Source organism: Martes martes (genome assembly GCF_963455335.1).
Source record: "Martes martes genome assembly, chromosome: 12".
Lineage (NCBI taxonomy): Eukaryota > Metazoa > Chordata > Mammalia > Carnivora > Mustelidae > Martes > Martes martes.
Genome location: NC_137900.1, coordinates 65086865 through 65231043, shown reverse-complemented (window position 1 = coordinate 65231043; position 144179 = coordinate 65086865). Strand labels below are relative to the sequence as shown.

At 38.0% G+C, this 144179-nt stretch overlaps 2 protein-coding genes across 6 annotated transcripts in view; one reads left to right on the top strand and one right to left on the bottom strand.

Annotated features, from left to right (window-relative positions):
* The window catches only part of ERP44 (endoplasmic reticulum protein 44), a 92909-nt gene extending 48083 nt beyond the window's left edge, over positions 1-44826 (top strand). Inside the window, exons 5-12 of the mRNA XM_080820723.1 lie at positions 14963-15147; positions 16412-16527; positions 18942-18999; positions 20554-20670; positions 25028-25139; positions 26072-26213; positions 42277-42379; positions 44242-44826. Coding sequence (XP_080676849.1) covers positions 14963-15147; positions 16412-16527; positions 18942-18999; positions 20554-20670; positions 25028-25139; positions 26072-26213; positions 42277-42379; positions 44242-44343 — 935 coding nt within the window. The 3' untranslated portion in view covers positions 44344-44826. The remainder of the gene's footprint in view (positions 1-14962; positions 15148-16411; positions 16528-18941; positions 19000-20553; positions 20671-25027; positions 25140-26071; positions 26214-42276; positions 42380-44241) is intronic.
* A 10646-nt stretch (positions 44827-55472) lies between these two features.
* STX17 (syntaxin 17) lies at positions 55473-109944 on the bottom strand. Of its 5 annotated transcripts, none has more exons than XM_080820726.1 (9): positions 109904-109935; positions 104155-104228; positions 102595-102780; positions 96976-97041; positions 74576-74801; positions 66839-66954; positions 66710-66760; positions 59243-59329; positions 55473-58554 (listed from the first exon to the last, which is right to left on the bottom strand). In XM_080820726.1, the coding sequence occupies exons 3-9, from the start codon at positions 102715-102717 to the stop codon at positions 58315-58317; spliced, it is 909 nt and encodes a 302-aa protein (XP_080676852.1). In that variant the 5' UTR covers positions 102718-102780; positions 104155-104228; positions 109904-109935; the 3' UTR covers positions 55473-58314. The 5 variants fall into 5 exon arrangements, with proteins under 5 accessions (XP_080676852.1, XP_080676850.1, XP_080676851.1 ...); XM_080820724.1 differs by lacking the exon at positions 104155-104228 and adding an exon at positions 95138-95281 and having other exon boundaries at positions 109904-109929; XM_080820725.1 differs by lacking the exon at positions 104155-104228 and having other exon boundaries at positions 109904-109944.
* Between the last annotated feature and the right edge of the window lie 34235 nt (positions 109945-144179).

Below are 144179 nucleotides of genomic sequence, written 5' to 3'. Positions count from 1 at the left end.
TCGATGTATATAATGCTCACGTGGATTTAGATGTGCTTTTACACACATTACTTTTGTTATCTTCACCATAGCACCTTGAGTCAGATAGTGTTATTCATTCATCCAACAAAAAGTTTTCTGAATATGCCTTTTGTCATGCAATATGCACAGGTTCTAGACATATAGCAACGAACTAGATATACCCAGAAAGGCAAGAGCAGTAAATACACAATTGCTCCTCGTGAAACTTCTCTGAAGAAAGGTGTTGGATGCTTTGAGATAATCCAGGTCTGACTTAGTTCAGGAGGGGGGTGGGTAGAGAAGGGCTTTTTGAGACAAAGCTGTGAGGCCTGAAAACAGAATAGGAATTTTTAAGGGAAATAGAGGAAGAAGTGTATTTTAGGCAGAAGGAAGAGTAGGTGTGAAGTTTCTGAGGTGGGAAGGAACACGAGGCTTTCAGAGAGCAGAGGTATGTGATCAGTCACTTTACAGATGAGGACACTGAAAGACCCAGAGGGGTTGAGTGATTTGCCGGGGTTTCAGAATGATTCAGCTTGTACCAGGTAGCTTGAGTATTTTGAAGGTCAAAATAAAGTAAATTGGATTACTCATAGAAACTGAGGATTCACCCAACTTCTACATAAAAATGTCTGTTACAAATTATAGTCTGTTTAAATTATCTCCAGTGGGTAAGTGTATAAACAAAAATGAAATTACATGTATGTGGCGTTATTATTCCTCACAGTGTGTGGCCCAGCCTCCACTAAGTTAGACTTCTCTGTTCTAATACCAGAACCCCACTGTTTACCAAAGTTATATACAGTTGGACAAGTTACTTGAAAAATCACTAAACTTGAGTCAGCACTTGTTGCCACAGTGTATGTGCGTGTGTGTGTGTGCATGGAAAGAAAGAGAAATCTGGCAACCAGATGTGATAAAAAGTGTTAATCTAGGTGAGGGTGTACAGGTGCTCACTACATTACTTTTTCGTATTTTATGTGAGTTGGAAAATTTTCAAATACAAAGTTGGTGTAAAAAGTCTGTGAACCTGGAGCACCTGGGTGGGTGGCTGTTAAGCATCTGCCTTTGGTTCAGGTTGTGATCCCAGGGTCCTGGAATCAAGCCCTATGTTCGTCTCCTTGCTCAGTGGGGAGTTTGCTTCACCCTCTCCCTTTGTCCCTCTCCCCACCTGTTCTCTCTCTCCCTCTCTCTCCAAATAAACAAATAAATAAAGTCTTTAAAAAAAAAAAAAGACTCCTAACCTGTACTTTGTCTTTGGTTAAGAAAAGAGCTGGAAGGAGTGTCTTGTTGCTTGAGAGTTTTTGAGAAAATATGTGTGGAAGAAGCTTGAAATCTGTACAGGTGTGCTGTGCTATTGTTAATTATAATTTCTGTTTATTTTTACTGTGATAAATGGCCTTTAGCACAGTCATTGAATTTGAAAAGAATTTTCTTGAATAGACTTTTCCTGGCATTTTGAGGACAACTTAGAGCCACTTGGTGACTTCTGGAAACACCCACAGTTCTGTCAGTGGCTGTCAGCATTTTTCAGTGCAGACCTCCTGTGAGCAGGTCTGGCAGTTGAGGCCATTTTGTTGGTCGTGAAACTGCGTTCTTTCATGAGTTGTTACCTCCTGGGCATGAGCATGTCTGTCTGACCACCAGCTGTCATGGAAGGTAGATGTTCCTTTGTGAAGAGTCTCCCATTACCAGGTGGCATTTATGCCCATAATTGCAAAGATGGCTTATTAGTTAAGAAACAGAATAAATCCCTATCAGTAGGTAAAATTAAGAGTCTCATGCTCTACCGACTGAGCTAGCCGGGCTCAGTAGGTAAAATTAAGAAAACCAGCTTATCTTATCAATATATGCTGAAAGACTTGACCAGAAAAAAATGTAGGTTCTTGGAAGAAATTAATGTGGCAAAATGTATGAATCAGCCCTGGCTTGCATGGAATTTTTAAAAACTAAAATGACTATTTTATTGCTTCCTAGTAGGTTGCAAGCTTGAAGTGAGGTGTGACCCATATCTGAATTTAGTTATGAAATCTAACTTAGGGATAAATTTTGTATATTGTCTTGGGAATTTCTGCCAGTGCTAAGTTACATTTTTTTTTTCTTTATTAGCCCTGTTTAAGAATTAAGGATGAGGGGTACCTAGGTGGCTCAGTCGGTTAAGCATCTGACTCTTTATTTCAGCTCAGGTCATGATCTCAGGATCGTGGGATCGAGCCCCACATCGGGCTCTACACTGGGCATAGAATGTGCTTGAGATACTCTCTCTCCCTCAGTCTTGTTCCCTCTTCGCTCTCCCTCAAATAAATAAATAAATCTTTTTAAAAAAGAATTAAGGATGAGGTGAGACTGTAAGGTCAAAAACCAAACAACATAATTATATAACTATTAAAATGTGATGGCTCTAATTTTCATAAAACATTCCAAGTGAATATTTCAAAGTAGTCCCTTTAGGGAGGAAATACATGTACTCATTCCTTAGAATGTGTCGGAAATTCTTTGGGAGTTGTCTTCTATGCCACTTTCCTAGTGGTCAGGAAGGCCCATCTCCGTGCACAGCCACAGAACACCCTTCTTTGGTTTGCTGCCTGCATTTTCTTCTCTCTCTCTCCTCCACCTGTCAGCATCCTGTGGACTGTTTTCTGCCATACCTTGACCACCTCACTTCTTTTTTTTTTTTTTTTTTTAGATTTTATTTATTTATTTGACACAGAGAGAGAGAGAGATCACAAGTAGGCAGAGAGAGAGAGAGAGAGAGAGAGGAGGAAGCAGGCTCCCCGCTGAGCAGGGAGCCCGATGCAGGGCTCGATCCCAGGACCCTGGGATCATGACCCGAGCCAAAGGCAGAGGCTTTAACCCACTGAGCCACTAAGGCGCCCCTCGACCTCACTTCTTTAAATGCCCTTCCTAGGACTTGGTTTGTTCAAATGTTGAGCTAAATAGGCCGAGAATGTAGAATAGGAGAAAGAAGGCAAAAGTAGATATTAACAGGCTAATTTCACCCAGTCTGCCCTTTTGCGTCTACGTATGAGCTAGATGCAGCAGCTTTAATCCCCTCTCCTGTCCCCTGACCAAAAAAAAGCGGGGGGGGAGGTGGTGGGAACTATGGAAAGAGAATTTTGAACTCAGACTGACACTAGAGTGTCATCCAGAAGCTTCCCATGTTTTAAGCTTAGGCATATATTTTTGAAACCCCAGTGTAAAGCTTGTAGCTTAAATAACCCTCATCTTAGGGTTCAAATTTAGTTCACCTTCTGAGCCCCTGAATTCTCCATTTGTTGCATTTAAAGTAGGGAACAGAGTAGGAGGAGAGAAGTAGGAGGAAGAGAAAAAGGGAAAAGGAAGTCAGGGCAATTAAAGAGAATCAAGAGGCAGAATGTTATGGAACAACCTGTTCCCCACCTGGTGGGCATCTATATCTGAGTTCTGATGGCAGCAGAGCAGGTGTCCTCACTCACCCTGCACAGGACTCAGGTGTCCAGTTTCATCCATGTCACAGATCTGACAATCACCCTTTTAGCTTCTCCCGCCATGTGTGTGTGGGGGGGAGGGGGGGTCCCCTACAAGGAATCTCTACATCTCGGGTGAGGATATATTTATTGCTGACTTACCATAGTGGGTTTCTCTTATACTGTACTTTGGGAATCCACACTGGTATATCTTTTTGGTACATGTATTATGTATTAAGAGTTTTATGACTTTCATTTAAGATTCTAGCCTGTGGAAACAATTAGTCGCAGTAGTAATCGTAATAGTAATGATGATAATAATAATGATAAAATGTAAACTGTGTAATTGCGGGGACCTTGTCTTTTTACCCTTGTGTCCCCAGCACTGGAAGGGTGCCTCGCTCGAAGGAGGCACCCCATTATAGTTGTTGAACAGATGGATGGATAGATGTAATGAGTAGTAACCAGCATTTATGAACTGTTAGTTTTGTAGGTACTCCATTAAGAATTTCATATGGATTATCTCATCTCCCAGCAATATGATTAAGTATTTTCTGCAATATTTCACCAAATCTAATTTGCCATTGATTCTAAGGCACTTTTATCTGTAGCTGAAAAAAAAACTGAGAAAAATTGAACTATAAGACAGTACTTTTCACTTAGAAATTTTATCATGAGAACTATTTTGGACTTAAAGGTTTTTTCGTCATATCATTAGTGTGTATACCTAAAAAGGAAAATAAATTTGTTCAAGTAATCCTGAAAAAATTTCACATTCAGAATCTGACTATGTATATCACTTTCTGATTCTGAGTCATTAATTTTTGTGTTTTTTCCACATAATACTGACTTCTGTGCCATTAAGAGTGTTGGTAGTGCTTTTGATTGGAGAGCATTATTCTGCTCTTCCTGGGATTTTCTTCCAAGCTGCTGATACCCATTCTGCAAGTGTTGATGCTGGCGCTTAACTGTTTGGCTAATCTCAGAGCTTATTTTTTTCTCCATTGAAACATGTCACTGCTTGTTAAGCAACTTCTATTCAAAGTCAGCAAGATACAATCAAAATTTGGGGGGTGTTTGGGTGGCTCAGTCAGTTGAGCGGCTGACTCTTAATTTTGGCTCAGGTCATGATCTCTGGGTCCTGGGATCTTGTGCTCAGTGGGGGGTCTGCTTGAAGATTCTTGTTCCCTCTGCCCCTTGCGCTCTCTCTCAAGTACATGAATAAATCTTTGAAAAAAAATGTTACCAGTGGTTTTCCCTAGTGGTGGTTGAATTACAAATGGTTCTTGTTTTCCAAAATTTCTACACATACACACAATTAAATTTGCCCTCTCTTCAGCTGCTGATCATGGTCTCCCTTTATCTCACCTTCTGTGTCCTCCTTATATGGGGAGTTTGGAAATTGAATTCATCACTCTTCCTGGTGGTCTTGCTGCTTTAGATGTGGAAAGACTCCTCAATCTGCCCCTGGTGGGACCAGGATCTCTGCTGACCTCCAGTGGCTCTAGGGCGCATGGCATACAGCAAGAGACATTCCAGACATTACTTGCGGGGAAGTGCAAAACATTCACACTCCTGCTAGCATTTTAGGGAAGTACTTTGTCATTGTCCTTGAACTACGCAGCACTTGCTCCCAAATAGCAGAGTTAGTCTTACCTGTGTGCCTTCCGGTACAGCTTGAACCTTCTATAGTGGAAATTGAGGAGCTTTTATAAGAGCTATATGTAAATGAGGCATTAAGAATAAGAAAATAATTGTAGACAGCAGTATTGTATTAAAAACAAACTTGCTAAAAGATTCGATCTTAATTATTCTCACCATAAAAAGTGATAACTACTGAAGTGGTAAGGTGCTAACTAGCGCCACAGCGACAGTCGACAGTCGTATTGCAGTATATAAATAAATGTATCAACATTGTATACCTTCAACTATACAGTGGTATATGTCAAATATATTTCAACTTAAAAACTATAAAGAAAATGTGCGCTTAAGAATTCATATGCACTTAAGAATTCATGTGCACGAAACAGAACTTGGATGCCTGACTCCTGAGTCAGTTTCTAGGCTTTGTTTATAATTTTTGTTCGGGGCTTTATTTTGTTGTGGTGTTTTGTTGTTTTACCCTCATTGTGGAGAAGGCATGGTTTGGGAATGGAAAAGGGTACAGAGGCAGCAGTGGCCCTCATCCCTGAACCAAAAGAACAGTGAGACCTTCCTGTTGAAATCATCTTCCATTGGTAATCACAGTGGGGAGAGACACTGCTGAGATGGAGAGAGAGGCAGTTTCCCTGCGTGTGGAGCCCTGCTGGGCAGGAGTGAGGAAGGTGGGCTGGCGGGCAGGCAGAACCCATCAAGGGAAAGTAAGTGACCATTGAAGCAAAAGTACATGCTAATTTTCTAATCAGGGAGCTGTTAACCTTCTGAAATTTATAATTCCTTTGACATGCATTTTAACATTTGATCCATCTAGTTAATTAAAAAAAACATTTATTATACCCCTTAAATCATTCTTTGTTATATTGTCAAAATGTCACATTATAATTATCTTAAAATCATTTTTGACCAAAGCCTGTAAAAAGTCACCTTTATGTCTGAGATTATTGATCAATGTAATTTTAAGGTTTTTGCTTCTTAATAATTAAAAGCCACCTCATTATGCAGCACACCTGCTGCCACAGTGTTGTTTGAGAATCAAGCAGGCAAGTATCTATTCCTTTAATAGTCTTCAAGTATTATTTAATTTGTTTCTATCCATAACTAGAATTTTAAGGCAACCTAAGGGTTGTAATGTTAAAGTTTGTAAACAGACTCTTGTTATTTCTGCCAGGACTGTTGCAGTAGCTTCCTTACTAGTCTCCCTGATTCTCCCTGATTTACCGCCAGGTGAATATTTTTAAAGCCCCGTTCTGCTGCTTCAGTGGCTGCTTATCACAGGTAAAATTCAAACTCCATTAACCTAGAATTTAAGACTCTCTGGAGTCCACCTATAACCTCACTTACTTTACTTCTGTTTTACGCATGTTTGTTATCAGCACACTATTTTCCCATTATGCCCACTAATTTAAGAAAGTTAATGACTCCAACAGTGTTTCTTATTGTCCATTTTCCTACTGATCCTTAGGCTATAAATAGAAAATGGATGTTTCCAGTTAGACTAGTTCCTTTCTTAATGGGTCTGCGTCATAAACTTTCTGCCAAATCCTTTGGGGATTAGAAAAATTCTATGGCTTTCTGCTGCCAAGTTAGGCACCAGCTAGGCTAGTTTAGCTTTACTAACATTGAATGTGCACCGGAATTGGACTTAGTAGGAGTATCTTCCCTTTGTAGGGCTTGATTTTACTGAATTTAAAAACTTTTAATTATTATTTTGCAAAAAAGGATGTTTTGCAAAAAAGGATGGGTAAAATGTTATCTGGTAGTTTTAATTTGTAACTTCTTGATTACAGATGAGCATGTTTTTTTACACATTAACTTGGCTGTGTTTCTTTTATAAATCAACTGGTATCTTTAGCCCATTTATCTTTCTGGAGGTTCTTTGTTAATGGTTTTTAGGTATTCCAAATATTATTAATTTATCTCTAGTATGTGGCACAGGTATCTTCCAGTTTGTCTTAAAAATTCATGGTGTTCTTCAATATCTAGGTGCTTCCTTTGCCTATACAGCTTCAAAATCTGGCAAATATCTTGCTATGTGTTTGATGCTGATGCAGGCCCTTTCCACAAGTACACATTGTTTTCTAAGCACCACAAGGCCGTGTGGGATGTAACTCTATTCTTCTGGCCCAGCCTCCAGTTTTCTGTGCCCCATGCATTTAGTAATGTCCTCTGGGGAGAGCTTGCGGTGTGTCTCAGGGTCCTTCCAACCCCCCATAGTTCCCCCAGCCCAGGGGACTATGAAAAGCTTTGCTGAGTTCCCTGTCTATGCAGGCGTGGTTCTGAGCCCTAAATCTGCACAAATTACAGTTTTAATTTTTAAGAGGAATTACATAGGCAGCATATAGGAAAGAAAATAGCCAGTGAGTGATTTTTGCTCACTTAGGAATGGTCTGTTCCTTTCTAAGATTTCAGTTCACTTATTCTTCATTGGTTTCATGGTGTCTGATATCTTTTAAAATATGATGTAAAAAAATACATTCTTGGGGTGCCTGGGTGGCTCAGTGGGTTAAGCCTCTGCCTTTGGCTCAGGTCATGATCTCAGGGTCCTGGGATCGAGCCCTGCGTTGGGCTCTCTGCTCAGTGGGGAGCCTGCTTCCCCCTCTCTCTCTGCCTGCCTCTCTGCCTACTTGTGATCTCTCTCTCTTTGTCAAATAAATAAATAAAATCTTAAAAAAATAAAAAATATATATTCTTTTCCTAGTCATCACAGCAGGACCAGTAGATTTCTGCCACCTACTACATCCTTCTTGGAAATGGAAATTCTTTAGGAGGTTCCCTTTTGGGTTTTCTATGAACCCAGTAACATCTCCTGCAAGTAATAATATTTTTATTTCTTTTCTAGTGTATCTACTCTTTCTTTTTCCACTGACTGGGAACTCCAGTACGGTGTGGTACAGAAGCCATAGCAGGCATCTGTGTCTCTTTCCTGATCTCGGCAGGATAGCTTTCAAGTGTTTCACTATCAAGTTGTTTGGTATTTGCTTATTTGGGTACCCTTTATCTGATTAAGGAGGTTCCCTTCTATTTCTAGTTTGCCAAAAAATTTTAAGTGTGAATGGATTTTGAATTTTATCAAATGTTTTCCTGCTGCCTTTGAGAGGTATGGCAGTTCCTCTTATCCACGGTTTTGCTTTCCATGGTTTCGGTTACCGGCAGCCAAGTGCAGTTCCCAAGCAGGTGAACTGTCAGAGGGTCGGTAGTAGCCTCTCGTTATGTTATTCCTCTCACCTTATCTCTTCACGTAGGCATGTTATCATCTCATATCACCACAGGAGGGGTGAGTACAGCACAAGAAGGTATTTTGAGAGAGGGAGAGACCATGTTCACATAACTTTTATTACAGTATAGTATAATTGTTCTACTTTATTATTTGTTATGCTTAATCTCTTACTGTGCCTAATTCATAAATTAAACTTTATTATAGGTACGTATGTAAAGGAAAAAGCGTAGTATATAGAGGTTTCAGTACTATTCATGGTTTCAGGCATCCCCTGGGGGTCTTAGAACATATTCTCTATGGACCAGTGAGGGGGCCACTGTAGTGGAATTTTTCTCTTTTACTCTGTTAAGGTCATGAATTACATCGATTGATTTTCAAACATTAAACTGAAGTGCTGGACTAAATCTAGCTTGTGTGATGTTTTATCCTTTGTACACAGTGCCAAATTTAGTTTAACATTTTCTTTTCAAGTTTTGCATCTGTGTTCCTTAGTAAGACTAAAATATACTTTTCTTTTCTTATCATTTCCTTGTCAGATTTGGTGGAAAGATTATGCTGACCTCATAAAATTAGTTGGAAAATGTTCACTCTTTTTGTATTCTCTGGAATGTTTGTGTTAACAGCATTATTGGCTGCTTAAATTTTTGATAGAACTTGATGGTGAAGCTTTCTAGAAGTGGTTTCCTTTGTGGGATAGCTATGGATTATGTATTTAATTTACTTAATAATAATTTTAGGACTGTTTATGTTTTCTATTTATTCTGGTGTCAGTTTGGTAAGTTGTGTCTTAATAAGAATTTTTTGAAATTAATTTTTAAATTTTAATTCCAGTATTCATATATAGTGTCATAATTCATTTCAGGCATACAGTATAGTGATTCAGCAGCTCTACACATTACTCAGGGCTCAGGATGATAGGTGTACTCTTAATTCTCATCCCCTATTTCACCCGTCCACCCGTTCTCCCCTCTGGTAACCATCAGTTTGTTCTCTATAGTTTAGAGTCTGTTTCTTGGTTTTGTGTGTGTCTCTCTCTCTCTATCTCTCTCTCTCTTTTTTCGTTTGTTTCTTGAATTCTACATATGAGTGAAATCATATGGTATTTGTCTTTCTCTCCCTGATTTATTGTGCTTAGCATAATATTCTAGCTCCATCCGTGTTGATGCAAATGGCAAGATTTCATTCTTTTTCAATGGCTGAATAATATTCCATTGTATATATACACCACTTCTCTATCCATTCATCTATCAATGGACACTTGATTGGCCTCCATAATTTGGCAGTTGTAAATAATGCTGCAATAAATATAGGGGTGCATATATCCTTTTGAATTTGTGTTTTTGTATTCTTTGGGTAAATACCCAGTAGTGTGATTATGGGATTGTAGGGTGGTTCTGTTTTTAAGTTTTTGAGGAACCTTCATATTGTCTTCCATAGTGGCTGCACCAGTTTGCTTTCCCACCAACAGTGCAGGAGGGTTCCCCTTTCTCCAAATCTTCGCCAACACTTTGTGGGACGTAACCCCCACTGGGACTTAACCATTCTGATAGGTGTGAGTGATACCTCATTATGGTTTTGATTTGCATTTTCCTGGTGATGAGGGATGTTGAGCATTTTTTCATGTGTTTGTTGGTCAGCTGGATGGCTTCTTTGGAGAAATAATGGGAATTAAAAAACTTACCTAGGGGTGCCTGAGTGGTGCAGTTTGGTTGTGTCCAACTCTTGCTGTCGGCCCAGGTGGTGATCTCAGGATTGTTGGGCTCTGCATTCAGCAAAGTATCTGCTTGAGATTCTCTCTTCCTCTCCCTCTGCCCCTCCCCTCTCATTCTCTCTCCTCTCTCAAATAAATAAATCTTAAAAAAAAAAAAAGTTTATTTAAATCTCCAAACTTACTGGCATTGATAATACTCTCTTATCTGAGTTAAATATTCCTGCTACATTCCTTAAATTGTTTTCTCTCTCATTTTTCCCTTGACCAGTCTTTCTAGTGGTTTATCAATTTTATTAGTCTTTGCAAAGAACCAGATTTTAGCTTTTTGGATCTTCTTTATTGTATATTTGTTTTCCACTTCATTAATTTTTCTTTTACCTTTCTCATTCACTCCTTTATCCTTTGTTTTCTGTTTGTTCTTTTTATAGTTTTTTAAGATGAATGCTTAGCTCTTTGTTTTTCAGCCTTTCCCCTCTGACATAATCTATTTTAATGTCATAAATTCATTCTGCGTATCACTTTGGCTGCATGCTGCAAGTTCTTATAGATATTTTCATTATCACTCGGTTCACATTATTTTCCAGTTTCTCTTGTGGTTTTGTCTCCGATCCATGTCTATATAGTTTTTAATTCTCATTATGAGTTGAATCATTTGAAAGTTGTTGAGAACTTTTTTGTGACTCATCGTGTTTGTTTTTTATATGGTATACACACCTACCAAGAACGTGTGTTCTGCAGCTTTGGAATATTGTGTTCTGCATGTGTCAGTTCAGTCATGTTTCTTAGATGTGTTGTTCAGTTTCTCCTTTATTGGTTACATTTGTTGTATTGGTTACTGAAAGAAGTGTGTTAGTAATTTCCCACCTTGATTATAGATTTGTCTTTATAGTACTGTAAATTTTTACTTTATATGTTTCTAGACTGTTATTTTATATATATAAATTCAGAATTGTTGTATCTGCCTGGGAAATTGGACTTTTTGTTATGAAGGGTCCCTCTTGGTCTCTAGCAATGCTTTTTGCCTTAATGTATACTTATTTACTATTCACATAGCTATACAAGATTTCTCTCTTTTTTTTTTCAAGTTTTATTTATTTATTTGACAGACAGAGAGAGATAGATCACAAGCAGGCAGAGAGGCAGGCAGAGAGGGGGGAAGCAGGCTCTCTGCTAAGCAGAGAGCCCGATGCGGGGCTCGATCCCAGGACCCTGAGATCATGACCTGAGGCTTAACCCACTGAATCCCTCAGGATTAAGAAGTCCCCCAGGATTTCTTTTGGTTAGTTTTTGCACAGTATATTTTTCCCTAGCCTTTTTCTTTCAAGCTTTGAGCATCCTTATGATGTGTATTTTATAAGGATATGTAGTTAGATTTTACTTTTTGCACCTTGATCAAAGATCACTACTGTATGTATATGTAGATCAATTTCTGGACTCTATTCCATTGATCTATTTGTCTGTCTGTATGCCAGTAACACACTGTCTAGAGTCCTGTAGCTTTACAGTAAGTGTTGAAGTCCACTGGTGTAAGCCCTCTGGTTTTGTTCATCAGGGATATTGGTAATTTTCTTAAAATGTCTTTGTCTGGTTTTGGAATCAGGTTAATACTGGCCTCATAGAATGAGTTGGAAAGTGAACAATTCTCTTCAATTTTTAGGAAAACTTTGTGCAGAAATGGAATTATTTCTTCCTTAACTATTTGGTTGGATTGGCTAGTTCTCATCATGGATTTTTGCTGGTAGTTCCAGTTCAGATAAACATTACAGGGCTTTTACTTAATTTTCCCAATTTTCTGTTTGTATCCTTTTTTCTCTGATGCGGAATATCTTGACTCTTAATGGCATTAGCATAATTATTCATGCACTTTATGTGTGTTTATTTCAAAATAACAGTGCCAGTATTAAACTTTCCTTAAAACTAATTTTATTTTACTATTAAAAAATTTTCCATAGTTCCGGAGTTGAAGTATAAAACCAGGGTATGGTCAAGGAAATCTAAATTCCACCTGTGACCTCTTCTTGCTTTTTCTCCTATTGGTGGTGTAATTTTGGAGGGAGGAGGAGAATGGGTACAAAGATTATGTAAATATATATATATATATATACACACACACACACACACACACACACACACACACACATTTGCTGCTAGCCACATATAATGTGTGTGTATATGTGTGTGTGTTTATATTTCTTTCCCAAGTTTCTTCTCACACAAAATGACATACCTATACCCATCTTTCTGTACCTGGCTTTTTTGACTTAACAGTGTATCTTGGAGATGGCTCCTTAGCAGCATAAAGACATCTTTTTCATCCCTTTACATAACAGCCTAGTACTTCCCTGTATGGGTGTACCTCCTGTACTTAAGCAGTCCTCTCTTGATGGTATCTGGGAAGAAATAGTAACTTTTAAAAAGACATTTTCCATATTCCAGATCACAGCACTGTGGAACTGGCCAGTAGAATTACTTAACCTCATGTAACAGTATTTTTATTAAAACCGTTTTCATTTCTATATCACTGCAGACATTCACTTTATAATATGCCAAGTTTCACTATGTGGTGTCCTGGGGACTGAAGGGGCTTTTCATCAGGAAGCTAAAGTTCCTACTTTTTATTATATCTCTGGGCTGGTGTTTTTAGCCTTTGTGGCCTTTGCCTTACAGCAGGTGCTTTTGTTTATCTTAAAAGACTTCTGCTTGCTGACGGAAGCATGCCCACCCCTCTGTTTGCAGCACCAACGTAACCTCATTAATTCCTTGCTCAGGTGATAGAACCCACCATTCTTACAACACCTCAAAGATGGTTTTCTCATTATAACCCGTCAGGCTGAAAAAGTGATACATCCACTAGTCTTCTGCTTCAAGAAGTACCTGCTTCTAAATACATTAGTGTCTATATTAAGTCTCTGTATATTAAGATACCTTAATATTATTTCAGATTTCTGTGATTTGGTGAATAAAGTACTCTCTTTGGCCTCATATATAACCAGTGGGTCCCTTCTTTTCCTTAGGTGTGACTTCTGTTCAAAGGATTTTAGTAGTCAAGCACTATTTCCTCCTTTATAGATTTTCCATGGAGTTTACTGAAATGTGCTGTTAGTTACTGAGAACCCATATTCCGTACTTAACCCCTAATACATCGGTTTAGCTCTCTCTGATTGTTTATCCTAGAGAAAACACGAATACACCGGGACTTAACCAAATACTGTAAGTACTTTTCCCTCTTCCTGAGCAGTACAAAGACCTTAAAATACTTAGGATCCATTAACCTGCTTGTCACCTCTCCTACCCCAGCTTATATGCTCTTGGTGTCATCATGTGTTTAGTTTATGTCAGACCCCACAAGGCGTAACTGTCATTGTTTCGTATAGTCCGTATTCACTTAGATTTTTAAAGCCGCTATACTGAGTATAATTGACGTACAGTGAACTATGTATTTAAACTGTACAAATTGATACTTTTGACCTACGTATACACCCATGAAACTGTCAGCACACGTATGTGTATATTCTCTAGTACATTTGTTTCTACCGTAGAATCTCTTAGAAAATTAAGGTGGGGGAAATAAATTAAGGTGGTCAGCAAAGCCTTATTGCTGTTCTGTTGGTTTTGTTTTGTAGCTACTAGAAATGCGAGGCAGGGTAAGAGAATTGTCATGATTTCTTGTGCACCCATTTTAGAATTCTACCCTCATTTTACAACTAAGTTAAGAAAACAAAAATGTGGGACACCTGGGTGGCTCAGTCGGTTAAATGGCTGCCTTAGGCTCAGGTCATGATCCCAGGGCCCTGGGATTGAGCCCCGCATCGGGCTCCCTGCTCAGTGGGGAACCTGCTTCTCCCTCTCCCATTCCCTCTGCTTGTGTTCCTTCTTTCGCTGTCTCTTTCTGTGTGTAAAATAAAATAAAATAAAATAAAATAAAAACAAAAATGTCACCTTAGGCTACTTCAGTCTACTCTCTGATCCCCTCCATTTTAAAAATTCATTGTATCTTTTATCATTTTCATCCATGTGAGTAGTATGGCATTTGAGCTTTTCCAGTGCCTAGAAAATATTGATTTATTATATTTGCCACCTCTTGGAAAAAGCAGCAGAAATATTTAAAGGCTTTCACTTCCTGATTGAATCTATATCTTAGTAATTGTGATTTCTACAAATGAGATCAGTATACATTTTGATTTAGGTTCTTATTTTTAGACTATACATACTAATTTTAAGGGTGCGTGTGTGTGTGTGTATGTGTGTTTGTTCTTTTTAAAATCCCCAATGCCTGAGAATATACTGATAGGTCATACAAAGGGACTTTTTTTTATTGTTTAGTATATAGTGCTGACTTCTGGGTTTTTATTCTATTAGCTTACATAAAATTTGTGTATTTGGATTATAAATTATTCCACTAGCCAAAGAATCTAATATTTTTAGCCTTTGAGCATAGTTTTAAATTTAATTTTCCTTTATTAAATGATGTAAGAGATTCTCACAAGTATAAAGTGAGTTGAATAACTTTTCAAAATGAGAATTTTGCACATTCTAATTTTCTGACTGTAGTAATACTTACTAACACTAAGCTTACTGGGTCATGCATTTGTATTATCTCATTTAGTCCTTAATACAACCCTGTGTGGTAGAAATTATTTTCCTTATGTGACAGATGAAGACTCTAAGGCCGAGAGAGTTGACAGAACATATAAGTTCGTACAGCCAGTAAATAACAAATTTGGGATCTAAACCAGGCAACATATATCCAGAGCCTGGCCTTTTAATCGATATAAACTTGCCACAATTAATTTTTTTCTCTGACATTGTGAAGGAATTATATGAACCAAAATATTCTCACTAAATAATTGTAGGATTTTTGACTGTTGGACTCATGGGCTCACCTAGACACAAATACGAGAGTGAAGTTAATTTTGTTTTTCATTCTTTTAGCTGATATAGCCCAGAGATATAGGATAAGCAAATACCCAACCCTCAAATTATTTCGTAATGGGATGATGATGAAGAGAGAATACAGGGGCCAGCGCTCAGTGAAAGCTCTTGCAGATTACATCAGGCAACAAAAAAGCGACCCTGTTCAAGAACTTCATGACTTAGCAGAAATCACCACTCTTGATGTAAGTTCTTAACTTTTACTGAATCAAATGAACATGCCTGTTTAATTAATGTAAACAAAGTCTAATGTAATCAAAGAATCTGGACATTTTCTTGGAGTTCATTGCAATGGATCTGACATCTACAGACTTAGCGAGTTGAATTTTTCTTGAATTAATTCTCAAGGGAAATGCTCATGTTTTACTGAATCTTTGGATAAAATATGTAGCATACAGTAGAGCTGCACTAATTTAAATTAATTGAAGGCAAAGCAGAGCTTGAGTTGTGAAGACATAGAAGTTAATGTCAGGCAGACACAACCAGAGTTTGCCTATCTTCCTTAGTGGAGACACTCAGGATATCTGTGCTAATGACTCCTCTATCAGCTCTTTGTATAACTTTTAGGGTCCTCTAAAATAGTCCTTCTTAATAAAAACCCTTCCCATTGTATACTAAGTAGTGTTTAAAAAAAAAAAAAGGTACGGAGTTGGAGCTTTAGGTTGTCGTTGTCAGGTTTGAGATTTGACTTTTACCCTGCTTCCACGCTAAGAAGTTAGTTAGCCTTTCATGGGGCCTATCAGAAGAGACAAGGCTCCTGGGTCAGAGATAAAGGACTTCGTTGCTTACATCCTAGCAAACAATGTGAGCATGTTTGTGTGTCTCCCCTCCCCGCCCCCGAGTCCTGTGGAGGTGACATGGAGGGTCCAGATGGATACCTGCATGTGCCGTGCGTTCTGTGGTGGGAGAACTGGCCTCGGAGATCTGTGGTTTCCGACCCAGCAGTAAGCCTCCTCTCTGCCTGAGGGAGATCACCTCACCTCACCTCATGTGAGCACACTTCAGGGCTCCTTGCCGCGAGCACAACCCTGAGGGACAGCCTGGGTAAAGAGTGGTCAGGGTCCTGCATTTAGCTGCACCTACCTGTGTAGGCGTGTGAGAGACCCATGGAGGAGTCTCTGCCAGCAGTCACATGTTACGAATCGATGTATTATTTGAAGAATAGTCACCTTACTTAGGAGTTCGTCACCTTATTTAGTAAAAGATTTTCATCGATCAGTTAAAATAAAATGCTAGAAGGAAATGTTTATGATTATATTAGATGGGAGGTGAGATTGTTTTCAACCTAATGTAATCTTTAATAGTTTTGGACTAGGTGTTAAAATCCAAATATGTATTTATAGTGCTACGCCATTTGTAGATGATTGAACAACAGCTGGGTGAATGAAATAACATGTCTATAGCATCTCTATATATGTCTGCAAAATAATTACATACTTTATTTTACAGCGCAGCAAAAGAAATATCATTGGATATTTTGAGCAAAAGGATTCAGAAAACTATAGAGTTTTTGAAAGAGTAGCAAATATTTTGCATGATGATTGTGCCTTCCTTTCTGCATTTGGGTAAGTGTCTTAACTGAGAGTGTGTTAGTGGCTCTACTTGGCTGCCATGTGACATTCTTGTTGTGTGTGGTTATTTTCTGAAGATGACCTCTCCAGACGTGATCTCCATTCCCTTACAGTCACCAACCAGTCTTCCTTACACCTATCTTTGACTTCTTTTTAAGAGTTTAAAAGTCTGTTTATCCTTTCTGTACTGTATTCTATTTCAGAGTATGGGTGAGTGGAAAAGAACGGACAAGTTAACAGCTACCTCTCATGCTTTTATTCAGCTCATTTACTAACACTATTCTGTGTTCACACTTTCCAAACTGAAACAACTCCTACTCTTTCTCATGAAGAAGCATGGGCTTCGTTGTCTTGATTAATCTTTGGCTCTCCACCACCTTTTCTTCTGTCTTCCCTGTTCCAGAGGAACAGTACTTCAAGGTTAGCCTCTTTCCTCTTGTGTTTGTAACCGTCCCTCCTGGATCCTCTGTGACATTCATCCAGCAGTTGTCCTCGCTCTCCTGTGTTTTCACCCTGACCATTTTCATGACCTATTTTCTTTTGCCAAAAACATGATTCTCTCTTTCCTGACCTTTCTCTTCTATCTCTTGAGCTATAATCTGGTATCTTTCTTTTCATTTCTAAATTTTTCAAAGATTAGTTTATGGTTGGCCACCTTGAATTTCTTAAACCCCAACCAGTGAAAAATCCTTACTTACCCTTTGGAAAGCCAACTTTTGCCTGCGTTACTCTCGTGAGACTTCTCTCTGCACAGTCACAAACGGCTTCTTAATTGCCAGGTCCAGTGGCCTTTTTTCAGTCTTTAATCCTCTTCGGTTTCCCAGAAGGCTGGGACAATCAGCTACCCGGGCCTTTTTCTGCTGTGTCTATACTTGGGCTACCTTGAATCTCCCTGGCTTGCTCCTTACTTTTCTGACTTTCCCTCCTGTTTTTTCCTTTCTCTCTCAAAATGGTATCATTCTTCCCCTTTTCACTGGGGGTTATCGCCATCGTCCTCTGACTTTTTGTGGTATGATTTCTCTCTTTGCTTTGGCCCGTGACCGTTAGACTCCATTTTAGTGGCTAGCTTGAGTAGATTCCAGGTTTCTGGCATAGTCTGTCCTTTCCATTTTGTGACCTTTGTCCTTGTTGTAATGCTTCTGTAGATTTTGTGTGTGTTTTCTTGTGAACACTATCAGTGATTTTGGGAGATCAGTGTAGGAGTAAGTAACAGAGAACTTCTCCCGGCCCCATGGTTCCCCGCTTTGTGTGCGGCTGCTCTCCGGCCACACGGGCCCCTTGTTGGCTTCCTCAGACACAGCGGGCGCTTCTGCAGCGGGGCCCTCGCCCTTACTGTCTTGGTGTCTTAAGTGCTTCTCCTTGATCTCATCTCCTCAGGAAGAGCTTTCCTGGTAACTATCTATAAAATAGCACTGCCATCATGCAACTTGTCATTCTTTCGCCACTTAGTTTTCTACAGAACACCTTTTTTATGGGTGTTTGATCATCCAAAATAAATATATCTATTTGCTTCTCTTTTAACCAAAATGTAAGCTTCTTGAGAACACAGGCGCTGTCACTTTTGTTTACTGCTGTGTACCCAGTGCCAAGGCCATACCTGGTACAAGGAAGTGCTTAGTAAATAGTGAGTGAGTGAATGAATGAATGAATAGAAGGAGCGTGTTCTTCCTTTTCGTTCAGTCTTGGTTAAGATCCCTTGCACCTCCCTCCTGTACTGCTCTAGTCAGAAACTAGAGATAAATCAGCGTTCAAGTAACCCAAATATAATTTAGAGAGAAAAAAAAGTTGCCATTCAACTAAGTATTTGTTGTAGAATTCACTCACCAAACATTTATCGGGCACCTATTATGTGCTGGATACTGTACTGGGGCATAGGAAACAATGGTGAACAAATAAAACAAAAAAATTGGTTATTGGAGAATTATATTCTAATGATGGAGATGATTTTAGTTCATCTACTTTTTTTTTTAAATAAGTTTTGGTTTTAAAGAGTAAAAAGTAGAGAATTCTGATTGAGTCTGACTTAGAAACAAGTAATGTGTTTTTGTGATTGATCTATATGACCACATTAATGACCTTGATCCCCAGTTACTGGAAGCAGTCTGGTGTCAAAAATAGCTTTTTGGTGCTGAAACTGCCAATCCAAACTTATAAAATATTGAGTCACAAAAACAGCTAACTAAAATTTTCCTTTAAAAAAAATCTGCCTCATATTAAAGTTTTCCTTTAAGTACATGCATTTGTTGGTATTGCATAGTCTTACGAGGAGGAAAGATGATGACCGGTATATATTTCAAGTCATTATTATGCATACATTGCAAAACAGTCAGCCAATTCTGCTTCATTCAAGTATAACACTGCTATTATTAATCTTAAAAAGTATTACTACTACTACTTTCTTCTATTAGAGCTGTTTCAAAACCAGAAAGATACAGTGGAGACAACATAATCTACAAACCACCAGGGGTAAGTTGCTATTTCTTAGTGTGTATAATTTTAAATATAATTTAAATACATGTATAATCTATAGTTTTATATTTGTTAATTCACAGAATCATTGAATTTTAGTATAGAAAGGAACCTTAAGGCATCATCTCTTACTAATTCAAACCTTTCGAAGTAAAGATGGGGACACCTAGGCCCAAAGTTACATAAGGATTTAGTGGCCAAGCTGGGACTAGAGATCTCCTGATCCCCAGGCCTTATCCATCTCTCTCTTTTACATTCATTATAAGACCCAAATTCCCAAAAATGCTTCAGTGGTCTGTGATCATCACTTCTACCTGGGTCCGACCAGCCAAGCTCCCAAGTCCTCTGGGGTTTAAATTAACCTGATACTTGCCAGACAACAGGGAGCAACTAGGTTGCTTTTAAGCCTTCGCTAAGAAGTTAAGTGTATCTAAACTTAGAAGCAGGTCCTTAGGCCCAGACGATGGTAGCCACAACCAAGAGGCAAAAATCATGGTGTTTGTCATCTCAGTTGACCTGCTGGTCTGTCATTGCAATTTTTCATACACGCTCAAATGGAAAACTTGGTATTTTTTCGATTCATAGTTTTATTTTAGTGGTGTTTGCAGTGTCTTGATACACTAAAGGTTTTGATTTTTACGTAGTGAATGAATTTTTTGCTTAGAAAGCTCATTTCCTATTCTGAATTCCTATAACTGTTTGCCTGTATTTTCTGCAAGTGCGTTTCATTAATAGTAGGTTATGTAGTGTGACTATCTCCAGATTATCAGAATCCAGTGCCATTGGCTCATAAGTGCACGGGCTCGGAATGAGACTCCATTTTAGTGTCCAATCTGCCACCTTTCTAGGTGTGTAACTCTGGGAAAGTCTCTCAGCTTCTCTGTCCTTTGGTTTGTTCATTCATAAAAATAGCTGTGATTACACGAGTCCTTGCCTTATGGGGATGTTTCAGGGATTCACATAGTGAACACATAGAAAGTGCTTACAACAAACAGTGCTTGTAAGTCTACTTACAAGTATACAGTAAGTTTACTCAGTTAACGGCAGCTGTTATTTTTGTTGTCATTTTAAGCACTTCATAAATACTGATTTTGAGTGAATTGTGGAAAGAGATACTGTAGGTAAGTAATATTAGAGATAGCAATGCCTTAGATTTATATAGTATCTTATATTTCTCAATGCCTTCTCCTTGGAAGTTTCCAGATTTTCTTCTAACATTTTCAACTGTAAGGGATAGCTGAGTTAATTAATTTGGATAATTATTTTTCACAATGCCCACCATTGGTGAAGATACTGATAAACAATTAATTGACTCAGATCTGAGGAAAAGCAGAAGGCTTAAACATCACGGGTTGGATAACTAGGCCGCTGATAAATACAGAATTTTACAGCTCTCTTTCTTGGAAGTTCCATGGTTTTTGTTTTTTGGGGGGGAGGGTTTCGTTTGATTTTTGTACACCCTGTAGATTTTCTGGGCTCATAGATGGCTTTGAGAATGTGTTTTTGCTAGCACAGGTTAGATTTAATTATTTTTCCCCGCTTTTGTAACAGCATTCTGCTCCAGATATGGTATACTTGGGATCTATGACAAATTTCGATGGGACTTACAATTGGATTCAAGATAAATGTGTTCCTCTTGTTCGAGAAATAACATTTGAAAATGGAGAGGTACGACTTTCTGATGTGTGTTGTCTTTAATTCAGATTTCTGAAAGAGCACGCTTCCTCCAGCCATCTTCCTATTTGCTACACATTTACCACTTGTAACAATCATACAGTGAACAGAAATATGTCACAGCCATTTCTGTAATAGAGGCCACTGGTTCTTAGCCTTTGCAGTCCCAGAACCCCTCTCCATTGCATTTCTAGCAGTAGCCTTGAAAATGAATTGGACCATGCCTCTCAGGTGATTCTGATACTCCCCCTTGGTTAAGGGGAAGCCCTATAGAAGAAGTGCTGTGCAGATTTTAGTTAGAATTAATTATATACAGTAAATAATCTTTTGTCATAAAAAGGTTTTTCTGATTCCTGTCTATCCTAAAAGATGAAATTATGTTCTTTCATCGTAATAATGAAAGCAGTTATCAGATGTTACCTTATAACTGTCCTCAGTGATCCCATGCTACTGAAATAAAGTCCATCCAAACTCTTACAACTCCCACGAAAACATAACACAAAAGTCTAATATTGGAGGAACACGTACAAAGAGCTGTGTCTATGAGGCACATAAGAGAGCTGTGCATTACATGTGGAAGAATTTTAAGTGTATAGTTTATACACTTATACATAGTTGAAATTTTCACATGGTTGTATAACCACCACCTAGTCAGGGGTCTGCAGTTCTGTCATGAGTCAGGTGCTGAATATTTTAGGCTCTGCAGATGTGGCCCAGAAGCAGCCTTGTACGACATCTGGGCCTGTGCGGGGACATTGCAGTAAAGCTTGCTTGCTTGCATCTTTCCTGGTTTGTCGAGGGAACGTCCGGCTACTTTTCTCAGTTCTCTAGCCTTTGGGTATGTTTATTGCTTTAGCTTATTTAGTCCTCAGAGGCCTAGAAAGATTTAGTAACTTGTCACAATTACTCACCTGCTTTGGTAGTTCTCTCTCTCTCTCTTTTTCAAAATGTACATTCTCTTCTTTATTTTTTAATTAATTGACTTTTAAAATTATGGTGTAATTAACATAGTTTCATATTAGTTTCAAGTGTGCAGTATAGTGATTCAGTAGTTCTGTACATCACCCCATGCTCACCACAAGTGCAGTGCTTAATCCCTAGTGCCTGTATCACCCACCCCCCACCCCTTCCTTCTGCTAACCATCAGTGTGGTCTCTATAGTTAAAAGAGTTTGTTTCTTGATTCGTGTCTATTTTTCCCTTTGCTCATTCGTTTCTTAAATTCCACACATGAATGAAATCATAGTATTTGTCTTTCCCTGACTGATTTCACTTAGCCGTATACCCTCTAGATCCATCCGTGTTGTTTCAAAAGGCAAGATGTCATTCTTTTTATGGCTGAGCAATATTGCAATGTGTGTACATATACATAAGTGTATGCACACATATGTATACATACATACATACATACAGTACATATACCACCAGATATATATATATATATATATATATATATATATATATATATATGCATATGCATGCATGCCACCTCTTCTTTATCCATTTACTTGTGGATGGACATGGGTTGTTTCCATAGATAGTTTGGCTGTTGTAAGTAATGCTGCAATAAACATAGGGGTGCATATGTCTTTTCAAATTAGTGTTTTTGTTTTCTCTGGATAAATACCCAGTAGTTGAATCACTGGGTCATATGGTGATTCTATTTTTAATTTTTTAAAGAACATCCATACTGTTTTTTACTTCGGCAGTTCTTACAAAAATAGTTTCTAATACAGAGTCAACATGTATAGACCTGGAAAAATCTTAAACAATAAATAGGGCTCCTCTGCCCACCCCCATAGTAGCTCACACATTTTAGAATCTCTCTTTTAAATCTAAATTCTTTAGATTTTAATTACATGTTGTAAACCACTACCCAAAATCATTTAAACTACAAGGAAAGATTTGTTATCCCCAAAGTTGGTTGTCTGGATAACCCTCCCCTGGGGTTATCTTTTAAGACCGATTTCATAAAGAATATGTTGGAGTGGACACAGGTAAACGTGGGAGCCCAGGCCGCATGAACTGTCAGCTACTGTGTTAATGTGTGTAAACTGATACAGCAAACTAATTGACATGGATTCAAACTACTCATCTGTTCATTACTTCTCCTAATAGTTGTTAGTGCTGCCATACCTTTGCTTAGTTTAATAAAGCAATACGTTATATTTGTTTTTACTTTGAACCTAGCTCTTAAATTTTCTAGAAGGTGACTGCTGAGTCTTATTTCCCAATTAATATTTATTCAGCAACATCTGTCTTCTTTTATTCAGTCATAGGTTGATTGCACAATATTGTGTATAGTAATCTGTGAGCGAAAGAGAAGTAAAGTGAGATTCTCTATTTTTAAGAGGTTTTCGGTCCAGTAGTTTGCATGTGCAGGTAATGTAACAATAAAGACATGCCCCATGCCACATGAGGGGCATTCTGAAAACATTCTGGGAATTCAGAGGAGAGAATTCATTTTTACCTTTAGCAGAAATGAGGTAGGAATCAGGGATAACTTTCTTGAAGAGGCATTTGGGTCCTGTAACGAAAGGACAAAAAAACTAGAAGTACTCATGGAAATAGGGAAGTAAGAGGAGGGGCCTGTGCATTACTGTTGAGTGGTGAAGGCACTGGTTGGACTTTGAAATGGCGATCTCGAACAGGAAGTTGGGAATCCAGACTTGGACTGTGGACTGGAACAGGGCTTGGAGATGGAGAAGGAACCGGTTAGTGATGATGGAGATTGTTGGACTAGTTGAAGTTTCCAGGCTAGAGCAGAGGAGTCCAAAGACAGAACCGTGGGAGTAGAAGCAATGAATCTGTTGGGAAAAGAAAAAAAAAAACTAAGCTAAAGAAATAAAAAGTGAGGAGGAAGAAGTTGTAAGCTTGCTAAAAGATCAGTGTGGTGTTGGGGCTGCGGGGGAAGAGAGATGGAAAGCAACCGCTCAGGAGTGAGTGTGGGTTTTCCTCTTGGAGTGGTGCACACATTCTGGAATTGGGTAATATTGATGTTTGAAAACCTTGTGACTATAATAAAACCCACCAAATTGTACACTTTAAATGATGAATTTTGGGACTCCTGGGTGGCTCAGTCAGTTAAGCATCTGCCTTTGGCTCAGGTCATGATCCCAAGGTCCTGGGATCAAGTCCCCGATCAGGCTCCTTGCTCAGTGGGGAGCCGACTTCTCTGTCTGCCTGCCACTCCTGCTGCTTGTACACCGTGTGCGCGCGCGCGCGCTCTCTCTCTCTCTCTCTGACAAATAAATAAATAAAATATTAAAAAAATAAAATGATTAATTTTATGGTATGCGAATCATATCTCAATTGAAAAAGGTAAACGTGACAAGAAACTTAATAATTTATTCTATATATGAGTGTAATGGGCTTCAACATGAGACGGAAACTATAAGCAAACTCATGCCCTAGAAGATAGGTTCCAGTTTCAGTTTTTTTTAGCATAAAGGATGTTTGTGTTTTCTGCTGCTGTGATTCCTAAGTTACAGAAAGACACGCAAGAGGTTAGTTGATGGAAATAATTTTATTTTAATAATTTTATTATGAAGCCCTCTCTGGACTTTTTCTTAAGAGTCAGAACTTAACATTTGTCAGAGAGAATAAATGATGAAAATCTGCTGTCTACTCATCACCTTTATCTTGATTTTTCCCCAGTAGCAATAAGACAAGTTTTTAAGGCAGTCAGTAATTTTTGAGGTGCTTTCATGTTTGTTCCTTGTACAGACACATACACATATATAGTGGCAGGTACTTGTTAATAATGTCCATACATTATGTATTGGTTAAAAGCTGGCTGTCTTGTGGGGCTTTTGTCTTTTGCTCTGAATCAAACACTTTTCAGCGTTGGGTAGTTCTCATGTAAGTGGAGTGGTTTTGTAATAAACTTTAGAAAAAGCATGTTTCCCAGTCAGTTAGATTTATTTGTTCCTGGTACACTCACTCAATTTTTCAGTGTTATTTATGAAAACTGAAAATACTAATCATGTTTACTCCACCCTCAAGTCAACATCTTCATAAAGAACCAGCATAGTTTCTCCTTCGGTCAACTCATTTCTTAAATGTCATGGTTTCATCTAAAAGGAGCTGATAGAACAGCCCAGTGGTTACTTTTAAGGCAGATCAGTTCCAGCCCTAGAGCAGGACATGTGAGTCCTCTGATTGCCTGGGTACTTGAGGGAGAGGGCATGGGTTCCTTCTTCCCATGAGGCTAACATTTGTTTACACCATTGAACCTTTTTCTCCTGGCATGTTGAAACCGTTATGCATGTTAACGTGGGTTGGGTTCAGGTTGTTCCTACCTAGAGCGATGGCAAGGCCTGATAATTCTTATTGAATACTTCTGTATACAGGAATTGACAGAAGAAGGACTGCCTTTTCTCATACTCTTCCACATGAAAGAAGATACGGAAAGTTTAGAAATATTCCAGAATGAAGTAGCCCGACAATTAATAAGTGAAAAAGGTAGACAGATTAAGGTGTTTATTTTCAGCCTTTCTTCTGTCCCTCCCCTTCCCCATTACATGCATATCCATGTAAACATATTTGGGTTAAAAATTTAAAAAGTCATGTTAACTCTGTTCAACCCCTGAATTGACATGTCAGCATGGGGGTGGGATGCATTAGTAGAGATATTACAAAGTAGTAGCTTTTAAAACAAACAAACACATGACCATATTAGCTCCCCCCAAATCAAATAGCATGAAAAGTGGGGTCATGGGTAGAGAACGTTAGTTTTAGGTACTTTCTTCCAGCACCTTGATACTTGCCTGGTCCCTTTCTAATGGATAGTCCCAGAGAGATCACTGAGAGAACTTACACAGTCTAACATTTATTTCTAAATGAAAGGAAGTTGACTAGTTCCTTGCAGGGTTCTCCAAACCATCAGAAAAGAGTTTGAGTTTTTTACCTACTTTTCCTGTGTAGTGAGAGAATAAATTCAGGGCACTGTGTAGAGCCCTGCTCTTATTAGTCACGTAATAAGTGTTTTGGGGCTGAATTATATTAAGTGTCAACCAGTAGGTACGGAAGGGCATCCTTGAGGAAGTGAAGATGAGCCCTTGAGAACAGTGCATTGTCAGTTTCATGAACTTGCTCACAACTGAGACCTGGATAGGTAATTGCCCATTCAAGGAAAATAAAAAAAAACTCACCATAGCATTTGAATTCAGGTTGAGTTCATATAATTTCTCAGGAAATTGTACCCTGCCCTAAGCACTAAATTCTACCTATTTCAAATGTAATATTTAGGTTGAAGTTTTTGTGATCTATATTACTCTAAAGCATGTTGGTTTTTAATTAGTTAGTTAATTATATCATTTTTCATGAACTTAATCTTATGAGACTACAGTCAAGAAAATTCTAATCTGCCTCTCTAAATTCTGTTTCCTATAAAGGTACAATAAACTTTTTGCATGCGGACTGTGACAAATTTAGACATCCACTTTTGCACATACAGAAAACTCCAGCAGACTGTCCTGTCATAGCTATTGACAGCTTTAGGCACATGTATGTGTTTGGAGACTTCAGGGATGTATTGTAAGTATTCTCTTTTTTCTTCTTAAATTACTGATACGTGTCTCAAAAATGGACTTAAAACCATTGTTTGAACATTTTAAATAATCCTGTGTTGAACCAGTAATACTTTGTTATTTGGATGGAGAAGATTTTATTTTTCATTCTAGAGTGTGGTATAATTGTGAGAGTTCTGATATATTCCTATAGAAATGCCAGAATTAGGTGATCTTAATGCTTGGGAATGAATCTCTGAAAGAAAATGTTTGCCCTTCCAGAAGTTAATTCTGAATTGAGCGTGGTGTTTGTCAGCTTGTCGAGGAAAAGATTCTAGCCCCAGGTCAGGTTAAAGGTAATTGGTAGTATCACTGCCCACTGTGGTGTGTAAGACCCAGAAGATGGCCACGGCGAGGCCTGTCTATGGGTATGAGCACGAACCTTTCAGGAACAGGTAGGGTTTCTGACTCCGTTCTCCATTCTCCATTTGCAGCTCTTCATAGTATAAATAAATATGTTACCCCTATCTCTACAACAGATAGTAGATTTTTATCTGCTTTTGGAGATGTTAAATACAGTGGTTAAAAAATGGAGATGTTTCTTCATGTATGAAAGTTTTAAGCAGTAGGTATTAATTCAAACTAGACCTCTTCTGGGGCACCTGGGTGGCTCAGTTGGTTAAGCAACTGCCTTCGGCTCAGGTCATGATCCTGGAGTCCCAGGATCAAGTCCCACATCAGGCCCTCTGCTCATCAGGGAGCCAGCTTCTCCCTCTGCCCCTCACCCCTTTCATGCTCTCTCTCTCTCTCTCAAATAAATAAAATCTTTAAAAAAAAAAAAACAAAACTAGACCTCTTCTTTTAAATTTATTTAAGTACCCTGTTTTATGTCCAGAGATTAAATTGCACAGTTAGAGGATGATTTGAAATCTGCTGCAGAATGAATTACCTCACTCATGACTCACTATTTCATTAGAGAGATGTAGTTGTTTGATAGAAGATTCTCAGTCTTACTGCTTAGCAGACCCAGATTTGAGTACTGCCTTGGGCAAGTCACTTAACTTCTCTGATCTTGTTTCTTTACACTTAAAATATGGTTGGTGGTATAATTTACCTGATGGGATTGCTATGAAAGTTAATGAGAGATGACGGTTGTGTTAGGAACCATAAGGTACTAACAAATATTTGTTCTTTTTACTTTACCTATGCTTGAAAGAATAACGTTTAGCCTATTAACTCATTAAATACTTATGTAGGTCTTTTGTAAATTCTTATTGTGAAATACATCTAACATAAAATTTACCATTTTAACGATCTTAGAGAGTAAAATTTGGTGGTATGATGTTCACAATGTTACACAGCGATCACTAGTACTAGTTCCAGAATTTTTTCTTCATCTTAAACAGAAATCCCATAACCCATTAAGCAGTCATTTCCCATTCTGCCTCCCCTCAGCCCATGGCAACCACTAATCCATTTTCTGTTTCTGTGAATTTGTCTCTAATGGATATTTCATGTAAGTAGAATCATACAATTTGTTATCCTTTGTGTCTGACTTCTTTAACTGAGCATAACTTTTTCAAAGTTCATCAATATTTTAGCAAATATTGGCACTTCATTCCTTTTTATTACCAAATAAAACTTTATTATATAGATATACCACATTTCTTCTATTTGTTAGTTGGTGAGTTTTTTAAATTGTTATTTTAAAACTTAAATTCAGTTAATTAACATATAGTGTATTATTAGTTTCAGGGGTAGAGTTCAGTGATTCATCAGTCTTATATAACACCCAGTGCACATTACATCACATGCCCTCCTTAATGTCCATCACCCAGTAACCCCATCTTCCCTACCCTCTCCCCCTTCAGCAATTCTTAGTTTGTTTCCTATGATTCTAAGAGTCTCTTATGGTTTGTCTTTGTCTCTGTTTTTGTCTTGTTTTTTTTTTCCCTCCCTTCCCCTAGGCTCCTCTGTTTTGTTTTGTTTTTTCCTTAAATTCCACATATCAATGAGATCCCGGTCTTCTATATGACAGCCATTATATAATATAAACCAAGTCATATAAACCAGTGGTTCAAAGTTTACTAAGACTGGGTCCTTGCCCTCAACGAACTCACAGCCAAGTAGAGAAAGGAGACAAGTAGGGCAACAGGCAATTGTGTTTTATGACGTGAGAAGGGCTCTGACAGAGCTCAACAGGGAGGTACTGGGTCCAGGCTCTGGAGATGTGGATGCCTGAGGTGGGTCCTAAAGTTCTGTACAGGCTTATTATGGATGGAGAAGGGGACAGGGCTTGGAGAAGAGGGATGGGGGATACTGGCAGAGATAAGAATGAAACTGTGGCTGAGTATGTGTGGACAGGAGGGGCATGAGAAGCATGCACCGGTTAGCTCCTGAAAGCCCTACGATGTGTTAGGGAAGTTTGACATTATCCTGAAAACTCTGAAGAGTCAACGATAAGTTTGAATCCGAAGGTTATTAAAAAAAAAAAAAAATCCCTCTGGCTATAAACTGGAGACTAGACTAGATGAGAGGGAGTCAAAATAGAATCCAGGAGACTTCAGTAATCCAAACAAGAGTTGATCGATAACAAGTTGATGAATCTTGAATGAACAAATTACCTAAATAAGTTCTGGCAGTAGAACTAAAGCTAGAGAGACGCAGGAATCTCAAGATATTTTGTAAGTGGAATAGGAGGACTTGGTATCTTAATAAATGGGTGAAGAGAGCGATGAGTGATGGCCAGGAATCTGACTTGCACAGCTGAGTGGGTTAGCCATTAACCGAGCTGGAGCACTCAGTAGAGGAGCAGCCTTGTGGTAAAGAAAATGAGTTTTCTTTCCTGGCACACTGAATTTGAGGTTCCAGGGGCCACAAAGGAGGAGTTTCCAGTAGGTAGTTGAAATGGCTCCAGGATTCAATAGGGAGATAAGGGCGGGGTCTTAAACACCTAAGAATGTAGCTGAAGTTATTGAAACAGATGAGATGATTTAGCACAGGGCTGAAAATGGGACCCTGATGAACGCCAGCCTTTAAGGAGAGGACAGAAGAAGGAACATGTGTGAAAGACTCAGAAGGAGAAATCAAAGAAATGAATGAAAAACCAGAGAAGAGTAATATGGAGGAGCACTTTAAGCAGGAAGGACTGCTCAATCAGAAGGATGAAAGATCTGTTAGATTTGCTCCCTGGAAAGGCTGTATTACATGAATCAAAGAGTACTGTTTGGTGAGGAGATGGAGATTTGGTGATGAAAATTGTTGCAAGAAGCTGGCCTCTAAAGGGAAAGAAAACTAAGGGGATAGGTCCAGAGAGACAGGATAAAGGGAGGTTTTGGCTTTACTTTCTCTCTCTCTCTCTTTTTTTTCCCCCTACCCCCTTAGAGTACAAGAAACTAGCCATGATTAAGTGCTTGTGGGAAAGAACCAAATGGATTGAAGAGTTACTGTAAAGACAGGACAAAAAATTGATCAAGCAGAGCCATAAGGGGCACAGAGGGAATGAGAAGCAAAAGAAAGAACCTTCTTCCTTTCCCATGAGAAAGAGAGGAAAGGAAGGGTGCATTCCTTTGGGGGTATTTGGGGATTCTGGTGTTAGTGACAGCAGCAGAAGACCACAGACATTCCTGTCCAGTTCCTGTTTTTAACTGTGGCTAGGGAAGCAAGATCATTTACTGAGAGTGATGAGGCAGGGAGATGAGAGGCAGGACTGTGCTGCGTTTTATAAGGAAGAGGAGTTGACCCAGAAAGCCATATGAAAGGTCCAGATCTCCCTAGCATCCCAGTGGAACTGCTACAGTTCCCTTAGCTAGCGTGAGCATTGATCTGTGGGGCTGATGGAAATGTCTTACCTGGTTGGGTGTCCTCTTCCTCTCATTTCTTAGCCTTGCTTCCTGAAGCTACAATCTCAAGCTTAAAGAATGAGCTTTTTGAAAGAGGGTAGTTCTAGTGTCTGGTCCCGCCTCAAGTGCTTCCAGGCAGAGAGACTGTGCTTGGCATTAAAAATCCTGTCCTCTGTGTGGGTTGTTCATATGAAGTTGCTAGCACATTTCCCTACCTCTCACAGGGGCTAAATCTCCAGTTGTTTACCTCTTTACTTTCACTGCAGACTTGCAGCCCCAATTACAAAGTCTCATATTAGTGGAAGTCAACAGGATACTGACTTTACTACCAGTTGGCAACTAGACTATGCCCAACTTTGGCTTTTGTTTCTAGGAGCCCCGTGTTACACATCAAGGGACGTCTGTGAGGATTTCCATCTTGGCTGTCTTGAGTTTTCTTCTCCAGTTTTGAAGTCAGATTTAAGTGCTCCTTTGGCACTTCCAGTCCCATCTTGGGGTCTGTTGGTCACAGAACCCAACTAACACAAGTAGGTGTCTTCATTATCACATGACCCAGTCCCCCTCTTCCAGCCCTAGTTGACTGGACCAAGAGGTGGGCACCTGACCAGGAAAAGCTAATCTGTCAGCTGGCAGCATTCTACTTATGCCCTGGTGTAAAAAGAAACTGCACCAGTAAGATTCTCCAGAGAAATCTGGAAATGGGAAATAGTCCTCCTCTATCCTGCAAGTGTTCAGTCCTGTGAGTAGGGAGGGAGATAAGAGAATTGACTACACTTGAAGCTCTTTGAAACAAATTACTTCTTTAATTTCTCCCTTAGGTGCCTGATTTTCCCTCCTAGGCACTGTTCACTCTAATATTTTTTAATTGTAAGGAGGCACATGCTGTATGAGCTACAAACTGAGCCTATGTGAATAGATGTTGGTGTTAAAAATCAAAATATGTAGCAAAGTGAATCTGACACATTTCATGGCTTGCATAATTGTTATTGTGCTGCACGGTAATTAAGGCTTAAATGATAAGCAGTTTCCATAAATTACTGTAATTACTATTACTTTTAGTAACTCAGCATTTCTGGGGTCAGTTGGAGGAAGTGGTTGGGGTAAGCAGCAAGAAAGCAGATTTATGCTACATGGTCTCCTCCCACGCCAGAGCTGGCATGGCATTGGGGGAGGGGGGCATGTTACCAGTGTGTTATTGACCTCTCCCTTATTTCAGAGAAACTGAGCCTTAGGGAGGTAACATAACCCATAAGACCACACAACTAACTAGTGGGAGGCCTGGGATTCATGTCCGAGCATATTGAACCGAAGTCCCAAGCTTTTAACCCATCCTGTCAAAGTGGTTCCATTTTCAGTACATACAAAAAGCAGTGTAAGTGTGAATGTCAAAGATGTTTGAAGAGATAGTACTTGTACCTGAAACTAAATCACAGATCTGTGAATCTTTTTTTTTTTTTTCTATAGATTGACCAGATTGATTTCTTGCCAAATGTAAAGGGATAGATTTTACATGTAGAGGAGAAGAATGGGGGGTATTAGGAAGCTATGAGCACATAAGGGCAGGTCTAGGAAATGGTCTACAGTCCCAGGAGGAGAAAATAGATGGTGGTGTGTGGCAGAAGGCTATCGAAGGACTTTCAAGAGAAACTCACCTTCTAAAAAATTGTGACCAGTGGATGCTGTGCCGTGTGTACCTTTGCTGAAATGTGCGTACATAGTGCTGCTGGGGCCCCGGACATGGGAAAGGGCAGACAGGCCTCAGATCCCTCTTGGGAAAAGGGAGCAGGAGTCCCCCAGCTCTGGGATCTAGGTCATTTATCCCAGATCACGAAATCACCAAAAATTACCATAATTCCTTAAACTACTCGGTCTGGGGAACCTGACTGCAGCTGATGGGCTGCATTTTGGCGGCGTGAGGGGTGGCTGCGGTGGGGAGATGAGAGGGGCGGGACAGAACGGAAACCGAGGGTAGATGTCGCACTAACTCAGCAGCTTGCTCATCTGCCATGGCAAATTCGCCTGCCTCCTGAACTTGGAGAGCAAACCAGGAGCTGGGCGTAATGATGAAGAACTGGGAGGGAGAGGTAGAAGCAGCTTTTTAAACCAGGTCACCATTCGGTCTCTTTTAATGCTGAGAATTTCATTTTGTTCTTCATGATTTAGGTGCTCCTGCCCCCCAGCCAAATGAGGCTTTTTTAAGTGGAAAAAATAGGTACTGCGAAAGCTGCTTAAAAGGCAAATTTTATTTATTTAGGATTTTTTTTTATCTCTTGCTATACCAGCTACTTTGTGACAGCATTAGATGTTCAATAAATGTTTTGATTAATTTGCTCTTAATCTGCTTATTTTACATTTAAGAGTTTGACTACTTTGGATAAACATCTGCACATCGGGAACATATCCTAGTATTGATCAACTAGCCATTCGCCCCATTGTTCCCCTCCTGTGCTAGTCACCTCTGTAGTTGTGATTTTTCTGGATGTGTCTCTCCTGTCAGCCACGGGGCAGTGCACACAGTGGGCTGAGTCCCTAAACACCATTTTTACTCTCACGGAATGTACTTACCATTCAACCGACATGCATTACCTTCTTACAAGTACTTTATATTTTACAAGTCGTTACATTTTACCTTATTTGGACCTACCAGCAAGATAAACCTGAAACTCGGACAGCAGCAGGCTCTGTACCAGCTTCACTTTCTGTTTTGTGTGTGTTTTCAGTTTCTGTAAGAAGCATATAAAACAGGTATTATTTCTGCTTTTACAATGAAGAACTAAAGCTCCGAAAGACTGAGTAACTTTACTAACGCCAAGTCACTAAAGAGGCAAAATGGTGATTAGTTAGGTGCTCAGACTCCAGATTGAGACTGCTCAGATGGTAATTCCAGTCTGTTACCTACCAGTTATATCACTCTGGGAGATTTCTTACCGCCTCTATGCCTCAGTTTCCTCACCTGTAAGATGGGAATGCTAACAGTATCTACTTCATAGGGTATTAATTGAATGTGTATATCTATAGCTCTTAAAACTGTGTCTGATAACATGGTAGGTACTATGATAAGGCTATATTGCCTGTTACAGGAAATAATCAGATTCAAATCTAAGTCATTAGACTATAAAAAACAGTACAATTAAGCAAGCAGGTGGTGTTCTCATTTTACAAATGAGAAAGCTGACGCTCAAAGAGGTTAAGTAACTTTAAGGGCAAAATACTGTTTTCTTACTACCATAGTGCATTATTGTATAAGTTAAAAAGTAGAGTGAACAATACTAGGAAATCCAGTCCAGCAATATAGAAAAAAAGAACAATATACAACTAAGTGGGGTTTATCCCAAGTGTGCAAGGCTAATCCAACATTCAGAAACCAGTCAGTGTAATTCAGCATATTAATGAATAACAAAAAAATTGGTCACATTAACACATGCTGAAGCATTTGACAAAATTCAACATCCATTCATGGCAGAAATGCTTAATAAACTAGTATGTGGAAACTTCCTCAGTCCGATAAAGAACATTTATAAAGAACCTGCAGCTAATTATTGTATTTAATAGTGAAAGACTGAATACTTATACCCTTGAAATCAGGAACCAGGCAGTGATGTTTACTGTTTCTGTGTATGTGTGCATTTAACATGTCATTTGTTCCTTTATTTCTGAGTATAAAAAGTTTTATGTTCTTTGAATAATTCTGGAAGTTAATAAAATGCTAAGGAATAAATTAAAAATCATGCATAAATGCACAAACCAGAGATCTAGACACTTGTGTTTTATAAATGTCATCAGGGCCATGCTAGTTTATGAATTGTCTTTTTAATTTGTCCACACATTATAAACATCTTCCCATGTGATTTAAATTTTTTCTTTTACTTTTAATGGCCAGTTTGCCTTTGTATGGGTTTTATGATTTAACCTGTTGTTTGAATCCAGGTTTTCCTGTGAACAAATGAGTAGCACACTTCTACTAACGGGACTTTACCAGACTCGTCCTCATTGACACTCTTTTGACATTCTTGCTGTTTCTGGTGCCGTGGAGTACCCTCTCCTTGAGTTCTGTGACACACCATCATGGTTTTCCTTTTTTTTTTTTTTCTTTTTCTTTTTTTGGCTCTTTCATTGTTTTTTCTGATTGTGCTTCTTGTCTTTGACCCCTTGTGGTAATAATCACAGAGCTGTGTTGTCCAATATGACAGCTGCCTGCCCTGTATGAATACTGGTTTTAATTAAAATGATGTAGAATGTAGAAGTCAGTGTCTCAGGTGCTCTGACTGCTCAGTGGCCGTATGTGGATAGTGGCTACTGTATTTGACAGCACGGATACACAACGTTTTCTGTCTTCATTGAAAGTTCTGTTGGACCTTCTGTTGCTGTCGGAGGGCATGCAGTTGTCAGGAACAGAAACTCACTCCGTGGAGCTCAAAGTGAGGGGTTTGTGCTGGAAACTACAGGAACCCGACCAGGAGCTGAGTTGCAGGAGGTACAGCTGGCCCGCGCTGCTGGAAAGTGCTGGGCTAGCTACTCCCTTCCCTTCCTCTGGGGCCCAAAAGCTCTTCTCTGGGCTCCTCCCTTCACAGCTGCTCCATCCTTCTCTCCCAATACCAGCTTCTCCCTCTGCTGTGCCGTAACTTCTGCATGGGTGGGATTCTGATTTACCGTGACAGGTTGTAGCCTGAACCTGGTAGGACTTTCAACTCTCATCATCTGATTGTGCTCCCTACCTCTCTTAGTTTGCATTCTCCAGATATCTGCCTCAAGCCACATAGATTGGTCCTTCTCTACTCCAAGTTACTTGTCTTCCCCTCCTTTCTTCAGCTTTATTGAGGCATAGTTGACCAAACTGCTTGTATTATATAACATGATATTTTGATGTATGTATACACTGAAATAATTACCACAGCCAAGCAAATTAACGTATCCATTACCTCACTTACCTTTTTTTTTTTTTTGGTGAGAACAATTAAAATCTACTCACTCTCAGCAAATTTCAAGTGTATAATATGGTATTAATAACTATAGTCACATTGCTCTACATTAGATTTCTAGAACGTACTCTTCTGTAGCTGAAACTGTACAGTTAACCAACATTTTCGCATTTCCTCCCACACCCTCCCGCTCTGGTCCCTTGTAACTGCTCGTCTACACTGTGCTTTTATAAGTTCTGCTCTTTTAGATTCCACATGAAAGTGAGATCGTGCAGTGTTTGTCTTTCTGTGTCTGCCTTATTTCACTTAGTATAGTGTCCTCCAGGTTCATTCATATTGTTGTAAATGACAGGATTTCCTACTTCATTAAGACTGAACAATATTCCTGTGTGTGTACACATATTTTTCTTATCTATTCATCAGCAGATGGATTCTTGGGTTCTTTCTATATCTTGGATATTAAGAGTAATGCCGTGAACATGGGAGTGAAGGTAACTCTTTAAGACAATGCTTTGATCTCCTTCGGGTATAAACCAAAAGTGGGATTGTTGGGTCATAATGGTAGTTCTATTTTTAATTTTTTGAGTAGCCTCCATCCATACCTCTGTAGTGAGTATACCAGTTTACATTCCCATGAACAGTGAACAAGGTTCCCTCTTTTCCATATCCTGGCCAACACTTACTTTTTGTCTTTTTGACAAAAGCCATTCTAGCAGGTGATCGCTCATTCTGGTTGTGATTTCCATTTCCCTGATGATTAATGATACTGAGCACAACAGTCCCAGGTACCTGTTGGCTCTTTGTAGGTTTTCTTTTGAGAAATGTCTTTTCAGGTCCTTTGCCCATTTTAAAATCAGGTTATTTTCTTGCTCTTGAGTTATTTTTGTTCCTTTTGTTTTTTGGGTATTAATCTCTTATCTGATAGATGGTTTGCAAATAGTTCCTCCCAGTTTGTAGGTTGTCTCTTCACTCTGTTTCCTTTACTGCGTAGAAGCTTTTTAGTCGGATGCAGTGATGTGCTTGTCTTTGGGTTTGGTGCCTGTGCTTTTGGGGTCATATCCAAAAAATTATTGCCCAGACCAATATCAAGAAACTTTTCCCCTATGTTTTCTTAGAGTGTTACAGTTTGTCAGGTCTCACAGTTAAGTCTTTAATCGATTTTGAGTTGATTTTTGTGTATGGTGTGAAATAATGGTCCAATTTAATTTTTTGGCTGTTGGCTATCTAGTTTTGCCAGCATCATTTATTTAGAAGACCATCTTTGGGGTGCCTGGGTGACTCAGTTAAGAGTCTGACTCCTGATTTTGGCTTGGGATATGAGATCAAGCTCTGCATCATGTTCCGCACTGGGTGTGGGACCTGCTTAAGATTCTCTCTCTAGGGGCGTGCGGGTGGCTCAGTCAGTTAGTTAAGTGGCTGACTCTTGGTTTTGGCTTAGGTTGCAGTCTCAGGGTCATGGGAATAGCCCTGCATCAGGCTCTGTGCTCAGCACGGTGGGTGCTTATGCCTCCCCCTCCATTCCCCTCCCCACACTCTCTCTTCTCTCAGATGTTTAAAAAAAAAAAAAGATTCTCTCTTTCCCTCGCGCCCCTCCCACCCCCCACTCATGGTCTCTCTCAAATTAAATTAAAAATACTGTACTTTGCACCTTGTGTATTCTTGGCACATTTGTCAAAGATCAGTTGACTTTGTGTGGACTTACTTCTGGGCTCTCTGTTATGATCCATTGGTTTATGTCTTTTTATACCAGTGCTATACTGTTTTGATTACTATAACTTTGTAGTATATTTTGAAATCACACAATGTGATACCTTCATCTTTGTTCTTTTTTTTTTGAGACTGCTTTTGCTTTGGCTATATTTAGGGTCTTTTGTGGTTCCATATGAATTTCAGAACTTTTCCTATTTCTATGAAAAATGCCATTGGAATTTTGGTAGGGGTTGCACTGAATCTATAGATTGCTTTAGGTAGTATGGACATTTTAACAATATTAATATTTCCAGTCCATTCACTCAGGATATCTTTCCATTTATTTGTGTCTTCTTCCATCAGTGTTTTATAGTTTTCAAATATACAGCTCTTTCACCTCCATGGCTAAATTTATTCCTAAGTATTTTATTGTTTGATAAAGATGTCTACTCTCGGAAAAACACACTGAGGGTTGCTAGACGGGAGATGGGTGTTATGGCATAACTGGGTGATGGGCATTAAGGAGGGCACATGATGTAATGAGCACTGGGTGTTGTTATATGCAACTGACAAATCACTGAACTCTACCTCTGAAATGAATAATACGCTCTATGTTAATTAAATGAATTTAAAAAGAAAAAAAATGTTCACCCTCACCAGTTGTGTGATACTGGAAGTCCTAGCAAGTACCATAGGAAAAAAAAATAAGAAGTATTTGGACTAAAAAGAAACTATCTTCCTTTGTAGGTAGGATGATTGTGTAGGTAGTAGAAATGTCCAGTAAATTCACAAGAAAGCTCCTAGAACTAATGAGTTCAGCAGGATACAAGGTCACCTTTAAAAAAAAATCACTTTTATTTCTTTGTTTTAACTATGAACATTTGGAAACCCAAAAACGTTTAAACTACCATTCATAATAGGCTCCAAAAGAAAGAAAAAAAAAAAACTATGTATACATCTAATGATAAAAACTACAAAACGCCAATGAAAGAAATCAAAGATGACCAGAATTAATGGAGAGACATACTGTGTTCATGGATTGGAAGACTCAGTACTGTTTACATGTCAGTGCTCCTCAAATTTATCTACAGCTTTAATGCAATTTCAATCTAAATCTAATTAGATTTTTTTGTAGATATAGCTGATTCTAAAATTTATATGGGAAGTTAAAACAGAATAATTGAAACAAAACAATTGAAAAAGAAAGGACTCATAATACCCAATTTAAAGACTTACTATATAGCTAAAATATTTATGACAGCATAGTATCTGTGAAAGAAATAGGTATGTGTTGCTGTGGAACAGAATAGAGAGTCTAGAAATAGGCACACAAATAGTGATTTTTTTTTTAAAGATGCAAAGGCAACTCAATGGAAGGGGGTAATCTTTTCAATAAATGGTGCTGTAGCACCTAAACATCTCCATGAAAGAAACTGCTCCTATAAAATATTAACTCAGAATTGATTGTAGACCTCAATGTGAAAGGTAAAACTATAAAACTCTTAGAAGTAAATGTAGAAACTCTTTTTGACCTGACTTAGTATGCCCAAAGCACTATCCATAAATGAAAAAATTGGTAATTGGCTTTCAATGAATTAAAAACTTTTGCTCCATAAAAGATACTGTTAGAATGCAAAGTACAAATGGCAAGTAAGCACATAATGAAGTGTTCAACATCATTAGACACTAGAGAAATGCAAATTAAAACCACAGTGAGATCCCATTATACATTTTTTAGAATGGCCAAATTTAAATACTTATAATACCCCAGGTGAGAATATGGAACAGCTGGAACTCTTACACATTGCGGGTGGGGTTGCAAAATGATACAGCCACTCTAAACACTTTGGCAGGTTGTTTAAAAAGTTAAACATTATACCTTCTATATAAGCCAGTATTTATCCTAAAGAAGCTAACTTAATGTTCACACAAACACCTGTGTACAAATGTTTGTAGTAGCATTGTTCAGAATCATCAAAATCTTGAAAGAACCCAAATACTCTTCATTGGGTAAAAGGATAAACTAATTGTGGTATATCCACTCAGTGGAATGCTATTCAGTAAATAAAGGAACAGTTATACATGCAACAGAACGGGTGAATCTCAAAAGCAGTATGCCAGAAGCCAGTCTCATGGTTACATGCTGTATGATTCCAAGTACAAGACATTTTGGAAAAGGCAAATTAAAGGAACAGAGAACAGATCAGTGGCTGGCAAGAGTTAGGGGGAAGTGGAGGGTCTGACCAAAAAAAATTATGTATCCTATTTGTGGAGATAGTAACTAGATGCTATGTGCATATGTTAAAACTCAGAACTATAAGTCTAGAAGAGTGAATTCCATTGTATGTGAATTTAAAAAAAAAATGCTTCTCATTGTGATATACATATGTCAAAGTTCATTTAATGATACTTAACATTTGTGCATTTCACTGTACCTAAATTTTGCACCACCTAAAAATCAAAATTGAAAACTAACAGAAAAGCGTTTGAAAGGTGGGAAAGAAACACTTAGGTATTCTAATTAGAAAAATTGTATCCTAATTGTATCCTAAGGTATGAAAATATAATTGAATTTATTATGGTAAGCATCCCTTTATTTTCCTTTCTAGCACATAACCATGTTTTCTGTTTTGTTGACAATATACTGTGATTCACTGATTGTTAACTTAATGATGGATATTTTCTGGCCACAAGCTAGATAAGAGCTCTTTTGTCATCTGTTTTCTACCACATCAATTCAGATTCATCCTATCTCCCCTTTGCCTTTTGCTCACAATTCTTTCATCTGTTGACAAGGGAAAAGAATCAACTTAGGAAAAAAATTTGTTTTGAGTGTTCTCTACAAATTTGTTACATTTAAGATTTAATTATAAATTATTTTTTGACTATCAAAAGCAAGTCACACTCTGTATTGGTTGCTGTCGTCTTTGGACTTTATAAAATAACAGACTTAACGGGGGCTTTATCATAAACATTAGGGACCATTTGTGATTCTTTGATTTGAATGGATATATTCACTTTGCTGTGGGTGACAGTAGATGATGTCATATTAAATTTAAATTGATCTCCTCTCAGTGTTTATCTTTAGTGCATGTGCAATTTCTTCAGCACCACAGACCCTTTCAGAGGCATTTCTGTCAATACAGCTACCTGACAGTCATTTGTATTTGTAAACTGTGCTTTTGGCACCTGCTGGTCTCTGTTGCATTGGAGCTAGTGGGGAGCCAAAATGGGTGTACAATGAAGTTATTGGTTGGTACATCTCAGTGGGAGTTATTGAAGGGAGGAAACAGCACTTGCAGGACCTCGGAGAGGATAAAAGAAACTAGCAGTGTGCTACCAAAAAACGATGATTTAAAAAGTGAGGCAATTCTACTCAATTAAACTGTTTATGGACCTGCATTTTAATTCTTGTAAGAGATATGAAGAAAGGTTTCTATTTAAAATATATAATGAATTTTCAAAATGCCAGGATTTCAGTAGAAGACTAACAATTCATATGAGCAGAAATATAAATTAAAACGGTGGAAAAAATGCTTAATTTCTGAAGAAATGAAAATTGAAATGGAGGTGTCTTTTATTAAAGTAGTAAAACAAATTTTAATAAAGAAACATTTTGGCAAGACTTCAGAGAACAGGTAGACAAATAGCAAAAATGGGCTGTTTTGTAGGTATAACTTGCCCACACTTAGTCAAGTTATTTACCCAACAGACTCTCAACTTAGGATGACTTAACAATTTTTCGTTTTTTGGTGGTGCAAAAGCAATACGCACTTAGTAGAAACTACACTTTGAATTTTGATCTTTCCCAGCCTAGTGATGTGCACTAAGACACTCCCGTGATGCCGGCGATCAGCAGTGAGCCACAGCTCCCAGTACGCCTTGGGATCACAGCCATCAACTGACACACTTACTGTATCTGTGCAGCCACTGTTTACCACTTTCAGTACAGAATGCAGTGTTACATATTAAGTACTTTATTATAAAATAGGCTTTGCGTTGGATGATTTTGCTCAAGTAGGGTATTATAAGTGTTCTGAACGTGTTTAAAGTGTGCTTAGGATTTTCAATTCAGGGTAAGTTTATTGGGCTGTATCCCCTTTGCAAGTTGAGGAAAGTCTATATTCCTACTCTGTTGGATACAACTCAAAGGAAATACTTAAAGAAAAAAAGAAGGCTGATATGTGAATCTGCTTAGCTTATATTGGTCTGTTTTACTACAGTGCATGTCTCTGTAGTGCAAACTTGCTCATAGCATGAGTGATAGGGGAATGTTGTTAATATAAGCAAGTTGTGTTGGTTCATACTATTTTCGTCAGAATGTTTTGAAGCCATCAAAGAAAAGTGTTTTCACCATTAAAGAGTGATTTAGGGGCACCTGGGTGGCTTGGTCAGTTAACTGACCAACTCTTGGTTTTGGCTGGGGGTCATGATCTCAGGGTTCTGGGGGGAAGTCTGCTTCTCTCCCTCTGCCCCACCCCCTACTCACATGCTTGTGTGCTCTCAAAAATATTTTTAAAAAGGGAGAGAATGCTTTAGTGGTGTATGAAAACCTCCCCCAACCAAAAAAGCAAAGGAGGGTCAGTTTCATGACCTTGAGAAGTGCTTTGCTTTTCACTGTATTAAGCTATCCAGTGGAGTGCCCATGTGGTTGAAGATATTGTGAGATTTTCCCTTATGCCTAAGGTGGGGGGGGAACGAAAAAGCTACACCCTTATTTAAACTATTTTGATAAAATTGGTTCTACTGGCAGTGAATGCCCTCAAGGACCTCAGTTCATATCTCAAAAAAGGACTTACAGGCTCTAGGTTAAGGCTACAGAGGTTAACCTGGCCTACACAGTGGTGGAGGCTGAAACATGTATCTCAGTAAAAATACAAATGAAAAATGTATTAGGGAAGTGGGGGGACATGTCAAAATAAAATGGGAAATTTGCAGACATTGCTTCCCATTAATAATGGAAATGAGCCAGTATCCATGGTATGTATGTTCTTCCAGGGTTTTTATAGTACTCTGGTTGTAAAGCTACATAGTTTTAAGTGGTGAGGCCCTAATGCTGTTTTTCCCTTGAGCCCTGTTATTTTTAGCGTGATTTTGCAGAATATGAGGTTTAGTCACATATGTTATGGAAAATATATAAAAAAGGGGCGCCTGGGTGGCTCAGTGGGTTAAAGCCTCTGCCTTCGGCTCAGGTCATTTTGGGATCGAGCCCCGCATCGGGCTCTCTGCTCAGCAGGGAGCCTGCTTCTCTCCCGGCCTCTCTGCCTGCTTGTGATCTCTGTCTGTCAAATAAATAAATAAAACCTTAAAAAAATATATATGTATATATATAAAATGCCCAACAATAAGGGATGGTTAAGTAAGTTTTAGGACAGCATCCCGATAGACTCTAACGTATCTGTTAAAAAAAAGTGTAGAAAAATTTGCGAAACAAGTGCAGGAATTGGAACACAAAACTGAGCATCTGCATTTCATGATTATAACTGTATAGCAATGTTCAGCATATACCTGGCCTCTGAGAGTTATGGTAGGATTGTAGGTAAAATTTAAAGAAAAATTTTTTTAATGTTTGAAGTTGGTAAAATAGAGGTAAGTCCATTTTAACAGTTAAAGCTAAATTTTTATTTTACTTTTGTTTTAGAATTCCTGGAAAACTCAAGCAGTTCGTATTTGACTTACATTCTGGAAAATTGCACAGAGAATTCCATCATGGTCCTGACCCAACTGATATAGCCCCAGGACAGGTAGGACTCTTTTTTTTCAGTGGGAACGCTCTTTTTTCTAGTTAGCCTTGAGGAGGATCTGAAGCTCTTGTACAGGCTTGAGTTTCTGCTCCTAAAGATCTCTATAATGAAATTCTGAATAGACTCTAGATAATAAATTGTTCCTTTTAAAATTAATTTTTAAAGTTACAGGGCTTCCGTAAAGTTTCAAGAATGATACAGTATAGTTTCTTGATCACATAAACAGAAGTGTCCTGTGATTATGTCCTGTGGAATATGGGTAAAAGGATTAAATACAGTTGACTTCAAATACTGAAGTAGGAGGTAAGAAGTATAAGTAGGTAGATCAGTGAAGAAGTCAGTGGATTCTGTTAACTGGTCAAGTCTTCCTTTGTGGCCAGGAGACTGACCACACTACAAAGAAAATAATGATACGGTATTCTTGCTAAACCATCCTAAGCACCTTCACCAATACAGTATTTATAATTTTTAAACTTAAGGTTTAATGCAGCTTTTCATTTGAGATTTAGAATGCTTTACAACTATTTATGAATATTTTGTATTTGCTTTTTATGTAACTTTTAGCCTGATTTGACTGTTTCTACCTCGTACCTTCTGTTACAAATAATTTCTCTGTTCCTGCTTTGTTAAACATCTCTAAAAATTGCATTTGGATACATTATTGATTTATATCATGTCTGTTGCCATTATACTGAGAGGGAAGATGACACATAACAAAACTCTTATTTCATATGCCTAGAACTTCATTGTTTTGCCTAAGGAACCTCCTCATAGAAAAATAAAAGCTAAGTCAATTTTTCCTGAAGAGTCAAATTAAGTTCATTGTCAAGAATTCCCTTTAGGAATCCAATGACATGCTTTTTCCTTGAAGTCTGAGGTCAGATTTTTCTTTGATAATTAAGCAACTATAGAAGCGAACCGTTTGTTGGCAATAACCCATAGGTGATTATTTCCCTCAGGAAAGTAGGCCTGCTTAATATTTTATCAGATTAGGAAAAATTCTTACTTACCATTATTATATTATCCTGATTTATTTCAACTTCTCCATTAGACAGTGAACTTCTATTTTATAGTAATATAATTATGGTTTAAACCAAACATGTATCTCAGTAAAAATACAAATGAAAAATGTATTAGGGAAGGGGGGGGGACATGACAAAATAAAATGGGAAATTTGCAGACATTGCTTCCCATTAATAATGGAAATGAGCCAGTATCCATGGTATGTAACATGAACACTGTGTTAACTACAGGGGATATTAAAACAGTGACAGTGTATTTGGTCATGTGGAGATAAGGGATAGACAACACACTGCCTTTCCTTTGAAATTCTTGGAAGTCACTCTTAGAGTTCTGTGTATTTTTGTCTATTGTTGATGCACACGTAAAATACTATAGAAATTAATTTCTTACAGTATGGAAGTGTTTATTTTCCTCCTTATGTCAACTAAAGTCTGGTATCCAGGTAATCGCTAAATGAAAGTTCTGTTGGTGCTTTTAATCCTCTTTGTGGTCATTTTTAAGAGAGAAGGGTTTGGGCCATCTTAGTCATGGTGGTGCTGCTTCTACAAAACAGTCTAGGAAGGCACTTAGGAGTCAGGTATTTTCTTTCCTTCCACTATACCTCAGTAACTGTCGACAGGTCCAGAGGTAAGGGCTCTGTAGCAGCCCTGCCCTGGAGAATATTAGTAAGGGCATTTGAATAGGGAAAGTAAGATTTCAAACTTAACTCTTATCTTTGGCACACAGTAGCTATCTTTATTAAGCAAATAATTACAAGACAACTACCATTTGTCTGATACTTTTATTAAAACACTATACTCCACAAAATATATTGATATGTTTTATTCTTTCTCTTGTAGCAAGTCCAAGATGTAGCAAGCAGTCCACCTGAGAGCTCCTTCCAGAAATTAGCACCCAGCGAATATAGGTATACTTTATTGAGGGATCGAGATGAGCTTTAAAAACTTGAAAAACAATTTGCAAGCCTTTCAAACAGCAGCATCAACTTACGTGGTGGAAATAGTAAACCTATATTTTCATAATTCTATGTGTATTTTTATTTTGAATAAACTGAAAGAAGTTTTGGGTTTTTAATTTTTTTTTCTCCCCCTGACTCAAAATGCATTGTCATTTAATATAGCCTCTTTTTAAAAATCTGTTAGGGATAAAAAAAAATAATAAAAATAAAAATCAGAGGCCTATCTTTGCTTTAAATCTGTCCTGTAAAATTTTTATAAATCAAGTGAAAGGTGACATTGCCAGAAACATACCATTAACTTGCACTGCTAGGTTAGGGAGGACTTAGGGATGTCTCCTGTGTAGTATGTGCTTTTCTTTATATACGATCAATCCTGTTGGTATTTTCATTGTCACGTTTCTCAAAGCTAAGAGGGTATATATTCTGGATACTTGGGAGGGGAATAAATTAAAATTTTCACACTGTGTACTGTGTTTTACTGATTGGTCGGATATTGCTTATGAAAATTCCACAGTGGTATTTTTTGGATTCTTAATATGTAACTTAAACATACTATGAAGAGGAGGAGAGCCATAAGCCAGAACATTTGGCAGAATTGTCCTTATGAATTAAGAAAAAGAAAATGAAAAGTGTTATTAAATTTCTTTGTGTTTATCTAACAAAATGGCATATGGATGGCATTTAAAACTTTGAATTATACCTAAATCTGAGATGCTAGTAGAGCAGGTTACCAGTGTTGAACCAGATGACCTTTAAGGCTCCTCCTATCATGACACATTAATTTCCAAAGACAAAAACCAGCAGAGAAATTGTATTTCAGTAATTCTAATCTTCTATCTTGTAGAGTCTTGTTATAGTTGTATAGATCAAAATCAAAGACAATAAGGCACATTTTTTTTTTCCCATTGTAAAATTGTTAGAGGACCCTACCCCACTAGATTCCCTGATTTCCCAGGCCTGCAATGTATAGTCAAATGGGTTCCTGTGCCAGGCCTCAGTACTGCCAGGGAACAAAACCAGAGGGAGAGGACCCTCCATGTCATATCAGGAGGCCCAATGCCCGAGGAAGACAGGTTCAAAATTGGCTTTCCTCTGGGCCTGGGTTGGTGCTATAGGCCAAGAGTCATTTTATACTTGGAGTCTAAGTCAATCCCAGTTTGGGGAAAGATTATTTTTAAGCTTAAAAGGCTGACATGTGCCATTATATGTAGTGTGTAATATATGTAACATCTTCCAATTCTTTTAAAATAAAATGAATATTTATAATGCATATTTAATGATTGTTGTTTTAAAAAAAATCAGCCTGGAATTCTTAGTTATGCATGACTTATCCATCATTTCATTCAGAATAATAAATGTTGTTAATAAGGTGATAAAGGGCATGTTTAGTATATCTTACCAGATTGTTAATTAGAAAAGCAGGACAGAGCTTCTTCAAGGTTGAGTCTTAGTTCTGTTCAGTTCATTGCTTCTAATTAATAACTCTGAAATCAAAGTTGTAGTCTTCAGGTCAGATAATGGACCAAATCTGAGGCAGTTAAAATGAAAATTCGTGAACATTCAGCATGGCAGCGTACAACACCAAGAGCAGCATATGCAATTAACTGGAATAAGTTTATAATCCTGTAATTGGCTTTAAAAATATTATAAACAAAAGATAACACTCAAATATTGGATTGCAGAGAGCTGACTTGAGAATAGTTATTTTGAAAAAGGCCTCAAGGAACACAGGTTCAGTGTGATTGAAGATAACAGAGTGGCTGTTAAAATATATTTGAGGCTGCATGATTTAGCTTTTACGCATATTGGGACTTAAATATTTATTGAATAAGTGAGCTGCAAAGTGATGTTGGGTAATTTTTGTACACCTCAAGGGCTGAGCACTCATTGGGACTGGGTGCCCCATTTTATAAAAGGGGGAAAAAAAAGCTCAAGTGCAAAACACCAAAACGCATTAGAAAAGATAAGTTTTTGCCATAGTTCTAGTGCAAAGGTGGGGGCGGGGGTGGTAAGGAGGAGGCCTGTGGCTAAGAAAATGAGAATGTAAGTTAGAGAAAGAATGGGAGCTGATTGTACAGGGGCTCGAATGCCAAGCTAAGAGGTTTGTACTGTATCTTATAGGCAGCAGAGAGCCATTCACAGATTTTTAAGCCAGGAAGTATGTTCATGTTTAAGTTTGAGAAAGAATATTGTGGCCAAAACTAAGAGATGGAGAGGAATAGATACAACAGATGACAAAGATGTAGATTCCATAGGGATTTGTCACCAGCTGGACTTACAAAGAGAAAGTCCAGGAATTTAGAACTCACAATTTAGACTTCTTCCCCTCTGAACCATGCATCAGAAAATGTTATAGGTGGAAGTCTTCTCATTTATCCAGTCTGCTTTGGGCCTCAGGCTCCTCAGCTGTGAAGAGGATGCAAGACTGAAGAACAATTGAGTTGCAAAACCCAAGCTAGAAGTCCCTTCTGCCTGTCAACCTGCTACATTTTCAAGTTTTTTTAAAAAATTGCTCTAATAGTGAGGGGGACCATAAAAGGAAAACTTTCTTTACATGAAATTCTAAATATGTTTCAAATAGTTAAATGAACCTGTAGAATAAGCATCTAAACCATCTCATTGAGCTCCATGGTGAAGTTGTCAAAGATCACATACAAAGGAAGGAAAAATTGGCATGATAAAGGCCAAAAAGGAGAGTGAAATATAAAAATATGTTGAACTATTAAAGCTCAATGAGCTTAACCTTGCAGAAAGTGCTAAGTTTGCCCAGAAAGCATTAAAAAAAAAAAATAGAAAAACCTGAGGGCAAAAAAAATAGATGAAAGAGTAATGGGTTAACAATTAAGAAAAGCAGTATAACTCAACTTTTATTTTTTCTCAGACAAGGAAACGTAGCCTAGTGTGGCTAAAATAAATTGACATTAAACAAAAAAGCAAAAGTGAGAAGTAAAAACAATCCTGCCACCCTAAATAATTTCAGGGCTCTTTGGACCAAAAAGTATCCCAAAGAGCTGCTGGAAGTTACAGGTGTTCTGGTAGCAGCTGCTGGAAATCATGAAGAATGTGCGGCGACAGAAGACTGGAAATGAACATAAAGTATTCCCGTTCTCAGAATAACTAAGTTAAGTTGCTTTAGCTATCTTTCTAAATAAACATCTCGTGAACCAAACTGAAATGTTAGTAATCTATATTTGGGGAAAGGATTTAAATAGGTGATAAGAATAAAACTAATCGATTTTAAGCCCAATAATTAAAGACCCTGAAGGCAGGAAGTCGTTTCAGGACTTAAATTGTTTTATGCTGATTATAACTGTTTTATGTGTTCATTAAAACAGGTCGGATAGGACCTCTGCTTGGCAACTGTTTTTTAGCTGTGTTTGAATTTTTGTATGTATTTCCAAGTAATAAAACTATATTTATAAAATATTTCTATATTTTAGACTTTTTACTAATTCAGTGTGTCATAAATATAATGTGAACATTTTACTCTGAATCCAGATGACCAGTCACAAGCTTTTCCAGTTATTTTTTAGATTACTTAATAGTACTTGAATCAGAATGGGAAGCTGTATGAATCCTTATGTTGATAGCTCAAACCTGACCTTTAGTTGGAAGCGCCAAAGCTCCACATTGCAGAGCACTTAGGGGGAGGGCTGGCCTGCCCTTAGACAATAGGTTTTGGACAGGAAGAGGAAAAGCACAGCCTACAAACAGCTTTTCTAAAATGCCCCTCTCGGGACGCCTGGGTGCGCAGTCAGTTAAGCGTCTGCCTTCAGCTCAGGTCATAATCCCAGGTCCTGGGATCGAGTCCCACATTGGGTTTCTTGCTCACCAGGGAGCCGGCTTCTCCCTCTGCCTGCCACTCCCCCCCCCCCCCCCTGCTTGTACTCTCTCTCTCTGTAGTGAATAAATACATAAAATATTAAAAAAAAAAATGTCCCCTCTCCTCCTCCCCTGCCTGGCCTAATAAAACTCTGTCTATCCACTCTTCAATGCCCAGGACAGTTACCAACCACTGTGGTCCCACAGCCCTCTGTGTGTTTTAGAGGATCCAGTTTAATTCATGTACAGAAGTACATGAATCCCTTTTCCTTATATCATGTGAATGTCAAAGATGCAGGAACTCCTCTAATTTTGTATTCCCAGCAAGCTAGAGCACCATAGGATCAACAATTCTTATGGAAAAATAAAAGCCAAATTACATAATAAATGAACAAAGGGCAAGAAATTATCACCATAACTAGAATGGACTCTGCTCCAGGAAAATTAATAGAGGCTGCCCTTTTTCTCTATTAATAACTATACTGTAGGGGTGCCTAGGTGGTGCAGTCAGTTAAGTATCATGCTCTTGGTTTCAGCTCAGGTTGTGACCTCAGGGTTGGGGGATGGAGCCCTGCATGGGGCTCCACACTCAGTGGGGAGTCTGCTTGAGGATTCTCTCCCTGTGCCCCTTTTGCTCTCTCCCTCTCAAATTAATAAATCATAAAAAAAATACCTTGTAGTAATAGCAAAGCATTGCTAGGAATTGCTACCCTGTTTTCCAGCTCTGGGCTACTCAGAAGATCATGTACTTGCCTATTTGTGCTGTGTCTCATTTTACTTAACTGGGATGGGTGACAGGAAGGAAACTGCATGGCCATTCTCCTTCTACATGACACAGGGAGGATCAGATCAATCTTGGAAGCCTGACACTACGATTGTTTTCTTGCCCTAACCACTGCCCCAAAAGACATCTATTCTGACTTACCAATTCTTCATATCTTCATAATGAGCATGGCTTTCTGATTTAACACGTCGTTTAATAGTCCATTTCAGAATTTTTCTAGATTACAAGGTAAATTACCCGGTCTGTGGGTTCTGAAATATAACTTAACCCCTTAAATTTTAAACTTTTGCCCAAGCTCCGTGTTCTGGCACCTTTTCTGTTTTCTGGTCCCTCAGAAATTACAATCACATCTCTAAGTTCCCACTAACCTTAGAGGATGCTTTTTATCTATGCCTAGAAACAATACATTCTTTTAACAGATGTTTTTTTGAGGGGGAGGGAGGGAACAACTCTGCACTTAATTTCATTGCCTTTATCACTAGGGTGACCATGTAATATTTTCATCCAAACCAGGACATTTGAAAGTGAAAAGCAGCATTAGTAATAATTACACTAGGACACGATGTAAAAAAAAAGACTGTCCCAGACAAACTAGGATGTATCATCACCCTATTCCCATCTGGACCTGTTCTACAGCTTCATGTTTGGCTATCATTCTTATCAGAGATGAAAAAGATTTACTCCCGGGCATCTGCGTGGCTCAGTCGTTAAGCAGCTACCTTTGGCTCAGGTCGTGGGATCGAGCCCCACATCGGGTTCCCTGCTCGGTGGGAAGCCTGCTTCTTCCTCTCCCACTCTCCCTGCGTGTGTTCCCTCTCTCGCTGTGTCTGTCAAATAAATACATAAAAATCTTAAAAAGAAAAAAAGATTTACTCTCAACCAGTCATGTGTCATCATTATACCACATTCTTAATAAGCCCTTTTAAAAAGTCATTTTAAGAATTCTTGGTATTTCTATAAAGTCTCCACTCATTTTAGGTGTCTCCCTAACATTATTCTTTTTTTTTTTTTCTTTTTTTTTTTTCTTTTTTTTTTTTTTTAAAGATTTATTTATTTATTTGACAGACAGAGATCACAAGTAGGCAGAGAGGCAGGCAGCGAGAGAGAGAGGAGGAAGCAGGCTCCCCGCTGAGCAGAGAGCCTGATGCGGGGCTCGATCCCAGGACCCTGGGATCATGACCTGAGCCGAAGGCAGAGGCTTTAACCCACTGAGCCACCCAGGCGCCCCTCCCTAACATTATTCTTGTAGATCCTTTTTTCATTAATGTGCTATTATTCCTTTAAACTTTAGGAAAAAACAGTAACAATTACAGTAACAGTAGCTACTTATATTCGTACAGTTATGGCAAGCCAGCCTCCATTCTAGACACTTAACATGTATTAATTTTTTTTCATCTTCATGAGCACCCTGTAAGACAGGCTAGGTATCAACAAGGAAGGGGAAATTCAGGAAGGGGAAGGCTGGAGAAGTCCTGAGTTGTTGACCCCCACCCTAACCTAAATAACAGGCAGCAGTCTGTTACAAACAAACCTAGAGAGGAAAGGAAGGCAACTAATGTGCATGAAGAATTACTAAGTGCCAAGCGCTCTATTCCTTTTTATTCCTATCAGCTCACTGAGAGGCTGTTTTATGGGAAACGTACATTAACTTGGGTACTGGAGACCTTGGTCAAAATTCCTGTCACATGCCTTTAACTTCACCTCTGCCCTTTCTTAATTCCAGTCTCTGCCGCCTAACAGAGCAATTAAATTCCTGCTGCTACTCTGTTTCAATACTAGGCCATCAGATTGTAACTCCTTCCTGGGTGCCTACTGTTCTGACCCCATCAATCCTATGGTTAAGACAGAAGATAAACCCAACTTGTCCATACACTTCTTCAGGTCCTATATTTTCTCTAAGTCAAGACTTTTAGCTGAAGTAAAGGAATATCTTTACCTCCAAAATCTTAAATTTCCAATTTATGGCTCCCAAGTCTTGGAGGTGTTTTCCAGATTTCTTCTGTTGCATCACTCCGTCCTAAGTTAATATACAAAAGTGAGTACTGAGCAAAGGTCTGAAATATCTTAGAAGGCTTTTTCACATTTCCATACGTATCCACCGAGAGATGGCACAACACACGTGCTAGGCCCTCATCATTCATTACCTTGATGTTTCTTGGGGCGTATCATTTCTTTTCCCCTTCTCATCACTGATATTTCAAGCGATAAAATATTCCAACAAGCAGATGATCTAGTCCCTGCCCTGAAAGCAGCTTAAAATCTAGTTGGTGAGATCATAATGAAAGAAAGTTTATAGCTATGAAAGAAGTTTATAGCTATGAAAAACATTGCAGAATTTGCCAAGTGAATGAAGCCAACGAACTGTAGTGGTTAAGAAATAGTGTAGAAATGGAAAACTGGACCATGAAAGTCTTGGGCACTAACAGGTAAGTTTCATGACTATTTATTTTCTCAGTGGGTTTTCAGTAAATATTTATGGAATGAATAGGATGACAGGACGAAAACAGGCATTCAGTATGAAGCAGGGGATCTCACAGTGGAGAGACATGCAAGCACAAATCGTTTCTTACATGTGGGAAAGGAAAGCAAATACGTCAAATATACCACAAACTCCAGCAAAGGCGAGGTTTACTAACTTCCTTGGCAAGGAAGAACTCCTAGGGTTCTAACAGTCTTATCTGATACAAAGCAACAGATCGATTCCTTTAAACAAAGAATTATTAAATTAAAAACATGTATAACCACCCCAGTCTACACTTCCATCCTACATCTTCATCACTTTCAAGTTTAGCTCCTTGGTTTTCTCTGAGCACACTATGTTCTTTGATGTTTTCAACTCTTTGTACATGGAACTCCTCTGCCACCTCGAAGCCCACAACTCTCTACAGTCAGCCATAACCTTCTTCCAGGTACCAAGAAAAGTACATGAGCTTGGGTATAGGAGGCCTTGGTCAAAATCCTGTCAAATGCCTACCTCTTACCAAGCCTTCCCCTTCTCTTCCGGGCAGCAAATCACTCCATCTTCTGTGCCTTCATCCTACTTTGTTTATTCTTCTTTTAAGGTACTAACCACGTGTTACTGGGATTCACTTGCTTTACGTACCTGAATTCATTAGCTTCAGTGATTTAACAAGGGTAGATTCCATAGGTCTAAGATTTTTCTATGTATGGTGGCCCTAGTATGCAACACACAACAGGCATTCAATTCAATGTTTGTTGAATGAATTTATTGCACGTTTCCTTATACAAGCACCACTCAACAACACAATTAATTCAGTAAGCTTTACAGAATTTGTAGAAGTTCTCACCACTGGGCCTTTCCTTGTGCTGACCCTTGCTAACATCAAGGGTTTAACAATAAAATGGAAAATATCTTAGAGGGTTTAATTAATGAAACCCAGGTAAACAACTTTTTAATGATTAACCATAATACAAGGAAATCTCAAGTACTTGAGAAATGTATGAATAACGTATATTCTTGGGTTGTTTTTCTCAAATATTTATTAGTCAGGTTTCTCACAGGAGCTAGACAATGGTCCATTCAAGGCTGGAGTATCTATGCTGCTGAAGAGAAATCCCCATGCTCTGGCTATCAGATGCACAGGTGACAAAACTGACAGTTTTAGGGGTTAATAAATTAAATGTAATTTCTTCTGGGGGGGACAAAAGATTTTCCTTAAGAAACAACTTTTAGGCTGATTAGTTGTGTAAAATGCAGTACTACAGAATTTTACAAATGTAAACAGTTTATTACCAGTTCATAATTTCACCATGGGAAAAAAACCTTAAAATCATTTTTATGGAATGTCTGATTCTCAGTGGCACTGTCAGTTGGTGAGTAGTTGAGTTTGAAGAGATAAAGCTAGGGCCAGAATAGAGTAAGTTGTGAATGCTAACCTAAGGGTTTTGAACTTTATCGAGTATTCAGGGGAGCCACTGCTGAAATATTTCAGCAGAAAAATGGCAAAGGGACCTAGTTTTCATTCTTGTGGCACTGATGTGAGGAATGGCTTAAAGTTGGGGAAAGTGAGGTAGGGGGTACAAGGTAACACAGTCTTTTATTAGAGTGATGACTATGAACATATTTAGAAATAGATGCAACTAACATTCAAAGTAGAACTGACAGGAGCCAGTAAGAAGCTACATATGAAGAATGGAGAGTGTCAAGTTGCTAACCACTGAGGTTTATGGCTGGCAAATCCCAGCCTGGAATAGGAGAAGGCAGCCACCACTGAGAAAAAAAGCTTATCATGGGAAAGACAAAGCCCAAATTAGCACTATGATCTCCTGATGCCCCATCCAATTTTCTTTTCACTATAGCTACTGCCTGATCTGGAATTTTAGCTGGTCTAAAAGACCGTAAGCCTCAGCATACAACTTTGATATGGCAGAACAAAACCTCTGTTGAATTACTTTGAGGGTTTTTGTTTTTCTTAGACCTTGGTATAATTCTAGCTGTTGTGCCAACTAGCTTTGATCTTGGGCAAATCATTTTTATTCAATTTATTTTTTTATTCAATTTCTTTCTTTTGTTAATTTTGCACAGATATATCTATCTCCAAAAATAATTTGAGAGTGGCAATGTGGACAATAATATTCATCTTTTGCCACTGATTGTTTATAATACCGAAGAAGTTCCTCTGTACAATGGTGTCAAATTAATGAATATAAATAGCAAGAACCACCTGTTAGAAACAAAATGTTAAAAACACAAACAGAACCTGAACTGCTTACATTAATTTAGGCTCCCAGGGAAGCTTTCCTACCTTTTATTAGTCCTATGATTCCTTACAAACATTATCTAACATGCATTAAGTACCAAAGAGCTAAAAAGCCACATGGTACCTTAAGAGAACACATCCATTTCACATGAAAACCTTTCCCCCAGGCTTTTCATCATTCTTTCTCCCAGATTTTATGTGGCAGCAATGAAGGGCAAAGGAGACCCTGAGAAACATCTTTCAGTTTTAAGTTAATACAAAGCATGGCTTGGTGTGGTTTCTGTTCTTCACTGCAGAGAAATGCTGCACATTTCATACTTACATTTCAGGCTTCCTCACCTTCCTGTGATTCAGTCCTTACGCCTGTGCAAACTACTTATGGCACAGGCAGCCCACAGAGATAGGTTTTTAGACTTGCAGGAGTCTCCCTTTACAGTATTCAGCTTCAGTACAAACTAGAAGTTCTTGCTCCAGGAGCTCTGGCCAGTACACCCCCTGTCTGGGCACCTGTAGGTTATCGGCTCCAGCACAGGGAAGTAGGAGAGCAAAACCATCAGAAGAAAAGCAAAACTAAGAATGGAAGAGAGGAGAGGTCATAAGGACAAGGGGGAGTAATCCATGACTAATACACACTGAGATGACTCTTCTATTTACTTCGCAAAATGTCTTTGGAGGCAATTCCAAAAGAAAAGTTTCAAAAATGTTCTAAGTAATACTAGTGTCACTAGAGTAAGGACGTGGCTTCCCAAGAGTACCATTTTAAGAGATAGCAATCATTTGATTCTATGAGTTATGACAGATTTAAGAAAAAAACATTTCATTTTTAATACAAAAAGCATTGCTGAAGAGATGGCTATAACCCATGGAATACAAGGAAATTTGTAGGATGTGTAGGTGGGTTAGAAGCATTTTTTTGTTTTGTTTTTTGCTTTTGGGGTTTTTTTTTTAAGCATTTTTTAATTTTACAGTATAAGGACCAAATTCAGCACTAGGTACTTCTGCATCAGCCACTATTAAAAACATTGAGGCTGCAGGACACTTCCTGAAAAGATTAAAAACAAAAAACTGCAAATGCACATGTAATTTCACAGCAAGCCTGCCTTACAGAATATACTGGTGTTTGGGTGAAGCAGGATGAATGGCCACCTCAATTTTATGTACAGAAGTAGCATAGTCGGGGAGTAACAGAAATTTTTGGAGTTCAAGAGACCCAGTTAACATCCCCCTGGCTTCAACATTTCACAACTGAATAACCCTCTGTAAGTCATTTAACTTCTCTGAGACTCAGTTTCCTTACCTGTAAAATGCCTAGTGAAGTGCCTGGAAAACAGAAGATATTCAATAAATATCAGTTTCTCCATAGGGTGTTTTCTTCTTTTCAAACAAAGGGTCACAACCGATTGGCAGATTATGAAATCAATTTGGTAGGTTGCAAAAATATCAGAGTACACTATACGTAATGGTATTCTCCATTATAAGTAAACTGAGTTTTGATATAAATGCATTTTTTACTGTGGGTTACAACCACAAAGTTTGAAAGTGTGCTCTACAGAAAAATTCTCAGATTATTATATCACAAAGTCTTTAGAAAAACAAAAAAGGTCTTCAGGAGCAATGCCTTTATTCAAATGGACCACTGTACACCACCCCTCTCATTCCGCATTTTCCCCCCTGTGATTTAGTTTTATAACTGGAAGTTTGTACCTCTGTAAATTTTAAGAACTTAATCAAAGTAACCCTTACCTTCTAACTTGAATGTAGTAAAAATAAAACATGAATCACGGAGAAGATGAATTTAATCTGATACCCTAGGGCATTAAATTCAGTTTAAGATTGGTTTCTGTGTCATATTAATTAACTCATACCTCTAAACACTTGATAGTTTATTACAGTTGATTAAACACTTCTAGAAATTTCTACCAAAAGTTAGCTTTTAGATTCTATTACAGGGAAATTAGACAGAATTTCTAAATGGTTTTAAATTATAAGACTTTTTAAAACAACTAAAATTTTCCTGAGCATGAAGACTGGTAGGGTAATATTCCAATCCTGATGAGTATTAAAAATCAAAGGCCTATTTGAGCACATACAGTGGTGCCCCAAACTGGCTGATGAAAAATGAGAGATCCTCAAACAAAATATAAACTTCAATTACAGGCCTCTTCTCTTCTCCAGTTCCCAGTGTAAATCTAGCCTGACAGGAATAATAAGTCCCTAGGACCATCAAGATGGTGGGCTAAAGGCAGGGGCACCTGGGTGGCACAGTCAGTTAAGGAACCCAACTCTTGGTTTTAGCTTGGGTCATGATCTCAGGGTTGTTGAGATCAAGCCCCACATCAAGTTCCATGCGCTCAGTCTGGAGTCTGCTTAAGACTCTCTCCCTCTGACTCTGCCCCTCCCTCTCACGCCGTCTCTAAAACAAATAAATCAACCTTTTTTTAAAAAAAAAGATGGTGGGCTAAAAAGCATAGCCAATTGTGGGTTGGCAGAGTGGGAATAATATGGAGCAAGGAAGACTGGGCCATGTTGAAGTGAAGAATACTCAGAAATTACAGAATTCAATAATTACAGCTGATTCTTGATGGAACTGTATCTTAAATTCTTTATTTTAGCTGACCAGGCCAGACTGGCCATTGTTAGAGTTACCCTATGGGACTGAAGTTTAGCAATCTTGTTTTAAAAAAGCACCCTGGATGAGTCTGATCCTCATTCTGGTTTGAATACCCTGTGTTAAAGGGACAGCAAAGATCAGAAAATATTTTAAAAGGTGGAGTTCCAAAGTAATTATCCTAACCTTACAGGTATCCAGTATCAAATACCGTATCAGAACTGGACACTTATTCAAGGCACTTCCTTCTTGGCATTATACTGAAGATATAATTCGCAGATAGCAATACTTGATATTTTCCAGTTATTTAATGCCAGTAAGAAATGATGCTTTCTCATTAGAATTCATTGGTAAAAGTAAAAAAAAAAAAAGTGTAAGAAAGAAAAGTCTGGCTATATTAGACAAAGAAATAAAAGTAGCAAGTGAACAATAAAAAATTATTAAGAGTAACTCAACAAGAGAGAAATGATAAGCATCCAACCACCTGAGGAATCTGGCTCCTGAGCTCACGCATTTTGTGGTACAGGTGCCCATTCCTCTACTCTCAGAAAACAGTAAAGATTAAGGCAAAAGGTGGCTCCTTCCTATTTCAAAGGAACTGGGGGTACAGGATGAGGCTACCTGTGATTTTCAATTCTTTTTTCACAAAATTAAAACCTTTTTGTTATTTGAGACAGACACTGGGTTGGGCTGAGCCATGTTTGCTGTCAATGTCAAGTGTTGGGATTAGCACCACAAATCCTTCATCAGGATCACTCTTGGCACCAGGCTTTGTCTATCATCCTGAATATGAGGAAAGGTGAGTAAGAACGCCACTCCTGGGAAGAGATAACAGCTGGGAAAAGTAAAGCACAGGAGACAGCAAAGCCTAGGGAAAAGGATGGTAATTAACAGAAGTGAGGTAGAAAGCTAGTTCTTAGCGCCCCAAAAGGCCAGCTGAAAAGACTTAGGGTCAGAGATTCCCCGCATGGCCGGTACATCAGTCTCTTAAAATTGTAAGATGCCCCAAGAAATGATCTGGTACCCCCTGCCACCTGCTTATTTTTTTTACCTCAAACTCTAACAATGTTGGAAATATTTGGAGATTTCCTTTCTTTCTCTCTTTTACCTAGAGGTTATAGGAAAGGATGAATGGATATGGGAGACAATACAAGAAAGGAGATTAGGAGAAAAGTCCTCATTACACATGGGTAGAATTCACCCCACAAGTCAAAGAACTTTGCAGAATTACAAGGGAGGGAAGGCAGAGGGCACTAGATCTTTGAGTTGTTAAGAGACAGGCTGACAGACCAAGCTTAGTGACTGGCTTACTAGTCTCCTATCACTTGAGATTCTGTGTTCTTTATTTAAAAAGACAGAAGGAAGAGTTCAAAGAAGCCAGTGTCACAAATTAAGGTATCTCAAAGAGAAGTTGCACCTCTCTTTCCATTTTCTTACACTATTAGTGTCCTTCACTAGAAAATACAGGTGGACCAAACTATAATAGGGTTCACCAAATGGACTCCATTATGTGGTTCACCTGTGCCCCTCACTAGATCCTGATTTCCTTATTTGATAAGAAAGGCTCTTGAACTCCCCATTCTTTTCTTTGTTAACAGGTCTAAATAACCTCCTATATATAGGAGATCAATTAGCATATTTATAATACACTTAGTCTTAGAGTCTCCAAGTCAGGGTTATGGAATACACCAGCCTTCCATAGCCCATCATGTCCACACATCTCGAGTCCTTATCAAAGTTAAAAATTCATTTTTCACATTTCTAGGCAGAAAATCTGCTCCATGGCAGTCTTTAAACTTTACCTGACATTACACACCCTCAGCCCAGGCTCCTCGATCTCTAACATTTCCCTAACTCCAGCAAACAAAAAATATATCTACTTATCACAATTCAATCCCATTTGAGCATCTATAGCCAGTATCTTGATATCATGTTCCAAAAGCTGACTGAGTGTCCAACAGCAGCAAAGGTCCTCATTAGGATAGACATGTTGGCGCCAATAATGCTGAAGTTTGGTTTTTAACTGCATTTTTTGTCAGTTTGGCTGGGAAGATCTGGACAGCTGGAAGTGAGCTTCTCCATCATTTTCTGTTTCTTTCTTTGTATCAATTTTCCACCTGTGAAGCCCAACACCCCACCACCAAGTGCAGCTGCAATTCCTGCCACTTTGAAGCCTGCAAGGAGGCCAATCGGACCCCCTACCACTCCTCCGATGAGTGCACCTGCCACAGGCAGAGCTGCCAGCTTGTATTTTGCAGCCTGTAAAAAAAAAAAAAATTCAATTTAGAAATTGAGTTGAGAATATCCGCCTGTGGTGATGTGCATTTTCCTCTCATTACTCCTGGCAATGCCTCTTTAACTCTTGGTACATAATGAACCTTAGAGCTCAGGAGAGGAGGCAGTATTCCACAGGTACTACAATTGTTCCCGATCTCAGAATTTGGAGAAATGAGCTACGAAAAGTGGACTACTACAAATGGATTTTACTTGCAAAACAATCAATCCACTAACTACCTAGCTTACTTAAACAGTTTCAGCTGCTACAGATAACCCCAAAGCATTTATGTTGCATAGACATTATTCTGTGCTATATACCTGGGGTTCTATGGGAAATAGATGGTCTCACTCCACACGTACACTCTTGCCCCTACTGGATTCTGGTGACACTTCACTCTCTGAACCTCTGCAAATATTCCCTTATAATATCAAAATGCCTTATAGTGGGGCTTTGGTTTATCCTCTGAAAAATTTCTCTCCCAACAGAACGAATCTTAGAGTAGAATATTACAACAGTCATTGATTTCTTGCACTACCAATGTGTCATTTGTTCCTTATTTCCTTAATTGCTGGTTCGCTCCACATTAAAGAGAGCAGATCAATTGGGTTAATACTAGAGATTCCTGGGAGCCAGAGTACCATTGATTTGTCAGCAGGAGCAGAATCTTACCTTCCCCAAGTTTTTGGTTCCCTCTTCAACATTCACAGCAGCTCTGTTGACATGGTCTTCAATGCTGTCAATCTTCTCCTGCTGAGACTAGATGCAAAGGAATTATGAGTGAGCGTTCCTGCTGGGGAGCAGCAGTCAGCCAATACACACTATTTTAATTCCTGTAATCAGGATCCTGTGTACTACAGCCTTGCAGTCTGAATAGTGGTTCATTAATAGCGTCTGATAAACTATGCTGAAAGTACAAATTCATTTGTATAAAAAAAAATGATTTAATTATTAGATAATAAAAGGGTGGCACCTTTATAGGAAAAAGAATCTCACACTAACATTCATTCAGACATACAAACATATTATTCTCCAAATGAATCTACTTTGTCAGAGAAGGAAAATCCAAATAAGCATTTACATGTCATGTTGAGGTTGATGATAAAAAACAAAAATAAAATCAAACAAAAAACTTCTTTAACTTATCTTCTTTGAAGATTCAAAGATTTAAAATAGGCAAATTTGCCTTAGGAGTAAAATGCCCTTGGATCAAAATAAAATCAAATGATTACTTTTAAAAATGAGAATACAATTTGGTGTGATCTATCACAAAAACTTTCTACTTGTGATATACAGTAGGGAGCAGTGAATGAATTTACTGTTCTGAACTTCACACCTGTACACTTTAATACATTTTAAAATCATGACAAGTTAAAATGTTTCAGGTCAAAGATATTAATAAAGCATTCTGCAAAAAAATGGCAACACCCGTGCTGACACAATAAAACTTGTGACTCATGGAACCTCTGGGTGGATGGGAGGAATGACTTTCCCCCTCAGAGGTGTGAAGCCCCATTACATTTCTCAGAACTGGTTACTGGACCTCAGCTCAAACACTTCCAGTGATAGGAACTCATTACTTGCCACAGGAACACAATCCCATTTTAAATAAAATTTAGACAGAATTTATATACAATAATACACACCCATTTTAAGGGTATAGAATGATGAATTCTGACAAATGTATAAAACTCAAGTAACCACCATCGCATCAATATATAGACTAGGATTTTTTTTGTTGGTTTCGAAAGATTCATTTACTTACTTTAGAGAGCAAAAGAGAGAGTGCACGTGCACACGGTGGGGAGGGATAGAAAGAGAGGGAGGCGGAGAGTCTTAAGCAGACTCCATGCTGAGTGCAGAGCCTAACATGGGGCTCAACTCCATGATCCTGAGATCACAACCTGAGCCAAAACCAAGAGCTGGATGCCGACTGAGCCACCCAGGCACCCCAAGGGGTTTTTTTTGTTTGTTTTGTTTTTAAATTCACAGAAAAAAGAAGAGAATCCCTCTTTGATCCCAGCTAAATCCCACTTCTTTAGTGTAACTGTGAAATAATTCAACTTTAATCCTGAAGCATTTAATTGCCCTCTTAACACTAAATCGGATATGAACACTCTTCTAACTCCAAACATCATATGAGATCATGAAACACAACACAGCTAATTTTTCCCCCCACAGGAGCTTCCTATCAGCATTACTGACATCCTTCTCTTCTGATTCACCAAGTTTGTACCTTTTCACTGGTAGACCCTTTATGGTATCCCTTCATTCCTATATTCTCCACTGCTATTCTTGAAATCTCTAACACAACCCCTGAAAAAAAGTCCTTTATCTGTTTTCCTTTTAACATTTCCATCAGAGACAAGTACAACAGTGATTCTCACATGTGAGTGTGCACCAGAATTGCCCAGAAAACTTACTGAAGCACAGATTGCTGTGTCCTACCCCCTGAATTTTTGATTCTGTAGACTTCAGGTGAAGCCTAAGAATTTGCATGAAATATGAGTCCCCAGGTGATGCTGTAAGTCCATGCTTCTCACACTTTAAAAACCACTAACATAAGTACACAATCAGATTAAGGGCACAACCTTCTTGGCCAGATGTCCTGTGTTCAAATCCCAGTACTGTGTGCCCTTGGACAAATTACTCAAGCTCTCCAGGTGTTAATATTCTCTCACAAGTGAGGATAATGATATACTTCATGGTTGAAGTGAGGATAAAATAAGATAGGGTCTGTAAAGTGTGAGGAGAAAAACAGAAAAAGTCATCCTGATCTTCTCAAGAAAGCTTAACGCCCATCTTTCTTTTCTAAAAAGTATATTAAACTTCTTCCTATGAGGCTTGAAAATTCTTGGGCATTAAAACATTAGATCTTTCCTAGGCATTCATTCATTCAGTTTTCATTTTCCTCAGACAATAAGCTTACTTAATGTTAGTTCTCTTCTTTCAACTCATAGAAGCATAAGTCCAACACCAGTAACATCCAACTTGTTGGGTTTTTTTTTTTTTTTCCCACTTGTTGGGATTTTTGACACTGAATTTCTGTCATTGTTTCTATTTGGGACATCCTCACACTTTCCATTCTTGCCTGAAAGTCTGTGCTAGCAGATAAATCACAGGCGTGATCACCAACCTCCACATCCCGATGAGCTGAGGGGTAGAGGGAAAATAGCCAATACACCTTTCTCTCAGGCCCCAAATAATTTTCCTATACCTACCAACCTCCCCTTTTTGCTTCTGATTTGCTTATGTTTGCTTTCATCTTCCCAGGCCTCCCACACTTGACAATCCTCAAACTCCCTTTCTGACATTTATACTTTGGCCCCTCATACATGTTCTCAGCATCCCTTTAACAGGGAGTTGAACCACATATGAAAGACACTAACATAAAGACTCTTCTCTTTGCAAAGGGAAAGAATTCTCAAAAGACTCTAAGGATATGACTATGGATTTCATTTTAAAAAATAGTGAAGTAGGTCCCCTTGTCTTCCCCCCCAAAATAAGTGAATCTTAATAAACAGTTATAAGAGCATCTAAGATTCTGAAAAAGAAATGTGATTTATTAAGTTAATGTTGGTTAAGTAGAATGCAATTTGGGCATTTGAAGTAAAAACTAATGAACTGTTTTTCCCTTGAATGCCTGTTGTGGACACTTATATACCCAGCATCCTCTCTATCAAGCGACAGTAATACTTTCAACAAATCCATTCCCCAATCTATTTACATCAATAAAAATGCTCTCCCTTGCAGAATCTTGCTAGTGGCTGTATAGTTTTATTAATGTGGTAAAAGCTATGGGTTTAAGAAGCTATTGCCAAAACTGTGGTTATTTTCTTTTATTCCCGACTCTCAATTACAACCATCTTTCGAGGCTAGCTCTAGTCTTAGATCTTGGCCAATCTAGGTTAACACTGAGCTATCCCAGTTCTGAAGTCCAAAAGTACGTAATCTATAATTCTTAATCACAGGCAATAAATAATACACACAGAAAAACTCAGAAACATACAAACACTACTACATACAGAGTCCAGGATTTTATTGGCCTATATAGGCAATAAACAGAGTAAGTAAGTAGGATGTTGATATCATGGGATTTGGCAATAGGAGAGGGAACTGTAAGGGACTACAGTACTAAAATATCTAAAGGTAACAGTGGTAGAACTCTAAGCAAGGAGCCAAAGAAGGAATCCTGTAAGAGAGTGACAAAGACAGGAAAGCATTTGGAGTCAGAGGAAGGAAAGGGGATGGGAAGTAACAGACATTATCTCGTCCTCTCATCAATTTTACAAAGCTCATTGTTGTCAAACAACATCCTTAAGGTCAAGTGGCTAATAAATCTAAGTGATCTGATCTAATCGACTATGACCCAATTTTTACTCATAGGGAATAAGGTAGAAAGTAGAGACAAAATTGGACCAGCAGCAGGGTGACATGCCACTGAGTGACAGGCCCAGAGTTCTTTAAATGCTCCTTGACAAGAAATAGGGCTTGTTCTGTAAGTACAGGAAGAGAAGAGGGCACTTGAGCAATAAAGGTTGAAGAAAACTGAATCAGGGTGCTTAGATATTAATCCATTATTGGACCACACCTGTATCTCTCAATAGCTTTGTGGGTTCATTTTTCATTATGGTAAAAAATATATAATATAAAATTTACAAATTTTAACCATTTTTAGTGTGCAATTTAGTGGCATTAAGTACCTTCACAATGTTACGCAATTATCAAGAATATCCTATAGGTTGTTTTTTTAAAACTGTTCTCTAGTCTTTGCTGAGCTTACTTAGCACAGTCCTCTGCACATAGAAAGTACTCCAAAAATACATGGTTAATTTGTCTAGATACTATCATGTCCATGTGACAAGGATGTGGTCACAGTGCTTATGTTCCCAAGTCACTGGTACCTAAATGGAGCTTCTGTGAGTACTGACCATGTGGTCATGGGAACTCAATCACCCTGGGAATAGTAATCAGTGGTTCTCCTTTGAGCTTTCGCCTAATACATTCTGTTCCATGTCCTCACACAGATTATTATAAATAGGACATTTGTATAGAACTATGGCTATAGCCAAAGTCTTCCTACACAAATCTTCCTTAGATTAGGGGTTAGGAGCTATTTGCGTAAGCTAATCGGATATATAATTATTAAATGGCCACAAGCCCTCAATTTTCCTTTCATGTGCCTATCCCTCTGGAAGGGAAATGTATTTGTCTGGAATGAGACGAAGTTTGTACATGTTTGTTTGTTTCTTGAGGTATAATTTACATACATTATAACTCACACGTTTAATGTGTAGATATCATGTACTGATTTTACAAACTACATTATATCAGAGAGTTAGAATAATTGAATAAATCTCAATTCTGAAACAACAAATATTTGGAGATTCTTGTATCATTCCCTTTTATATGCAAGTATATGGATAGATTACAGAGATACCTAATCCAGAAACTTCAAGCATTTTGCTTCTTCTGATTTAGCAGCATCAAAAAAGGAAAATGCTTTAAAAAATTTACTGATGTTCAATTTTAGACATTAAATTTCAAGAAAAAATACAAAAACTAGAAAACAAACAGATGAAGGGACTAGTATTGAAAAGTCTAGAAAATCATATTCTAGAAGGAACACATTAAAGAATTAAGAGTTCCTAAAAGAAAAAAAAATATGATGAGGTTGGATAGGGTGAGGAAGGGTAACATTGGTCTCAAAAAGTTGAAATATTTTATATGGAAAGATGACAAAATTTGTTCAGTGTACAGCTCCAAGAGGGCAAAAGTACCAGAGGGAAGTTACTGTAGGGCAGAGTTTATATAAGGAAGAACTTAAAAGAGGCAGAGAGAGTCTCCAAACAGAATGGCTGAAGCATAAAGTATCCCTGCACTGTAATTGTTGAAAAAGAGGCAAAAAACCATCTTTATGAGAAGCTGGGGCGAGAACAGAAGAAATAGATTAGCTGGCTTCATAAATTCGGTCGAATTCCATTCTGAGATTATGTAATCCAGGGACTTCTTTTATACTTGAAAGCCAGATGTCAGAGAAACCATAATTCAAAGATGTAAAATCCCCAGATCACGGTTTGGTCAAGAACAAAGAACTAAGCCTAGACAGAAGCATGAGCAGACACAGGTTTCCTCCTACAGGTACATATAGACACACACACAAACATCCAACCTCCCCATACTTCCTGGGAAGGAAACATAAGAATAACTTAGAAAAAAAATGACAGAAAACCTATTCTGTCTTTCCCACCAAATCCTACTTTATGTTCCCTCATCTATGTTAACAGTATGACTGGCTACCCAATTATGCAGAATAAAACCTTAATGTTTGACTCCTCCATCTTCCTCCAGTTTCTAAGTCTATCCCAGAAATACCTCTCAGCTGTCCTTTACCTTTATACTTGTACTGCCATTGTTCTTGCTGAAACTTTTTTTAATAAAGATTTTATTTATTTGACAGAGACAAAACAAGAGAGGGAACATAAACAGGGGAGTAGGAGAGGGAGAAGCAGGCTTCCTGCTGATCAGGGAGCCCAATGTGGGGTTGGATCCCAGGACCCTGGGATCATGACTTCAGTGGAAGGCAGATGCTTAGCAACTGAGCCACCCAGGCGCCCCTGTTCTTGGTGAGTCTCTTGCTACTGATTCCTAACTAGTCATCCTGCCTATTATCTCCCCCTTCCCTGAGTCAATATTCACATTGCTAAAGGTAATCTTTCTCAACCAGACTGGATCATATCACTCTAACCTGCTCAAATATCTATATTGACTCCTTAATGCTTACAAGCCAAAGTTCAAATTCTTTGGTATGGCCCTCAGTACCATCTCAATCAAGCCCTCACACTCCTTACTTTGCCTGCCCATAGTATCTCATGCTTTGTCATTCTTTTTTTTTTTTAATTTTTTATTTCTTTTCAGCGTAACAGTATTCATTGTTTTTGTACCACACCCAGTGCTCCATGCAATCCGTGCCCTCCCTAATACCCACCACCTGGTTCCCCCAACCTCCCACCCCCCTCCCCTTCAAAACCCTCAGGTTGTTTTTCAGACAGATGTAGTGAAAAGAAGGGCCATCTGTACCCCAATGTTTATAGCAGCAATGGCCACGGTCGCCAAACTGTGGAAAGAACCAAGATGCCTTTCAACGGATGAATGGATAAGGAAGATGTGGTCCATATACACAATGGAGTATTATGCCTCCATCAGAAAGGATGAATACCCAACTTTTGTAGCAACATGGACGGGACTGGAAGAGATTATGCTGAGAGAAATAAGTCAAGCAGAGAGAGTCAAGTATCATATGGTTTCACTTATTTGTGGAGCATAACAAATAACATGGAGGACAAGGGGAGATGGAGAGGAGAAGGGAGTTGAGGGAAATTGGAAGGGGAGGTGAACCATGAGAGACTATGGACTCTGAAAAACATGCTTTGTCATTCTTTTTTTTTTTTTTTTTTTTTAATTTGACAGACAGAGATCACAAGCAGGCAGAGAGGCAGGCAGAGAGAGAGAGGGAGAAGCAGGCTCCCCGCTGAGCAGAGAGCCCGATGCGGGGCTCGATCCCAGGACCCTGGGATCACGACCCGAGCCGAAGGCAGAGGCTTTAACCCACTGAGCCACCCAGGCACCCCACATGCTTTGTCATTCTTGAAAGCCATACACTTCTCTACTCCGTGTCTTTGTTCACCTGTTTTCAAGTGCCACCTTGGAATTAAATGCCTGCCTCCCTCCCTTGGAATTAAATGCTTCTGTTAGAGCTTTTAATACTTCCCTTCATCCCTCATTTCTGCACTTCTCCCTCATAATCATGCTTGAAATTTCAGTTTTGGGGGTCCAAACTTATCCACACTCACTATAAATCCTTAAAGGCAGAGAAGAGGCCTCATTTATTCCTATAGCTAACCTTGTCAGACCCTTGGTGCGAAGGTTTAACACAGTACCTTCCATGTAACAAATGCTTGATAAATGTTTATTAAATTGATCTGGACTGTTGATGAGAACTGTTAGACTTCTATCCATGGCTCAACACTTAAAAATTGTAACTTCTATTAAACTTCTAATCAAAAGTGTAGGAATTAACAAAAGTTTCTTATCTTATTAATCTAACATCTCTGAGCCAACAACAATTCTAATACTTACATTCACTAGGAGAGAGAAATCAGTGACCAGTTGGCTAAGTTCAATTAAGTCCTTAAAAAGAGAGAAGAAAAGGAAGTTACTTACTTTTTTGCCTCACAGCCACCAAAATGAAAATAATTTTTAACGTACCGCTTCTAAGGTTTCCCATGATTCTGCAGCATTTTCATCTCGAGGAATTTCAGGCAACGCATATACCTGAGTCATATTCTGAGGATCAGCTTCAGCCTCAGCAGTGTGAAATGTTCCTGGATGAACACAGCCTCATGTTTAGGGTTTATGAGCTTTGTTAGAAAGCAGACAGCATAAATCAATTCTGTAAAACAATTCCCATGTAAAATGCTAGCTAACTGAATTCAGGCTGGAAGTAAATTGATTATTTCATAGAAATAGATATATCTATGGGCAGATTGTTTCCAGGTTAACAAATATTTTTTTCTTTAATTCTACAAAGTCATCTCACAAAAATGGCTACAGATGCCATCCACCCAGTCTGAATAACTAGAGCTCAGTAAGGAAGAAGCACTGAAGGAAAACTATTCTATTTGGCCAACATTCCATATAGAGATACCCACTAGAAATAAGTTTCACACTTGCAATGTAAATCATTAACCTTTTCTTTGGGGATTTTAGTAATAAGTACCAGATTCATACAGTATTATAAGTAAGAAAGTGATGTGTTTTTTGCAATAAAAATCAGTCATTTGGGGTAACAATAAATCTGTCATCAAGGGAACACCTCTTACTGTGTGGATCTTTTGGTACATCTTTCTTCTAAGAGTCATTTTTCTAGCCCATTTCTCCATTACTTCTATTTCTTTCCTGAGTTTTAAAAAAAGTCATCAACCCCCTAAGGCCTTCCTCAGTAAAACTGGTATTTTAATGAATTAATTTACACTCCAAACCCCACCTTCAAGTCTTTATTTCCTTGTATTAGTTTTACCAACCATTCATTCATTAAACTGATATGGACTGAATGTCCAGTAAATGCCAATCAGTGTACTCAGGTACCACAGACACAATGGTAAACCACAAAAGTAGCTCCAGGGAGTCAACATAGTACAATGGTTAAGAGCACGGGCCTAGTCAGAAAGACCTGGGTTAGAATCCTGGCTTGGTTAATGACTAGCTCATTCTCCTCATTTTTTAAAAAATAAGGTGAAAGGGACACCTGGCTGGCTCAGTTGGAAGAACATGTGATTCTTGATCTTGGGGTTGTGAGTTCGACCTCCACGTTGGGTGCAGACATTACTTAAATGAATAAATAAAACTTTTAAAAAAGAATAAAATAAGGTGATAAGTATTTATTTTGCACTGTGCCTGGCTTAAAAATTGAGTATAAGTGGCTTAATAGTTACTACTATAATAACTAACTATTGCTATTGCTACTATTATTAATGGAATTTACCATATTATGTACAATATATTATATTAATAGGCAAGTTCAGAATCCCTGATAACAACTATGATATGAGTAAATATGGAACACTGTATCAATACAGAAGAGAGGTATTTAACCTAGACTTGGGGAGGGGAGAGTAGTTGGAGGTTTTGAAGCAGAAGCCTGAGGATGAACAGAAATTACATAGGTGAACTGGGGCAAAGATAGAGGGAAAAGCAGAGAGTATTTAGGTCAGGGAAAATAATATGTGCATAGGTTTGGGAACTGGAAAGAGTTCAAATGAAATACAGACTATGAAAGAGAAAAGCAAAGACTGAGCTTCTCAGGAAATCAAAGGTGACATTATTCATGGTATTATAAACTATGCTGAAGAATTTTGTTTTTCTCTAAGATCAATAGAGAACTATTAAAAGGAGTTGGAGACTACTGGGAAGCTGGAGGGTGCTATAATCAGATTTTAGATTTAGAAAGGGAACCATAGCTGCAGTGTGAAGAACAGATCAAGGATGAAGCTGAAAGGTAAAAAAGAAATTAAAAAAAAAATCGGAGAGTGAAAAACCAGTCAGGAAGATTTGCAGTATGTCCAGTGCAAAATGATGATGGTCTGCTCTAGGACAGTGGCACCGGACATGGAAAGATATCGGAAGGTCTAATTCCTTTTGTCCCCCTTACTTCAAGCTCAAAATACCTACCACTTTAATATTATCTGGTACCTGTTACATATTGTGTTGGGTACCAAAGATGAGAAAATGAATAATACAAAAGAGATGTTCTCAAGGAACTTAAATTCTAGAAGAGTCAGACATACATAGAGACAATCCTAAAACAGTAAAGGAGTCTAATTGGGAAGGTATCTGACCCAGCTTGGTGTGGTGTGCAGTTTATGAGACAGCTTCCTTAAAAAGGTGATTTTTTTAAAGCTTTTATTCATTTATTTGACAGAGAGAGACACAGTGAGGGTGAACACAAGCAGGGGGAGTGGGAGAGGGAGAGCAGGCTTTCTGTTGAGCAGGGAGCCCGATGTGGGGCTCAATCCCAGTACCCTGGGATCATGACCTGAGCCCTTGGAAGGCAGACGCCTAACGACTGAGCCACCCAGGTTCCCCAGAAAAGGTGATCTTATGAGACGAAGAAAAGAGGAATATAAATTCTACACAGAGAGACCAGAATAAAAAAGGCCCTCAGAGAAGAAAAAATAAAACTTAACATAAAATCAGCAGGTTGGTCCTGTCAAAGAATAAAGTAAAACACACAAAGTTACAAACACAGAACATTACACAGATGGTTAGGAGGGTCCTTACTGTAGACTAGTTAAAGACTTTGGACTTTATCTGGCTGACAGTCCAGAGATACTAAAGTGTTACATGCAAGGACATGACATAATGATGTGTAACACCTGATCTATTAAAAGTCATAACTCTTAAGTTCATCTTCTCAATTTTTTTCATCCTAGCATATTTTATAAAATTGCATTGCTATTTTACTTTTGAAACTTATGAATGTTTTTACTTCTCGAGGAAAAGAATCTCCTTGAATTGTTTAGGAAGGGTATAGTCAATTAACTAAGAAATATTTTGTAGGCTTATCAGAACTGATAGTGTTAATTTTGAAATTTAGCTTATCTGAATAAATTTCCTTATCTTAAAGGAGGAGCAAAAACATTAGAGTAAGTTTTACATTACAACATTATGGCAAGTATCCAATGTTTTAAAAGCTCTCTGATTTTTTACAAATGTTTAAAAGAGTTACTTACCTTATGTCCTAACTTATCATGTGAAGATACTTTCATTTTCACATCAGTCAAGATAAATGAATTATTCTAAGACTGCTTACACTTAATATTTCTATTGTAATAAGAACCCCAACATCTTTAATAGGATGATGAATAATGATAATTTTATCATTAACAGACCAAATGTAAAGCAACATCCACTTAAAGGATTTTTATAAGCCATAGCCTTTATACTATTACAGAGGATTTAAATGAAGTATGCCAGGGTATACAACAAAATGAGGGGAGATTGTCATACATAAATTCTTTATCTAAAAGAATGAAGAAGGGGTGGGAAATGTTTGGCATTTTAAGCAAACATAAAAGATTTCCCCTGGTAAAAGTGTTTAAGTCATTTATGTCTCACTTGAAACCAAACTGCGTATGCATCTTAGTTCAAATGGAGTCTTAGAACAAAGAAATCTGTTCTATTCCATGGAAAATCCTGCTGTAAACTTACAACTCTGAACATCACTAATCAATTTGAGGCACAACTAACAATTAAGAAAGAAACCCTTTAATTTCTCCAACTTCCATAATTCATTTATTCTAGCTTATATTAGAAATCACTACCTCAGTGAACATCCACTGACTTTGAACTTTTAGGAACTGCTACAGACACGATGAGGGAAAACACTGAGATAGATTATAGCTGCAGGAAAGAAGGATGAAGAACTCACCCTGTGCACAGAAGTCAAATTGCTACTGTTTTATATGATGAAATCATCTAAGATAGTTCCATCCACATGCAAACAACTGCAAGTGTAAAGGGCATGAAGAATATATATATCACTTCCCACTGTTTTTCAAATTCTAGTTTTAAGACCTTATTATTGACTACAAACTCATATAAACACGAAGATATTTTTAGTTGAAGCTAATAACACAGATCTAAGACTTTTTCTTTGTCTCCATACATGCATTCTTTTTTTGTCTTTCTCTCTGTATTTCATGAAAGGCAATGATACTAAGAATTATAACACAACATGTAAGAAATTTCCATTAAACTTCAATGTTAGGAAAAGTTTCATTATAAGTCTAAATTAATTCAAAGGCATTTCCTGAATTTTTCATATTCTGACAGCTTAAAAATAGTGAAATTAATCTCTTGATCAACTATACCAACCTATCTATCAAAATAAAATGACTTCTAAATCATGGCTTGACTTAGCAGCAAAAGAGGATTTTTAAGAAAATTAAAACCAACAGAAAACATACCTTCTGAATAATATACAAAACTATCCACGTTCTTCACAAAACTGTTCACTACATGTATATATACCTGTGATAAAATCTGATATTTCATCAAATTCAATACATGATCTGAAGTTCCCAACGGTTTTAAGATTGGATTCTTTTCTTTTGTGAATATTTGTTTAAAATGTAATAAGATTCTGTTCCTATTGCACTGGTGAACTGTATGTGTTGGATGGGGAGTAAGAAAGACAAAGATGGAGAGAAGCACTGATTCACTCTATATGACTTGATACACCTTTCTAAATACAAATCAAATTTGTAGGTTCATCACTTCTCTTGGTTGGAAGCAATATGCTAAAAATGAAACCAGACACACAAGTGAGACAGAAGGGAGTTTCTCAGATCAAGCAAGATTGGCAGAGAAGATTTGCTTTAGGAACTCTCAGAATCTGGACAAAAGCAGCAGCAAAATCATCACAGCTTCCCCCGAAACTTAATAAGCTTCCTTTACTCTCCAGAGAACATAAAACGTCCTATTCTACTTGTTATTTCTATCTGTAAATGAAAAACTATTTTTGTATTTTGATCTCACTCATGGAAATGTGGCAACATTGCTCCTGAATCTTTGCTGATATTTCCAACCAATTTATTTAGAATCAGATTGAATTTTTAAAGGAAGAAGTATTTTAAGGCACTTAACTTCTATGCAAATCAAACACATTTTTTTCTGTATAGGCTGTCACTACTATAATGAGTACCTAAAGCAAAAACAAAGAAAAACCAGAAAGCACAGGATAAAAAGACGCAGAATGACAAAAAAGAGTCCACAACTAGTAGAACACCCACGAACTCACTTCCCACCCGACTGTTAAGGTCTTATGTAAATTAGTTGCATTGTTTTTTTCTTTCCCATCCTCTCAATTATTTGTTAATAATATTTTTGGACTTAAGGCAACCTAGTAGAAACTCTCACATTTGGTGAAATACTCAGGCACTCAGTGAGACGTTCATTTTAACTACTTAATGTTCACAATGGATTCAAAATCAAAGCATGATTTCACCAGTACACCATTTGGAATTTTAAATTCTATACATTGTTTTAGGTGTAACTTAGGTATTTTATAAATAGGATGACTGTCTCAATTAAGTCAGCACTAGCTACAGAGATTTAATCCTGTAGTTTCTCCCAGGGGTAAGTGATTAGGTCTTTAGCTAATCTGATGTTGATTAGCCAATCTGAAATTGAAAAATTTGAGAATCAAGAGTTGGAAAATGAATCTCTTCATTTCATTTCCTTCATCATCTAGCTCTGCTTCAATCTTTTTCATGTTCTCTCTATACGTGCTTCCTCAAATATTGATTTTATATATATTATATATGTGTGTGTATATGTGTGTGTGTATATACATATATACATAAATATATAACACCATATATTTTAACACCAGTCAGCTTCCTACAGAGAAATTTAATTGCCAGCAAACTGTTCAACTGCCTTCTTCTAATAATCACCCAGTTCCTCTGATGATATATACACCCAAGTTTGTTGAGCCCAAACAGTCCTACTGGCAGAAACTCAATGCAATAATAAAACGCAAATTAAAGCAAATTTTAGAATAGTATTATATTGTGAGAAACTCTCAGAACTCAAAATTTTTGTTTGCTAGGGAACTGCTGGTGATGGGCAATTCAAAACTAAATTGCAAGAGAGATTTGATGTCAGCAACTCCAGAAATTCCAGCCTATCTTCACTGCTGTTACCACCATCACAACTGTTACAATGTCTAGGTAATTAAGGTGTCTAGGTGATTAGACACTGTCACAACGTCCAGGTTTGATTAAACAGGACAGCTGCTTCTCTATACTTGCACATCAAGTATTAGTTCACACTAAGTGATATGTGCAGCATTTATCCTAATCAATATATGGTGGTGATAAATATACATTGGCAGAATAATGTAAACTGTAACTACAAACTATCAAAAGCAATCTTCCCAAATATTCTTCAACTGAGGGGCTAACTTCTTCAACTGAGTGCTAACATCTTCTCTGCAAAACACTTTAGGTACTGGTTATCCACAGAGTGTAGTGAGTATAGTGCATCTGAAATTACAAAACTGTCTCTAAAAAGATATTTATTCATTCACATTTATGAAACATTTACGTATGGTCCACTATGTGCCAAGCACTATATACTATGTGCTAGGTACTAAGGAAACAAGAAAAGCAAGATTACCAAGAAACTTTGGATGATGGCCTATTTCCCCTAATTTTTTAATTTCAAGTTCCCTATACATCACTGGATCATAAGCACCAAAATAAAATGTTAAAAAATGATCTGGTTTTGGAGACAGGGAACGGAGCCTCCTACATAAATAAAAAAGATGAAAACTGGACAGGTATAACATCTCTCAGATTCTAATTTATATTTATACCCCACCTTTACCATTAAGATTTAAAGCATCTTAGAACATATATAAAATGTTAACAAGATCACATAAATTAAAAGAGAAACAAAAAAGGAAATATGAGTGAAGCAATAATAAAATAAAGCCAGGACAGTTAAAAACTTTGGCTTTTGGTAGTTAAAAATATTCAGATGTCAGCATTCCAGTAAATAACTCAAGTAGAGAAATCTTATCAGTTATGCCATCCAATACTCACAGGATTAAAAAAAGACAAATGCTTTCAAGTACTATTATGTATTAAACTAAGAATTTTTTTTCAGGGTTCCTTATAAAAGCATTACTATAATGTAATTAACAATGATCAATTACATCCTTAAAAAATATAATGACAAGTTTTGGTGGACTGTTTCTTAGAGTATCACTTTATAAAAGCTGATAGCATGACCCCCAATGCAAATAGATATTTTTTAATGTTCTCAGTTAAATTCAGAAAACTGAGCTTGTCAATCTAACACACCCTACAAAAGAAAATCAGAATGCCAAAGAAAGAGGTATGCCTGATTAGGCTACTCCTGTACCTGGACATGAAGGGGGCATGCTCTGAAATCAAGAATGACATTCTCCTTAAGGAATATTTTAACTTTTTTTTTTTAAAGATTTTATTTATTTATTTGACAGAGAGAGAGATCACAAGTAGGCAGAGAGACAGGCAGAGAGAGAGCGAAAGCAGGCTCTCCGCCGAGCAGACAGCCCGACGCGGGGCTCGATCCCAGGACCCCAAGACCACGACCTGAGCCAAAGGCAGAGGCCTAACCCACTGAGCCACCCAGGTGCCCCAACTTTTATTTTCAATACATAGACAAATAGGTACTTGAAGCCTGGAAGTTCCACTCTATACAGCATAGCTTCAAAATTTTTATCCTACAAAACTTCTAGGGTATGCATACCTAGGCACACTCCAGGTCCAAGAATTCAACAAACTGAAAAAGAACATGATCTATGGAAACTTATGTATCTGCAGGAGCTATACAAGATAGTAAACTTTAATGAACTGCATTACTATGATCAAAGAATAAGACTTAGTACATTACCACCAACAGTCATGGATCTGGTCAAAGAAGGCTGTAATAAAGTTTCTTCATCATTAAACTGTTTCTTAAGTTCTTCTACAGATTCCAGATGGAGTTGAAGAAATTCTGCAGTTGCTGCTGATGCTTCTTCTTTAACAGGATCTATCATTCTCTTCAGAAGTACCAGGTCATCCTTTCGGACTTTCAAACAAAGTTTCTCCATTTCTCGGATATTGGAACGGAGTTGCTATAAACGAAAAAAAATCATTAAAGCCACCATCTGTTAATCTAAAATACCTTCATTTTCAGAGGTAATCTATGATAATGGTCATGAATGGAAATGATTTCAAGTATTCTCTACAACAGAAGGTATATATAATATTGTTCTATTTTTCATGTCTCTAGCCAAACTGAGCTTAAGAACTCATATCCTCATGCTTTGAATTTATTTAGCATTTTTCCTTCATTAAATGTGATTATTACAAAGGTAACAAATACTCTTCATAATAAATCAGACACTGTAGACATATGAAGAAAAAATGATTTCCCTCTTCACCAATACAACCTCCTCTCTTAATCCAGTCCCTTCCACACATTTCCCACTGCTCATGAAAACATTAACATATAAAGACTCCTTCTTTTTACAAAAAAATGGACTACATTGTAATTATCTATAATTTGTTATTCCTCACCCCATGAACATAACAGTATCATCATGGATATCCTTCTTGATTAAAGAGTGTACCATATTCCATGGTACTGATGTAAAATGATTTACTCAATGACCCCTGCAAGTGATCAACAGTCATTCATGTTGTTTCCAAAACAGAAGTCCTTGAATATATCCTGATATACCATAATTGCATATATATATATATATTAGTATTATAGTATATGCTATTATACTACATTTTGTAGAAATGATTCCCAAAAGTGAGAGTACTCAAAGGATCATGTGCATTTTTTCTTTAAGATTTTATTTATTTATTTGACAGACAGAGGTCACAAGCAGGCAGAGAGGCAAGCAGAGAGAGAGAGGAGGAAGCAGGCTCCCTGCCAAGCAGAGAGCCCAATGCGGGACTCGACCCCAGGACCCTGAAATCATGACCTGAGCCGAAGGCAGAGGCTTAACCCACTGAGCCACCCAGGCACCCGGATCATGTGCATTCTTATTTCAATAGCTATTGTAAGTTTTTTCTAAGTAACAATTCATGCTACCACTGAAGTATGAGTGCCCATTTCCCCACATACTGCCAGTACTACATGTTATCTCACTGTTGCTTCAATTTGCATTTCTGGGTGTAGCTGTCAGATTTATATCAACTGATTTCTCCCTCTTTCTAGAATCATCTACTGACATAATCATCAATTTTCCTCTAATATGCTGATGAGTTATGGGTAGGTTTCATAAAGTAGAGCCACCTTTACATTCCTGATAAACTCTTCCTGATAACATATATAATTTTTTGGATTCAATCAGTTAATAATTTATTTGGACTTTCAACACATGTCCATCTATATGTGTGTGTGCTTATGTGTGCATACATGAATGGTGTGTGTCTATATTATCTTTACCAGATTTAAACTCACTTTAACAAGTTCAAGGTTGTGCTAGCTTCACAGAATGAACTGGGGCGCCTTCCATGTTCTCCAATGGACTATACTTTGACAAACATAAAAACCAACTATTCTTCGACAATGAAATAGAACTTGCAAGAATGATCTGAGTATGATGCTTCCAAAAAATGATGATCTCTATAATATTTATCATAAAATTTAGAATACATTCTAGGGCACCTGGGTAGCTCAGTTGGTTGAGTGTCAGCCTTTGGTCCTGGGATCAAGTCCCGCATCAGGCTCCTTCCTCAGCAAGGAGTCTGCTTCTCCGTCTCCCTCTGCCCCTCCCCCAGCTTGTACTTTCGATCGCTCACTCACTCTCTCAAATAAGTAAAATCTTAAAAAAAGGAACATATTTTAATATTTCTCACATAATATTTTAATTTCTCTCCCCTATCTCACTTTCACAGGTACTAATGCAAATTCTGTATAACAGGACAGAATGTATTAATTTCTTTTATTTCTCAAGTACCTATTCTGGGTGAGGTGTTACATCCTGTATTATTACATTCCACATTATTACATTATAGAAAAATCAGAACAAAGAAAACTTGTTAAGGATTTACTTAATTTTGTTTAGCAGCAAAGCTCAATTAAAACCCAGGTATTTTTTTGTTAAGTTTTCATTTTAATTCAGCATAGTTAACATACAGTATTATATTAGTTTCAGGTATACAATACAGGGATTCAACAATTCCATACAACACCCAGTGCTCATCACAAGTGCCCTCCTTAATCCCCATCACCAACTTCACTCATTCTCCTACCTTCCTCCCCTCTGGTAACTATCAGTTTGTTCTCTAGAGTTAACAGTCTGTTTCTTGGTTTCTCGTTTTTCCTTTGCTCATTTGTTTTGTTTCTTAAATTCCACATATCAGTGAGATCGTATGGTATTTGTCTTTCTCTGACTGATTTCACTTAGCATTATACTCTCTGGCTCCATCCATGGTGTTGCACATGGCAAGATTTCATTTTTTTTAATGGCTGAATAATATTCTGGTGTGTGTGTGACATCTTCTTTATCTATTCATCTATCCATGGGAACCTGGCCTGCTTCCATAATTTGGCTATTGTAAATAATACCACCATAAACATAGCGGTGCATGTATCTCTTTAAATTAGAGCTTTTGTATTTTGGGGGTAAATAACCAGTAATGCAATTACTAGACTGTGGGGTAGTTCTATTTTTAACTTTCTGAGGAACCTCCTTACTGTTTTCCATAGTGGCTGCATCAATTTGCATTCCTACCAACAGTGCATAGAGGATTCCTTTTTCTCCATAAACTCACCAACACTTATTTCTTGTGTTTTGATTTTAGCCATTCTGACAAGTGTGAGATGATATCTCATTGTAGTTTTGATTTGCATTTCCCTGATGATGAGTGATGTTGAGTATCTTTTCATGTGTCTGTTGGCCATCTGGATGTCTTCTTTGAAGAAATGTCTGTTCATGTCTTCTGCCCATTTTTAATTGGACTATCTGTTTTGATAGTCCAATTAAATATGAGTTATATTAGTTCTTTATATTTTGGATACTAATCCTTTATTGGATATGTCATTTGCAAATATCTTCTTGCATTCAGTAGGTTGCCTTTTAGTTTTGTTGACTGTTTCCTTTACTGTGCAGAAGGTTTTTATTTTGATGTAGTCCCAACAGTATATTTCCCTTCCCTCAGGAGATCTATCTAGAAGAATGTTGCTATGATCAATGTCAGAAAAATTACTGCCTGTGCTGCTCTCTTCTAGGATTTTTATGAAAACCCAGGTATTCTTAAAAGTCTGGCTATCGGGATGCCTGGGTGGCTCAGTGTGTTAAGCCGCTGCCTTCGGCTCAGGTCATGATCCTAGGTCCTGGGATTGAGTTCTGCATCGGGCTCCTTGCTTGGCGGGGAGCCTGCTTCTCTTTCTGCCTCTGCCTGCCACTCTGCCTGCTTGTGAGCTCTCTGCCTCTCTCTCTCTGACAAATAAATAAATAAAATCTTAAAAAAAAAAAAAAGTCCGGCTATCTTCCCATTAAACTATAACCATAATTCATATATACATGTGTTCATATGTATGTTCAATAAGATATATGTTCATATACATTCATTCATATATTCATATGTTAATATATATATTTCCTTAATATAATCAAAGGACCCATTTTATTCTAGCAAAATTAAAAACAATTCTGGAAAGAAGAGTTTAGCTACAACCTAGTGTATTTTGTAAGATGTTCTGGGTGAATAAAAAAGTTGTGCTTCTATCCTGCCATGACTCTATACTTCTTTTAATAATCTGTCACTCTTTTGTGAACTAAAAAACCTAAGGATAACTGTAAACTAAAAATATGTGATATGCAAGCATAAATATGGAAAAATCATAGAACATATAGGCCTATGTTATTATCCAGTCCAACCTTATGATTTTATAAGAGGGAAAATGAACTCCAGATGAACACAGTGGTAGAATTAAGTCTAGTGTCCAGTTTTCAAGTGCTGAACAGTATTATTTCTAACACACCACCAACTCTTAGCTGTACAATTCCTTTCTGAACTATAGTTGTAAAACTTGGTTCAATAGCTGTCACATAGTCCACAGAAACATTTTAGGCAGTACTACCTTGGAGAAGCATTTAAGTTTCTGCAGCTAAGGAACACTTGCCTATGACATATTCTTCCTATTTTATACAATTTTCACATACATTTATGTCCCCCATCAAACTATGGTGTCCAGGATTCTATTACTAAGGGTGGAGAGGAAAATACTAAGAGAAAGAAAGAAAACACCCAATGAACTATAAAATCTGATACTATAGTATCAAAACAAAAAATGGCTATATTTTTATTAAAACTGTAAGTTGTCCATTGTATTATGTATTTACCTTTTCTGTCTTATTTTACCTTCACAACTTACCTTTGAAATGAGTATTCCTATTATCCTCATTTTACAGAAGAGAAAATTAAAGCAAGACATTTTTTTAAAAAGCCTAGGATTATACTTCTAGCAAAAAAGTACAGCCAGGAATTAAATCCAGGCTACAGAGCATATGTTCTCAACAATTTTTCTATATAGCTATACTACCCAACAGAAATATAATGCAAACCACAAATGCAAGGCATATGCATAGTTTCAGATTTTCTAATAGTCACATTAAAAAGTAAAAAGGTGAAGTTAATTTTAATGTTTTATTTAACCCAATACATCCAAAATATCATTTAAACATGTAATTAATATAAAAATTATTAAATACTGTACATTCACAGCACATTTCAATTCAAACTAGTCACATTTTTTAATGTGGGGCTTGAACTCATGACTCTGAGATCAAGACCTGAGCTGAGATCAAGAGTCAGACATTTAACAGACTAAGCCACAAACTAGCCACATTTTAAGTGCTCAAAAATTACATGTGGCTAAGAGGTACCATATTGGACAGCACAGCTATGGAATCTCTCCAAAATCAAATAAAAGGAACATATGTGAAAAACATAAAGTAGGTGTTTCTGCTTCAGGGTATAGCAAGGTAGATAATTCAAATTAACCCTCCCACCAATGAATAATTAAAAAGCTGACAATAAGACAAATCATAAAGAGACAAAATTCAAAGGCATCAAAAAGCAAATGAGATAGTAAGAAATTTGTAGGCCAAGAATTAGACAAAGGGAAAATCCAGAGGTGAGTCCCAAACTCAAGGCCACATTTGCTTGGAAGTATTTGCTTACCAGTGTTTGAAAGCCTCATAAATTTCTGGGTAAAATACTCAATGCTGGAGCCTGCTAAATATAACTACTATGGTGCTTTGAGCTGGGATCTGAAAGAGCTGTACCCCAAGAGCCCAAGTAATCCTGAAATAAATCAGCCTTCGCATGAACTACAGTTTGGTTTTCAGTCTTTTGGGTAATGCATAAAAACTTTAATCCCCGAAACTGTATAAAGATAATTGTGGAAAATTAGTACCCCAAGGGCTTAGAGGGAGTAAATGAAATCCTCTCTAGAGGAAAATAACATTATCCCTATCCTCAAAAAATCTCTGTAAGTAAGTTTTCAAATATAATGCCCACCAAAGATAATCAAGCACAGGAGAGCATATACAAGATGAAGAATAGCAGAAACAACACACAACAGAAACATCCAAAGGGATTATTTGATATGCATAATACAAATGTAGCTTAAAAAACTATGGTTATTTTATCAAAAGATATAAAAATCGGGCTTGGAGATTCAGCAAACACTGGAAACTATAAAAAGTAAAGTACAGATTTTTAAAAAGAATGAATATTCTATCATCTAAAAATAGAGATGGGATTGGGAAGGAGACAAACCATAAGGACTCGTAATCTCACAAACAAACTGAGGGTCGCTGGTGGGTGGAGGCTAGGGAAAGGGTGGTTGGGTTATGGACATTGGGGAGGGTATGTGTTATAATGAGTGCTGTAAAATGTGTAAGCCTGATGATTCACAGACCTGTACCCCTGGGGAAAATAACACATGTTAACAAAAATAATATTTAAAAAAATAGAGTATACAGGGGCACCTGGGTGGCTCAGTGAGTGAAGCATCTGATTTTAGTTTAGGCTCAGGTCATGATCTCATGGGTTGATTGAGCCCTGCATTAGGCTCCACGCTCAGTGGGGAGTCTGCTTGAAGATTCTCTCCCTTTGCCCCTCCCCCCCACTCACAGTCTTTCTCTCTCCAAATAAATAAATCTTTAAAAAAAAATAAAAATAAGTATACAAAAGAAAAAATTTTATTAGAGTTTAGCTGCAGGACACCTGTGTGGCTTAATCAATTAAGCATCTGCCTTTAGCTCAGGTCACCATCCCTGGGCCCTTGGATCAACCCCATTTCAGGTTCTCCACTCAGTGGGAAGCCTGCTTTTCCCTCTTCCTGCCATTCTCCTCCCCTTGCTGTGCACACACACGTTCTCTGTGTCAAATAAATATTTAGCTGCATATTAGACCAACTCAAGACTTAGTAAACTAAAAATTAGATATGAAGAAACTATGTAAAAAAGAAACAGTTAAAAAATATAGAAAAGAGGTAAAAGACATAGGATATAATTTAAAAAGAATATAATATACATATATTTAGAATCCTAGAAGAAAAGGATATAAAATAAATTTGAATAGATAATGACTAAGAAAAGACATCAATCCACAGATTCAAGAAGATTGGCAAATCCCAAGAAGAGTTAATAAAAACATACAGCCAAAAAGGGAAAAAAGAAAAGAAAGAGGAAAAGATCTCTCACAAGGAGCTCAAAAAGGAACTAGAGGCAATACAATTTCTTGCAAAAAGGCCTACCCATCTCAGGGGCACCACTGCCAATGCTGTATATGCTACAGTTACCCTTCAAACTAGATGTTTTTATTCTATGTTACATAACTTCTGGTTTCTTCATCCAACATGCCTATCCTAACTTTTTCCTCTCTAATCACTCACATTCTGTGATCCAATATATAAATCCAACATTAGATGTATGATTATAACTGTTATAAAGGATCTTATTTTGTGTACTATATGTTAAGAATAGCATACATTGCCATAAAATGTAAAAAAAAAAAAAAATCCATATATAAGCAGTGTAACCAACTACCCAAAGGTCATACCAACAAACACATCAATAAACCTTGAACAATGACGAGAAAAGCAAGGCCACACCCAGAAGACCATACTAAAGACCAGAAAAAGAACAGTAAGACTATAATATGACTTCTCCAAGCAACAATAAAGGTTAGAAGAGAACAGAATGATACAAAAGTATGGAGAAAAAATTATTGTCACCCTAAATTTTAATAACCAGCAAAATATCTTTTGGTAGGTAAAATGAAGATAAACAAAACTTGAGGGAATTTGTCTCTAGCAAATACACAGTAAATATAAAAGTGTCCTTCAGGAAGAATAATAATTAATCCCAGATATAAAGTTGGAGATGCATAAAGAAATGAGTAACATTAAAAAAATAGTAAAAAAAAAAGTATGGATAAATATATATGACCAGTAACTATACTAAAACAATAATAGTAATATATTTTAGATATATGTGTATGATTAAAATACATAAAAATAGCACTAAAATTAACATTTACTTTGGGGAACACATATACAACTAAAATATTCCAAGGTACCTGCATAATCTGTATTGTTTATGGATGGATGTATGTTGTAATTTCTAAGAGTATGTAATTCTAAAACTAACTGAGAACAGTTGGATCAATTAAAAAAATACAAGAAAGTGAAAATGGATATGAAAAAGAATAAAGAATATGTGGAAGAAGTAGAAAGCAGGTAAAAGAGTATAATATCTAAACATAAATACAGTGACAATCATATTAAACATAAATGGGATAAATATTCCAGTTGAAAGATAAAAATTTTTAGACTGGAAAAAATATAAAACTCAAGAAATACATCTGAAACATAAATATATGGGTGCCTGGATGGCTCAGTCATTAAGCATCTGCTTTAGGCTTAGGTCATGATCCCAGGGTCCTAGGACTGAGCCACATTGGGCTCCTTGCTCGGCGGGAAGCCTGCTTCTCCCTCTCCCTCTGCTGCTCCCCCTGCTTGTGTTTCCTCTCTCATTATGTCTCTCTCTGTCAAATAAATAAATAAAATCTTTAAAAAAAATAAATAAAACATAAAGATAGTTAGAAGTAAAAGGATAAAATGATGAACCATGTACAGCTGACCCATGAACAACATGGATTTGAATATATAGATTCAATAAATTAGAATAAATTTGGAAAAGGTTCTTTGTCTTGGTGGAACTTGGCAAGCTGATTCCAAAACGTATTTGGAACTGCACATATAGGGCTGATACTAGCTTTGAAGAAGATTAATAAAAACTTCCTCTATTAGATATTGACTGATTATAAAGCCATAGTAATTAAGATAGTGTGGTATTAGTGCAAGAATAGACAAATACACCAATGGGACAGATAGCTGAGAAACAACCCAAGCATATATGCACTAAATTTACAACAAAGGTGGCACTTCAGGGAACCATGATCTTTCCACAGAAGAGTGCATGGTCATTTGGGTATTCACATGGGGAAAAAAATTAAACTGGACACACCACTTCACACCATACACAATAATTAACCAGATGGATTATAGACCTAAATGTGAAAGGCAAAACAACAGAATATATTTATGACGTAAGGGTAGGAAATACCTCTTAAATGTGGCACAAAAAGCACCAAGAAAAAACTAATAATCTTGATTGTACTAAATTAAATGAACTTCTAGGGCACCTGGGTGGTTCAGTCATTAAGCGCCTGCCTTCGGTAAGGTCATGATCCCACTGTCCTGGGATCAAGCCCTGCATCGGGCTCCCTGCTCAGCAGGAAGCTTGCTTTTCCCTCTCTGACTCCCTCTGCTTGTGTTCCCTCTCTTGCTGTCTCTGTCAAATAAATAAATAAAATCTTAAAAAAAAAATTAAATGAACTTCTAGTCATCAAGGGATACAACAAAGACAGTGAAAAGGTTAATCACTGAGTGAAAGAAGATAACTGCAACACATACACTGACAAAGGGGTCACAGATTAAAGAACTCTTATAGATAAGAAAAAGACAAAACCTGTAGAAATGTGGGCGAGAAGGTTCCCATTCAGCAGGGAGTCTGCTTCTCTCTCTCTCTCCCCCCACCCCTTCCTCTCTGCCCCTCCTCCTGCTCATGCATGCTCTCTCTCAAATAAGTAAATCTATATAAAAAAACAAAACCAAACCAAAGAGTTACTCAATCTCACTAATAGTCTGGTAAATGTAAATTAAACCATAATTAGTTACCCACCAGAACACCTAAAATCGAAGTTTGACTTTACTAAGTACTGGTGAGGATATGGAGACCACAGAAACTCACATACATCGCTGGAAGGATTGTAAAATTAGCACAACTATTTTGGGAAATAGTTTGTTACTATACTATAGTTGAAAATAAGGATGCCTAATGAACCAGCAATTCCTCTCCTAGGAATACATTTACCAGAAAGGTATGTACACGTATACCAATGAATGCATATGTATACCAATAAAAATATACAAGAATGTTAATATCACCTGTAATAGAAACTGAAAACAAAATTTAAAAAAACTAAAAATAACCCAAATGACCATCAATATATCATAGTAAATGTTTACCATACACTATGGTAAACTCATACAATGGACCATATACTGGACCATACAGTACTGTTTTATGTCTCAACCCGGACATTAAAGAAATGTTATTTATTTCAATTTACATAATGTTCAAAACCAGACTAAATTAATCTATAGCTTAATGACACATTTAGTGGTAAAACTACACTAAGAAAATAAACTATACTCAGAAATACTAAGAAGCAATTACCATATAAATCAAGACAATGATTATTTTAGGGGAGAGAAAGGCGGTTGTTATAGGAAAGAGGCAATAGGGCTTACAGGATGGGGGCAATTTTCTATTTCTTGATCTGAGTAGTAGTTACATGAGTGTTCCCAGGATAATAATTTGTTTAGGTGTGTATTTATGCTATATGCATTTATAGCACATATGTTATATTTCACAGTAAAAAGTGTTAATAACTTTTTTAGAAAAGAGTATTATATTAACCTGTATGTTCAATTAAGCTAAGGATAGAAACAAATACGAAAGCATTTGGGTAGGGGTAAAAATGAGTATCAATCTCATTGTGGAAGTATATTACCTACTACCTAGTTGGATAAAAGATATTAATTCATTCATTTGACTAAATTGTGAGGTTGTAGGGACAGGAGACTTATGCCTAATTTCTTTATCATTGTGTCCTCAAGGCTATATTTGATCCCTGATACATGGTTTGATTCAATAAACATGGTTAATGAATGAATGCTTTCTTAATTATTTTCCATTTAAAGTGGCAAAGCAGTAGTCCAACAACAGAGATTGCCAACTCTCAAGATGCAACTAGGAAAAAAAAAAAAAGAATGCAACTAGATTTGTTCCCTAGGAATGCATAATGTAAGTCACTAGGCATATGAAACATTTCATTTTTCATTAGCTGGAAGAAATAATGAAAGGAACCATGTTTTTGGAATTAATTCTGATTTATAAGCATAAAATAGTGAAGCAGAAATGAAACCCATGAAAAAGAGCAACCATGCCATCTTGGAGTTCTTAATAGTTAAAAAGGGAATAATAAAAACACTAATACTTTAGGGAAGTGAATCACATTTTTCTGGGGAAAATAGCTGTGTGATGCCATAGAAATTTTGTGATAGGAAGATCTTCTTTTGAAAGAGAAAGATAGTTTCTAAAAGGTGAAATTCTGAAACTATAAACAAAAAAATTAATCTGATAAGAAAAGAAAGGGCATCTGAAGAATCCAATGTGGTTGTGTATGGTATGCAAAGTTTAGAATTTTAAGAGATTCGTTTAAAAAAAAAAAAAAGGAAGGCATGTGAACAAGGATGAATACAAAAGAGTGGTGTGAAACAAGGAGATTCATGTAAGTAAAGTAAAAGCCCAGAATGAGCGGAGGCTGAAGAAAAATGTTAAGAACAATAAAAAGAATTGAAAAAATACATGTAGAGCAAGAACAAGAAAGGAGGAATAGGTCTACTGCTTGGGGCAGATGGTATAATGTTAACAGATGATGCAGAGTAAGCAGAACTACCAAACTCCTATACTGCTTTTAATTCTCTATTAAGGAGAAATATTCAAAACTCAAAGGGGCATAAGAAACATGCTCAAAGGAAACTTGAAATATCTTACTTTAATAATCTAGACAGGCTTCATGAAGAATATTAGGAAAACAGAAGATGTTAAATAGGCCAAGTTGGGTAAAGACGGAGGTAGAGTACAAAGGTAGAAGTTTACTAAATATCAAGTATCTTAACTGTATTCCAGAATGAAGCTCAAGAAGATACAACCCAAAAAACAAAAACAAAACAAAAATTAGCAAAGGCTTCCCAAAGATTACTATACATACAAAGAAATAGGGAAATATGACCCATAATAAGGAGAATAATCACTTGACTGAAACTGGCCCAAAACTGATATAGATATGTTTAAAAAGTTAAGTACAGACATGGAAGTTATAAAGAGACCCAATTCAGGGCAGCTGGGTGGCTCAGGTGGTAAAGCATTTGACTCTTGATATCAGGGTCCTCAGTTCAAGCCCCAAATTGAATGTAGAGTCTACTTAATAAAAAGAGAGAGAGGTGCCCAAATCAAATTCTAGAATTGAAAACTACAATATGTGATGAAAAATGCCTTGAGTATATTAACAGCAGATTGGATGCTGCTGCTGCTAAGACTAGTAAACATGAAGACTTAGAAATAAAACTACCCAAAATTAACCACAAAGAGAAGGAAGAATCCAAAAAATTAAAAAGTGCATCAGTGAGTTGTAAGATAACTTCAAGCAGTCTAACATGCTTGTAATTGGGAGTCTCTGAAGGAGAGGAGAGATGGGAAGGGACAGAAAAATATTCAAAGAAATAATGCCCCAAAATTTTCAAACTTGATGCAAACTATAAACCTAGAGATCCGAGATGTTCTAAAAATTGAAAGCACAAGAAATGTGAAGAAAATGCCACCAAGGTTCATCATAATCAAAGTACTCAAAGCCAGCAAAAAAGGGAAAATTGTAAAAGTGGCCAGAAAATAAAGACATATTACACACTGAGAATAAAGATAAGAATGAAACAGATTTCTCACTGGAAAAAACCCAAGTGGAAAAGTTGAAAACACATTTAAAGTACTGGAAGAAAAAAAAAAGTCAATGCAGAATTCTATAAACAGCAAAATTCCTTTTAAAAACAAAGGCCAAATAAAGGCTTTGCAGATATACAAAAGATCAAAGAATTCATCACTGGTATAACTGTGCTCCAAAAAATGTTAAAAGAAATCTTTCAGGCAAAAGGAAAATTATACCAGATGGAAATATGGGTTTACACAAAGGCATTAAGCACACCAGAAATGGAAATAACACAATATGTAAGATTTTTCCCCCTTAATATCTATATCACTTGAAAAAGATAATTGAGAGTTTAAACATTATGAAGTACATAATATATGTATAAGTAAAAATACAACAACAATAGCACAAAGACTGAGGGGAGAAAGAGAAGTATATTTTAAGTTTCTTAAACATATGTGAAATAGTATATCACTTAGAAGACAAACTGTAATAAAATGTATACTATAAACCTTACAGTGACCACTAAAATAACAACACAAAAAGTTACAGCTTACAAGGCAAGGAGATACATAAAATAAAAAATACTCAATTCAAAATAAAACAGAAATGTCATTAATCAAAAATTAAAATCACAGTAAGATACCACTACAGGCCTACAGAATGGATAAAACCATATCGGGGCAGCAGGGTGGCTCACTTGGTTAAGCATCTCCCTTTGGCTCAGGTTATGATCTCAGGGTCTTGGCATCTAGCCACAAGTTAGGCTACCCACTCAGCAGGGAGTCTGTTTCTCCCTCTACCTCTCCCTCTGCCCCTCTGTTTGTGCTCTCTTGCTCACCTTCTCTCTCAAATAAATAAAATCTTAAAAAAAAAAAGACTAAGCATATCAAATGTTGACAAGGATATGAAGAACTGGTAGGAATGTAAAATGGTACGATCATTTCATAAAACAGCTTGGCAGTTTCTTACATAATTAAGGAATAACAACTACATGATCCTGCCATCCCATTCACAAGTATTTATCCAAGAGAAATGAAATCCTGTGTCCATACAAAGTCCTTTACTCAAATGTTCATAGCAGCTTTATTTTTATTATTTTTTAAAGAATTTATTTATGTATTTGACAGAGGGAGATCACAAGTAGGCAGAGAGGCAGGCAGAGAGAGAGGGGGCCCTGCTGAGCAGAGAGCCCGATGCGGGGCTTGATCCCAGGACCCTGAGATCATGACCTGAGCTGAAAGCAGAGGCTTAACCCACTGAGCCACCTAGGCGCCCCACATAGCAGCTTTATTTTTAATAACCCCAAACTGAAAACAACCCAAATGACCATCACAGAGAAACAGATGAACAAGCCGTGGTATATTTATACAATAGAATACCTACCCAACAATGAAAAGGAATGAATACTGATACACACTATAACACGAATGAACCCCAAAATATGCATGCAGAGTGAAAGAAGCCAGACAGAAGAAGTGCTTATTTCATGATTCTATTTATATAAAATCCTAGGAAATCCAAACTACTGTACAGTGGTTGCTTGGGTGTGTGTATGCACATGTACACGGACAGTAGAGAATGGGAACTGGTGCACAGGGATGTGGGTGGGAGAAGCCAGAACACAGTACAATGAGGTATGAAGGAACTTTTTGGGGCGATGGGTATATTAATTATCTTGACTGTAGTGATGGTCTCATGGTATACACATGTCAAAAATTATCAAATTGTGCACTTTATGTCAATTACACCTTAAGAAAGTTGTTTGGAAAAAAAAGCAGACAGAAAAATGCAAACGATATCATTTATTATTTGTAAATACTTAAATGCACAGAAATGATAAATACTTGGTGCCTGGCTGGCTCAGTCAGTAGAGTATGCAGCTCTTGATCCCAGGTTTGTGAGTTCGGGCCCCACATTGGGAACAGCGCTTACTTAAAATAATAATGATAATAATAATAATAATAATTAAAAAAAAAGAAATGATAAATATTAAAATCAGCAAAGAAGATTTTTTTCAGATGAAGGTAGGAACAAGGTAAATAGAATCAAGAAAAGGTACACAAGGGATTTCAATGGTATTTGTAAAGTTTTCTTAGGGGAAAAAAAAAGAGAAGGAGAGCCTAGGTGGCTCATCAGTTAAGCATCAGACTCTTGATTTCTGGTCAGGTGGTGATCCCAGGGCTATGTGATAAAGCTCCACATTAGGCTCCCTGCTGAGCAGAGTCTGCTTAAGACTCTCTCTCTCCCTCTCCCTTTTCCCCTCCCTCCTCTAAAAAATAATATTTGTAATTAAAATTTTTAAAAGAAAGAAATTGCGACAAAATGTCAATATTTAACAAAGTTGGGTGATGAGAACATAACTGTTACATTATTTTTACTATTTACCATATTTTGTATGTTTGAAGTGTGTATATGGAAAATTTGTCAAAAAGTTACTTCATCAGTTAGGTTGATGTCAGGGTAGTTCTTTATTCCTCTGCCAAGCGTGTAAGTTCAGAATCATTTACCAGGGCTACAAAGAAAGTAGATAAAAATCTAACATATTACGACCCTGACATTCTACACAAAAGTGTCTATACATATGTGTATCTGCATTTTTCTAAAAGGTAAACCCAGGTGGTACCTGGGTAACCCAGTTGGTTAAGAAGCCAACTCTTGATTTCAGCTCAGGTTATGATCACAGAGCCCCACTGGGGGTTCCATCTCAGTGCAGAGTCTGCTTGTCCCTCTCCCTGCCTCGCCCACCCCACTTAAGTGTGCTTTCTCTAAAATAAAAAAAGATCTTTAAAAAGTAAACCCACAGTATCCTGATTATTACATTAGCTACCTAACTGGTATTCTTATTCCCATCCTTGCTTCTTTAGAATTTATCCTTTTCATAATAGTCAAGGTGATCTTTTAAAGTCATATCAGTTCATCATCCACTCAGGTCCTTCCAAAGACTCTACCCAACTTCAAATTACCACATCCTGCCAGGTCTTCCATCATCAGATCCAGGTGATTGCCCTTACTTCTTCTATATCCTCCTTGCTCACACCAGCCACACTAACCTCCTTACTACCCCTTGAATATGCCACTGCATCCTCTCCCCTCAGTCTTCCCACTTGATTCCCTAGGTTTATGCCTTAACTTCCTTCAAGTCACTGCTTAAATGTCATCAGAAACCTTTCGCAACCACTGTGTATATAAGAACATTCATCACCTTCTGTGATTTTTTTTGTTCCCTTTAACCGGCTTTACTTTTACTTCATGGCACTTATAACCATCTAAATATTATATTTCTAAAAGGTTTTATTTATTTGACAGAGAGAGACAGACAGACAGTATAAGCAGGGGAGTGGCAGAGAGAGAGGGAGGAGCAGACCCCCTGCTGAGTAGGAAGCCCGACATGGGGCTTGGTCGCAGGACTCTAGGATCATGACCTTAGCCAAAGGCAGACGCTGAACCAAGTGAGCCATCCACATGTCCCACTGTATATTTACTTATTAAAAAATTATCTGTCTCTGCTTTTTCCACTCGCCATCCCCAGAATATAAGTTCAATGACAAAAAGAATTTTGTTTTGCTCATGACTATATCCCCCAGGGTCTAGAATAGTATCTAGTACATAGCAAAAGTTAAAATGTTTCTGCTCTTTTAATAAGCAGGTCAGAAAGGCTGACATGTCAAGTTTTGAAAATTTATAATATCTGCAAGTTATTATATCTGCAAGTTAGATAAATGGGTCTACAGTCAATGAAGTAAGTTCAGAAACAAGAAACTACACTAACTCAGTAATTAGCAAGCTTATAGGATACAAGCAGTAAACTGCAAACTATGGCCAAACTTTTTATAATCAAGGTTACATCTCTCTCTCTTTAGTTCTATAACTAAATTTAATAACTAGTTTTGGCTTTTCCCCCTTCTTCCAGAAATACCCTGAAGTTTCTGTCTAAAGATTAAAAAATATGTTTAAACATATACTTATCTTTACTGATAATTGTAGAAAGTAATTATTCTGAGTTAATTAAAATTCTGAAAAAATGGTTAATTATGTATTTAATGATTAAAAGAGTGGCTATGCATATATTTGCTTGTGTTAAATATTGAATTAAGGATTCCTAATGTGTTTTTACAACATGTAATTTTGTGAGCAAATTGTGTACAGCCAAAAACATTTGGTATCATAATAACCTGACTTCCTTACAAACAGAGCACAAGTCCACTAGTAAACATTTAAACAACTTAGAGTAAACACATTCTAGACATATCATTTATTATTAAAGGCTCCAGAGTCATAACTGCTTAATTACAATAAATCTGGACTGTTCTTGTATTATCTAACTACACTAAGGTATTGATAGTAGTATAACAATTTTACACTTAGTTCAACACCAAAAGGCACCAAAAAGAAAATATATATATTATATATAGCTTAAAAATACTAGCTGAAATACCAAAAGCAGTAAAACTCAAAGGAGAAAAAAGTCTCCATTTATTTACTAAACATATATCTAATGAGGACTAATGTATCTCCCTAAGTTAATATTAATTCCAGATTAGATTCCTGCACTACCACTTATTAAGGCCTTGTGCAGTTAATACACTACGTTTCTCTGTTATTCAGCCTTCTTTTATCTAAAGAAATGAGGATAACACTTCCCTTATCCAGCATCTAGCCAGCTGGCACTATATCACTTACTGGTCTCTATGTTTGAAAATTGTATGTTGACTTACTTCTTTTATTACTAAAGCCTTAAACTATTATTTAAATATTTTATTTAACTTTTTATGAATTCACATTTAGGTAAGTTTCTCCAAAGCTAATATTGTGATATATTTTACAGAATCCTATATTATCAGCTATTATTATTATTGTATGTTAAGTACTTGGGGAGGGGGGCAAGAAAGACTAAGCTTTTTAAAATACACATTTTGTACCTTTTTTTTTTTTTAAAGATTTATTTATTTATTTATTTGACAGATAGAGATCACAAGTAGGCAGAGAGGCAGGCAGAGAGAGAGGGGGAAGCAGGTTCCCTGCTGAGCAGAGAGCCCGATGCCGGGCTTGATCCCAGGACCCTGAGATCATGACCTGAGCCGAAGGCAGAGGCTTTAACCCACTGAGCCACCCAGGCGCCCCCATTTTGTACCTTTGTAAGACAAGCGAACCAAGGTGGGAAAAATGATGCATTTACAATGTTTTAAGTTAAACTAACAAAACCTAACACTTCTGCTTGGCTTGATCTAGCAGTTAAAAGTGAAAGTATCAAATCAAACTTACTCCAATTCCTCTTATTTACTGAATACTTACTTATGACAAGGGCTATGTAAGCACTTTGCACACATGATTAACAATCCTTACAATCATCCTGGAATACAGCAGAATGAGACTTTACTTTCAGAGACAGCATTATGTATAAAAAGAAATAAGAATTCTTTTGCAGAGGGAGCTGTTGTCATTTATACAATTTTTTTTTTAAGATTAGTTATTCATTTGACAGAGAGAGAGAGAGAGAGCGAGCACACATGCACAGTGAGTGAACGAGAGAGAACATGAGTGAGGAGAGAGGCAAGACGGGGAGCAGGGAGCCTGATGCAGGGCCTGATCCCAGGACCTGAGATCATGACCTAAGCTGAAGACAGATACTTAACCAACTGAGCCACACAGGTGCCCCTAAGATCTTTTTTTAAGAGATAAATTTGAGCAGTGAGGCACCTGGGTGGCTCAGTTGGTTAAGTCTCCAACTCCTGATTTAGGCTAAGGTCTTTATCTCAGGGTCCTGGGATTAAGCCCTGCCTCAGGGTCTGCACTCAGCAGGATGTCTGCTTGAGGATTCTCTCTCCCACTCCCTTTGCCCTTCCCCACTTGCCCTGCCCCGCCCCATTCATGCACATGCACTTACTTTCCAAAATAAATAAACAAATCTTAAAAAAAAAAAAGATAAATTTGAGCAAGCTTGTTTATAACCAATTATTTCTTCCAATAACTAGAAAGCCAGATTGGGGGGTGGGGGGGTGGGGGAAGAAACACAAGAAATCAAAACTAGGAAGAAATCAGGAAAAATGGGTGATCTTACAAGAGAAGAAAAATATTATTAAAAATATATATACATATAAAGATAAAGTCCAAAGGGATTTAAACCAATTATTCAAAAGAATATCTACCTCCCCCAAAGGAGGATAGCTGGACATATCACATGATGGCAAAGTTCCCCCAGAGCAGGCACCCTCAGAGAACCACTTTGGAAGTTATCTGACCTTTCTGACTTGCCCTCAGAAATCAGGCAGCATTATTCCTGCCTCAGCCCAGATTCAACAGGAAGGGAATCATACTGTGATATAGCACCATCACAGTGCACGATCATATTGCACGATCATAATGTGCAATACCAACTAGATGGAAATATTTGCAGGTATCTCTAAAAATCTACCACAACTGGTATGTATAATATTAAAAAGTACATTAAAAGTACAAGAATATCCCATATTCATAGGTGGGAAAACTGGACATTATAAATACGTCAATTTTCTCTAAATACATGGATAAATCCAATGCAATTCCCAAATTCCAAACAAGATTGTATATGGACTTTGACAAGCAGATCCAAATTTCATATGGAAGACTAAAGGGCCATGAACAGCCAAAACACTCCCGAAAAGGGAAAAATGGAAGCACTATCCTACCAGATATCAAGCCATATAATAAGGCTGTCTTAATTAAGATAGTGTGGAACTTGATGGAGAAACAGACAAACTGACCAGTGGGATAGAAAGACCAGCAACAGACACATACATATATCGAATTGTGATATGTAAACAGAATTGTAGAAATCAGTTAATAGTGTGAGACAACTGGTTTTCCAAATAGAATGGGAAATTTTATTTGTATCTACTTCGTATCACCGATTTCAGATTGATTAAAGACTTAAATGTTAAAAGCAAAATATTTAAAACATTTTTTAAAAATGTTTTAGGGGCGCCTGGGTGGCTCAGTCAGTTAAGCGGCTGCCTTCAGCTTAGGTCATGATCCTAGGGTCCTGGGATCAAGTCCTGCGTCGGGCTCCCTGCTCAGCGGAGAGCCTGCTTCCCCCTCTCCCTCTGCCTGCAGCTCTGCCTACTTGTGCTCTCTATCTCTCTGTCAAAATAAATGAATAAAATCTTTTAAAAATAAATAAATAAATAAAATGTTTTAGAAAATATAGGAAAATATCTTCTTGATCTTAGAATAGAAAGCATTCCTTGAATAAGACACCTTAAGCATGACCATAAAACAAAAGACTGAAAAATTAGAGTATGTTTAAATTAAGAATTCCTTTTCAACAAAGATGCTATAATGAAAGTAAAAAGATAGTTATTTTCATATATATCTAATAATGAGAAATCTAGAAAAGCCATTGTAACTGTTCAGGAAACTGTCCAAAAAATAAGTTTTACACAAACTAGCAAAGAACTAGCCTATCCAGAAAATTCAGAGCATACATGAATAAAACTAAATACTTACATCTAAAAACAGTTTCAATCTCACTCTTTTAAGGGCACACATAAAGCTTGTGCCAGATGGAGATCAATAATGTAAATATACATATATTCTTTAATCAGTAAACACTTTGACTATAGCCATTGTCTCAAGAAAATAAGTGACCTACTGAACAGTGGAAGATAGTAAGAAATTCTAGTCATAATAATCTCATTGACATTTACATGTTTAATACCATTCAATAAACACTGAATCTTGCTGAACACCAGGTACTGTGGGATACGCAAATAGCAGACACAATCCCTGATCTTTAGGTCCATAATCTAGTTAGCAAGCAGTAAAATACATATATAAAGAGGTAAGTCAAATTTCTATGAGACCTCAAGTCAATCTTTTTTTTTCCATCTCCACTATCTCTGTAATCTCTCCTAAAGGACCTCTTGCATTCATTTCACTCTATCCAGATCTATTCACTACACTGCAGCTATAGAAACCTTTTTGAAATGCAAGAAGACCAGAGATGCACTCTTTGGAGAAACAAACCACTGTAGAGATTCAGAAACACGAAGCACAGGGCTAAAAGAGATGTATGTGAAACCCTGCACTAAACAATGACACCCTAGCAACCTTCACTTAGTCTGTTTCTATAACTGAAAAGTTAAGTGTCTACTTGCCCCAGGAGAATGAGGATTCTTCTTTAGAAAACTAAACCAGAACAAACCTCCATCTACTGATATTTGGAGGTTCCTCCAAGGAAAATGCCATATTTTGCTGACTCTTGCAATTAAAGATTTAAAAAAAAAAAAAAAAAGGAGCAAAGAGCAGAGGAATTAATTAACAAATAATTTAAATTTCCCACCAGGTGGCTCAGTTGGTTAAACATCTGACTCTTGATTTCAGCTAGGTCATGATCCAGGTCTTGGGATCCATAAAGGGCTCTGTACTCAGTCGGGGTTTGCATTCTCTCTTTACTCTGCCTCTCCCCACCGCTAGTGCATGCTCTCTAAAATAAATAAATAAGTCTTTAAAAATGATTAAATAAATAAATTTCCCAAAACTAAAAAAGAACACAAGTTTTTAGATTGAAAGAGTCCAACACTAAGCACACCATGATCAAATTTGAGAACACCAGGGATTAAACAGATTACAAAAGCTCCCAAAGAGAAAAATAAAAATTGGGAAATCAGATATCAGCTTTAGTAAGAGCTACACTAAAAAACCTTTATATCTGAAAGAATTCCAACTAGAATTCTATACCTACTGAAATTAGTAATCACATGTGAGGAGAAAAAAGGTATTTTTCAGACCCATAATAACATAAAAATTTACCTCCAAGGTACCCTTATTTAGAGACCTACTAAAAGATGTACTCCAACAAAACAATGGAGTAAACCAAAAGTGAGTAAGACATAATATCCCGGAAAACATGGACCCCACACAGAAGAGCAGCTGAAGGAAGTCCCAGAACAGCAGCCGTGCAACAAGCCTAGAAAGTAAATCCAGATTGGGACTGGGAATAGGGCTATAGGAAGGAGTCTTCAGTATAAAGAATGGAACGTAGTAAATCTGAGCATATGAAAATTATTACTGATAGCATGTAGCAGAGATGTGGAACATTTAAAAAAATTAACTACAAATACACAGAAAGCCAGTAAAGAAAAAAAAAAGAGAAAAAGAGAAACAACTATTAGCTTCATAAAAAGCAAAGACTATACTACACTATTTTACCATTTGGCTTGGAAGGAAACAATACAAACAATACAATATAAACAAAATAATGAAATACTGATTTATAATTTAACCAAAAATTACAGTATATGTAATTGTATAAGGGGAAAGGAAGTACAAAAGCAGAGTAAAAAGCTAGAGCTCCAAGAAGAGATAATGCCACAAGAAGAGATAATACCTGAACCTGATTGAGAAATACCAGTCTATAAATGATATTAAGGAATAAAGAGATAAATACCAGGGAAAATGGTCAAAATGATTAAAAGTGGTTTCTTGCAATTAGGACTTGGAGATGAAAAAGGGTAAGGTAAAGCCTTTTAACTTTATTTGGCTTTCATCATGTAAATACATGACTTTTTAAAATTAATTTAAAATAATTAACATTTATTATTAAAAAGCCAGTAGCTGCAAAAAAGATTTGCAACACTATGTTATTGTAACTGTTATAGATAGAAGAACAATACCTTAAAATGACTAAAAACTCTTGCAAAAGACAACAACATAATACATGCAGGAGACAGGAACAGGAAATTTACAAAAGAAATACTACTATCCAAGGCGCATATGAAAAAAAAATTTCACCATTCAAAGCAATTAAAGAAAAACTCTAGATAAAAACAATAAAGCAACATTATTTGAACAACTAATCAGCAAAATTTTAAGAAATGGGTAATACTAATGGTGGTAAGGCTTTTGGAAAATGTGTTGATTTTGAGTGTAAGTTGATTCATTGTTTCTGGAGGAAATTTTAGTAATATGAATCAAAATCTTAAAAATATGTATGACATTTGATTCAGTAAATCCTGCTAAAAATGTACCCTTAAAGAAATAGTTACAAATATGCATAAAAGGATCCAACCACAGGGTATTTATTTTAGTAAAATTTTCTTAAGATTGTCTTTTAAAAAAAAAAAAAAAAAAGATTGTCTTTTCCATACTGATTAACTAGAAACAATGTAATAGCCTTACCTGAACTGTACGTCCCGCATTGATATGCTCTTCATGCAACTTATCCCAGATTCTGCACCTTTGATACTATACAAAAGAGAAAAAAGGTACAGGTTGTTTTTTTTTTAATTACCAAACTTATTACTTCTAGTTACCACAAAAATCCCCACTCACCTAACCAAACTTAAACATACCAGCTAAAAGTTATTGACTTAATAGTGTCAGTTAATGGTCCAATGACAATATGAGTAGGAAATTTTTGAAAACATCACCTACAAAATTCTGGCAAATGGTAAAACAAATAAAAATCACTAGATACAATTTACTTTACTGAAAAAAGGCAGTGTGCTCAGTCTTGCAAATTCTTTGGAGATGAAAAAAATAATGAGAATGTAAAAGAATAAAAAATAAAGATTAAGAGTGTTCATGAGATATTGTTACTATTTACCAAGAATTTTAAAAGTTTGTCAATGATAGTGTCAAGGATTAAAAACTAAAATCTGACTTTGAGAAAAAGTAACATTGATACTGCAGACTAGAAAGTACACAAAAATGAGAATGAACACTAAATATATATTCTTTAGTTTTTACCAAGGCAATGTTTAGCCTTCAGGGTTTCTTTCTTTCTTTCTTTTTTTTTTTTTTAATTTTATTTATTTATTTGACAGAGAGAGAGAGAAAGAAGAGAGATCACAAGGAGGCGGGGGGGGGGGGCAGGCTCCCTGCTGAGCAGAGAGCCCGATGGAGGGCTCGATCCCAGGACCCTGGGATCATGACCTGAGCCGAAAGCAGATGCTTTAACCCACTGAGCCACCCAGGCGCCCCGTAGCATTCAGGGTTTCAACCAAGAAACTTGATGAGCAGGATAACAGAAAATTCTTCATTTGACAGGAACCATAGCAAAATGTGGTAACATTATAGCATAATAATCATGTAGAATACAAACATCAAAACCAAACATCACATACTATTTTTGGTTTAAATAAAAAATCCAAACAATCAATATGTTAGTAGGTGTTCAGTGTATCACTGGTATACCACATGTCAAAAGAAGAAAAAAATCAACCTAGAAATACTGTGAAAGGACAGAAACATGAAAATGTCCCATATAGGGGTGCCTGGGTGGTTCAGTCAGGTAAGCATCCAACTCTTATTTCAGCTCAGATCATGATCTCAGGTCATGACATCGAACCCCCCCCCCATAGGCTCTGTGTGGAGTCCATTTGAGAATCTCTCTCTCTCTCTTGCTTGTGCTCTCTCTCAAAATAAATAAACAAATCTTAAAAAAAAAAAGGAAGTCCTTCAGGCTGATATAAAAATGGAAGAGAAACCTGGCCCTACACAAAGGAATGAAGAGCACTGAAAATGGTAAATATAAAACATTTGGCCGGGGTGGGGGGAGGGGGCGCCTGGGTGGAACAGTTGACCAAGCATGGGGACTCTTGATTTTCAGGTCATGATCTCAGGGTCGTGAGATGAAGCCCCACATCAGACTCTGCACTGAATACAGAGTCTGCTTAAGACTCTCTCCCTCTCTCTCTCTGCCCCTGCCCCCACTCTCTCTCTCTGAAACAAGTAAAATCTTTAAAAAGAATTTTTTCCTTATTTTTAAAATCTTTTTGAAAGAAAACTCTGTTTAAAACAAAAATAACAACAATGTATTATTGGATACAGAAGCAAATTATATGACATGTTAACACTGTAATAAGACCCTGAGAGAGGAATTGAAAGTATATTATTATAAGGCTCTTATACATGAAGTGATACATAACAAATCAATGAGGCTGATTAGGTTTGATTTTGTACCATATAGCTTGTGCTTCACACCTAACCTGAACAATCCATGACACTCACTTTCACACTTAATTATATGTCACTACTATTCTCTGAATTATTTCTTAATTTATTTCCTTAACTGGACTGTATACTTCCTGAGGATTAGAACCTTAATTTAAATTTTAAAAAAAAACAACTATTTTTTATGAAATTTTCAGTGCTAACAATAGAGGCAGCAAACACCCAAACTTATTTATTTCTTATAATTAATGACCTCCCTTCTCATTAAACCTGGAAGACTGAACACAAGCATTTATCTCTGCTCTTTTCTAAAACCCAACAAAAATGGCAATGAAGAACTTTAAAAGGTATACATTCACAAGAGTCATGAAGATACAACAGAAGATACCAGTTGACAAGAAATTTTAACGAAATTTTAGAAGCTGGAAAGAGTACAGACATGTTGCAACTGACTTAGAAGATCTGAGAAAGCTGCACCATGAGGCTGCAGAAGGGGTGAGTGGTGTGTGAGAGGCAGTGAGTGACAAGCCTACTCCCTAAAGACTCAGTGACCAGAGGTACCAGCTACCAGGGAGTCAGGAGGATGTGTATGGTGGGGCAGAAGGCTTGGTTGAAAGTTTATGTAAGGAAGAGGTAGTCTACCAAGTGCTCTCTCTACAGGCCCAAGCAACTACACTGTCCCTATCTTCACAGAAGAACACATTCCAGAAGAGTATCTGGTAGTTCCCCATTAAAACAGAGCCTTCACCTGCTCACCCCTCCAGGTATAAGACCCCACCTACTTCCTGCTACGCACACAAATACCTTCCAATTAGCACTTTTAAACATCAACAGCTCACCAAGGAATGCCCATAATACTGCAGGCTGACACAAAGAAGAAAGGAGGAAGGGAGGTGGGGGAAGAGAGAGCAAGAATAAAAAAAAAACTCTGGGAAGACAGACAAAGAAGCAGATAAAAACTTTAAAATAAAATCACCAGAGAGATGCCATGATATTACATCCATGAAACAAGAACAGGAGGATTCTCTTTAAAAGAAAAAAAGAGAACTGACAGAAAAAAGAACACAGCAAAAATACAACTCTCGTTATTTCATCTTAGCTGGAATGTGGATGTAATAGCTGAGGTTGGAGCTGCTATTTTACATGCAAGAGAGAAACAAGCTGAGGATCAGAGAGCAGGATAAAAAGAGCCTGGGTCTTTAATGACTGCTGAGCTGCCACTGCAGCCCGGAGTGCTTCTGTAACTATGAGCGGTTAAAAATAAAAGCAAAACCAAAAAAGGTCTGTCTGATTTAATACACTATTTTGGGGTTTTCTGCCACTTGTGTTTTAACTATATACTAACACAGTACATGCTACACAGTAAGTTTTCTCCTAACCCTACAAAGAAAATTATGTTCCAAGCATGATCTTGTTTCTATTAACTATGCTTAAGCCTATCTTATGTTAGCCAAGAAAGCTGAATGCTAACACTTCAAATTTCAGCACTGTGTTCTAATCAAGTCTATCATGTGTAATAATACGTAATGCTGAAGGACCTATGGAATACAGTCCCAGGTGTGCGCAGCACACTACTCTCATTGTTTTCGGATGTTGCAGAATCACTCCACCAAGGCTTACCTTTAATTTCTCTTCAGTGTGACTTTCTTCTTTTAAATTCATATTGGATGACTGACGGCTAACATAATAAATATTTTATCTTTCTACACCCTTCCCCCAGGAAGAATATGCCTTTTTTAAAGTGAGGCACTGTCAAACACCTGGAGTCCAAACCTAGTTCATAACTCTTTTGTCCACAGTGAACACAGCAGCTTTTAAATATTTTTGCATTGCCATAAACTATTAAAATATGTTATCCAAGCTTATATACATAAAAAGTCACTTTCATAGTAAAACTAGAAATCCTAGAGATAGTATAATGACCAAGAGTACTGAATAAAACACAGATCAGTATGAGTTTGCTTAGCTTCAGACATCACCTATACTGTAAATTATAATTATTCTGACATTGTCTAAAAATTTCACATTAAGTAAGAATTTCACAAAATGCTAAAGAAAAAAATGCTATAGCACAAAAAGATCAATATAATTCTGGAATAATATTCTTATGAAGTTTGGCACAACTAATCGAATCAATAAAAATCCTTTCCTATCCCCACCTTCCTTGTTCCCGGGGTTCTGGCTTTTCCATTGATGATTGACTGGGTGGTATGTGTGGCTAGGATCTGAGGGTATGACTGCAGGCACTTTATACAGAATAAGTATAAGAAAAGGGAAATTTAAGACATGCCAAACCTCAAAGGTAATATAGGGCAATAAAGGAAAGAAACGATCTTAACAGAGCATAGTCCACCTATGTCTAGGTTTCAGAATCAATTCATCTGCCAAATTCTAGTCATCTCTGTAACTGAGTGCTTTGATATGAGCTCAGGACTTTAAAATACACCTTATCAACCTGCCACCCAGATATGATCAACCAGAGTAAACAACTCGATTTCTATATTGTTACAGTGCTAAAAAAATGAGCCCTCCTCATTAATCAAAGCAGGGAGCCCTGTAATTTGTTTCTGCTTATGACAAGACTAACCAGTTTACCAGAAAACTCCTCCACCCTAGAAAGTCACAGAACTTATTGCTTACAAATAAAGAAAAACTTAAGAGATGACAAAATAGCAATCTTGAATTCTAGATAGCTTCATATTTGCTTTAAAATTTTCATCTTAATATTCCTGGTGCTTATTTTCTATACTTTTTGAAAAGATTTAAATACTAGGAAGACAAATGGTATCTATGGGGAAAATAAAAGCTGACACTTCTTAGTTATATAAGGTACTCAGGTGAGGGTGATAAATATTGTTTATACTGAAAGGCTTAATGACCACTTCCACCCCACCCCCCACCACAAAAAATTAATGGAGGGCCACACAGCTTAAAATTTATTTGGGGGAGGTCTTTTTGAAGGAGCAAATCCCACTGACTATCCTACAGCAAATAAAACAATATAATCTGCCAAGTCAATGCCCAGTAGTAAACCCTACATTCCCATGAATGCCACAACTATTCCATCAGATGCTGGCCAGTCCAGTTTCTATGCCACCTTCACCATGATCCAGGAAACTAGTTCTTTCTCACCTATTTCCTAAACTAACCTCCAGGTGGTATTTCTCAATTTGGGGCTTTCCTCAAAGGGAAGAAGTCAATTTGGGAAATTCCCTCTTTCACACAATGATTTACCTCTTTATTCCATGTGCACCTGAGGAGGATAGAAGTTATCGATAGACACCAAAGTTCAAAAAACTAGCCATAGGGTGAAGGAAATTAAGGCAGGCCCATTAGCCAAAGTTCACTGCCTTCACATTATGGTGCACTATCAGAAAATTTGTATTTTAATTAACTGTCAGTATGTCAATATGTACAACTTAAAAGGTATAGTTTCTATTCCTAAATCCCTCCCTAAAAAAGGAATAATACCAGATGTAGTTGTAAAACAAAAACCCAGATGAAAAAAATGAATGTTACTAAATCAACAGGAGATGGATGTGGTTTTTTTTTTTTTTTTGGTTTTTTTTTTTTAATTTATTTATTTGACAGAGATCACAAGTAGGCAGAGAGGCAGGCAGAGAGAGAGGGGGAAGCAGGCTCCCTGCTGAGCAGAGAGCCTGATGCGGGGCTCGATCCCGAGCCAAAGGCAGAGGCTTTAACCCACTGAGCCACCCAGGTGCCCCCAGGAGATGGATGTTTTACCAAAGCCTCTTACCTAATATTCTAAATTTGGCTGAAATGCACAAGTATAAATCAGAATTTCCAACTGTTTCTTGTGGTAGAAAATGAAAAACAACCCACCTTCTCAATATTTATCTGGTGCTTTCTTAGCCTCTCCAGGTCTGTTGGGATTACTGTCTTAATGAATTTCTGGATAGCTGGTTCAAGACGGCGTAATTTCACTTTTTCTTCATCTTCAGACATCCTAAAAAAATGCTGTGTCACTTCTACTTGCAGTGACTGTCTTCTCCACTCACATAGAAAAACCTAAAAGGGAAGTATTTAAGAATGTTTTTAATCAGTTTCTATAATTTTTAAAAACCAACAATTAGTTAATTTTATAATTTATTCTAAATATATATTCAACTTAATTCTGAACTTGAATAACTTTTTTAAAGAAATCTTTTATTTTGAAACCTTTTTCTTTCTACAGATGAATATGCACTTTAAAATGTTTAGAAAATATGAAGAAGAGGATAAAATAAAATCAATCATCTCCTCACCCACAGTTAACTACTCTTTCCATTTTGATGTATGTCTTTCCAGGCCCTTTTCCAAATAAGAATGTATACACTTAAATACCTTTTTTTATTTTTAAACTATGAGTTTACTGTCCAAGTTTTCATTTCCCAATGTATCTTGGACAACCTTTTTTAAAAGATGTCACATGGCAAAACCAGAAGAAAAAATTTCAAAACATTTCTGCTTGTATCAAACTCCATTTCTAACCTCTTAATGTAACTATGTAATTATATTCTTCAAATATATTATAACATCATATGCAATTCTTCTCACTGATGTCCTTTAAACTGCCTCCTCCCTTTCTTACAAAGTGATTAGTGCTGTCCAAAACCAATACAAATAAACAGTTAACAACAGAGCTGGAATAAGAACCCAGGATTCCTGAGAGTACAATCAAATGTTCTTTCTAATTAACCAACAGTTTCCTATCACTGTTCCAGAATGTCCAAGAGAATGCCTTTGGGATCAGAGTAGGTGAGGGTAGAGGATAGCAAATGAGCAGGCTCCAGGACCCCATCCCTGCTTCAAGTGGAGAAAATTTACTTATATCTGTTTCATAAATTTGAGCATATTAGATTTTACATCAGTAAAGGGCTCCACTGTTTAACTAAGCTTAAAAACCACTGTTGTACAACCTTGCTTTCATGCCATCTCATTAGCCCACAACCTCTCCTGTATTTAAAAAAAAGAAAAAAAAATGACTATGTTAATCCCAGTGGGTTATGGGGTCTTAAACCCAGGGTCCACACAGAGGTTCACAAATATACTTTATGGAGTCCCTGAATCTTTATAATTGTGAATGTATTTTTGAGTTATGTCAGAGAATAGAGTCCAATGCTTTTATGATATTAAAAAACTGCTTTTATGATATCACCGCAGAAGCATTAAGAACTATAAATCTAAATAATGTTGAAACTTTCTTTCACAGTTGAAAATCTCGAAGTGTTGGTTATACAGAGTATCTCATCAACTTAGTAAGTTCATTTTTTTATGTTTAAGTTTTTTTTATGTTAAGTTCGTTTATGTTTAAGCTTGAAAGCAAAAAAGGGAAATCTCCACACACCAAAGATAAAGAGAGTTCAACAGCTACAGTAGTGAGTGGGAATTGGAGATACATACAGAAGTTCATTGCCGACAGTCCACAGACCCAACGAAACAGGAAAATTCATAGCTAAGGGACTACAGATAGTAATCTAAAAAAAAAAAAAAATTAAAATAGGTACAGTTGGAAGGAATAGAATCCTTTTAAATATTAGATAATACTACAAAACAGTAGCAGGCTAATCTGAGAAACCAAGTACAAACCGAGAAATAAAAACCTCAAAAATGTGTTAAACAATAAACTATGTAGCTGAAGGGAGAATTATTGATTGGAAGATATCAGTCAGAACACAGAGGAATAAAGAGATGAAAACATAGAAGATAAAATGAGTAGCTCAATAACAAATAGGAGTCCCATAAGAGAAGAATAAGGAAAGTGGTGAAAAGGCATTATTCAAGAGAACATGCTGAGAATTAAGATGCAAGACCTCAAATCAAAAATGCACATAAGCCCCAAGTGGCATAAATTAAAAAAAAAAAAAAAAACAAAATTGCCAACACATGGAAGGGAAATTACAGAACATGAAGGGCAAACAAACAAACAAAAATCTTAAAAAAGGCCAACCAGAGATAAAGATAAAATAAAGCAACAAAAGCAGCAAACTTTCCATCAAAGCAAGGTTATCAAAAGACAGGAATATCCTCAAAATACTGAGAGAGTTGGTATATGTCCAGGTAAATTATTATTCAGAAACGAAGGCAAAACAATCATTTTCAGACACAACAGTTTATAAGCAAGTTTTCTCTTTAAAAGAACTACTAAAAGGCACACTTTAACGATAAAATAAACCCAAAGGAAATGAAAGCCCAGGAGGTATGAGTATCATAAAGTATACTATTACTGGGTGCATATATGAATGAATGAAAGAAGAAAGGATTCATTTTGAATACCCTGATTAAATATAATACAAATCTTTCCATGTAAATGACTGCTTTTCTATAATACATCTTTTATAGCAGCATAGTGTTACATTACATAGATGCTCCATAATTTAACTAATCATCTATTGTTGGCTATTTAGGTTGTTCCCAATTTTCCACTATTATATACTGTACTACAATGTAATTACCCTTACACATAAATCCATACTACCATCTATGTTTCTTCAAAATAAATAATTAGAAATCAAACAAGTACACACACTTTTTTAAGGCTTTTGATACCAAATGTCCCAAACAGTTGTGCCTGTTTACATGCCCACTGGCAGCATATCAAAATATCCAAGTACCCATATTCTCACCAATACATGGTACTAGCATTCTCCTTAGACATTCAAAAATTGTGTCCCATTATTGTTTTATTTTGCATTCCTTAAATTACTGGGAGCATTGATTTATTAGCCATTTGCATTTCTTATGAATTACTTGCTAGTGCTATGTATCTATTTTACTACAGGGGATATCTTTTTCTTATTATATTTAACATATAATAGACTCATAAATTATCAATTATTTGTCTCACAATGTTCCCAGTTTATCACATTGCTTACATTTTTTTCTACCATGCAGGTTATAGCCTATAGGAAGGTATCTTTTTATCTACCACTGTTCCTTTTTTTTTTTTAACCATACATGGTTTTCAATAGATGCTGATGGAACTAAAATATTTCTTCACAGATCCTTTCTTCATCATTTCTAATCCCATCACTCCAAATAATGCAATATACATAGCACCTTACAAGTGTCTTAATTAGGCTGCTTTTAAACTCTTTCCCCTTTCCAATTTTTCCTCACACATTACCACCAATTAATATACCAAAAACACGATTTGCAATATGCTACTCCTCTGAACAAAAACTTCCTAGAGTTCCCTATTATTTGAACAAGAAAATACAATGTTCATAAACAGATTCACACAATCTAAGTATTATCACCCAATCTCTACTTTTGGCTTTGCAGTGATGCTCCCTCTGTCCAGATGCCCTTTTACAGGCATCATTTATGTATCATTTGATATACAACTCTAATTAGATTTTTTCTTCTCCTCCACTAACCAGTTTATAGTATACGTAACAAATCCCAATTATTAGATATTTGACTTCTTTGCACTATTCCCCTACACTATGATGATAGATTTTTTTCAGTTCCAAAAGTGACGTTTCCAGGTCAGAGTTATGAATGATTCTGCCCCTCAGCTTTCTGTGTCCAGGGAAAACCTACTGACTCCTAAGGACCATCTATAAGGGAAGACATTCTGCCCCAAGAACCTCCCAAGAGACTCTTCCAACTCTTGATCTCCTTCTGGCCAGTATTTTTTTCTTCTCTCCACAATTTCCATTTCTATAAAATTATAATAAAATGCCTATATACACTAAAATGAGAACATAACATTCAAATAATTGGATAAATCGTGATGTTACTGAAATAGAAAGTTGGACAGCAGTAGTTTGTAAGTTGTTAAAGGAAGGTATGTAATCCAACATACAAAATGTGTTGTTAAAATTAACTGAAAAACAAGTATTTCAGCATGTCTTGATTTTTCAGTCAAAAAACTGGAACATTTTTCTGATAGAAATGACAAAAATGAAAAATACATTTACATTAACATCACAACTGTGTAAAATATGCCTATGAAAAAGACAAGACAAAACATACAAAAATGCCTAATTTCCCAAACTTCCGTAGAGTTGATTTCGTTGTAACTTTTTTTTTTTTTTTTTAAGTGTAATGGAATATCTGAGGTGATAGAATTGTTCTGTGTCATGACAGTCTGGATGGTAGATACACAATTATATGCATTTGCCAAAACTCACAGAACTGTGTATTACAAAGAATGAATTTTTGAAAACTAAAAAACAAAAACAAAATGTAGAGAAACACAAAACGGAACACAAACTAATAAAAACAAAACCATATTACCAATGAATAGCATAACCACACTGAAAGTAGGGGAAGAAAATAATCTAGGTTAACTCTGGAAAACACTATTTTAACTGGATACCATGAAGCTAAAGACAAAAAGAACTACACACAACTGTATTCTAATTAGCAAATTTGTTTTTTATAGGCATATGGGTTAGAAATCCTGAAAATCCTTCATATGAGAATTGAGCAAATAAAATATTCTGTAGAACACGAAAGCCAGATTTCTGTCAAAGGAAGAAGTAACAAATAAGGGGCATGACTAGGATGAACCCTGTGGTGTTCGTTTACAAACGGAACTTTCAGAATGAATTTTTATTTTTAAAAATATATATACACAGATGTATGAATACATATATACAGATAAATACAAAAAACAAATCTTTGTGTATGCATGGGTATATGTGTGTGTGTATGTGTATATCCATGGAATATGTGGATACACATGTACAAAGCTAGGAAATATATATATATTTATAAATAAACATAATGAATATAAATAATATAAGTAAATATTTAGTCTTTTATAATTACATAAATAATAAATATCTAACATGATCTATAAAGGACAAATGTTTATAAAAATAAATAATACATATATTTATATTTATATATGTTCATGTCTTCTGCCAGGAACCACAAACAATAATACTCCAGTAGCAATGAGCACATCTAGTCCCTTGATCTTGATGTTTAAATACCACTCGTCAAAAAAGGAAACCATGGGCCCTTGGAGGAGTGGAGGATTGCAGGGCTGGGACAGAGAAAACACAAGACAAGCCTGGAACATCTAATGGTGCCAGAAAGTAAGGAAGTTCTCAAAAAGTGAAGGAGGCCTGTCGAAAGGACAATCTGAAAAAACTCCCAAGGGCCAAAGCTGGACAACTGGAGACAATATAAACACCAAAAATTACTAAGAGTAAAATAAGTGAGTCCATACTGATACAAAAAAAATAAATGAATAAACAAATGGGCAAGGGGCAGCTCTTCCTCACAGAACTTCAATTAATAAAAGGTGGAGGAATGAGGGAAACAGAAAATCACCATTAGAAGATCAAAGTAATAATCACTGAAGGCAAGATCCACCACTGGATGGTAAAATCAACAAGTGAAAGTTTGAGGAGAAACAAGATATTTGCATAGTTTAGAAACTCTCCCAAGAGGGATGCCTGGGTGGCTCAGTTGGTTAAGCAGCTGCCTTCAGCTCGGGTCATGATCCCGGCGAACTGGGATCGAGTCCCACATCGGGCTCCTTGCTCAGTGGGGAGCCTGCTTCTCCCTCTGCCTCCCTCTGCCTCCGTCTGCCAGTGTTTGCTCGCTCGCTCGCTCTCTCTGACAAATAAAAAATATTAAAAAAAAAAAAAAGAAACTCTCCCAAGATATCGATTCATTACAAGGGAAAAGTAGTAAATTTACAGTAGAGAATCCTAGCAGACACCACCTTAACCAAGTGATCAATATCAAAAGCAGTGTATCATAACATGAACCCCTCATATGATGAATTGAGAAGGGTACATCCACTTCTGTGGTATCAACAAAAATACATAACCTTAATCTAATCATAAGAAAACATCAGATAAAACCTGAGGGACACTCTACATTATAACTGACGGGGTACTTCAAAAGTGTCAAGGGGAGGAAAGACAAGAAAAGACTAAGGAATCGACTATTTCCAATTAAATGCAATATGGGACCTTATATTGGATCCTGGAACAGAAAGAAAAGGACATTAGGATAAAAAATTATGAAATCTGAAAAATGGTGGTAGCTTGGTGAATAGAATTGTACCAATGATACTTGCTAACCTTTTATAATTGTACTATCGTTATATAAGGCGTTAACTTTAAAGCTGAAGAGAACTGTATCACTTTTGCAACTTCTAATTGTAAAACTATTTCAAAATAAAAATAAAATAAAAAGGCTTTCTAAAAATTTCTGAATTGATGTTTCAATTCTGAATTGGTGTTTGAGAAAACAGCTCAAACATTTTGAAGAACTGTACTAACACTTGAGGGGGTCAGGGTGCCAGGTGCCCTACAAACTATCCTTTAGGGCTTATAACTACTATCAGCTGAGTAGCATTAATACTCCTGTTTTCCGTGAGGAAAAAGTACTGGGAGGCTTACTCTATTAGATTATTTATAAATAAAAAGCCCCATTTCTCAGAAAAAGTCCAAAACTGCCGGCAACCTTCCGCTCCCCCAAAAGCGAGGAACACCGTCTATTGGCCTAGAGATCCCACATTCTTCCAGTGGTGGCCCCGAATGTCCTCAGGCATGTCTTCCCGTGCTTCTGATTGGCAGACGGGGCACTGACTTCGGAAAGAAAAGTCCTGGCCCCTGGTCCTCCCACATGGTCTCCTAAGCCCTCCGATTCAGAATTTATCTAGGAGGGAGTCAGAGGCGCGACCATCTCCAGAACCACGTCCCGGTCTGGCTGCCAGGAGACTCCGACCTCGGTTCTCCCGGTTCTCCCCTCACGGCCCCCGAGCCTCGCGTCACCCCTCGCAGTGTCGCCCACAGCGCCCCTGGGCCACAAGCACCAGACGCCCCCACCAGAGAACGGATGCACGGGCGGTCTCGGGACCAAGCCGCAGGGCGACCCTGACGACCTAGGGCCCACGCTGCGTCACGCGCAGGGCTGGTGCAGGAAACTTTCCCACCCCGCGACCCGGGGAGGCCACCGCGCTCGCCTGTCGGCGGCCTCCCAACACCCGCTTTGAAATGAGCTTCCAAAAACGAAACCGCCACTTCTCGGAGCCGGGAGGAACCCTCAAAGCGCTCGCACTCCGGATCGGACGCGGGGCTTCCCACCGGGCGCCTCTACCGCCCGCAGGCTCAGCGCCCAGCCCACAAACCCCGGCAGGGCCTGACGCCCCCGAGACAGCCTCCCGCAAACCCCTTACCTCCCGCCGGGGCGCTCGAGGCCGCTTGGTATGCACGGCGCAGGCGCGGCTGCGACGGGGCGGGGCGTCGTGAGGGGCTGGCCGGGCTGGACCACGCCCCCTCCTGGCCCTTTTGGGCCCTACCGGGTATGGCACCGACGCTGTGATGACTCCATATCGCGGGAATGATTTAAGAAAGTGATCCTGCTTTATGTTGTGGGGTTGCAACCCTGGAGCCAGTAGGAGAGAGACCCACAATCACCTTTTAGGGCTCTGTGTTGTTTTCAGTACATAATTCAAGCATGCATAGCTTTCTACATTTTGCAAAGTTTTCCTGTCCATTTTCCTGTTTTAACAGGAATTTTATTGGCGGGCTGGCCATGTGTTCTAAGCTTTTTACACATGTAGAAACTGAAGCTCTGAAAGGTTGTTCCTGCTCCCATTCCGTCCCCCAAAACCCTGTGAGATGGACAGGACACAAGTCTTACAGCTATAATAGGCACAGAAATTAAAGCTCAGACAAGTTGTGATTTCCCTCCCCACCAAGGCTGGGGGAGTCCTTCCTGCCACTGTCCTTATCCCAATTTTACTGATGACGCTGAAGTTAAACAAGAGTTTGAAGTGACTCAGTCCAGTTCAGCCAGTTAGTAACAGAGTTGGAACTCCACTGGTTTATCCTAATTTCCCCTCTCAAGCTCTTCAAGTTACCAGCTGCTACCAATGACCGAGCAGAGGACTGGCTTTGATGCCCTGCCCGGGTCACATGACCTGACTTGCAGACCCACCCTTTCTTACGTGTTTGTGAATGTTCGGATGACTTGTTTAGAATGTATCCCCTGACAGTATTACCCAAAGAAGTCATAAGGATGTTCAAGACACAGCTCAGGAAACTCAGGTCTTAAGGTCTCCCGGTGGAGTGGGAGTACAGGTAGAAATTGTAGACAAAAGGGTATTAGGAGCCTGTGAGAACGTCTTAAAAAGCAATTTCTAAACTAAAGCAAAAAAATATAAACAATTTGGAGATTCTTTGTGGGTATAATGAATGTTGATGTTTGTTTTACTCTAGGAATGAAAGACTCATAAATTTATAATTTTAAGAAGAAATATTAAAGTATTAAGCCATGTCATGGGAAGATGTTCTTCATGTAAGGGTCAATTAAACAAGATCTTTTGAAATGAAGGTTATTCAAAATAAGTTCTGAAAACCTGCCTCAACCACAGTGTGGAGATGTGGCACTCAAGGACTCTAAATTTGAACCTAGGCTTTGGGCTGTTATCTGTTTGTTTGCTCTCATTTAGGTGTGTCAAGGTAGCAGGATAAAGCTTTTTAATCTAACAGTTTGTTAGCTTGATTTATAATCTCTAAATATTTAAACATACAATGTGTGGAACCCTTTGTTTTCATGCCTGGGAGCCCTGAAGTTGTCAGGCAGGCCTGCAGGTACCAGCCAACATTTTCCCCAGGTCCTAACTGAAATGGGAAGGCAAAACTAAATAAAACAGTAAATATATATATTTGAAAGAAAAGCGGAAAAAATCTCTTCAGATATTAGGATTGCTTACTTGGAAACCCCAAAGGAATGAATTGAAATCAAAACAAAGTTCAGTAAGAGAGAGAGAGAAATAGCTTTCCTAAATTGCCTGTTTTAAAACGTATTGGGAGAAAAGACCACATTTGAAGTAGTAGAATCAAGTTTGTGTTTATAAGGAATTACAGGACCTATTTGAAGAATAAGAATGATAGCTAGGGGTGCTTGGGTGGCTCAGTCGGTTAAGCGGCTGCCTTTGGCTCAGGTCATGATCCTGGTGGCCTGGGTTCAAGCCCCGCATCCAGCTCCCTGCTCAGTGGAGAGCCTGCTTCTCCCTCTCCCTCTGCCTACCCCTCTGCCTACTTGTGCTTTCTCCCTGTGTGTCAAATGAATAAAAAAATCTTAAAAAAAAAAAAAAAAAAGAAGAATAGCCAAATGGGGTGAGGGCAGAGGGAAGAATTATAAAGGGGCATGAGGAAACTTTGGGGGTGATGGATATGTGCATTATATTTATTGTGGTACTAGTTGCATGGGTTAATACGTATATCAAAACTTCCCAAATTGTACACTTTATTTTTTAATGCATTTTTAAAAGATTTATTTATTTGAGAGAGAGAGAGAGAAAGCACACGCCAGCAGGGGAGGAGCAGAAAAGAGAGAGAGAATCTCAAGCAGACTCCACGTTGAGCCTGGGGCTCAATCCCTCAACCCTGAGATCAAGACCTGAGCCAAAAACCAAGAGTCAGATGCTTAAACAGCTGAGCCACCCGGGAGCCCCCCAGATTGTACACTTTAAATATGTGTATGTGTGTTTATTGAATGTCAATCATACCCGAATAAAGCTGTTTCTTGAGAAAACGTATATATTATTATTTGCTTAGAACCTAGCACAGTTCTTGGAACATGAAAATACTGAAAAGACTAAGAAAATAATAGATATTCACTATATGAATTAAGAAATGCTTTTTTTAGTACCATTGAGTATAAGGAGAACCTGAGAATCAAATTTAGATTTGGCACCATAATATAGACTTCCGAGGTTATCGTCCCAACCCAGTCCTTTTCTGGGAAATGCCTCTCCCCACCAGATGTGCGTGCTGTCGGTTATGAGCCTCTGGCAGCCATTTTGTACAAGCCTGAATGCAAGCCCCGGAACACAGGTCCAGGAGCAGACACCCACCTCAAACCGGAACAACAAGATACCTTTCCCAGGAATATGGGGTTGGGGCTAGGATTCTAGCCTCAGGCTGACTGGTTTCTTGAAAGGAGAAGATGCTCACAGCAGAGCTCTGAGTGGCCCTGTTTTTCATTCCATAGACTGGTAAATTAGAGGAAGCCCTGCTGCTCTTAAGATCTTATTTGTAACTGTGTTGAGATGAATATAGGTATGTCCTAGTTCATGGTGTTAAAAAGGTTTTTTTGTTTTCTTGGGGGGTGTGTGTATTTTCTTTTTACTACAGGTCATGTTCAAGAAACTTTTTTTTTTTTTTTAAGATTTTATTTATTTATTTGAGAGAGAAAGAGAGAAAGCAAGCATGAGTGGTGGGAGGGGGAGATGGGGAGGGAAAGGCAGATACCCTGCTGAGCAGGGAGCAAGACACAGAGCTCAATGGGCTCAGGACCTGAGCTGGAGGCAGATGCTTAACCTACTGAGCCACCCAGGCGTCCCTCAAAAAACATTTAAAAGCCACTGTCCTCACTAGGTTTTTTTCTTGACCCATGAATTATTAAAATACCTACTGCAGTTCTGAATGCATTCTATTTCTTTGTGCATTCTATCATTCCAACCATCTTGGGAACTGAGATAAAGAAAGGTTAAACATAAAGTGATAATAGTAGTTACCTCTGGGATGGCTTTAACTGGGAGAGGGCATAAGGAGCTTTCTAGGGTGCTGAAAATGTTCTATATATTGACATGGTGTGATTACATATGTGAAAATTCATCAAGCTGTATACCTAAGAGCTATGTACTTTAGGTAAGTTATCCCACAATAAAAAAGGAAAATAAATAAAGAGCTAGCAATTCTTGATTTAAAACAAACAAAACCTCCTAGCAAATAAGGAAATAGATCCTTCCTTAATATTATTTCTATTACCTCTCTCTGAGATAGTGGTGAATTAGCAACAGTAATCCCTACCCTTGTTAAAGCCCTTCATCCATTTGAAAATAAAATAAAAAGCCATGAAAGAGAGAGAGAGGGGAGGCAGGTGAAAGGTACACAAAAAAGAAACAGTTTGGAGCACATTCAAATTCCTGGTTCCAGCAGACTTTAGTATTTAACCCTCTCGATTTTCTGCTTTACTATCCCCAACCACCACCACCACCACACACGTACACACACACACACACACACACACACACACACACCCCACATCGCCAGTTTGTTCATGTATGTTACCGTTATAGAGACCTCGTATCAAACCAAAAGGAGTAAACTCTGTGAGCATACAGTAACTCTGGAATTCTCCACTCATCAACCATTCACCACTTAGGAATTTGATAATCATTTCACATGTACAATATCTTAAATGTCCAGACATCTGCCTAGAAAGTCCCCTACACACTCCAGTTTTTGTTCTTTTAATTACCTTAATTATCTCAAAACTTGGTGTGCCCTATTGCATAAGGTAGTATTTATAAAACCAGGCTTGATGGACCTTATAGGCAATGTAAACAATTTTCAAGGGTAATTTTGTCACTAATTTTTGCTTTATTAATTAATTAATTAATGAAATTAATTAATTTTGCTTTTTAATTAATTCCTCATAGACACACCTCTCACTAGCCAGCTCACCCTCCAAAGATGTAAATTTCTATTTGTAATGACAATGGTGATATCAATAGAGATGTTAAAAATATTTAAGTTCCCTAGTCAGCTTTCTATAAAAGACCAACCCTTCAGGCCCTCCTTGGTAACTGTGTTGGGACCCCTCTCACTCTTGAGAGCTTTTTTCTGTATCTTCACTTAATAAACTTCAACCGCTTTACTCACAAACAAACAAACTCAGTAAACATACTTAGCATTAGAATCATATTAAATATTATTTAAACTTTGGCCATTTGCAAGGAATCTTGAATTTTATATTATCATGAGTGTCAGTTAAAATCACATGATAGATGGAGTGCCTGGGTGGCTCAGTTGTTAAGCCTCGGACACTTTGATTTCAGCTCAGCTTCTGATCTCAGGGTTGTGAGATTGAGCCCAGCATCAGGTCTTTATTGGGTGTGGAGTCTGCTTAAGAATCTCTCTCTCTGCCCCTCTGCCCCTCCTCCCTTCTCTCTCCCCCCAAATAAATAAATAAATACACATAAAGAAATACACAAATAAATAAAATATCGTGTGATAGATACACAGACAAGCAACTTGATAGATATTCTGCACGGTGCAACCTTGATTTCTAGCTCCCATTTCTATCTCCCACTACTTCCCTTCACACATCCTGTGCTCTAATCAAATTAAACTCCTTGATATTCTTCAACCCAACCCTTTCCCCAATCCTGCACGGTATCTTCCACATGAAATATTCTCTACCAGTTGCCCCTCCTTCTTTGCTCATCCTACTCATCTTTCCATGTTCACCCCAGATGTGACCTCTCCCCATATTTCTAGAATTTTTCAACTTAATGCCTACCTCCTCCAAATACCCACCTTATAATCTGATCTTCTTGTGATACGTCACTGTCTCCACTTTATTACAGTAATTTAGTATGTGTCTCACCACCATCTTTAATGCTTTTCAACCTTTTCCTTGTCAGGGCACAAATAGAAGATGATGATATTTATAAAACAAAACTAAGGAAGTTGCTCTTAGCTTCTGCCTTGTGGCCCAGTTACACTGGAAGCTGGGGAAGTTAATGCCTCTACATGCCTATAACACATTCAAGCACAGGGGTTGAGACGTTGTCTTGTACCAGACCACCGTAGAATATACGCCCCCCGGTTCCACATTTGAGGGAAATCATTTGGTATTTGTCTTTCTCGGTTGGACTTATTTCACTTAGCACAATACCCTCTAGGTCTAAAACAAATGAAGAAACAAACAACCGACAGAGAACAAACTGACATTCACCAGTTTGTAAGGGGGAGGGCGCAGGGATGGGCAAAATGGTGAAGTCAAATGGGAGACTCAGCGTCCAGTATGGAATGAGTTCGTCACCGCACAGCATAGGCAACGTAAGCAATGATCTTGCAGCAGTATTGTGTGGTGATAAACGGTAGCTACGCTGGTGAGCAGGGCACAACCTATAACACGTTGAATCACTATGTTGTCCACTTGCAACTCACACAACATTGTGTATCAACTAGACTCAAATTTGAATTTTTCTTTTCTGCAAGAATATAAGCTCCCTGAAGGCAGGATCCATGTTTGCTTTTCTACCCGTAGATTGTAGTTCAATGACTTGTACCTATAATAAGTGACTAACTGAATAAATCACAAAGCTATTTTTTTGTTTTTACAGACTTCTGAGGGCTTCTAGTTTCAGCTCCATCATGTAAAGAACTTGAAAGTCAACCCTCCCATCCTTATAAGAGGAACAAAGCCAAACTATTAGGTGAAGTGCAGACTTGTGTGACAGAGAGAAGCTCCTGGGGACTGCAGTCTTTGGGAGGACCCCACATCTGCATGGGTTTTACCTCTAGGAACCTCACCAAGTTCTGTAGCCAAGAAAAAACTCCTCCTGTTTCTGGCAGTGAAAACAAACCATTCTGAAACACACCCAGGGCCTTCTCCGCAAAGACCTGCTCTGTAAAGGAAAAGATTTAGCCTGATACTTACAGGGTTGGGGGTGGGAGGGGGGGGGAGGGTGGAAATGAGAAGTTCCCTAACTCTCCCCTCTTAACCTTCCTGTCTCTCCTAAGATGGGGTAGGGTAAAGGTTGAGAAAGTCACAGCCAAAGGACATAGACCCACCAAAAGACTGAAACGTAATCATAGGATTATAGGATGTTCCCTTCCCCCACACCTGACCACCACCCTACCACTCCAATGTAATCATAGTGGATTATAGCTTAAAGAGTGGGCAAGGTGCATCTCTATACAAGAAGTTTTTAGGAAAATTTTAAAAACAAAAATACTGTAAGAAATTGAAGCCTCTGATACCTACTGGTACAGCAGACATTAAATATGGCTTAGTTCTAGGCAGATTAACACAAAACTTCACAGTAAAAGCCTATTTACCTCAGTTCCTATTACCTGATACATCATGATTGGCTTTCATCAAAATATGGCAAGGGCTATTAATAGGCAAGAGAGAAATACAGTCTAAAGAGACAAAGCAAGGATCAGAAGCAGACTCAGATACAACATACTTTCTGTAATGATCAGATAGGGAATTTAGAATAAGTATGATTAATATGGCAAGGGGCTTAATGGGACAAGCTGACAACATGCAAGAACAGATGGGTAATGTAACCAGAGAGATGGAAACTCTAAGAAAGAATCAAAAGAAAATGCCAAGATGATGAATGCCGTTGATGGGCTTGTCAGTAGACTGGACATGGTCCCAAGGAAAGAATCAGTGAGGATGAAGATACATCAATAGAAACTCCCCAAACTGAAATGCAAAGAAAAAACAGAATGAGAAGGAAAAAAAAAAAAAAAAGAAAAGAAGAGAACAGGATAAATCTGTGGGGCAATTTCACAAGATGTAATATACACTAGTTGGAATACCAGAAGGAAAAGAGAAAGAAAATGAAACAGAAAAAATATTTGAAGTAATAACAGCTTTTTCCAAAATTAATGACAGACACCAAACCACAGATGCAGGAAGCTCAGAGAAAACCAAGCAAAAGAAATGCCAAAAAATCTATACCTAGGTATATCATATTCACACTAAAAAAAAAAAGAAAAAAATGGGGGCACCTGGGGTGGCTCAGTGGGTTAAGCCTCTGCCTTTGGCTCAGGTCATGATCCCAGGGTCCTAGGATTGAGCCCCATGTCGAGCTCTCTGCTCAGCGGGGAGCCTGCTTCCCCCTTTCTCTGCCTGCCTCTCTGCCTACTCGTGATCTCTGTCAAATAAATAAATAAATAAAATCTTAAAAAAATAAAAATAAAAAGTCTTGAACGAAGCCAGAGAGAAAACAAAACAAAACAAAACACCTTACCTATAGAAAACTATTAGTGAAGGGGAGGTGTATGCAAACTCACCTCCAAAGGCAGAAGAAGCCTAAGACAGAAGAAAGAGGCCAAGTACAGCTTTATGAGCTTTATGAGAAGTATTTTATTAAAGGGACTTAAGGGCACCTGGATAGCTCGGATGGTTAAGTGTCTGACTTCGGCTCAGGTCTTGATCCCAGGGTCCTGGGATCAAGCCCCATGTTGGGTTCCTTGCTCAGTGGGAAGCCTGTTCTCCCCCTTTCTCTGCCTGCTGCTCCCATTGCTTGTGCTCTCTCTCTCTGTCAAAGAAATAAAATCTTAAAAAAAAAGAAAAAAAGAATCAGTTAAAAAAGAAAAAAAGAGACTTAAAACAGAAGCCCGATTGGGAGCCCACAACACAAATGTATCTCTGCAACTTCACCTCCCTTAGAACCTTGTATAGCCCTAGAGGCTGGGAGTACTACTAAGAGACTACCCAAGGGGAGAATGTGTAAGAATAAGTGTGTCAGGGCGCCTGGGTGGCTCAGGTGGTTGAGCATCTATGATTTCGGCTCAGGTCATGGGATCAAGCCCTGAGTTGGGCTCTGTACTCAGTGTGGAATCTGCTCAAGATTCTCTCTCTCCATCTCCTTCTGCCTCTCTCTCCAATTGCTAGAAATAAGTGAATAAATAAGTAAATAAATAAAATCTTTAAAAAATGGGTATATGTCGAAATCCTATCTCCAAGCTGTGGTTAAAAAAAAAGAAAGAATGTGGAGGGGAGAGGGATTTTGCTCAAGAAGGTTTCAGGTCACAAGAAGGCATCATGGTGGATTTGTGCAAGATGGTGTTAGTCTGGTTCACACAAGGACCATGGATAAAAGTTACATCAGAATTCTCATCAAAAACCATGCAAGCAAGAAGAGAATAGAGGGAAATATTTAAAGTGTTGGAGGTAAAAACAAAACAAAACAATAAAACAGAAACCTAGAATTTGATATTCAGCAAAATTATCCTTTACATACAAGTGAAGAAAAATTACTTTCTCAGATTCCCTCCCCACCCCCACCTCCTGCAAAAAGAGGGAATTCAGTTCCAGTAGATCTGCTCTGTAAGAAAATGTTAAAAGAAGTTCTTCGGGGAGAAAGAAAATGATACAGATCATAAATTTGGATCTACATAAAGAAAGAAGAGCCCAGGAGAAGGAATAAGTGAAATTAAAATAAAGTCTTGTACTTTTCTTATTCTTCACTGACCTAATAGTTCAAAGTAATAGTAACAATGTATTAGATAAAATAAATGGTGACAATATTTTAAGGAATAGGAGGGAGGGATTGGGAAATACTCTTGTTGGAAGGTACCTGCACTACACATAGAGTGATACAGTGTTCTTTAGGGGTGCCGGGCTAGCTCAGTTGGAAGAGTATGTGCCTCTGGGTCTCAGGGTCCTGAGTTCAAGCCCCATGTGGGGCCATAGAGATTACTTAAACAAATAAAACTTTTTAAAAAATGAAGGTATATTTAGTTATAAATATATATTCTAAACTCTAGCATAATCACTAAAAAAAGTTTAAAAAGAAATAGAACTGATATACAAGAGAAGGCAAAAAGGAGTAGGGGAGAAATAAGTGCAATAAATAGAAAATAGTTACAAACATGGTACATATTAAACCAACTGTATCAGTAAGCACTTTAACATGAATGCTCTGGATATACCATGTTTTGGGTCAGCGTGATTATCAATGTAAACAAAAAACAAGATCCAAGTATATGTTTTCCACATAAAACCCATCTTAAAAATAAAGACACAGAAAGGTTAAAAGTAAAAGGACAGAGAAAAATAAACCATGCTAATACTAATCAAAAGAAACCAGAAATGGCTATTTTAATTTCAGGCAAAGCAGATTGCAGAACAAGAAAAATTAGCATCAATAAAGAGGGGCCATTACATAATGATAAAGAGGTTACTTTTCCAAGAAGACGTAACAATCCTTAATGTGTGCAACTAACAGCACAGCATCAAAGTATGTGAGGCAAAACCTGATAGACAGCCAGGAGAAAGAACGCCTTGCAAAGAGAGCATGAGAACAACACGAGTTAAGCTCACGAAAGCTGCCATTTCTTCCAGACGCAGCAGGATCGTCATAGAAGAGCCAAGAGAATTGAACAATAGGGCACAATGATTTCCAAGGTACCAAATATTTCTAGATTCCTGTTGGAGAAGCTGCCGGAGTTCTCTTTTACAGGATTATAGAGTCTGTCTTCAATCCTTTGACAACTGACACTCTCACCAGTAAACCTTTTAATCCCCCAACTAGTGAAATACATTTAAGGAATTGGAAATCAACAAAATTCACAAAAAGTCCCACCCTCCCTCGCTCTCCACCCAGCAAGCCCCAAATACCATTGTCATAACCCTTAGGGGATTTCTTCCCTTCTGTAGGTCTCGATGGATTGCAGGGGCTTTTGAGGGGTATTTGTATTTCCTCTAGCCAAAGACATATTAACTTTAATATGTCTTTGGCAGATTATTTCCAAAGAAAGAAATATTGCTTCCCCCATGGAAATAAATTGATGGGTTCAGCAACTCATTTTGCTTGTATAAGTGAATACTTCAGAAGAGAAATGTTTAAAACCTGAATATGGTTTTTTAAATATGGAAAAAATTTCCTGAATTTCTGTACTTAAACCTTAAAGGACGTGGTTGCTAGGCTTAAGATCTTATTTATTTATTTTAGGGAGAGAGAGCGCACATGCTTGAAGGGGGGAAGGATGAGGAGGAGGGACGGGGGAAGGGGAAGGAGAGAAGCTCAAGAAGACGTGTCCTCCCCCACCCCCTGCCTGCCCCACTGAGCATGAGCAGGTCCGGGCCTCCACAGGGGGCTGGACGCAGGGCTGGATCTCACAACCCTGTGATCATGACCTAGGTGGAAACTGAGAGTCCAACACTTAACCGACGGAGCCACCCGGGTGCCCTCATGATTGCTAAGTTTAAATCTTTCCCACACATGGCAAGAGCTTCCCCATTCATTTATTCCGTCAGTCTGTATGGGCAACAAGCCAGCTACTATGCCTAGTCCTGGTGATCGAGGGTTTAAAGATTCTATTCTTGTCTTCTAGGGGCTTATAGTCTGGAATGGAAGACAGTGCGCTATTATTAGCTGTCCTTAAAAAGTGCTATAGAAAGAAGCACTGAGAAGATGATTTCCGAGTTCATTCAATACATAGGAATTATTGACAAAGGAAGGAAAGTGTATTCTGAACAGAAAGAACGATGTAAAAGACACAAAGAATACAACAGAGGTATATTCAGGTTTCCAGAGTAGTGGGGTCAGATAAGCAGACAGAGGGTTGCCTAAGGGCAGGATGAGTTATTATCTCAGTTGCATTCATCAAAATTCATGTTGACCGTATTCCTATTTGTTTCACATCTGGTCATGGCACTATTTAATTCTGTACCCACGTCTTGTCCCCTTCCATCTAAGACACACATCATAGCAGATTCACCCACACCTACAGTTCCTTGTAGGGGCTTCTGAGGCCCTCCAAATTTCAATTTAAATGTCCAGCCACCTAGCCCACCATTTTCTGAAGCTCTACCAGGTTCCTGTAATTCCTTAATACCCCATCTACTTTCTTGCTTCTGAGTCTTTGCTGATGCTGTTCCCCCCTCTGGAATGCTTTCTGCCTCCTTTCTGTTGATGGAAATTTTACTCCTCCCTGAAGATCCATCCCAAATCCTTTCTCTCCCCCAAACCCCTCCCTTTTCCCCCAGCTTGTGCTCCCACAGTACCTTCATTTAATTTTGCTCTGCAGTAGAGTTGTTCACATGTCTGTCTTTCCAACTTGAGCACAGCTCATTGAGGGCAGGCGCCTTGTGTTATTTATTGTTTGTTCACAGCTGGTGGCCTGGAATGTAGCACTGGAAAAATACTTGTTTTAGATGATGTTGTTTGTTTCACAGCTTTTGCAATCTCATTGGTTTCTTTTCCTGTTTCACAACAGAGCTTCTCCAGCTGGGCGTACCTTCCGAAGCTCAGTTTGTCAGTGAGGGTGAGATCGGAGGAATAATAAGAAAACCACCTGATGTGGGGCGTCTGGGTGGCTCAGTTGGTGGAGCGTCTGACTCTTCATTTCAGCTCAGGTGGTAGTTTCAGAGTCGTGAGATAGAGCCCTGCATTCGGCTCCACACTCAGCGTGGAGTCTTCTTGTCCCCCTCCCTCCCCCTCTGTTCCTCTCCCGTCCCTGCTCCCTTGCACACATGTGCATGAGCTGTCTTTCTCTCTCTCAGATAAATACAATCTTTAAAAAGAAAAAGAAAACCACCTGATGCATAGATTCCCAACCCTGATGGCACAATAAAGCCACTTGGAGACCTTTAAAAAAACATAGCTGTCTGGACTCCATCTCAGAGATCCTGATTTAATTGTTCCTAAATGGAAACCAGGCATTTGATTCTAAAGTGCAGTCAGTTTTAAGAACCACAGACCTAAAGGGGTAGAGAATAGTCACCAGGCCCTATATATGAATTGAAGTAATTTCAAATTCACTTTCTCAAGAGGTGATGCTCTCCCCCAGGAAAACATAGCTAAAACAATGGAGGCCACACCATCTGGTTAAAATAGACCTCTTTCCAGGGAAGTCTTTGCCACAAGGAGTCTGAGTTATGCTGTGGGAGGAGTCACGCTGGGAAATGATGCTGTCCTTCATGTTCTGACTCAGCATGTCTAGAGAATTCCATTATGCTCCCTGCAGGCCCCATCTTTAATAGGAAGTTATAGGAAGCCATAAAATGAGCTGAAATCAAAACACCAAGCACCAAATCATCAAATGAGTTATGAAAGCATGAGAGTTCCCAATTCTCTTGAGGGTCTCCAACATGGATATCCCCTATGGTACTCAGTGGAATGGAGGAAAGAGCCAGACTCCAAGGGACAGGCCACATGTTGTACAACTCTAAGGGCACCATGGCCACTGTATTCCATGTGAAGAGTGTCCCTCGGAATTGTGTAATGCTCCATCTTGGTACAGGGATTTTCCTGTACTCAGACCGAGAGATTTCTGGTGGTGGCCTCCATCTTGGTTCTGTTGCCCAACCACCTTCTGTCTCAAAATTGTCACTCTGAGCCAAGGTGAGGAATGAAAAGCCTCCTTACCAAAATCACCTCTCTTGGAGTCTTCTTCTACCTGATGAGGTCTTCGACAGAAGTTCCTCTAACTGACAGATCTTGTCAGCACATCCTTGATCTACCCTGTGTGTGATACCATCCTGCTGAACTCCAGCCCAAATCAGTCAATGCAGCAGAGTTTCAGAAAGGGTGTCAATTCCTTCTCAGCTTCTCCAGCCTTTTTCTTTTTCCTCAGTAATCAAAGTATCCACAGAGAAGGAAAGTCTATATTTTATTTCTAGATTTGGGCTGGGGTTTGTTTTTTATTTATTTATTTATTTTGGCGGGGGACAGGGAGGAAGGGAATCAAATTTAACAATCTAAAGGCAAAGGAGAGGTAAACTGAAGCAGTTTTATCTATAAAAAATGCATCCCAACACCTGGCAGAGAGGAGGGATCTAAAAATGCTACTTTCCCTTGTTCTTGGAGGATGGGGAAGTGATATGGTGGTGGTGATGGCTGGTGTAATCTACTGAACTGCTTTCACTTTCTGCATTTTTAGAGAGTGTGGAGAGAGCAGCAGGGGCTTTAAGATAAGGAGATGATTATTTTTCTTTAAGTGAAATTGTTGTAAGGATGAGAAAGAAACAGGAATTTAGCATGAGCAAGTGTTTTTAAACTGTAATGCAGTACATACAATGTATGGAGTTACTACTAAGTGTTATAAGAGATGTGCAAACAAAAATTCCCCCAGGATCTGAAGGAGAGGAATACACCACATCCCATTGTGGAAATCGGGAGGAAATGGCATATACCACTTGATAAAGATTGCTCATCTACAAGATTGGTTTCTGCGTTGTAGGGGAGGGACTGTGATCCCTACTCAGACCACAGAGCAAGCTGGTTGTGAGAACAGTTTAAAATGATTGTGTCTCCACTTTGTAGAGCACTATACAAATGAAAAGCGATGTTATTACAGTGTCTAGGAATAAGCATATAATAAAATAAGTATATATGGTAATTATATATAATACAATAAATGTATAGTGTTATAATAGTGTGGCTATTATAGGTGACAGAGATATTATTATTATTACTATTGACTCTGAAGATGCTGGACAGCACTCAACAGGAAGAGTTGGCAGGGAGGCCTATCAAGAACAGAGATGAGAGCTGGAGAGGTTTCCACCAACTTTCATGGCTGATTGAGAGTTCCTCTATATGATATCTTTGAGCTCTGTTGACACCCACTCTGTCACAAAGGCTCGCGACAGTGCCCATAACACAGTATTGAATAGGAAATGATGTCTGCCTTCACAGAGCTCACCTTGATTTGGTTCTGAGGATGGACCCCAAATATCAGATCAAGAAGTTGAAAGTTAACTTATAGGTAATGGCGAGCTCCTGAACTTTTCAGAGCAGAGGAGTGACATGGTCCGAATTATATTTCAAGTACTCCTGAAAATTACATAATTCTACTCATAACCAGCTCCGTTTACCATCAGGAAATATTTTAGGTTAACCGACGATTAAGCTCCTCTATCCTCAGGGATTAGAACCTAGAATGTTGCCCCTCTCTAAATAGACTCTTTTTAAAAAATTTTTAACTTTATGAATCTTGGGACTGCTTGTTTCTTTCTTTGTAGTGGCTGTTAGAAAGCCCAAGTCAAATTTAGCAAGTATACAGGACTTCAAAGTATGAATGTGAAAACTCACTTTATTTTAATTTTATTTTTTAAATAGGTTTCATACCCAACATGGGGCTTGAACTCACAACCTCGAGATCAAAAGTCACATACATTACCAACTGAGTCAGCCAGGCATCCCATGAAAGCTCACTTTAGTCCTGGCTTCCTTTCCCCACATTCATTTTCTTTTTAATCCTTCCCTTGCTTTTAAAAAAAACTCGTTGAATTATATACAGTTTTGTAAGTCATCTTCAATCCTCCCTGGATAAGGTTAAGTTATAAATAAACATCATTTCTTATTTTAAAAAATTTCTTTTTCAATTAACTTCTGGTGACAATTATTTGAAATGTCCCCTGGGAAAATTTGCATGGTTGAGGCATATTGGGAAAGTGACATCACAGGGGCTACTTTCTGACGATAATGCTGATCTCCTAACTTTCAAAATTTGGTTTAAGTCATGTGTAACACTGTTATGAATATAATGTGAGTCTATGGGTTAAAAAAATTACATTTAGAGTTAAATTTTGAATTTTGTTTTCCAAAGAATTTAAGCAGAGACATAAACTTAAAACTATCCAAAATTTTTTCCTATGTGTTTAAAAAATTCCATTTAAGTTTAAATAAAAGAACTAAGATTTTTAGCCTATGAGAGCCCAAGAAGATAATCTGTTATTCAATTTAAAAAATCATACATATAAAAATGCATCTGAAGTGGAATGAAATCTGTTCTGTTACTAAAAGATATTTGTATGGCTCAGGTTACAATGCTGTATCAGAAAAAAAGAAAGTATAGAAAAGTCTGTAGTCTCCCTATATTCAATCTCCCTTATCATTTTAAACCTGCGTTTTTAAACATTTGAAAGCAAGATGATCTTTAAGGATTTGAAAGTATTAAGGACATTTTCTTCCATTAAAAAAATTGGTGTTTAAAAAAAAATTCATGTCTAAAGATTGCTTTCAGGTCCAATTTACAAGATCCCCTGCTGAATCGGTTCCCTCAGTTTACATGTATACCCTTCATCTTTACCTTCCTCACTTCCCCACCCCCTTATCTAATTGAAAAGGTGATCAAAGTTCATTCTTTTTTGTTTCTGATAGACTTGACCATTTCTGAAAAAGTTAAAAAAAAATTCTTTAAAGGGGAATGACTTTCTTTACCTGGGAAGACAGAAAGTAAACTTCAGAAGGGAATTCTGAAAGAGGAATTTATAGATGTTCTAGATAGAGGCAATAGTGTTAGAACTAAAATGTTGCCTCTGAGGTGACTCTAGGAGGTAGAGTGGGCACACGGTCAGGATGGACTCACTACAGAGTTTTACTAAGACTTCTCATGAGGGGCACCTGTGTGGCTCAGTCAGTTGGGTTTTGGACTCTTGGTTTTGGCTAGTGATCATCATGACCGATCATCATGATCTCTGGATGGTGAGAGGGAGACTCACGTGGGGCTCCACGCCCTGTGTGGAGTCTGCTTGTCCCTCTCCCTCTGTTCTTCTCTCTGTGCTCTCTCCCTCTTTCTCATGAATAAATAACAAATCTTAAAAGAAAAAAAAAAGACTTCTAATGAACATATAATTGCTATTGCGTTAACTCATTTGGAACACAGAAAGAAAATTAAATGCCATCCATTTGATTTTATGATTTAAACTTGGATTTGTTTTCATTGACTTAAATATGATTTACATTTACATCTGATAAACCAATAAACACATATGCCTGCTAATTACCCAGCCTAGAATAGAAAGGATGAACTGGATGAATGGCAATTCATGGGTAGTGAACTTATGTTGCTTCCTGGGGATCTCTTCATTCTTTTCAACGCTCAATAACCTGCCTAAACTTTTCCAGAGGTTTACATTAGATGGAGTTAACTAGCTTGTCCTTTCTTTTCAGGCTCAAATCATTTCTCAATTTAAAAATGGAAAACACGTACTTGTTTCTAGTACATAAGCACCCTTTCTCATTTCTGTGATGGCTCAATGTCTCGGAGGATGACAAACAGTGTCTGTGTTTCTGCACATTGTGGGAAAGAATTTTTCTGGGTCAAGAGATTTGAAGTCATGGAGCGTGGCTAACGGCACTCTTTCTTCCTCATATATCTTGAGCCACAGTTCTCTACCATCGTGCTTTGTCTGACCCTTTTGAGTTCCTGTTATGCTTCCATTTGCACCAGAAGAAAATGGAAATCAAGTTGAAATTGAATATAAAATGTCAGAACTAGAAAAAGCTATTAGATCAAGTCCAGATAAAGGAACAAGTACGGGATTTATTCTGTCTTGCTCCTTATGGAGATAAGTACATTGGGCTATGTCAAAGCTAGTGCTACCGAACACTTGAATCCTGTGCTAATTTGCCTTGTTATGCATCTATGCTTATGTGCAGCAGACTTTTGATGATAATTTGACTTTCTGTGTAGATCTGCCTATAGAGGAAGAATATATTAGTCTCGAGATATAGATTAGCAAATGGGATTCCAAAAAGAAAAAATGAAAATAAATAAATAAATGAGCTCTCTGGTTTATACATCAGCTTTCTCTATGACAGAGAAAGAGAGGTAGAGAGAGAGATCCAATCTCACCATGCTGCTAAATCAGGCTCCTGAGGTGTAGCCTCTGAAACATGGAGATCAGACGGTGCAGGGGTGGGGAGTATGGCTTCTTTGAAGCCTCTCTGGATACCTGACAATGCTTCATTGCAAGGTACTTTTGTTTCATCTTGCTGCTAGCTGTCCGCAAACACCTGCTCCGTGAAGACAGTCCACCTCTCAGTTTGCAAGGCCAGAGATAAACATGGCTACTTCTCAAGAGGCAGGTACTGACCAGCTCTTGATCTTAAGAGCAAAAGCTTTAATCCTCCCACCTGTTAAAACAGCTTCTGAAATGCTCTATGGAACAAACACTGTTGTTTTTCCTTTAGACACATGACATGAAAATCCACTTTTACAGCCATGCAGTGAGACATGGTGTTGCATGGAAATCTTCAGGAATAAAGGAAGATTATAAAACACTCACTTCCAAACCTTATAGAGAGTCTTCAAATGATGGTGTCTCATTCAAGAGTTTGATACATGTTTCAAGGCTGGAACTACGGGCCTTTACAACAAATAGGAAAAAGGATTGAAAATGTCTAAAAGCTCCGACACCTGCTTTTAAAAAAATGCTTGCAAAATATAATTTGAAAAATTATATTGAAATATAATTTTCAATATATTGAAAAATATTGAAAATTTTTTTATATATATATAAAAAAATATATTTTATTTTATATATTTTTTATATATTTTTTTATATATTTATTTATATATATTTTTATAAATATATATATTTATTTATATATATTTTATATATTTATATATATATTTATATATATATATATAATATATATATAAATATATTTTATATATTTATATATATTTTTATAAATATATATATTTATTTATATATATTTTATATATTTTATATATAAAAAAATATATTTTTTATATTATATATTTATAAAATATATTATATTTTATATTGAAAAATACGATTTGGAACTTTATTACGATTAAGGAAGCCTCTGAAAATAAAGTTGCTTGGCAATTTTGAATTACTCTCCAAAAACAACAAAAAGTCTGCTTAATGGACTTTAAAATGATTTTGTATTTGATTTAAAATGTATGCACCTCTCTCCGGTTTGACAGCTTAAGTACCAAGCCTCCCAGCCAGATAAAATCTGAATGGACAAAGGCAGTGCTTCTTCAATAAGAGCACATTGGAACTGCCATCCCAAATCACTGCCATCTCTTCTGGCAAGATTACATATGTACCAAGTCTCATCTAATGAAGAAGTCAACTCTAGCTTGGAAACAGCCAGTCCGGATCACCCATCAAGTACACGGTAAAACCAGAAAAGGATCCCAGAACTCTGTTCATTGGCCAGCTCAGGTAGTTGGAGAATCCTATCGAGGTGATGTAGTCAACCCTTGAGTACCTTTAAGAAGAGAGCCTGGCTCTAGTTTCTTCTCTGTCTCTTTAGGTCAGCTCAAAATAACCAAGCAGCTGCCCTCACTGACCTCTAAAGGTGAGTTACTGTTAGGCTTCATACTTGTCCTTGCTTTATATATTCTTCTTTGTCTCATTCAGGTCCCTGACTTTGGGTCTGCTTCTGGCCACTTGGAAACTGGTATTTGAACTTGGTCTCTGTTACTTTAGACCCTGGATTTCCCTAACAGATTCCAGTTGGGTTTATTCCGCTGGTTCTCTGTGCTCTGGGCTATGTTAGTGCTCGCCCTTCGGAAGCAAGCTTCCAGCACAGTACACTTGGCTGGCTAGCTGTTCTCTGTGTCTGTAGGAGTGTGTGTGAGCGTGTGGGGACCAGAGGTAGGGTATGTACGAGATCTGGATAATCACTCACTAAAATAGGAGGGGGGTAATCTAAATAGAAACTAGGGAAGCTGGGAAGTAATGCATTTGTTACTACTGATTAACGATCCTGAGGTTTGACGTAAATTCTTAATTAGGTGTTTACTTTCCTGCCAAGAATTTTATCTCAGCTCTCAGATTTTGCTGCCACCTGGTGCTAAAATGTTCCAGGTAGTGATGACTAAATAGTTTGACAGACTCCAGAAAGTATAACCTAGATTCAGAGATAACACAAATTAGGATACTGGATACTCAATGTAATAAATAAAAGACGTAACATTAAAAAAAATAACATGAGAAGAAATGAATGTGGTATATCTGTTACAACAAATTTATAAGAAGTAATAATAGTAAAGTACTAAGCAGTTCTAAGATATCACCATCTCTTAGAAGTACGGTCCCCATTTGAGCTGTCGTTTCTGAATAGGACAGAATACACATTAACAACAAATAACCTCTCAGTTAATGCCCCCTGCCTCCCAACTGAAAACAGTTTGCTATCTCTTCTTTATAAATTAAGACTGGCTAATTCTGCCCAAGGTTTCTTTCTTTCTTTCTTTCTTTTTTTAAAAAGTATTTCATTTTTAAGTGATCCCTACACCCAGTGTGGGTCTTGAACTCACAACTCTGAGATCAAGAGTCCCATGCTCTACTGACTGAGCTGGCCCAATGCCCCATCCAAGGTTTATTTTTATTTCACAGGAAATATTTTTCCTTGTATGGCCTTCACCTGCCCGCTGTTTCTCCCTGGTCTTCGTCCTGCCACTCATCTCCACTGGATCTCCAAGCAGGATATGTTTCTATTGCTTCTGGCTTTTCCCAAATCGTGTTTTGTTTGTATTCTTCCACTCCCTATGTTGGAAGAGATTTTTCCTTCCCGCTGATAACATATCATGCAGCCACCCCTTCCTAATCTGAACTGTTGAAGAAATGCTATCCGATTGGTCTCTCATGTGGAGCCAGTACTTTGCTCATTTAGCTTCAAGGCCCCACGTGTAGAGGGATGTAAAAAGGACGACCCCAAACTCAGGCAAGAAGAGCAGTTCAGTATTGCCATCCACATGCGGCAGATTTTATTTCCCAAAGATGACCACAAGGATAACACCCATCCTACCTGTTCATCTTTACAAGGTGACCTTGACACTCCTCCCCTGGAGAAGCGGAAATCTATGTTCCCTTCACCAGAAGCTGAATGGGTTTGTGACTTTGGAAGAAGTGACACTGTGTGGCTTCTAAGATTAGATTGCAGAAAGTGATTGTCTCCCCAGCCCTCTTGGGATACTCACTTTTGGAACTTGGCCACTCAGATGAGGAGGCGCAAGCCAGCTCCTACGGAAATACCACATGGGGCGGTCACTTGTGATTTCTCCAGCTCTCAGCCCTGGTGCGGTCGCAGCCACGTCTAGCATCAACTGTGAAGATACCTCCAGATGGTTCCAAACTCCTAGATGAGGCCCCAGATATCAGAGAGCAGACAAAAGCCACCCCTGCTATGCTGTCAAATTCCTGACCCACAGGTGCCACGAGTATAATAAAGTTGCTGTTTTCTGTGATAAGTCCGTGTGTGAGAAGAGGAGGGGAGAGGGAGTTGTTACACAGTGATATTGTTAGAAATAGTATCCTATTCAATGTGTTCTTCACAAATGGTGAACAAGTCCCCCTAGATGAAGGAGCGTAGATCCCAGCCCTCCTCTGTCTCATACGTTAATTTGCTTGTCATCCTACGATGTCTCCCTTAACCAGAGCTGGAGCAGGCTTTATCTCTTCTGGTTTCCAGAGTCTTGCTTCTGGCCTCTCAGAAACCTCCCCTTTAATTCCAGGCGTAGTTGCTCTATTTCTTCCAGGAGATCTGGGACTTCATTGTAAGTATTTCTGTCTCACTCATTTCTGGCTGATTTCTCCCATTGTCTGTTCTTGGCTTCTCATTCCATCATCCATCCCTGTAATCCAGTTTTTTGGGTTGAGTAGCAGTGAGAATTATACTTCTGAAGACACTCCAACCTCCTCATAGGAGTGTATGGCCTGACCTACTGGTTCCCACTAGGCAATGATATCATTGACGGCCCAATGACGGCATTTCCTTGATTATTCTGAAATGTATTGTGTCATTACTGTATGCCAAGCATTGTGCTAAACCCTTTGTTCACTTCTTTCAATCCTCTCAACAACTTTATAGAGTAGCAACTATCATCCCTCCCATTTTAAAATAAAGAAAATGAAGAACAGAGAAGTTAGGTAATTTGTTCAAGGCAACACAGCCTATAAATGAGAGGGGTGGTTCAGATGAAGATGGTCTAACTCCAGAGCCCATGCTGTTAACCACATGTCCCATGTACAGGAGATTAAACAATTGGCATGCACCAAACTGAGCCCAACTTTTTAAAAAGACGATTCCAGGGTGAGGTGAAGATTTGTTAACATGTCCCTCCTGCTTTTTTTGTCCTCACAGCTTCCTCTTTCTGCACATAGATCTCTACAAGAATAGGCAACTGCTTCTAGGTAAGGAACCTCCAGTTTAATTCGATACAGAGAAAATAAACATTTCTCCCAAAGAAGCAACAAAGTCTGTAGATGCATAATTTTGGCTGCTAAAAGCTAGCCAGGACAATTTATACTACACCATAGTCACCTGGCTTTTTTCACTAAAATATCTGCATTCAGGTTACATCCCGGATCTTCCCAAGAACAGTAAGTGGAAACTTGTTTTATGTTTGAGTAACTAAAGGGCCATTTCAGGGCTTTATCCCCTGGTACAAAGGATAATTTGCCTCAAAGTGTCTTCCTGCAGAAACTGCTTATGGCAATTTAATAACAGTGTTTTGCACTGGTTTTTAAAATATATCAGGAGTGTAGCAGGCTTCCTGGGAGCAGTCATAGCTCCGGCTTAGACCTGTTACTGGGCTCGCACTCAGCATTTTGACATAGTCCCAGTGTAGATCTACCTCTTCCATGCATGGATGAGAAATAGATATTTTGCTGAGAATTCTGCACATTAAGGGGAGAGGATTTGTGTTGTAAAATCATATTTTAAATCTTAATAAGAATCCCCTTTCAAGATCTCTTCTTTTCCCAATAGTCCATTGTGGACAACAATTTTCTTTACTCTTCAAAAAGCTTCCCCCTCCCTCAAGAATTGTTCTCCTAAATTCTCCAGCCTCTTATCCCAAACTGGCATCTCACCCCCATCTCATGGTTCCCTCTCCAGACTGCATCCTTAGACTCATCTCAGCACTCTGAAAAGGAATCTCTCCTATAGGAGAGGGAAGAGTGTGGCATATGAAAAAATATAATTTTTCTCAGTTACAAATGATTTTTTTCTACATATATCTCTTAACAAGAGCTTCTATACATCAATTTTTAAATTGGCTTTAACGTCTTTTTTTAAAATTATGAACTAAACCACATATGCAAAATAATAAGCATAGAATATATATACATGCTAAAAAATAAAAAATAAGAATAATCATAAAACCCGGTGTACTAGATCATGCTGGATCAACTTGGTTAAGCTGGGAACCGTGTCCCAGTATTTCCTTTCCTCTGTGACTCATGGTTAGAGTTGGCCTAAAGAGAAACTTGCGCAAATATGGAAGGTGCAAGTGGAGAGTCAGCCATTATTCTCTGAAGGTCATAGTAGTCAGACGTGGTAACAGACAGATACATAGGTTCCCAGCGAGTTGTAGCTTGCCCTTGCTCTCCTCCACTCTGCCAAGAGCTCTTCCTTCTAACTGCTTGCCCAGCTACAGCTCCAGAGGTGGTTTCTTTGCTGAAGCAAAACAACATACACTTTGGATATGGCAAGTGCTTTTTTCTTGATGCCCATTAGTAAAGACCACCAGAAGCAGTTGTCTGACTCAGCAGATCCAAAGGTTCTTGAAATGCTTTACCAGATAGAGGTGCGTTGTAGAGCATTTGGCAAGCCTCTGTGGGTGAATCATAGCACAGATCTTTAGAGATTTTGAAACAAAATTATGTCATCCTCTCCCAATTACTATTCTTTTGAGAAACAGCTTCTGGCATAGAAACAGGCCCTACTAGAGACTAAACACGTAAGTATGGGACATTATGCAAACTGAGCTGCTCATCACAGAATGAGTGATGTTGGACCCAATAAGCTATAATGTGGGGTGTGCACAGTATCACTTCATCATCAGGTGGGAGTGACATGTAAGAGATCGGGCTCAAGCAGGTCCCAGAGATATAAGAAATTGCATCAGTATGTGGCCCAGATTCCTGAGAAACCCACTTTCTCTACACTGCCTCTCCTCTCTCGGTGTGCATCTGTGGCTTCATGGGGGTGTTTTTTAGAATCAATTGATGGAGGAAGGAAAATAATGGGTTGGGTTTACAGATATTTCTACCAAAAATGTTAGCAGAAGTTGAAGTTATGTATCTGCAGGATTACAGTCCCCCTCAAGTATGGTTGCAAAAGACCGTGTTGAAGAGAAATTCTCAGTAGGCAAAACGGTGTACCTGGTTGTTTAATTTGCCTGGAAGGAAAAAATGACCAGAGCTGTGGATCTGCATTAATTCATGAGCAAAGGCTATCAGTTTGGCTGATTGGTTATGGACTTGGAAGGAAGATTATGGAAGAATCAGAGGCAATGAGTTTTGGAGAAGAGATATGAAGATAGACCTTTTTGAATGAACTCAGAATACGATATGTGTGTCCCAGATGAATGCTCACCGAAGACCAATCTTACCAGAGAAGGATCTTAATAGCAGACAGGATAACCTGTCTTATGGATGTCAGTAAGCATCTTTTCCCAGTCACTTCTGTACTTGCCCAATGCTTCATAAATAAAGGGGCCATAGTTGCAAGGATAGAGGTCATGCGGCAACAGGGTCTTTCTCTCACCAAAGCCAGTGTGGTTATTTCCATTCCTGAGTCCCCAGCTGCCAACAATAAAGACCAACACCAACTGGAGATAGGACATTATTTCTAAGGTCACCTGGCATCAGGCTGATTACATTGGACCATTTCCACCATAGAAGAGAAACGCATTGTTCTTACTTGAATAGATAATTATTTTGGATATGGATTCACCGTCCCTTCCTGCAGTGTTTCTTCTGAGACTACTCATCTGTGGATGTCTAGAATGCTTTCTTCACAATAATGGTGTCCCATCAGTCTTGATTCTGACCAGGAAACTCATTTTGCAGAGAATGAATGCAATACTAGTCTTCCTACACCTTGGAAGCAACTGACCTGGTTGAATTATGTAATAGCTTTTCAAGGCTCAATTTAGTGCTGGGTGGGTGACAAAACTGTGCTCTTCGGGATAGACAAAGACTTTGGTGTACTCTTTTATTAGGAGAAGGTTAACAAGTTTTCAGTTGTAGGAAGGGTAATTTAATCATGTTATACAAAATCATGGTCCTGTTGCTGGTTTTGTTTGGGAATTAAATATGGTTAAAGAAGTTTGTGTGGATACCAAGTATCCACAGTGTGGATGTATCAGAGTGTGCCAGAGTGTGATGTGTCAACTTGGATAAACTGAGAACTGTATGATTCTGAGATAGACTTCGCTAAGAGAAGAACCTGTGCTAGGTTTCAAAGGCAGAAATGAAGCAATGACCAATATTCTCTGAGAGTTATTGTGCTCAGGTGTGGTGATGGACAGATACAGAAGTGCTCAGTGGGCTCACCTTGTTCTTTCCCATTGGCGTTTAAACATGTCTTTGCCATCTTCAAAAATCTCTCCCTTGACCTCATGTCCCCTTCCACACTAACCCTTCTTCTTTACTGCTGGCTGTATCCATTTTTTCCACTCTCCTCACTTCTCTGTGACTGGCCTGGCACATCTTTCTCCCTAAAACTACTTTCACTGTTCCTCGTTCTATACTCATTCTTGCTGGATTTCTGTTACTATTATATGCTAATGGTGCTCAAGAATATATCTATCCAGATGTCTCCTCTGAGTTTCATATCTGCATGCCCAGGGGTCTACTCAACACTGCCACCTGGGTAATAGCTGTCTATGAAGTCAGCATGTCCATAACTAAACTTACCATATTTCCCTTCAAAACTATGCCTCCTTCATATCTCAGTGAAGAGCACCGTCATCCACTCAGGTGTCCAAGCCAGAAACCTAGTTTGAAAGCTTCCCACTTTTCTCCCTCCTACTGTCACTCTTCTTTTATATTTTCCTTTATCTTTTATCTTTTGCCTGGATGACTGCAATAGTCATTCTTCTCGAAGTTATGAAGATATAATTAAATTACACAACTAGAATGTACCGTCTACAGATGCTAGGGTTTATCTTCAGTGTGGTTCCCTATTAACCCTCAAAATGTGGGGCAGTAAATCCATTTAGGAGAGGTTGCAGCCTATGGTGGGTTAAGATGGGCGAAAGGAAAAAATGCTTACACAACACTGGACATTTTCAGTGTGTTAGATGTGGTGGAAATGCTGTTCATTCCATAAATAATTATTAACTTTTTACCATGGCCAGGAGCTGTGGAGGAAACAGCAAGAAAAGGAGGAAACTGCTAGGAAACTGCAGAAGTTTGCAAGGCATTGATTCATTGTATACTTTTCTCCTAGGTCCTGTGCTATGTGACTTGCAGGGAATACAAAGGTGAAAAAATCTTTGCCCCTATTCTCCAGGGGCCCTCAACTTCCTCTAGTCACTACTGATGTTGAATGATATCTCAAATGGCCCCATTGCTGAGCTCCTCCCACAGACAGTGTTACAGTAAAGTTCCTTCCAGGGCCTATTATTTTTCAGAGAATAGATTAAGTCCAGAGGAAAAGAAAAAGTCAGTATAAGGACGTATGTAGATTGTTGTCTAGAAGCAAGGACTCTTTTCTGGTGACACATAGAGACCACCTCCTTGGGACCTGACTTAAACTGTGAGCAATCTCAATAATGAATTCAGTCTTGTGCTCAGCCCATTCCCAGAACCTCTGGCTTAATTATGAGAAGAAAACCTATTTATTCAGGGACATCACCACTTTGGGATAAATTCCTGGAAGTCATCAGAAAGGCAAAGGGAAGACCTTTCTCAGAGTCTCTTCTTTGGATTTCTCAGAAAGAAATGTTTCATGTTTGGCCTGTCAAGCGCTTTTAATCTCAGTCCATGGATTTGCCCCCTATTTAATTGTCTTTGAATTTAGGTCTCCCTGTCTACCCAGGGGCCCAGATCTTCCAAGGAAGCGTAAGACAACCTTTCTTGTGTCTTCCTCAGATATCATCTTTTCCTGAGTATGTTCTTCATATTATTAGCTACAAGATAATGAAAATAATAATACTTATGTGGTATTTTACATTTTGCAAAATTCTTAATGAGTTTTAGATCACTTAATCCTAGTAGCAACCCAGAGAGGCAGAGCTATGAGGAATCTGAGGCTAAGAGAAAAGTCACTTGTCGAAAACCACACAGTTGTTAGACCGCACACCTCACAAGAAACCCAGATATTCTAACTCATTTCCTCTTTCCACTGCTGCTCCCTACATCCATCCAGTGGCTGAAGTAATTTCTTGCTGTGCTCCCTTTCAAAATTATTCTGACGTTTTAATAAAATTGCATTGATATTGGGAGCCAAGTAGCACTGAGGTCCTCCCGGTAGACTAGCTTCGCTGTGGGGATGGGTCTAGCTCCCCTCCACCCTAAGCAGGGCCCTGGGGGCCTACCAAGAGCAAGGGAATGCAGGAGAAAGTCACCTGAGGCAGAGTCCTCACCTTGGCTACACATAGAAAACACCCAGGGAGCTTCAAAAAGTACTGAAACCTGGGTTTTAGCCCCAGAAACTTTTATTTAATTGGTCTTAGGGGCAGCCTGGAAACTGAGGTGCTTAAAACTCTCCAGATGATCCTACAATGCACCCAAGATAGAGAACTCTTGCCTGAGGTCCTCCTCAGATTTACTTACTCTTTACAGGATTATGGATGCATTTTCTCTTTCCTAAATGCTTATTATGCCCATCATACATAGTCATCAGATAAAACCTAGAAACCACTGACTAATCTTTGAATTAGTATCATAATTATTTCACAGAGAAAGAAATACTGTTAACAATTTGGTGTGTATCTTTCCAGACTTTTTTCTATGTGGAGACATATAAATAAGCCTTATTCTATTTTTTAAAAATCAAAGTGACATACATATAGACTGCCGTCTTTGTTGTTTTTTTCATATCAATAAATTCAAATCTGTACCGTTTCCATAGGAATTTTAGCATTCTATTGTTTGGTGGTACCTTATTCAGTCTTTAAGAACAAATAGGAGTTTTCTTTTTATCTCCATATCCCTTTCCTTTCCAACAAGGTGACACTTGAAATCTTAGAATATCATAAGAATGATCATATTTTCTTGGTTTTGTTTTGTTTTGTCTTGTTTTTTTGTTTTTTTGGGGTTTTTTTTGGCTTCTGAGACAACTGCCATTTATCTGGAAGAATTACAATTAATCAAATAGTATGTCAACATGGAACAGGTTTTTGGAGGGAAGTTTGCAAATGATTATTAACACTTAAACCCCTATAATCTTAAAGAAACTCTGCATTCTACAACCCCCAAAGTTCTGCCATGTCTTCAGTTTTTTGGGGTCTTTTCTCATATTGTGAAAGCCTAACCGACTACCTGGGTAAGCTCGATGAGGAGCCTATGAAATAATGCTAAAAATAATTACTACTAGCATTTGTATAACACTTTAGAGTGGCTAGTTCTAACGTAAAAGAACTAACTGCCATTTGTTGAATATCCTTATTGAGAATCAATGAGACAGGCACTGAACTAGACCTTAATATAGTCTTCTATTTGATAATTCTTGTAAGGTCTATATAATGGCATCATTGTCTCCATTTTACAGATGAGATATCTAAGTCTCAATGGATTGCCTGAGTTCACATTTTAAAACCTCATTGTGTCTGAGATATCGCTTCACTCCAGTCAGAATGGCTAAAGTTAACAACACAGGAAACAACAGGTGTTGGCGAGGATTTGGAGAAAGGGTAACTCTCTCTGTTCCCGGGCATGCAAGCTGGTACAGCCACTGTGGAAAACAGTGTGACGCCTCTTCAAAAAGTTAAAAACAGAGATACCCTAGGATCCAGCAATTGCATGACCAGATATTTACTCAAAGGACACAAAAATACTTATTCAAAGGGACACATGCACCCTAATGTTTACAGCAGCATTATCAACAACAGCCAAACTACGGAAGCAGCCCAAGTGTCTATCGACTGGTGAATCGATAAAGAAGATGTATACAAAAGAAATAAAAATCATCATATCATGGTTTTACTCAGCATTATATTTCAGAGCCTAGCTCAGTGCCTTACGCTGTGCCTAGCAGAGAGCAGGCACTCAATCCGTAGCTGATGGATGAAAAAATACTAAATCATGTGCTGTATCATTATTTCTTTTTTACATATTTATTTATTATTATGTTCAGTTAGCCAACATACAGTACATCATTAGTTTTTGATGTAGTGTCCATACTGCCTCTGACTAATGTTCTCTCCAGAGAAGATTTTCTTTCTTCTTATTTTTCTTTCAAGTTTTTATTTAAATTCCAGTTAGTTAATATACAGTATATTGTTAGTTTCAGGTGTAGGATTTAGTGATTCATCACTTACATACAACACCCAGTGCTCACCACAAGTGCCCTCCTTAATACCTATCACCCATTTAACCTATCTCCCCCACCGCCCTCCCCTTCAGCAACCCTCAGTTTGTTCCCTATAGTTAAGAGTCTGTTTTATGGTTTCCCTCTCTTATCCCCACCCTCACCCTTGTTATGTTCAACATTTTGTTTCTTACATTCCATATAGGAGTGAAATCATATGATATTTGACTGACTTACTTTGCTTAGCACAAATACTCTCTAGCTCCAACCACATTGTTGCAAATGGCAAGATTTCATTCTTTTTATGGCTCAGTAATATTCCATTGTATATATGCTACATCTCCTTTATCCATTCATCAGTTGATGGACATTTGGGCTCTTTCTATAATTGGGCTATTGTAAATAATGCTGCTATAAAAATCGGGATGCATGTATCCCTTCGAATCAGTATTTTTGTATCCTTTGGGTAAAAAGAGGAGATTTTCTTCCTGGGCTTTCATTCTCCAACAATGACTCCTCACATAGTTATCAGTAATCATAGTGATAGAAATGATTCGGTGGATCACGGAAATGTGCCTGCATTCTTTTCATTCTCTAAGGTAGTTGTTCTCAAAATGTGGTCCCTAGACCAACAGCATTGGTGTCACCCATGAGCTTGTGAGAAATGCAGACTTGCAGATCCCCACTCTAGAATGCTGAATCAGAATTTCTGGGTGCAAGTCTCAGGAAACTGTGTTTTATTTACTTATTTATTTTAAAAGATTTTATTTATTTATTTGAGAGAGAGTGAGAGAGAGCAAGCATGAACATGGAGAGGGGCAGAAGGAGAGAAAAGGAGAAACAGACTTCTTGTTAAGCAAGGAGCCTGATGTGTCCTGATCCCAGGACCTTGAGATCACGACCCGAACCAAAGGCAGACTCTTAACTGACTGGGCTACCCAGGTGCCTCAGGACACTGTGTTTTAATAAGCTTTCCAGGGGTGCCTGGGTGGCTCAGTCATTAAGGATCTGCCTTCAGCTCAGGTCATGATCCTGGGGTCCTGGGATCAAGCCCCACATTGGGCTCCCTGCTTGGTGGGAAGCCTGTTTCTCTCTCTCCCACTCCCCCTGCTTGTGTTCCCTCTCTCGCTGTGTCTCTGCCAATAAATAAATAAATAAAATCTTAAAAAAAAAAAAAAAAGCTTTCCAGACGATTTCAATGAGTGCTGAAGATGAACATTAAACTTTGAGAACCCTGAGAATAAATGAACCCTTCCTATTTTGCGACTCACAAGAGTAGTTTAGCTTGGATGATTGCATGGATGGAGGAGCCATTTATAGAGACTGGGAAGACAGGAGAGGCAAGTTTGGTTGGAAGTCATGGTTTGTTAAATTTGAAATACCTATGGGATGTCCAAGTGAAGATACCTGGAGGCATCTAGAGCCTCTAGGTCTGGAACTTATGGGGAAGAACTGAATTAGACATATAGATTTGTGAGGTAGATATACAGACTTGGGGATATTTATACCTTAAGGTGGTTGAAGTGGAATAGGACTGCTCAAGATAGCGGGAGGCATTAGAGAAGAGGGGGCCCATTCTAAGGAATAGCATTATTTAAGGAGAGTAGGTGACAGGTGCTCAAAGAATAATCTGAGGACAGACATTCTTCTTTGTGAGTGACTTACATTGGACCGTTTGTCTCATCTTCCCCTCTGAATGACAAGCTCTTTAAAAGCGAGGACTGCGTAAACTTTAATAGGTCCTTCAAACAAAAGTACACTGCTGTACAGCCCGTGAATAATTAGTAAATTCCTACCAGGATTCCGCTATGCAGTAAGCCAATGTGATCAGAGTCACCAGAAAGATGTTTCCCCCCAAAACACTTATATAATTTCCCAATGGACAGTGTGGCAGATTAAAAATAAGTGAATAAATAAAGGGCATCATGCATAATCCACTGATATCCATGCTAATCACATTAATCAGAGTGAATTAATTACACCTGAAAACAGATGCAAAGTTAAATTCCTTAGAAAATCAATTCATTAAACTCATATTGGAATGCACAGTCAACAACCCCCATGTTTAGAAACTATTCAGCATGATTTGTGGCAACTTCTGATTTACTAACAAAACTGCTTAAAACATTTTTAAAGGCAATTACAATTACTGTCTGGTATTTGATGGAAAGAAATCTAGTCAGCATTGTCCCTCGTGTGTCAACTGTCACAATTTTCTAAAAATTTTGGGGCAAAAAATAGGCAGGCTCTACTATTTGCTAGCCTCGATTAGGGTTAATTCAATGTGTGTCTGCAAATAATAGTGTTTAATGTAATCTCTCTAATTACAGATAAAACGCATTTTCAGTCATGCTCATCACTGACAGTATTTTGGGATAAGTTAAACTGACAGCTGCTTTCTAAAGGAAAGGAAAAAAACAAACCTTCCCTGGGATTGTGTTGATTTTCTCTCTCTCTCTCTTTTTTTAACATTGAAGTTCAGAAAAATATGAAATTAGACCATTGGCTCTACATGCCAATTTTGAAATGACATATGGAATTTGGGAATTTGATATGTTTCCCATCTCTCACTCCCATCAGTGAATATCTACCTTAAATTCACTCAAGAAGCATTTTCTTTTTTTTTTTTTAATTTTTTTTAAAATTTATTTATTTGTTAGAGAGAGCGAGCGAGCACAGGCAGACAGAGTGGCAGGCAGAGGCAGAGGGAGAAGCAGGCTCCCTGCCGAGCAAGGAGCCCGATGTGGGACTCGATCCCAGGACGCTAAGATCATGACCTGAGCCGAAAGCAGCCGCTTAACCAACTGAGCCACCCAGGCATCCCTCAAGAAGCATTTTCTAAGGGTTTCTAGGGAACCAGGCATTGTGCTGGGCACTAAGGAGATCAAGAAGTAATGATTGTACCAAAGCTGCCCTCCATAATTGGCTCCATTAGCCAAGTCAAGCATCCTACAATACTAGACCTGAAAGTCACAGTGCCACTATATTTATAGCCCTTTCAGAGTGAGACTATTCATGTCACAGTATTTTTTTCTCTTTCTTTCTTCCTTTCTTCTTAAGAATTATTTATTTATTTTAGAAAGCAAGCAAGAGAGTAAGCCGGTGCGGGGAGGGGCAAAGGGAGAGGGAGAGAGAGAAGCTCCAGCAGACTCCTTACTGAGTGAAGAGCCTGTCATGAGGCTCCAGCCCACAACCCTGACTGAGATCATGACCTGAGCTGAAATTAAGAGTTGGACACTTAACTGACTGAGCCACCCAGGCGCCCCATGTCACAATATTTTCTGAAGGGTCAATGCATATTCTTCTTCAACCATAGCTGATTAGACCAGAGATGTCTAGAGGGCACCTAATTCGTGGATTGTTCAAAGATCTAAAGTTGGCCTAGAAAGAAAAGTTGAGCTAAATCTATTGGATTTTCTCTTTTGGGAATAGGAATTGGAAAATGCTGAATAAGGTGGTTAGTGGCAAAAGTGAAATTAGAAGGTGATAAGAGAGAAACCATAAGAAAAAAGAATTAAGACTATGGGGTTATGAAGATACAAGGTTATGAAGATCTAGAAACACAGGACCTAGTTCAAGGTTGAATGAATCAAGGAATGAATAAAAAAACAAATAATTGTGACCTAAGGTAACTTTGGCTTATTTGGTAGCCTCAAAACATGAATGATTCATACTGAGTCACTATCCTTAATACTCTTGACTTTTTTTTTTTTTTAACATATGTTGCAGATGGACTGTTTCTTACATCTTATATGTCTTAGTTGGGATATAGTTCAGCTTTGAGTAACAAAAAATTCAAAATAACAGTGCTTTAAGCAAGGAATTTATTTCTCTTTTATGCAAGGTTTAGAAACAAACAACCAAGAGCTGAGAGGGTATCTCTTCTCAAAAAAACCCCAAAACAACAAAAAAAACCCTAAAAAACAAAACAAAACAAAAACAACCACAAAACCCACCAAAAACCAAAAAAACAAAGAAAACCAAAGCCCTCTTAGACCCTTAGAGGTACCTTTATCTCCATAGTCTAAGGTAGCATCCATGTTCCAGATGGAAGGTGGAGAGAGGAATAAACAAGGGGCAAAAGATACCATCTGTTGCTTAAGAGAGGTTTCTAGAATCTGGGAAAGTCCTGTATGTGATTTTGGGGTGCAAAGCAAGGAAAACATCTAAGTTCCACTTCAAGAGCAACACCAGAAATAGAGAGGACACCAGAAGTACAGTAAGACAGTGCATTAGCAGAGCTCAACAAACAGACGTGAGACCCCAAAGCTAGAGCTAATGTAAAAATTGGCAGAATTTGCAGGTATCTTTTTTAAAAATTTTTATTTATTTATTTGAGAGAGAGAGAGCGATCGTAAGTAGGCTGAGAGGCAGGCAGAGAGAAAGGAGGAAGCAGGCTCCCTCCCCGGCAGAGAGCCCAATGTGGGGCTCGATGCCAGGACCCTGAGATTATGACCTGGGCCGAAGGCAGAGGCTTAACCCACTGAGCCACCCAGGCGCCCCCAGAATTTGCAGGTATCTTGAGGAAGTCTTTGGGTTTTTCTCTTTGTGGATTCGTGAGTTTGAAACAAGCCCTTCTAGATCCTGAGTAGAAGAGGCCCAAGCTAACATGTGGGTTACAGCACACATCAGCTCTGTTCCAAGAGCAGCAGCATGTATGAGCCATCCTAAAATATAACCTATCGTGATATGACTCTTGACTTTTCTCCAACTTGAAGTTTCCTCCCATAGGGGCAGATAATAATAATGTTGTCTCCAGAAGGCCACTATCAAATGCCATCTGGAAGGAAAGAGTGACATATAGGAGATGGTAACCAGATGACACTTTGCCTTACAACCATTGACTTACATCCACTTACATGGGCCAAGACCATGCTTTACTGCAAGGAAGTCTGAGAAATGTATTTATCCTGAACAACCCACGTGCTTGGTCAGATAATCTATTTCTACGTAGAAAGTTTTGGCAGCTTCCTATAAGCTTAAACTTGCCCGGTATTTCCACTCCTAGGTTTTTACTTTGGAGGAAATAAAACATGTTCACACAAAGACCTGTCGATAAATGCTGTTGGCAATTCTATTAATAATTGTACAAAGCACAATAAGATGCCATTTTACGACCACTGGACTAGCTAAAATGAAAAATTCTGATGACTCCAAGTGTGGGGGAAATTCTAGAACAGTAGGAATTCTCATACATTATTGTTGAGACCGTAAACTGGTACAAACCCTTTTGAACAAATTGGTGTACCTAGTAAAAGAGAAGATTTGTCTATTCCATAGTCTTGTAGTTCTACTTCTTGGTAAGCCCAAGGCAGTGATTCAAACTTTTGTATACATCATGATCACGTGGAGGGCTTGCTGAGACCCAGACTGGTTTCTGATTCAGTCTGTTTGGGGTGGGGCCTGAACATTTGCATTATGTTTTTTTAAAAGATTTTATTTATTTATTTGAGAGAGAGCAAGAGCGAGAGAGATCGCAGAATGAGAGGAAGGAGACTCCCCACTGAGCAGGGAGCCCAAACTGGGGCTTAATCCTAGGGCCCCAAGATTTTGACCTGAGTTAAAGGCAGAAGCTTAACTGACTGAGCCACACAGGTGCCCCTGAAAATTTGCATTTCTAACAAGTTCCAGGTGATGCTGATGATATTCGTCCTGGGACCATACTTTGAAAACCACTAGTGTAGAGAGATTCTTGCCTATGTTTCTAAGGAGATGTGTACAAAAATGTTCATAGTTTTATGGCTTGAAATAGCAAGAACATGGAAACAACTTAGATATCCACTGACAGGAAAATGAATAAAGAAATTATAATGTACTAAAAGAAGTACTACAGAGCAGTGAAAATTAATAAATTAGAGCTATATGACATCATAGATAAATCCCAATATAATTTTGAGCAAAGAAACAAATTTCAAAAGAGTAT

What these genes read in the sequence shown, in the direction of transcription:
- STX17 (XM_080820724.1), bottom strand. Translation starts at nt 102,717, where the DNA reads ATGTCTGAAGATGAAGAAAAAGTGAAATTACGCCGTCTTGAACCAGCT. An exon ending in CATGGGAAACCTTAGAAGCG is followed by an intron (nt 66,761 to 66,838) that starts GTACGTTAAAAA and finishes TCTCTTTTTAAG; the next exon opens with GACTTAATTGAACTTAGCCA. An exon ending in GAACCAAAAACTTGGGGAAG is followed by an intron (nt 58,555 to 59,242) that starts GTAAGATTCTGC and finishes TTTTTTTTACAG; the next exon opens with GCTGCAAAATACAAGCTGGC.